The sequence below is a fragment of the Semicossyphus pulcher genome, unplaced genomic scaffold (genome assembly GCF_022749685.1).
Source record: "Semicossyphus pulcher isolate SPU_LCO1_2020_fin unplaced genomic scaffold, fSemPul1.0.p SCAF_2, whole genome shotgun sequence".
NCBI lineage: Eukaryota > Metazoa > Chordata > Actinopteri > Labriformes > Labridae > Semicossyphus > Semicossyphus pulcher.
In genome coordinates this window covers 25,037,199-25,180,683 of record NW_027211693.1, presented here as the reverse complement: position 1 = coordinate 25,180,683, position 143,485 = coordinate 25,037,199, and the positions used below count along the sequence as shown (strand labels likewise).

At 41.8% G+C, this 143,485-nt stretch overlaps 9 protein-coding genes across 11 annotated transcripts; 3 read left to right on the top strand and 6 right to left on the bottom strand.

Moving 5' to 3' along the window:
- Window positions 1-16,586: 16,586 nt before the first annotated feature.
- Window positions 16,587-17,756, bottom strand: drd1a (dopamine receptor D1a). Its single transcript, XM_069670022.1, has one exon. It carries the CDS (start codon window positions 17,697-17,699, stop codon window positions 16,587-16,589), a length of 1,113 nt encoding a protein of 370 aa, XP_069526123.1. The 5' UTR covers window positions 17,700-17,756.
- Window positions 17,757-29,380: 11,624 nt separating this feature from the next.
- On the bottom strand, window positions 29,381-32,369 carry nek12 (NIMA-related kinase 12). Its single transcript, XM_069669358.1, has 2 exons — window positions 31,253-32,369; window positions 29,381-29,571 (listed from the first exon to the last, which is right to left on the bottom strand). The coding sequence occupies exons 1-2, from the start codon at window positions 32,367-32,369 to the stop codon at window positions 29,381-29,383; spliced, it is 1,308 nt and encodes a 435-aa protein (XP_069525459.1).
- A 1,088-nt stretch (window positions 32,370-33,457) lies between these two features.
- pin4 (protein (peptidylprolyl cis/trans isomerase) NIMA-interacting, 4 (parvulin)) lies at window positions 33,458-36,695 on the top strand. Its single transcript, XM_069670125.1, has 4 exons — window positions 33,458-33,591; window positions 33,822-33,892; window positions 34,503-34,622; window positions 35,387-36,695. Exons 1-4 carry the CDS (start codon window positions 33,555-33,557, stop codon window positions 35,543-35,545), a joined length of 387 nt encoding a protein of 128 aa, XP_069526226.1. The 5' UTR covers window positions 33,458-33,554; the 3' UTR covers window positions 35,546-36,695.
- A 10,330-nt stretch (window positions 36,696-47,025) lies between these two features.
- faf2 (Fas associated factor family member 2) lies at window positions 47,026-53,432 on the top strand. Its single transcript, XM_069669803.1, has 11 exons — window positions 47,026-47,104; window positions 48,016-48,084; window positions 48,990-49,124; window positions 49,335-49,411; window positions 49,498-49,636; window positions 49,743-49,828; window positions 50,074-50,165; window positions 50,276-50,453; window positions 51,359-51,530; window positions 51,671-51,814; window positions 52,167-53,432. The coding sequence occupies exons 1-11, from the start codon at window positions 47,042-47,044 to the stop codon at window positions 52,347-52,349; spliced, it is 1,338 nt and encodes a 445-aa protein (XP_069525904.1). The 5' UTR covers window positions 47,026-47,041; the 3' UTR covers window positions 52,350-53,432.
- Window positions 53,433-53,611: 179 nt separating this feature from the next.
- rnf44 (ring finger protein 44) lies at window positions 53,612-66,027 on the bottom strand. 3 transcript variants are annotated; one of them, XM_069670079.1, is made up of 11 exons: window positions 65,769-66,027; window positions 62,292-62,484; window positions 61,428-61,650; window positions 61,177-61,344; window positions 60,536-60,709; window positions 60,255-60,416; window positions 58,610-58,725; window positions 58,354-58,441; window positions 57,809-57,930; window positions 57,626-57,725; window positions 53,612-57,536 (listed from the first exon to the last, which is right to left on the bottom strand). In XM_069670079.1, exons 2-11 carry the CDS (start codon window positions 62,396-62,398, stop codon window positions 57,474-57,476), a joined length of 1,323 nt encoding a protein of 440 aa, XP_069526180.1. In that variant the 5' UTR covers window positions 62,399-62,484; window positions 65,769-66,027; the 3' UTR covers window positions 53,612-57,473. The 3 variants fall into 3 exon arrangements, with proteins under 3 accessions (XP_069526180.1, XP_069526179.1, XP_069526181.1); XM_069670078.1 differs by lacking the exon at window positions 65,769-66,027 and adding an exon at window positions 64,144-64,512; XM_069670080.1 differs by lacking the exon at window positions 65,769-66,027 and adding an exon at window positions 64,144-64,512 and having other exon boundaries at window positions 61,225-61,344.
- Window positions 66,028-71,078: 5,051 nt separating this feature from the next.
- cdhr2 (cadherin related family member 2) lies at window positions 71,079-87,015 on the top strand. The gene is made up of 30 exons (XM_069670056.1): window positions 71,079-71,142; window positions 71,226-71,285; window positions 71,368-71,507; window positions 71,586-71,636; window positions 71,713-71,802; window positions 72,465-72,554; window positions 72,755-72,877; window positions 74,007-74,153; window positions 74,300-74,375; window positions 74,465-74,583; window positions 75,586-75,792; window positions 75,916-76,065; window positions 76,163-76,324; window positions 77,627-77,688; window positions 77,773-78,016; window positions 79,275-79,514; window positions 79,598-79,667; window positions 79,750-80,334; window positions 80,472-80,543; window positions 81,768-81,817; window positions 81,904-82,055; window positions 83,483-83,579; window positions 83,668-83,756; window positions 83,885-83,956; window positions 84,269-84,404; window positions 84,658-84,776; window positions 85,129-85,242; window positions 85,331-85,414; window positions 85,714-85,777; window positions 85,867-87,015. Exons 1-30 carry the CDS (start codon window positions 71,079-71,081, stop codon window positions 86,023-86,025), a joined length of 3,888 nt encoding a protein of 1,295 aa, XP_069526157.1. The 3' UTR covers window positions 86,026-87,015.
- LOC138598299 (G protein-regulated inducer of neurite outgrowth 1) lies at window positions 86,649-90,678 on the bottom strand. The gene is made up of 2 exons (XM_069670057.1): window positions 90,485-90,678; window positions 86,649-89,999 (listed from the first exon to the last, which is right to left on the bottom strand). The coding sequence occupies exon 2, from the start codon at window positions 89,968-89,970 to the stop codon at window positions 87,907-87,909; it is 2,064 nt and encodes a 687-aa protein (XP_069526158.1). The 5' UTR covers window positions 89,971-89,999; window positions 90,485-90,678; the 3' UTR covers window positions 86,649-87,906.
- A 1,619-nt stretch (window positions 90,679-92,297) lies between these two features.
- Window positions 92,298-93,223, bottom strand: adirf (adipogenesis regulatory factor). Its single transcript, XM_069669437.1, has 3 exons — window positions 93,145-93,223; window positions 92,868-92,930; window positions 92,298-92,401 (listed from the first exon to the last, which is right to left on the bottom strand). The coding sequence occupies exons 1-3, from the start codon at window positions 93,221-93,223 to the stop codon at window positions 92,298-92,300; spliced, it is 246 nt and encodes an 81-aa protein (XP_069525538.1).
- A 359-nt stretch (window positions 93,224-93,582) lies between these two features.
- Window positions 93,583-106,292, bottom strand: sncb (synuclein, beta). Its single transcript, XM_069670620.1, has 6 exons — window positions 106,144-106,292; window positions 105,015-105,148; window positions 101,068-101,097; window positions 100,706-100,791; window positions 95,879-95,965; window positions 93,583-94,386 (listed from the first exon to the last, which is right to left on the bottom strand). The coding sequence occupies exons 2-6, from the start codon at window positions 105,133-105,135 to the stop codon at window positions 94,357-94,359; spliced, it is 354 nt and encodes a 117-aa protein (XP_069526721.1). The 5' UTR covers window positions 105,136-105,148; window positions 106,144-106,292; the 3' UTR covers window positions 93,583-94,356.
- Window positions 106,293-143,485: the final 37,193 nt, after the last annotated feature.

Below are 143,485 nucleotides of genomic sequence, written 5' to 3'. Positions count from 1 at the left end.
GACACAAGTCCATATCTTTCAAAGGTACAGTCCTTGCATGAACAGGGTTTTCTTGCTTAATTAAAGTTGTAATCTTGAAGATTTCAGTTTCGTTCTCTTTGGCGGCACCTATGGCGATAAACAGTAATTGCGGGAACACACGGTTGGCTCCGGTTGTAACTCTTGATTTTCCTCGCTGACGGTCGATTTCCTTTCCTGACTGTTTGCCTTCATCTGAGCGTTGAGTTTGTTTCTTTTTCTTTGGATTTTCACTTATTTTTGAAGTTGTATCTGTAGTCATTGATCTTTTCTTTGTTTGTTCAGCCATAGTAGATTACTGTTTACTCGCAACGCAGAGACCAGACAAGCAGCCGCTTAGCTCCGCCTACCCTCTCTGGCAGACCAACCACTGCTGGCTGATGGTAAACGCGTCACTAACTGGACGCTGCTTGTGATTTTCTCGCCACAGACACCCAGTCTGTAATACTGCAAAGGCTTTCATCAGTGGGCCATAGGCTCAATAATCATTGTGTCACCTCATTCGGAGATACTGACTGAACAGATACTTATTTAAATGAAAATCTTTGAGATTATCATTTTAATGTCTGCCAGGCCTGTATAAATGGAGTGAAGGAACACTGATTACTCTTTGAGTTTAGGCCTACATGTGGTCATGCAAATATTCCTGTAAGACACACTTAACTATCCTTTACAAACCTGCTCTTTGCATTAATTTTCTGATATGTAACTTTATTTATTGATGCGTCACATCTAATTATAAATCTAACTTTTTCTATGCTTTAATCTAAAGAGATTCTGAGCAGAAACTAAACGTCCTGCAGTTCTGTCATAAATCCACTAGGTGTAGCAGCTCCCCATTTCTTGCTGTGCACTGATTTCCACAAGGCCATACAGACCTGACCGCTCTCATATTAATAGACTTATTCTTGACATTTACAAGATATTTCAAAACGTTTCAGCTAACGACACATCATCTCAGATAGAGATTAATATGTTATCCAGCTCACAATTTACAGCCTCTTAGATAATGTCTCTTTAATTCCTCATGAGTGGCCTTGTGAATAAAAGATGACACTCTCATGCGTTGTTCCATTGTGCCGGGGCCGGATTGCACGAGTTTGGGGATTGGGGATTTCTGGAGTTGGCTGTTGCAGGGATGGACGCATTCGGGTGCTTAGACATGCATCATTGCAAAGAAGTTTAACGTCACTTTAACTGAGACTGAGAATAAGATTGGAACTGATTGAGAACAAGTGCAGTGAAGTATCGTGTCCCCTCTCTTCTCCTCTCTTTATTGTGATAATTACAGATACTCTTAATAACAAGCAGCCGTCTAATTGCTTCTATCATACTGGCATATCATTAAACACGCCTGCACACAGTTTATGAATCCATTTAATCCGTCAAGATGTGTTTATGGTAAAACAAAGCAGTCAGAGCCATTGTGTTGCAAAGAAAAGAAAGAGCCAGTTTGGGATTTTCTCGCTGCTCCTCTCCGCTCCTGTCCCGGCCTGTTAGGCAAAACTGAGATTGGGAGGAACATTTCGTCGTCTAACCGCACGCAGGAGCGAAGCTGAGATACAGCACGCGCTTCACCGCACAGCAGAAAAACACACAGATTTGAGGATCACTTCTCAAAAGGGTGGCAGTAATGCGAGATATGACAGATAAAAGAGGGGTGGGGGCGGGGGGAGAGTGAGAGTATTTTTTCCTTTTTACTGCACACACCTCCGAGGCCAGAGGAGTAAAGCACTGACATTTGTGTTGTTCCAAGTGCTGTAATCAGAGGACACGCTTTCATCTCGGCTTCAAAGCTGTGGAGCAGGTGTGTTTCCTCAAACAATCGCTGCTCTATCCTCCATCTCTGTCGTCCTCTATATCTGGAAACCTTTTTTCTCTCTATCTCTGCCTCAATTTCACAGCTTTCTTTATATTTTTATGATCCGTGACAGAAAGATGGGGCTTTTAACAATCCTTATATAAAGCACCCAGTAAACCTTTATTCCATTGCTGTTATGATGAGTTGCGTGCTGATTACAACAGCAAAAAAGGCGTCCTGCACAAACTGTAGCGGCCCCGCTTAGATAACAAGTGGATGGACTCCTCGCTGGGAGAAACTGACACACACGCACGCTCGAGCACACAGAGAGGCAGACCTCGGAGGAATCCCACCTCTAGCAGTCTCAGTCTTTTGTGTAGTTTCTTTCAGCCGCTTTTCAAGAGACATGTCCCTCAGTCAGGATGGCCAAACAGGATGATGACCTATTTAAAGATAAAGACACACCTCAAAGCTAAAAGCTGGCTTTGAGGTTAAAAGACAGAAAGCTTTCTCTGGGGTCAGAGTTGTTGTTTTTAAAAGATCTGGGGCACCGAGGAAACCAACGCAGAAATCCGAACAACACACATCAGGATATAATTCTTTTTTTGGTTATTTGTTCTCATGTATACGGTTTAGTACTCACATCAAAATGTTTCAGTTTTTTCTTTATTCTCTTAACCCTGTGGCTTTTTGCTATGTTTTCAGGGGGTCATAGTAGGAGAACTGTTCCCCTTACAAAGCAGCCTTATATTGTGTGCACAGACGTGAGCAGTTGTTCATACGTAATCTGATCAGATGACAGTTTTCGGACTGGATCAAATCCTGTAAATGGGTTGTTCAAAAGAGAGAAAAAAGGTCCTGAAATCGGATTCGATCAGGTCATCCAGTTTTGGTTTTTATAGGCGTAAAACCTCCAGTATGTGTTGTTCAAAACGTATGAGGAGGGTTGGGAAAACTACAGCTTAGGGCCGGATTCAGGCCAGATTCCAGGAACAAGATGGTCAAACAATGCAACATTTTTATGATGTACTGGTATATCGTTACAGTGACATAGTAGATAAAGATTAGGGTTGTAAAAAAATGATAGATACAAAGTAAATGGACTGCACTTATAATGCGCTTTTCTAGTCTTCCGTCTGCTCAAAGCTGCTTTTACACTACATGTCACATTCACCCATTCACACACTCAGTCACACACTGATGGCAGAGGCCTAAGTGCCAATTTCCGATCAGGATCTGAGCATTCATACCCGATGGCTTTGCCAACCCGCCAACCTTCCGATTGAGAGACAGCCGACTCCACCACTGAGCCACAGCCGACCCGGTGTGTATCATGTAGTCCCATTTCGAGCACCGGAAATCTCAGAACCCATGATGCTGATGCATTCGAGAAAGCCGGGAAATCTAAATGCTGAACGACTTTCGTGACACAGCGTCAATTTGTCTCAAGTTGAATTTTTGATCTAGAACGGATTGTTAGCTGAACTTGCTGGATTGAGACAAACAGAAAGACAGACAGAGAGACATGCCGTCCTATTACACCAAAAAACAGCATCCTGCACACTCTGTACAGACGGACCTCGCTCTTTGGATGTATTCCAGCCGAATCCTACAAACTACAATACCTTTAAGATTAGATCTTTCTCTACGTTCTGAAGTGCCTCTTCCACATAAAACATACCAATGTCAACCAAATTAGCCTCTTGCAGTGACATCCATACATTGCCCTGTGGGAGGTTTATACCGAGAGCGGTGCCATCTGTAGCCTTCACCATTGTCCGGGTCCCCTCACTGATCTGTGCGCCCGCTCCGTCTCCTGAGATCCTGTGAGTCATCAATCTCCCCCACGGCCTCCATTGTACTGAAGGAGACCCAGCCCTCCAACACTTTTTGGTAACTTAATAACACACTCGCAGACATGAGATATGCACCCAGATGCACTGAAAGGCTGATTCACACGGACTCAGACGATGGGGATTAAATTTCACGGAAGTTCCAAATGCTGAAATCTGAGTTTTGGTATGTAAGAGGTTCAAGGCGACAGCTTGCTTTATCTGTGATCTTGTCCGGTTTAATGTTAATGCGCTTCAGAAACCAACAAGTTTGCAACAAGTGGTCCAAAATTTGACCCCAATAAAAGGGGGACTATGAGAGGCTTCATTAAGCATGCACACATTTACGAGAATGAGCACAGGTAAATACAGCGTCTGGTCTCGGCCCCCTGTCTGGTCACATATTGAGTTATTGATAAACAGAAGGTGGGCGAAGCAGGGGAGCACACTTCCAGATGGAACAATCAAAGAAGATTAACACAGTCCTCAGAAAAAGCAGTCATGTCCACTTCCTCTTCTGCTCTCCGTCTCCTTAATGTTCATGTAAAGCCTTTGAATACAAATCCTTCATTTTATTAGAGGGCTGCAGCTGAACATGTATTTGTTTCACCCCTCTTGTAAGTCACGCTAGTCGCTCTGTAATGCCTGCCGGTCTGTCAGTCGCTCAGTCTATTTCTGTCCAGGCTGAAATATCTCGACAACTATTGGATGGATTTCTATGAAATTCGCAGGGACAGTCGTTGTGCCAGGACGAGCCCTTCTGACTTTGATAATCCCCTCACATTTCCTTTAGTGCCACCAGCAGGTTCCCACTTTGAGTCCCAATATCTCAACAACTACTGGACGGATTGCGATGAATTTTGGTTTTGGCAGCCCTGATCCCACCAGGATGACATGTCACAACTTTGCTGATCGCTTCATTTTTATCCAGAGCCGTCGTGAGTGATTGGTGCAAAGTGGACTTTCCTGCATCCGAGTGGCAGAGTTGTGTGCGTCTCTAATGAAGCGTAAATAAAGCCGGTTATTTCTGAATGAACGGGACATTTATTTAGCCTTTCACAGCATACTGGTTGATTTTAATAATGCTGTTTTACTGATGCTGAGCTAATGTACTCAACATGATGTCAGTAATCTGTAATGCTAAAGGCTAGCTGAATGGATGAAAGTGAGTTTGCAATGCAACGTTAATGAGCAGCCAGAACAACTTGCATCTTGTGTGCATTAGAAACTGGTTTAACGTAGGCTTTTTTTAAATGTAAGGCTTTGTGCTAACTATAGCCCAATGGGACTGACACAGATTACAGAGGGTAAAAATGTACTATTACCAATAGGGTAGGCGATATACTGAATTTTCGAGCTGACATTAAAAAATAAACCTTCTATGTTGATTGTGCACCAATTATTAATTGATATGATCTGCAAATGTACTCTAAACACTGCTTTCTTAAATAACTTCATTAGAGAATATGAAAGAATATATATATATATATATTGGCACATATCAGCAAAACATATAAGCTGATACTGCTCACTATGATAGTCCATATGATAATACAAAAGGATACGTCAGCTCTGGAGCTAACCAGATTATGTGAGGATGTTTCTGTTGTTACTGTTAGAAAGCTGTTTAAGGTAAGTGTTTTTGATCACTTGAATTCTTTGTATTTTATTTGGTAATTTTTCTTTCTATAGACCACACATCCTTCAACTAGACACCTGTATGCCTCTGTGGTTGCAAAACTGAACAAAAATAAAAGCTGCTTTATGGACAATATTAAACATGAATGTTACCATTCGATGCATTATACCAGAGTTAGCTTAATGCTAATTTTCATCCACAGTACCTTGGCAGGTCACAATTAAAACATCAAGTAACTAGGCGAAGGTCCTCTGTTTTTTGGCCCATCCTTCACCCCTTTTAGCACCCCAAGTGGACTTTACTGTTATTTAATCTATGTCACTGAGAGCAGCTTCTTGTCTCATATTGCTGCAAACTGGTTTACACTGGTGTGAGTTGAAAGCCTTGTGCATCTCATGCTGATGCTTAAGGGTAAACGATGCGCAGAGGGGAGCCATGACAAGGTGTCTACATTTGATTCCTGGGAATGACAACGGGCTGGCATACATGCATAGGTAATGCTCTCCAAACAGCCTTAGCTGAACATTGTGTTTTGTGCTAATTAGCATATGTTAGCATGCAACCTGATAAAGTAAGATTGGATGTATCTGTATCAGCCAGACTGTTAGCATTGTCATTGTTAGCATGTTAGCATGCTGATAGATGGACCCTAGCTTGGCTGAAGACGTCACATTGTTTTGCTAAGTATAACTCTAAAATAACAGGCAGTGCAAAATCATCATGTGCTGCCGTCACAGAGGGGTAACGTGACGAGCACAGAGACCTGACTTCATGCCCCTAAACATCCACTCTATTGTAGCGTCCTTCAGCAGCCCACTGAACACCGGCCGCAGGGAGGCTGTTCTGGAACCGACCCCGACCTTTGACCTCCGCGTGGAGGAGCAGCATGGAAAGAATCTTTCCTATGGGAGTCGAATTACATTGTTACATGCACAGTAAGCCCTAAAGTGGCTTACAGCAGGTTACACGGGTTACAGCAGCATTTGGTCAGCTGGAGAACTGCAAGGGCTTTTTTTTTTTTTTTTTTTTAATTCACTGCTTTTTTATTTCCTTTCATGCAGCTGCTGGAGGACATAGTTTGCCTTCATAAGTGGTGGACTCTGTTTTTCTGTTAAATTAAAATAAAGAACAGTCTGACAGACCACAGAAAGCTGTCAGCCGTCCTCTTGTCTATGTTCAATAATATCACTGAAGGTGAGGGAAAGGCCTGATTTTTAACAAGGCTGTAGTGGATGCTCAGCTTAGCAGTTATGTAGCACAAACAGAGGAGGTAAATGTTTTTGTTCTCTGGCTGCAGCCAAAACCCTTGTTCCCTCAGTCTCCCAGCTGTGTCTCTGTGCGTGTGTGTGTGTGTGTGTGTGTTTGCCTGTGAGCACGTAAGCATCTGCTCGTGCTCGTGTGGTCCCGTCTGAACTTTCCAGAGGGTAAAAGAGGCTCCTGCTGTGCTCCTGTCTGACAAGTCCCTTCCTAAAATAGACCAGATTGTGTCTGCTGTCTGCCTCGCTCCTATAGAATTGTAAAAGCAGCACGCATGCACGGCCACAGGACCATCCGGCTGCATTAATGAATGTTGGAGGTGTTTCTATTCCTGGAGAGGCTACTTTGCCCTGACTCATCCCTTTTTTTATTGTTCCTTAATATAACTGCGTAATGACTCATCCATTGCGTTAAATATAAATTCTGCCTGTGCTGATTTGGTAAAAGAGAAAAACGCGTCACTTTAACTTCATCTATTTGAAAAAGCTTTGAATCAAATTACTCGATTTCTCAAACGATTGGAAGCACTTAAGGCACTTTTTGTGAAATGAAACTCTCGCCTCATCCCGCAGCACTCTGAGCTCGCTCCCCTCTAAAGAGAAGAAAGTTTTTCATTGAATACTTAATTATCCGCACCTATCTGTGCTCTTCTGAGAGAATGAGACTCTCTTGGTCAGCACTCTGAAAAGTAGTAAAACGCTGCATCTCACAATTTCACGCATGGCAGAAGAAAGCAATCTGGTGATTTGATGTTGATGCTTCGCTGGAAATGTAACTTAGGAAGAATGGGTCTCGCGTCAAAGAAACAGTCAACTCTGTGAAAGTGCTGTGTGCTGGGAGTACATGGACAATCTGGTCAACCAATATTTAAGGCTGCACGCGTGTTTTTTTTCTCACCTGTAAAAGAAGGAAAATGCACGTGTGTACATTCCTGTCAAATCAGTGTTAATCCTCCAACTGAACTGTCTAAGGATACGCTGCTATATTATCTGAACACCTGAGCCGTGAATTGAATAACATCAGTGTTATGCAGCCTTATGTATTGTTTTTGTTATTAAAATCTCTTCCTCTCTCCATCTCTCCTACTAACAGAAATAAAACACGCTTGTCTTCCTAAACAAGGCCCTTTAAAAAACCTAATGACATCATGTGACCCTCATTAACACAAATAGGCAACAACACAAGTTTCCGTGTCCTTCAAGGAGAGAGTAAACCAAACTGCTCTCGTACAGCTCGTCACAGTCTGCTCCCAGTTTCTTCCTAAACTCTCCTGCTCCTTCTTCCTGCTCTTTCTGTCTGTCTGCTCAGGATGTTTGTTTAGCCTGTCGTCCTGCCATCACTCGAGTGGGATGTCGGCTGCTGAGTGGTCTTCTGCGCTACCCTCCTGCTCCGTTAATCCCCTTTTGAGATGCACAGAGCAGAACCTAAAAAAATATGCCTGGCTTTTATATTCTCCTGGGAGACACTCCTGGCTTTGAGTTTGTGTTTACACAACTGAGCCGCCTGTTTCTCTATTCCTGTCAGGCATACTGCAATCATTTAATATATATTTTATAATCTTATTTAAATACAAAACATTTCATTTTTCCTTTTTTTGTATATATCCATCACACAACCTCATGAGCAGAAAAAAGGCTGTTTGACCCAGTTATACATTTACTGTAAACAGAGGAGGGCTGGGGCTTGAATTAGCTCCTCAAATCTTCCTTGGGCAAGGCATTGTAAGAGTGAAGTGCCTTTAGGCAGCACTCTAAAAGCAAGCAGATTTAGTATGCATAATGACATCTTTAAATTTACTTAATTTTTGAACTTCTCAGTTTTGTAGTACACATACTTTTTCATTGCATGCTCTTTCTGCTGTAGAGAAATGAAAAGTTGTTCATGTCCAAAAAACTTTTTCAGGGATTGAATATACACCGATCAGACATAACATTATGACCACCTATTATGTGCCACCAAAACAGCCCTGACCGGTCAAGACATGGACTCCACCAGACCTCTGAACGTGTGCTGAGGTATCTGGCACCAAGACGGTCCTGAACCATGTCTGCAGTGTGGCAGGGCGCGTTATCCTGCTGAAAGAGGCCACTGCCATTAGGGAATACCATTTGCATGAAGGGGTGTACTTGGTCTGCACCAATGTTTAGGTAGGTGGTACGTGTCAAAGTAACATCCACATGAATGGCAGAACTCGAGGTTTCCCAGCATATATTTGCCCGAAGCATCACACTGCCTCAGCTGGCTTGCCTTCTTCTTCTAGTGCATCCTGCTGCCATGTCTTCCCCAGGTAAGCGACGCACTCGGCCATCCACATGATGTAAAAGAAAACGTGATTCATCAGACCAGGCCGCCTTCTTCCATTGCGCCCATACGCAAAACAAACTGTGATGCACTGTGTTTTCTGACACCTTCCTATTAAAACAAGCATTCACTTTTTTCAACAATTTGAGCTACAGTAGCTCTTCTGTTTGACCGGACCACATGGGGCGGTTTCGCTCCCCATTCGCAGCAAAGAGCCTTGGCTGGGCATGACCCTGTCGCCAGTTCACCAGTTTCCTTCCTTGGACCACTCTTGGTAGGTACTGACCTCTGCAGACCGGGAACACCCCACAAGAGCTGCAGTTTTGGATATGCTCTGACCCAGTCGTCTCGCCATCACAATTTGGACCTTGACAAGTGCCATTGTAATGAGAGAATCAGTGTAATTCACTCGACCTGTCAGTGGACATAATGTTCTGGCTGATCTGTATATTTAACTTAAAAAGAAGCTTGATGTGACACATTTTTACAAGTTGCATGAAATACCACCCCACGTGGGCGTGACTGAAAAATGAAACTGTGCAGAGTAACACATTACCACAGTTTTCTCTCTGGTTATGCAAACTGCTTCCAGGCAGCCTCTGGCACTGAGGCATCGTATGTCACCTGCTTTGTTATGTTCATTCAATAGCATCCCTTTCAAAGAGGTTGTAACTCAGCCATAGAACTATAACATGTAACGATCCGGCATTTATAAACAGTCTCAGGGCTGTATTAGCATGGCCTGGCTAGCGTGGTATGACATCAGCTCTGGTCAGACAGCAGACATCACAGAACCAAAGCCCAGGTGGAAGGGACAACTATAACACAGTTTCCCAGTATAGTTGTCAGTAATCACTCCATCTCTGTCAGTTCCTGCTGCTGATGTTGTCCTCTTAAAGAGATAAGACACATCTGCGCTCCCCCACAAGCTAGCTGATTAGCATATGCATCGTCACAACTCACCCATGGGGCATCCTACCAGCGTGAGCAGGAACAGGGGCAGCAATAATAGCATGCTCTCCACTCAGAGCCGTCTCTGCCAGACAGCACCTCCCTCCTGCTAAGCTGCAGAGTGTTGCTGGAGTGGACATCACATCTCTTGATAACAGTATTCATCAGACAGCCTCTATTGCAGTATTATTTGACTTGGCTCAGTACTTGTACGTTTCCTGCTCAGCATCACTGACGGTCTGTATTAGTGCAGAGATGAGGTTTATCTGAGCAATGATGTGGCCAACATATCAAATCTGTCTTTACTTCTCAGGAGGATTTGTTCGGGCAAATTTAGCCAAGACCCAGGTCAGCTCGTCTCAATGGTCGGCCCGTCTCCAGCAGAGGTCCCTCCATGACACTGTGTGACACTGCAAACCGCATCAGGTCATGAGGGAATATACTTTGTAATATTTAGTTCAGATTATTTTGGCATCAATAAAGGTACACCGTGGTCAGCGAGCGGATTTAAAACCCACAAATAGAACAAAATAAATAATGTGCAGTGGCTTTTGAATGTTAAAGAGAGAGAGGGAAATTAGAGTAAACGTTTGTGTGTCGCAGAATAATTTCTGCTCTCACTCACTCTCACTTCCTGCCACTCATAGATGCACGACAAATTAAAGGAAAGCTGATTAAGTAGGTGAAGCAACATAATGAATGCAGATGCATCCATACAGAACACAAAGGGTCACTGGGTGGGTTGATTGATTATGACTAATGAAGCTACTAGAATCATATGGTCTGACCTTCAGTCATTAGAGCTTAACATGTACAGGCCTATGGGAGGTTTTGTAGCGACATTTTAGACAGTGCTGTCCAACGCATCATTTATTTTGAAGAACCAGAGTTTCAGAGACTTTCAGGGTCTTTGCTAAGAAACAGTGGAGCCCATCTCACCATATTTCAACGTTAGCTGTAGTCCACTGTTAGCTAACCGCTTATTAAATATGCCTTAAAGATGGCCTGACGTCCCTCTATATTTTTACTCTCCTTTTTTGGTTGCGGGTCAATCAGGAAGTAGTAAATAACCTTTTTTGTCAGATTACTTTTGTATGACTTGCAGCCTTTAGAGCCTGAGATATACTTGCTGCTTAACCTTGCGTTCACGTACACAACCGGCTGCGTAATTGTTCATATACTTGGCTATGCTCTACGCGTGTTGCTGGAGGATACCTCTAGAGGATGCACCAGAGAGCTCAGGCCATATGCAGCTATCAAATTTGTGGGATGTATGGAAAGACATAATCATCATGTTGATTCTGAGATCACTGCAGAAACAACGACAGCTTTTGTTTGTTCGTCTGCACCGCCCCCACTTCGTTACTCATTTTCCTCCGTGCACAGACGTAACGGTCCTGACTTGTTTCCATGTAGTTTTGCAGGTTTCCACGTCGACTTGTGATGTGCATACTGCATCTCACGCAGCCGACGCGCCATCATGCCATCATGCAAACGCCTAGTTAAAAGCGAGTATATCACAGCAGTAAAGCATTAAAGCAGCATCTGCTTTCCTTTAATCTTCCATGCTGAAAGTCGGGGATTCTCTTTCTGTCCTTTTGTGATCATTTTTTCCCTCCGCTCTCTGTGATTCTCCCTTTCCCCTCGTGCCCTTGCTCCTTTCCCAGTGGTGGGGTCAGAGGGCCTGTCCTCTCCACTGGAGCCTGCTGGAGTGACGAATTGCAACAAGGCGGTGCCAGCGGCCCGCAGCACAAACAGTAAACAGTGCGCGGGCGGAGGAAGAGAGAGCGGAGGGATGTGATAAGAAAGAGATGAAGAGCGGGAGTGAACCAGGAAGAGGAATGGAGGGTGCTTGGTGGAAAGGACGAACACTAAAGGTCACAAAATGTGCAGGGTGATGTATCTATTTTTGAAGCGCTGGATGAAATAGCCTCAAACTGAGATCAGATATGTGTTTACGCACTTTTAAATTTATTCTGAGCTTTACAATATGCTTCCCTTTACCCTGAAAAGAACAAATTTCTCCCAGATGAGTAAGTGTTGTTGCAGAAGTGGCCTTATGTGTGCTTGTCCCTTTGATCTCTCCGCCCTCTCTCAGTTGAAAATGAACACAAAGCATCTGTTTACCTCGCCGATGAGCGAGCGCTCACACTGACAAACAGAGCGGCAGCATTTTTCCACATGCACGCTGCGTTCATGTCTGTCAGCATGTTGCTGCGTTGACGCACTTTGGCTGAAGTCACCAACACGCTCACTCTCAATTATGCTTATCTTGGAGTCGTGTGAGGTATTAAAAATGCATTAGACTGTAGCGCAATTATGATAGCTCTGCCAGTTGTGAATAATACATATATAATGCAGAGTAATACAGATGATTTCTTTTGCATTTTAATTCCCCAAGATGCCGCCTGAAGAGAGAGGTTGACGAGGTAATCATTAACTGAATTAAACATACACTCTCACATGGCAAGGTGAGCCTTCCTGTGCGCTAACAACATGTGAGGAAACTACATTAGAGATGTGACAGCCGTCTGACTTTAGTGACACTTGTGCATTAGATGTTATTTACATCCTTTCAACCAATCAAGTTGCTATTGCTTACATAAGACTGTCTCTCGCCCATTTCTCCCTCTCTCCCTGTCTCAGTAAATCATTTCCCCAGGGCCAGTCAGTAGCATCATCTGAAGTTGCCACGTCCAACATCGCTTCTCCAATGTGCCAATCTAAGAAGACAGTATCGCTTTGAGAATCTCCCGAGCTCAACGGGAACAAAGCAGAAAGCGAAAGGAAACGAATCCAGCGTGTTTACATAGAGCCGTTGCCATTGCATGGTCTCTGGGTTGCAACGCTGGAGCAGGTGATAGTACTGCCTCAACACACAAACACACACACGCGTGCGCACACACCCTGTCTTGTCGCCACCTCAGCCATCGCTCTGAATGATGTCAGTCAAATTAATTGCTGTTCCCTTCCCGTGGCACGCTTGAGGAGGTTTCACAGAGGCAAGGACAGTCCAGGGCCCAGAGAGAGCGGCTTTAAAGGACAGCCGTGTGTGTGAGTCTGTTTGTTTGTGCGAGAGGCAGCGGGACTAATCATCACAGTATTTACACTTTTTTTTATTTTTCTAATGAGCATAAACTTAATTTGTCTAAAAAAATCCTCTAAATCTTTTGAAACGTGACGTTTAATGAGATTCCACATCACTCTTTAATCACTTTAAAGTGTTTACGTGACCACTGTTGTACACTGAAATTAATCTCATACAGATTTTATGGATGCGCACATCTAAAGAGATATTAATAAGCCTTAATTAACACTTCCAAATCAACTTAGCTTTTAATGAAATGTATCTTTTAAGAAATAGCAGGCAGATCTGGAAGGTAATCTTTAACTGGTTCCCGCAAAACAACATCCATCAGTCATCCTGTCACTGCTCAGCTCTCCCTCCACACCTCAGCTAACCTGACGCCCCCCTTGCTCCCATTCAAGCATCCGAACAGATCAGGGCGTGTCAGTACTCCTCATAGGTGCATCCTCAATATTAAAAGTTACTGAACCTCTCAAAATGTAAATTTACGGTCACCGCTGTCTTCTACTTCCAGCTGTGACCCCACATTCATGTTTAGTTTTATGTTTCAAGAGCTCAGTCAATCACTGTAGGGTGAAAATTAATAAAGGGGATAAAGAGGCGCCGCGGTCTTTGATTTACTTTGTCATTCCAGGCTATTGTGAAGTCCAGATTGGTCCTTTCACTTTGCTAATGATGGCAATACATCACTACACCGAACACAGGAACTCCAGTGTTATTATGAAAGAGTGAGGTTTAAAATGCGAGGCACAGCTGGTCCGGTTAATTTTGACCCTTAAGACTCTGGTGTGAAATGTGCTTCAGGAAGTTTCATCTGTGGAGGTCAAAGCTGTTCAGCCATTAACGCACATAAAACACACTGAAATTCAGCAAAATGGACAAATACACTTTTATTCAGCTGTGCATTCAGATATTTCCACCTGGCTGAAGCAGACATTGCACTATTTCTTCTGATGGCTTGTACTGTTATGAATGAAACACACATGTATTCATGATCAGACGTCTACAACATTATTGGTGTCGGGAATGCTCACTGTAGCTAACTGATGACGCAATTAGCACGTGAGAAAATAGATAAAGTTAACTTAATTTGAGGTAACTGTTGATGGTGATTCATATTTATAGGATACTTCCTGGGTCTTATTTTCACAGTTTTGGAAATAATTTATACCAGTAAATATTGTATTTACAGATGAGTAGTTGAACCTTTGGCAAATACGCTTATTTGCTTCGTTGATGCAAGTCAGAATATGAGATCAGTACCACTGTCAAAGCTGGTGTTCTCTGTAATCAATAGAAGCAATAGTATTTGAAACTGGCCCCATGGCTGTGGAGAAAGTTGTACAAACAGCTCATGGTTTCACCCATTCTACATTCCTACAACACCCAGCATGCATTGCGCCCCTTGCTCTTAAAGGAACGGCCCAGCGAGAGACGCTGGAGTGAAATACTACCATTTAGCTGCAGGCAATGACTCAGAATTCGAAATGCGATGAGAATATACCGGTGGATCACCTAAAAAATCTTCAGATGTCAGAGGCGGGCGTCCTAGATTGAGGAAGAGTAGTTTAGCGAGCTCCCTGTCCTCCGCCAGATGACGGGTTTCACGTAGTCTGGCGGAGGTTTTCCAGGGCCCATTGGAGAAGCGGATAGCGTCCTCCAAAAGCACAAAGCGAAATTGCATTTTTTTCTACCATAATGGCGTTAGCTCCTCATAATAGCATTATAGGACTGAGGTTGAAAATTGGCGAACTGGCCCTTTACATATAAAGAGAGAGAGAAAGTTATCGCGAAGACAGTAACAGCTCCCCTGGCTCTGCCCAAAGAGGGATTAAAAAGCTCCCATGCATTTCTAAAGCTCAGTAATTGACTCATTATGTCTTAGTTTTGGTTAATCTGAGGGTTGAAAAATAACTCTCACGCAGAGTTATGTGTGGGACTGTGACTTCTTGTAGTCTTCTCAAGGTCCCTAGACAGGCAAGAAAGCTAATAGCTGTATTTCCCATTTTGCCGAACTACGATGAAATCTGGGAACAAGGGGACACTGTTTATAAGATGTCTGATGTGGGAGGATGTTCAAAGAGTCAGATAATTAGACCACAGGGCTTAGCTTAACTCATACTGAAGTCAGATGATCACAGTTTAAAGACTGACCTACTCTTTCAACTTTGACCTGCTGTTCTTCGTTACTTGCTAAATAAATGCACAAAGCAAACTTTAATGTGAGTGTGGGATGCATTTTGGATTTGGAGAATCATGGATAAAGGTAAGGCTGGTTCCTGATTTAGTAACATTAGTTTGTCACTCAAGTCAGGCAGCAAAAAGGCACCGACCGGTATATTAATACTGAAACAAAATGCCGTAAAGGGTAATGTGAAAAACGGGATTGCTCTATTGCTTCTCACTTACATTTTTGAAAGACTGACAGCCAACACATTCTGTTACCAAGCATTATTAGTTTTATTTTACGCATGCTTACCTTTGGTTTTGCCTGTAACTCAAGTGACCTCAATAATGTGGCTAAAGTGCAGGGTTGGTTTACAACCGGTGTGCTCCTCTGACATTACCACGGTGAAACCCAACAGGGAAAGAAACACGATCAGACACTGTTCCCAGATTTCAGCAATTACTTAAGTGCGTACGACATTAACACAACCAAACCTATGAAAATAAGACCCAAGTTCATCCAAGATTATCTTCAAATTATTCTCTGTAGGAGCAAATAAAAACTGATTTACTCCAACATAATTCAATCACAACTCTGCATCAGTACAAGAGTCAAAGACACAACAAGCCAAGCTAAAGGTCTTTTCTTTAAAAGAGGTCGTCGTCTGTTTGATCACTGAATCAAATAAATGATTAGATGTCCGTTGAGCGAATGTGATTGATATAATAATTTGACATTTAGATGAGATATAAATAACAATCATGAGATATGACCTGCACGTTGACAAGCTCCATCATTCACCTTTGCTTCTAAAAGAAGTTAAAATCACATTTTCATTCACACGTTAAAGGATCAATCGGGATAGAAAATCAAATCTGTTTTCATTCTTCCTTTACTATTAAGTCACACGTGGATGCACGTAAAGTACACGTACATGTTTCTTATCCAAACATGATTTGGTTTGATGCTTTTCTGCTGGAGTCCTCGCAGAGCTCTGGATGTTAACCTAATGAGTAACAGCATGTCTGTGTGCCGTCATGTTATTTGTTGTAGTGTGCATGCTGGGTGCAGCATTTCGGGGAGCATGTTTTGACAGTGTTTGTGTTTGCGTTTGTGTGTGATGGTATTGAAGAGAGCAGTGTCTGACAGCATTAGGTCGTGTGCTGCCCAGTCATGGGATTATCTATCCCAGGGGCGTGTCAGCACCGCTGTGCTCCCTGCGCCCTGGCACAACAGCAGAGAGTCTTAATCTCAATCCCCAAAATCCCCTCTCCTTTTTCAGGAGCTTCTTTCATTAGAAAGACCGTGTAGCGACCATGATGAGCACGGCAAGCTCGCTCCGATCGCCTGCGCAGGGACGGGCCTCTCACCATATGCAAACACAGGTACATATAGGGTTACCGGATCCTTCAGTCCCACTTAGAGTCAGCACAGGAAGCAGCGTCCTTGTTTGAGTCGATCAGACCGGCCTACACAGGAACGCTCAGACTCTTAGCATTAAGGATGAGTCAGTGCTGCGAGAGAGTCATGAGTCATTTCTTGTTTAGACTGACTGTCTCTATGTTGTGGCCTCCTGGATATAGTCTGTGGCAGCCCAGCAGGATGGAGAAGGCCTTGCGGAAATCTGCATTGAAGGCATAGATGATGGGGTTGAGGGAGGAATTAGCCCAGCCGAACCACACGAACACGTCAAACGTGGTGGGGCTGATGCAGGGGAAAGCCTCCCCTCCGCTCGACTGCTCGCAGAACGGCACCATGCAGTTTAGGATGAAAAATGGGAGCCAGCAGCAAACAAACACCCCCATGATCACCGACAGCGTCTTCAGCACCTTGGTCTCTCTCTTGAATGTCATTTTGAACGAGCTCTCGGACTCTGCGATGCTGGAACCTCCGCCCATGCTGTCGTGTCTGTTCTTGGCGCTTTCAGCTGCTCGCTCCAGGGCGGAGATCCTCCTGATTTGTCTGTGGGCGATGCGGTAGATCTGTGTGTAGGTGGCCACCATGATGACCACAGGGATATAAAAGCTTATGAGGGAGGTGGAGATGGCGTAGGTCCTGTTCAGGCTTGAGTCACAGTTTTCTGGGCCGCGGTAGGATGTTCCGTTTAAACCTGAAGACGACCCAGTGAGAGGGGTGTAGGATTTAGTCTGGGCCTTGTGCCAGTTGAGCTGCACCGGGATGAAGGAAATGAGCACAGACAGCGTCCAGGTCACACTGATCATCACATAGGCCACCCTCGGTGTCATCTTCCTCTCATAGCGGAAGGGACTGGAGATGGCCCAGTAGCGGTCCAAGCTGATCACACAAAGATTCAAAATGGACGCCGTGGAGCACATGATGTCAAACGCCACCCAAGTGTCACAGAAGGAGCCGAACGGCCAGAACCCAGCGATCTCTGTCACCGCCTTCCACGGCATCACCAAGATGGCCACCAAGAGGTCCGACACGGCCAGTGAGATCACGAAAAAGTTGGTCACCTTGGAGCGCAGGTGTCGGAACTTGGTGACGGCGGCACAGACGAGCGTGTTTCCCAGCAAGGTGGTGAGGATGAGGAGTGAGAGGAAACAGCCGGTCAGGACGCGGCTGGATGGAGCTTCATCCAAAAAGCCAGTGTCGATGACAGTTGTGAAGTTCATGCGATCCATCCCTGAACATGTGTCGGTGGGGGCGTGTTCATTAAGTCATACTGAGGAGTCGTGCTACATTATATCCACAGGATTAGATTCTATGGAGCTCCTGTGCTCCAGGCCCACAAAGAATCTCCATCATTGTATCTTCTGATGAATGATGGAGGATGAGATGTTTGAGGCATACTCTCTCTTGGCGTGACATTTGCCCTCTGACTTTGTACGTTAGATTTGACATCATTTTAACTTCAGTTCTGAGGTGGTAGTAGTAACTTAATTCCTTGGTGTAATGAGGAGGCCCTGGGCTCTTCTTTCTGCTTAGCTGGAAGCCTTAAACTGCTGAAATTAAGGAATCCTTTGTCTGCTTAATAAAACCATCAGCAGCCCTGTGGATCAAAGAAATTAATTATACGACATTGGAAAGAATTGTTTTATTTTTATAATAGTTATTCTTTTAAAATGCAACATTGGTTAAAATGATTCATCTTTATTTCTTTTTTAGATGTCTTGTTTTGTTTATGTAAGCTCTGATAGCAGATTATATCGTGTTTTGCCATGCCAGTGATCCGATTTCAAAAAGCATTCAACATTTACTACAACTGTCAGAGCAGGATTTTCCCATGAGCGCATTGTACATTATTAAGACATGACCAACCAAGAGTCACACATTCCTACGCATGTGACCAAAATGCCTTATCTCAGTCATCAAACTCACCTCTTCTTCACTCACAGACGCTGTAGGTTGATGTTATATTTCAAAATAAATGTCCCATAGCTTCCCATAACAACTTCACAGCGTAAAGTCCATCCAAAGAGCATCCACTCTCCATGCCCGGCAAAAACACACCAAAGAACAGTCCGATCATATAATGGATGTGCTCCTCAAAGCTGATTCTTGTTCACGGATAACTAAAGCACACAGACAGTCCTCAGATGTCACTCAGCCATCACCGCGCTCGCTGCGTCCTTCAGCAGCCTCGGTGCGCGTCTGCAGCCAAATCCCGGAGAGCGCGCGCTTCGACGCGCTGACGTTGTCCCATTCAAGAGAAAGTGAAATAGGAATGAGAGCATGTGACTGTTGCCCTATGGCGACCAATCCCGCTTTACTGCTTAATGTACAGTACGATACAGCATGCAGCACCTGTCTCTTGATGAGTGACCTTTGATGCACAGTTTTAAACACACAATAGTGCCTCACAGAGCCTCCTGTTATCAGCAGCACTTTCTCTTAATTTGACCTAGATACTTCTGCACTGTGGTGTAGTTTGATAAAATTAGGATGCAGGTTATAAAACTGAATCAGGGGCCAAAGATGCAGGGACAGTGAGTCGCTGAGGCCCCCTTGTGGAGGAAGCGGACATAACCACTGTAAAGGGAAATAAAGCTGGAGGGATTTAAAGCCCATGTGAAGGATTTTACTCCAGTGCAGGATTTTAATAAATGAAATAGAGATTTTATGAAAGACAGTTTTATGCTGGGACACAAGATTAGATAAGAAACTCCCATTCTTCATCCAACCATGCCAGAGCTTTCATCCAGTCCAATGTCACCTTCAGCCACATTCATCATTTTTGCCGCTCTGATAAATCAAGGGCTGCTTGTAAAAGAAAAATCCTGGCAATTTGTGTCAGCAGAGCCTCGCTTGTTTTATTCAGTTCAAGCTGGTATGTTGCATGCAGAGCATAGTGGGATGCAGAAACAGTCGTGACATGCCAGCTGTCACCTTACAGTGATGTAAGTACATCTGACAGGAGGAAAAGAAACAGCTTTTTTTTTTTTTTTACCCTTTTCCATCACAAACATCCTCACAATGAGACCTTTATTAGATGGTTTATAGCCATGAGACTGATGGAGAACGATGCCAATACATGAATATAATGAGGTTATAAAATGAACATGCTGGCAGGTACACACAATCATTTTCCATTTCCCTTACAATCTCACTATGTTCTGTAATCTTCAATCCAGATTATACAACAATACGTTAATCTGAAGGTAAACACTGCACAATGCTCATTTGTTTTTGGGTTTCATTAACTTAGATGTAAATTAAGCTTTTCTTGACGGCTGTTGATCCCTGAAAAGTAGGTCAAAATGTGTCAATTAATCACTCAGTTAAATGAAATTATAATGCGCTATTTTAAGTTATCTGTTAATGTTTGCTTTTTACAGGATTTTATAAAGCAAAAATGATATAACCAAAACATCACCATGGCCTCCTAGAGACTATACTGTACAAACATTGTCATTACTATCTGACCTTTTATAAAAGCAAAGCAATTCATGAATTAACATTTTGGGAAGCATACTATATTTCTAAGAGTTAGACAAGCAGATATTTACACATTCAATATGAGCTAACAGCTAGGCCTGAATCAGCTTAACTTAGCATAGCATCTGTAAACAGCAGAAGCAGCTAGCTCTGGCTAAAGCCAACAAGTTGAAATGATTATAACCCGTTTGTTTAATGAATACAATAAGAAATGTGGCGTTAAAAAAAACAATGACAGGGTTTATGTGTCAGGCTCTTACCTTTCCTGCAAACGCATAACATAACTTCCTCTACAAAACCCAAATCTCTCCTGTTCCCAGGCTAAGCTAAGCTAACAACCTGTTGGCCTTAGCCTTGTATTGAAGAAACATGACGTGAGAGTGGTATAAATGTTCCTGTACAACTCTCTGTGAGGTAGTATCTCCCTGTTGAACTATTCCTTTAACTTCAAACTGATTTGTTCACTTTATTAAATCTAAAATTGGCCCCAGAACTTGTCTGTGTCTTCCTCTGCTTGTTTAAAAAAAGGATGGCATGATCTTCCTTTTCCTGTCTGTCTTTTTTTTTGTGAGTCAAAGTCTGAGAGCTGCCTTCCTTTAAGTAAATCAAAGACCCAGCAGCCAGGCAGTTCCAGAGTTCAAAGGTCAGAGGTGAGACCAGGGTATACAGGCAGGCAGAGGTGCATTGTGGGATTGCTTCAGAGTGTCTCTCTACACCTGCCCTCTTCTCTAAATCGTCTCGGTGTTCAAAGACGCAGCTGCTCCTCTAACTCGTGTCCCATGCAGTTCACAGGCTCCGCACAGAGACTGTGAGTTACGGTTTCCCAAACATGCTGAATGTCAATTCCTCTCAATCTAACCTTTTGCAACAATGTAATGAGTGGCTATGTGACTAAGAAGACGTGAGAAGAGATAAGGCAAACCACGTAACAAGCTGATTCAGGAGCCAAAAACCTCTGTCTCTCTGCTGCTGCTGCTGTGTGTGTGTGTGTGTGTGTGTCCGCAGGTGCATATGAGTTTATGTGTTTAAATGTAGTGGCATGAAAACTTGTCAACTCTTACTCTTGCTCTCTATATGGGTATAAGATAAAAGACACGGTGCCTCTCTTCAGCTCTCTCTCGCTCTGACTGTTTCTTTTTTGCTTTCCTCTTGCTTGTAAATCCACTTCTGTCATGCTTTAGCAGGTTAGAGCATAATACTTTACAATTTGTTGATTTCTTCATATTTGACACTCAAAACTAGTATTACAAAAACTAATATTACTAGTAAACAAAAAAGTACTCACACAGGTTGAATTAACCTCTTATTTGCTTTGTCTTTTGGCATCCAAACAATGTAACACATTCTAACAACCAAAAATCTGACATCGGCTTTTTAGAGAGAAAAAATTACAGACAGTGAGAGCAAATTATGAATGTAGTTGGTTTATTTACGACAGCAGCTGAACTGGAATAACATAATAATTATAAAACATAATACTAAATGTCTAGATATAAATAATTAAATAAATAAATAAATAAATAACTTTTGAAATAGAAAGACATTAAATAATGATAAATACTTAAATTATATTCCTGAAAAAAAATCATATTTCAAAGTTGCATAGAAAAATACACTCACAGGCCACTTCATTAGGTACACCTGTGCAATCTAATGCAGTTCAACACAACAGCACTGCCATGCATTCTGCTTTTATGAAGTTTAGTTTTTGTTGACTTTTGTTTAGTTGACAGTCGGAAGTGTGTAAATTCAATGATGGTTAATACTGAGGCCATAGTTAAAGGTAATGTCGTACTGAACTACATTATATTGAGATGTGTCTCTAATTTTTTGTCCTCCCTGTTTACATACATGAGGGGGCCAGAGTATTAGAAACACCTCTGAATAATGCAGCGCAGTACAGCCCCACCACCAATTATGACCTTCATGCTGAAATATCATTGAATTAACACCTCTATGACATGCATGAAGTGGCCGGTGGGTGTCAATCAAGTACATTCACTGGTCTGATATGTCATTTCATTTTTTTGTTCCCTGAAAATAACTCATTAACATCATTAACTGAAGCTGCCCTGCCTAAAACACAAAACAGGTTCACTCTTCATCTTTTCTTTGAGTTCAGCTTCCTGAGGAAGTGCGCGTACAGCTTGATAGGGTTCAGGCTTTTGCTGTTATCCATCTTGCATATGTTGTCATTCTGCAAGAAGGAAGAGGGGGGGGGGTCAGGATTATGTCTCATCGTCTTTCCAGCTCCTGATGCAACAAGTAAACTGTAAGAAGCCTGTCTACAAATCACACAGTTTTATTTCTGTTGGCATACCTTAGGGTGCAGATTTAGAGCCTCTACATTTGTCTTTAGTTCTTGGTAAGTGGGCTTGCTGTCCTCATCTATCGTCATATTGTCAAGAAGGGACTTCAGCTCCCTGGTAAAGACATTAAAACAGGTAGCCTGCAATAGAAAAATGAAAGGGCCCAGTCAGGATAATGGAATTTAAACTGAGATCAAGGTTACAAACAGAGCAACAGATCATAGTATAGACTTTTCAGTTTGCGGATGGTGAAAAGATAAAATACTTACTGCATTGTTGTACATGATTTTGGATGGCACATGCACAGTCTCCGGCTATAGGAACAGAAAGCATGTTTTAAGTAATGTATCAAAGGTGAAATACCAGCACGTGTTACATGATATAAGGTTTAATAATATTAATGTGGTGGATACTTACAGATGTGAAATTGACTTTGTGGTTTTTGTAGAGCTCGTCGAGTTTCACCAGTCTGCTTCTAATCTCCGTGATCAGGGTCTTATTCGTCTCCAAACTGGAGCAGAGATGCAACAGGACAACAAGGGCGACAACATACTTCATCATAGCAGCGTGGTGTGTCTCTCTTGCTTCACAGCTTCTCTTCGTTGTGTTAAGCTTGAGTACTGGAGTGATCTCTATCTGCCCATTTTTAAATACAGAAGTCAGCAAGGGAAGCTGATGTCATCTGATGTCATCGTTTGTACACCTACATGGAAAGGGGAAAAAAAAGGGTTCATTCTTCGCGTAGTGTGAGGTTGCAGGTTGCACTTTTTTTTTATTGGTTAACACATATGAAGTAGTTTTGAAAATACTTTCTTGGAAACATTAAGAAACGAGCTGAATAGCCAAACGTAGAACAAAAGCGATTGAATCTCCTCATCCATCAATCCTGTTTCACTGCATTCTCTAAGACAATCTTGATGAGATAAGAGGTCACTCTCTCCATTTGCTTGAGGATATGTTGATATTTAGAAACTCTGTACAAATGCTAACTACATAATTTATTTTTTATATCATATACACTTGCTACAAGTTTTGACGCGCGTATGTTCAGTCTAGAAGTGACGTTTGGCAGTATCGTGTTAAATATACTCTGAATATGAAACACAAGATAACACAGTTTCCTTTGTTGTGTTATGAGACATTTTTGTCAAAGCTGAAAAAAGTTATCTTCTGTAGTTTGTTGCACGTGGTCTGTTGCACAAATATTCAGCGATAGATTGCACTCCTTTTTTCATGAACTGGACTCAGTTTGCTGTAAATGTTTTAAAAATAGACTGAGGTGAGAAAGCATGCACTCTCTCAGTGACCTCATTCGTGACCATGTGCTTTTCAAAATCCTCAAAAGTTTGATATATACAAACTTCCTCTCTCGTTGATTATTGTCAGTGCCGGAGGTGAGCACATCAGGTCAGTGCCCTGAGGTGTGTATATTTAGCACATCTTATGGACAATTTGCACACAGTGACCAGAAAACTGATCGTGTCCTGTGACCCACTACAGAGCTCAGTTGAGGGCAAAGCAAAACAACTTCTTTAAGTATGAGGAAGTACTTTCTTGAAGAGCAAAAGACACAGAGACAGGCAACTCTTCTTTTTTTTATTCTCCCCCTCTGCCAAAACTTCCACCTCGGTTTCTGTGATATAAAAATAAGTTAATAATTATCTCTCAGACTACATTGTAATTATAACCTGTGGTCAGCGAGGACCTTCCGGTTTCTGTTTTAATTCTCCCATATCAAGGGGTTAAGCAACACCTATGACTCACCTCGGTTTACCAGTGTAACTTGTTTATTTTTAACCCGTCTGCTAACCAGTGGTTGGGGGAGTGACATGCTCTCGGAGATTCCCCACACAGATTGTGGCCAGTGGTGGCAAGCTAGTGATGATGTTGATACTGATGTATCAGTTTCACTGGGAAACTAAACGGAATCATTTTTAATGTCTGATCAGTGGTAACATAAATATATTTAATAAGCAGAATAAAACTTTCAAATGTGATTCATTCCTCTTCACTTCCTGCCTTTTGTAAAAATGGAATCGAGATTTTTACATCGTGTGCATAATCACAGATCAGGTCGATATTGAGACCAATACGAGATAATGCAACTTAAACTTGTACAATATGTGCACAAATTATGTTTACAGTTACTACGGGAGATGACTTGTGAAAATAACACAAACTCAAGAGAACATCCGTGCTTCTAACTAGTCGTAACGTATATCTACTATCACTGATTGCAGGCTCGGAGGAAGGATGCCGCCTTTATTGCTGCTAGCTGTGCTCTCACTGCTCAGTGAAAGCTGCTGTTTCAGATTAAGTAGGTTAACATTTGCTGTGCATACAAACAGAAACCAAACAGACTGGCTGTAGGTGCTGCAAAGACTGGGGTCTACTGGAGGCACCTATTGTGAGCAATGTGATTGCCGACCACGTGTTAAGGTGAAAGGGTTTGTAGCCAAACTTGAAGGACAGATAAAAAGCCTGCAGTTACTGAAAGAGACAAGTTGGGATAATCATACATACAAAGCAGGCCCTTTTGTACGTGTGTTCATACAAAACCTGGAACACACACCAGGTCAGTAAACATGGACATACATGGATACATGTCACTTTGACATTGGAGATGTTTGGTGGCACGTGGAGGTTTTAGCAACAAAAATATGGGTTATAGCATATATGTGCTTTTGTAGCATTACAGCTGGGAACACACACTCGTGAAGCCTGCTTATACCATTCAGAGTAAGGGTGGCAGGCAAGTCAACTTGAGCCTGAACTCAAAGCCCCCCTGGTACCACAAACACATTAATGTATTATTTGGTAAAATATAAACCAACACTGATGTAGTTTTACGGGACTCATGGTGGATCCAGAAAGTGTGGGACGGGCTTTATCACATTGCATATACTGCAAATGATCAACCTGCTGCTCTGACTTTAGTTATATATTGAATAAATGACAACAATGTGACCATTGCATACAAAATACAGTGCAATTTTTATTAACCAGACTAAACAACTAAAGAGACACAACACAAACATTGGCAGGCTGAAAGAGACCAAAAATCCCCTAATTTACTCAGAATAATGGAAAACTACTTAAGTCTGTATTTTTGTAATAAATGGAAGTGGACCAAATTAGATGAGGATGAGTGAAACTTAAAAAGGCTTGTCTAAGCTAAAGTCTATTAAAGAAGGCAAATATAAATAAAGTAAATTTCCTTGTGCAATTTTGGGAGTCACACTCAGTCATGCAGAAAGTTCAGCGTCATTTATTTAGTTTACAAAATTCCAAAGTGCTTTTGCCTCGACAAAATGTGGTCTTTCTTGCACGAAAGTAATAATGGGGTATTTTAAGATGCTGAGTTTAGCTGAATGACTGAATGCAGTTGACTTATTCTATGGCCCACCGGTGAAAGCCTTATATTTGACGTTTTAGGAACTGAGTGTTTGTAGCAACAATTTCAGAATAAAAATCTAAAGTAGCACAGCTCCATCAGCCAACAGTGTTTCATAAAGTTAACGCAACAGACCAACTCCTCAATCCGACTGTGTGTACAGAGGCACACTGTTTATTTCTGGTTCCTGATAGCGTTGCAACGGTAACTTTAGCCAAACAAAAAAAGTAAAGATGAAACTTTCAAAACAAGTGCCAATCCAAGGAAAAGGAAACAAATGCAATAGGATCTTTAAGATCGTTGCTTTAGCAAGACTCAGGATGGGAGGCTCAAGTGTAGCTCAGCTTAAGTTCAAGCAGGAAGACTCATTCAGTCATTAAGTCATCATTCTCTCGCCCCCTCTCTGTCCTTCCTGTGTGGTGATCAGCTGATTATGGGCATCTACTATTAAGTACTAAACCAACCAGATTTAGCCTCGACATCTGTTGTCCAATCATTCTGCTCCTGTCAAATTTGAAAGTAGTTCTCTCTCCCTCAGACTGATTGTCGTTTCAGCTCGATCACTGCCACCCTCCTCTGGTCCAGTCACCTCCAATCCATCTCATCAGTGTCCAAGTCCAGCTCCTCAGCTCATCCTGCATCCTTTCTTCACCACCACCACCAGTTTCCAGACTCCATTGCGGAGTATCCTATCCTGCTCTCAGCCTTACTACCCCTTTGAGTACATGGAGACATCACCATGGGGTCTAATCACCAAAGACCATCACCCTCAGTGACTCCTCAGTTTCCACTTTGGAGTCTTTCCGCTTCCTGGGGACCATCATCATCCAGGACTTCAAGTGGGAGCTGAACATCAGCTCCCTCATCAAAAAGGGACAGCAGAGGATGTACTTCCTGCGGCAACTGTAGAAATTCAATCTGCCAAAGACAATGATGGTGCACTTTTACACTGCCATCATCCTCACCTGCTCCATCACCGTCTGCTATGCTGCTGCCACTGAAAAAGGACAAGGGCAGGCTGCAGCGTATCATCCACTCTGCAGAGAGGGTGATTGCCTGCAATCTGCCATCTCTCAAGGACCTGTACACCTCCAGGACCGTGAGGCGAAGCAGGTGAGATTATGGCCGACAACCTCACCCTGAACACAGTCTCTTTGAGACCCTCCCCTCCGACAAGAGGCTGCGGCCCATCAGGACCAAAACCTCCCCACACAAGAACAGTTTCTTCCCCTCTGCTTACATTAATGTTGTCATATTTATGCTTTACATTAACGCACACTGGACTTATATTCTGTCTGCTTACATTGCACTGTTTTTAATTTTAGAGATATTCTACTTCTACTTCTGTGTTTATTGTTCTGCACCTAAACACCAAGTCAAATTGTATGTGAAAACCTACTTGGCAATAAACAATAAGCACTTCTTAGTTAACATTACAGTTAGATAGTGTTACACAATAGGATAGCTAGCAGCCAGCAGTAGGCCTACTGTTAGCTAGCCAACAGTTATAACAGGAGGTGGTTGCTAATTTGTGCTGTTGTGGCTTAGCTGTCGGTTGCTAATGAGTTATAAAATATGTGGATTTAAGTTTAAATATGATCCGATTTTTGTGTTTTCGGTTGATAATTAATTGAGAAGTAAAATTAAGTCAGTCAGATTCCATATTTTTAAATAATCTGCAACCTGGAATGCAGTATTACAACATTATGAAAGCATTTGAGCTTCCCACCCTGAGTGTGAGTAAAAAGGTCACTGTGTGAATATTGTGAATTAATTCTTACATTGGACACAAATTAGTTCAAATAGGAGTCCTGCTGTGGTGAACTGAGAATTAACATGACATATGACCCACATTTAAAAAAGGCCATTACCATATTTCCAAATACCTAGTAAATCCACTAATGAATGGATTTTTCCTAACTGTGTCTTTTAAGATCTTTGTGGAGCTTCATAACTCTGCTGAACAGTGGGAAAATCAGTTGCATTTTGCAGCTTACATCATGGAAGTCAGTGTGGTTATTTTGTCTTAACACCATCAGAGCATGAGATAGCTATCAGAAGAGTGTGCAGGTTTGTGGAGGACTGAGGGGAACATCAATACTCTTCTAGTCACAGCAGGGGAATCTTTGCGGGGAATTCGTCAGCCAGTCAGTAAAAAGGAAGAAAGTTATCTTTTCAAGTCTACAGTTAAAAAAGCTCCACAAATGAAGCTTAAATATGTTTATGCAAGGCTGTTTGCTCTGATAGTGATCAGTGTCTTCACTATCACTATCACTATCACTATCACTGATGGTGTACTCAGTTAAACTCATAAGGGAACTCAAAGGGAAGTCTCGAAATATTCAAAAAAACCTTAACATTGATGTGAGCCGTCTTAACTCATGGCACCATCAATGTGTGTTTGATCTCTGACCTCTTGCGTCCTGTATTGCTTCTAAATGTAACACACAAGTGGGTGAACCTGAGACTGCTGACTCTGATGCGGAAAAACTTTGGTCAACTCAGGCGAGATCGTGTGTTGATAAAATGTGAAACTTACATTTCCGTTTAGACACTATCCAACCCTGAAGTTGGCACATTTATACATTTACTGCCATCAGCACTGAATTTCAAAGATATGTTAATACCAGTACATGATTACTGTAAAGTCATGCTGACACTCTGGTAAACCCTGGAGTGTGTGATTATGCTAACATCACTACCTCCTAGATAAAAGGTTGCATACAAAACTGTCTCCCTTAAAGCTAATGTTTTTATTTTAGTTTATTTTAGTTTAAGTAATGGTCGACGTAGAATGAAGCGCAACTCAGACGAAGGTTTCTGTCTTACTTATTGGGTGACTCTACTTGATTAGCTTTTTTTCTTTTTAGCAGGCTGATCGACTGTTTCTATCCATTGAACACCTACATGAGCAGGTACACAGAAAAACTGTACATCAAAGTAAACTCCTTAACTAAAAAGTCCATCCATGAACCAAGCCGAGATTTTTAAATCTATGCTTAATCTTCCCTCAATGTTTCCCCTCCTCCAAAACTTAAACCAACCTTAGAAACTTTCACACTTTGCTGAATTGAGACTTTGTTTTATTTGCATTTATTTTTTTAATCTTTTTTTCAGTCACTGACTAAGTCATCATGAATATAACACGTTTCTTATTGGTTTTTTATCTTCATTTGAGGTGTGGTTCACTATAATCACATCTTTGTGGCAGGCTGCATATATCACAGACTTTATCTGAGGGCCTGGTTGGTGCCATGACTGTTGCCTTATCTCATTTTCTGGCAAAGATAAACCCTGATAGAAACTCTGTGTCATTTCAAATGGTGTGTAATAACAAGAGAGACAATCACTGAAAGCGAATGTGGAGAGAGACACAGAAGGATGCATTAGGCTGTGTAATAGATGAAGAACATCAGGACCTCTGCAGGTATATTTAATTATTTTTTAAAGTCATTATGTGACGTGTTATAACAATTAATTCACTTATTTCCTCGTCGCTGAAAGCAGACCGAGCAGGTGTTTCGAACATCATCAAGCAGTGGAACAGTAAATGTTCACACATGCTCAGCGTCCAATCCATAAGGCAGCAGATGTTTTATGACCAAAGCCTGATGTCCTTTGTAACAGAGATGGCATAAAACAAACGGGGTACTTGGTCAATATTTTTCTTTTGCAGCTGCTAAGATCGTTTAAATTCACATTGTGGCTGATTGTTAGACTTTGTTTAGCCTTTTTCCTTCAGTGCTTTCAGGGTGATGGTCAGTCCTCCAGCATCACAGAGCTGAAACTCCTCCAGTGTGTCATCGTGTTGACTCTCAGGAGCAGCAGTGTGAACTTCATCCTCATATTCTTCCTCAGCTTCCTCAAAGTCATCTGGATACTCAGCCTGTTCTGAGACATCAGGAACCTCAGCTACTGTGAGAAAGAAAGAAACATGTCATTTACCACAGATGTACTGCAGAAAAAATATTAAGACTAAAGCATTTTGTCTTTGATCGTTTTAGATACATCCATAAAAAGTGTATTTCAAGCTTATCTTGTAAATTCACCAATTACTGATCAAAAGGCAATCAACAGGTTTAAGATAGAAGATGACAAACTTAAGACAAAATAAAGTTGTTTTTGTTTGTTTGTTTGTTTTGTAGTAAAACCCAAACCGAGAGCTGTGGGTTTAGCCCTATCTGGTCATGGACATCATAAATATTGACAGAATGTCCCTTTGGTGATGACTTCAACTTTGATTTCTCATGATAGGATGGGACCAACCTCAACTGCTATAACACGACTACACGACTGCTATACTATCTAAAAACAAAACATTGTTGAAGACTGAACCACTGCTTCCCAAACGTTTTGTCTTGTGACCTTAAAGTCGAGCTGAAACGGCATTTCGAGAGTATCTAGCTTCCGTATCGTGACGTATTTCCGAGTGAAACAGGACGTGCAGGCGGGACATATCATTAGAGGGAATCGATTTGATCGTTGAGAAGTGGGCGTAGACAGACATTCTCCGCAGCTCAGTAGCTAGCTTACTGACCGAGCGTTCATGGTGCTCTGCGGCTAAATGTTGCAGATTGATTGACAGGTGGATGTCATGATATTATTGGTTGGTAATAGCTTACGTAAGCACATGTGATATTTTCTTTTACAGGAACAAACTGATCGGATTTTGATATAAGAATACGAAGAAATTGATTTTCTGTATTTTTTTCGGCCTATATTGTCAAATAGATGCACAATATTACCGGGGATGTGATCTGAAAGGATTAAAATGACATTTTTCATTCACCTCGACTTGAAACAAGAAGCAGAATTGGAGGAAGAATTCAGATACTTTGAAAAGTACCGATACTTGTTCTGCACTTTAAGCAGGGAAGTTAAATGATGTATTTATAATCTGGATGAGTTCTTAAGTATCAAAAGTAAAAGTGCTAAATGCAGAAAAATGACCCCTGTAACTGATGTACTACTGCATCATTAATTATTAATGTTACATTATTACATTACTTTAATTTTTACTTTGCTTGGCTTTTTACTCTTTTACATAGAACTGCAGCTAAAGGTGGAATTAAGAGATTCATTACATTGTTGGTTTGTTGAATTTGTCCAACCAAACCCCGAGACTATTGGAAAAAAGTAGAATTATTAGAAAGGAAAGTCATTTAATCCTCATTAAAAAATATCTTGCATATAAAAATAAATGTTCTTTCAATCAACTAATCAGTTAATCAACTTTTTGTTTCAGCTCTAAATTGTTTGATCAGTAGTTTAATGTATAACAAAAGTAAAAAAGCTAATTATAGTTATTCATTGAGTCAGTAGCAGTTATGTTATTATGATGTTATATATATTAAAAGCTTGATTGATTGATCTGTCAGGCTTTCGGTCTCCTGGAGCAGTGCTTTCACTTTTGATAACTAGGCTACTTTTAGCTTATAATTCTTAGCTACTTGAGTAAGATTTAAACAAAGGATTTATTGTCTTTTGATGTAATTATTAATTGCCTCTGTTGCACGAGTACTTTTACTTAATTAAAGGAACTAAAAGCTTCTTCCACGAGTGATCAAGATGTTTCACTTCACACTACCAGCATTACCAAGAGGCTCAGCAGAATCGCTCCTCTGCGGCGACCCTGAGTGTTCACTGAGCTCCTCCAGAGAGGACAAACTTTCATCCTCATCAAAGTCCTCAGGATAGCGGCAGTCGCAGTGGTTTTGTTCTTCAACACACAAAGCATCCAGATCTCTCTCTTCCACATCACTGGAACTGGCCTCCATATTGTGTGAGGAAGACTCACTGAGAACATCTAGGTGTTGTGTGTGGTCTATGTATGTGTGTTTTCCCTCTATTTTAATGTCATTACTCTCTTCTTTAGATGCAGTAATATTCACACAGTCAGTCTCTGTGTGTTTAATAGCCTTGAGGTGATCTTGCACATATGCACAGCTGAGTACACAGGCAGCAGTCGGCCTGTGTTTAGGGTTTAGACTGAGCATGTTCTGGATCAAACAGGACATGTCTTCAGAGTAGATGTTCATCACAGGATCGTACTCTCCTTTGGTGATCTTGTAGAACAGACTCAGCAGGTTTGTGGCTGCAAACGGAGGCCTGAGAGCACACATCTCATACAGCAGACAGCCCAGAGCCCAGATGTCAGACTTGGAGCTGTATGGGACATCCTGGCAGAGCTCAGGACTCAGGTAGCTGGGTGTGCCCACACATGTGGAGGCCATATCAGCTGTGTTTGTCATCACTCTGGATATCCCAAAGTCTCCTAGCTTCACCACGCCTTGCTTTGTCAGCAGCACATTAGAGGTTTTGATGTCCCTGTGAAGTATTTTAGCCATGTGTATGTATTTTACAGCCAAAGCAACCTGCACAAACCAGAACATCACTGTATCCTCCGTAAAAAACTCCTCTGTTTTCCTCCCTTTGACTTTGTCATCTAATGTCCCGCCGTCACAGTAGTTCATCACAATGCAAATGAATCCATCACTCACAAAGGCATCGCTGCATCTGACTATGTGAGGGTGTTCCAGCCCCCTAATGATTTCAGCCTCTTGGAGAATGGCCCTCTGTGTCTTTGCGGCCCGTGTGTCTTCTACTTTGATCCTCTTCACGGCATGCAGGCTTGTGCGCTCTACGTGCCTCATAAGGAACACGTCACCTGCCCCCCCCCTGCCCAGACACAACACCTGCTCGTACTTCTCCATATATAATCCTGAGTCCACCTAAAAAGGTATTTTTTAAATAAAAAAAAGACGAGTAAAAAGTGTCGAGGTAAGCAGCAACAAAAGGTAACTGTCAACAAACGCCACGGACCGTTTGTGTTAAGTCTTGTTGCCATAGTAACCATCTCGCTCATGACGGAGTGAAACTGCACAGGATGCAGGCTACAGTTTTTTATCGGTAGCGTCACCTGTTTTACGGGTAGATTAAGGATGTGTTAAAAAACGTGATATTGTTGCCGAGAAATCAATTTCAAATGGGTCAACACATTTAAAGATTAAAAAATCCGCAACCCCGCCGCAGTTTTTACACTGTTACTGTGGCCCTTTCTGAGTTAGGCCTATTACTTTAAACTGTGTTTTTTTCTGTATCCATATTACATGCTCCTCTCCTATTTAAATATTTTTTAAGTAGGCCCTGCATTGCATTTTCTTGAGAATATCCCCTTTCCCATGCCATGTAGCCTAACTTACTAACTTGTTTAACAAACTGCATATATCACAATAACATCCTATATGGTCGCCTACATATTATTCTTGCCGACATTAAAGGTCTATTTCTTATCATGGCCCTACGTTATTCTGCAATGTCCTATTCCCATAATAATTCTCAAATGGCTTTCTTTTTTAAGGTCACTATATCTGTTTAACTTCAGACGAAATATGTTATACTGTATATAGTAAACATAAATATTAATTAAATTCTTGTGCATGTTTATTAAGATGCATCTCGCTGATAAATAAATAAATAAATAAATAATGTGCCTGTTAAATAAATACATCTGAATGACATAGCCTAAAAAACTGTTGTGGAACTTTAAACTGCTGGTAGAATAAAATAAAATAAAGGGAAATATCCTTCATATAAGGAAAATAAATGATTCCCTTCCATCAATTTAACTTATAGAAAATAATGTACATATGGCTGTACGCTATGAACTTGAGTATGTTTGTATCATTTGAGACGACATCCACTGTTAAATACCACTAGGTGGCGGTATGGACATTAAGTTGCTGCAGTCTACCAGTAATTGGCTAAAGAAGAAGAAATACTGCCTGCCGGCGCAGAAGCTTATTGCGCATGTTACTCTCAACATAGCAGTGCACGCTAATGCTTAGAGTGTTTTTTATTTTCATTACTGCTTAAATTTCAGTGTACGTTAGTCTAAAATGCCACCAAAGGGAAAAGGTAGCAAGGGTGGTAAAGGTTAGTGCTCCATACGTTATCTACTGTTAATTACGTGTGAGAAACTGTTAGCCTAAAGGCAGGCACATTTACTTTCCTTTATCATAAAACTGTAACACACACTTTCATGTGATCATTCAGGTCATTGGATTTTATATGAAGACATTAATGTCTGTAATATTTCTGTATGTTGCAGTATTTCATTGGTCTGACGTGTTGTTGTGGTTATGAACCATTTTACTATTGTGTAGGAGCTGCTTCTTCAGGAAGTGCAGACGCTGACAAGAAAGAAAAAGCACCAAAGGGAGGCACGGCTGTGAAGGTAAAAAAAAAAAACAACTCGTGACATAAAAGGGTGATGATACCAGACGATGACAGCCATGGATTAGTTCCCTGGAAGGAAATGAAAGCAAAATGTGTTGTGATCAGATTTTCCACTATGGCATCACTGATGAGTAGTACAATAAGCAGTGAATACATTTGAACCATGTCCAACATGATGTCACATGTGAAATTTATCCATCTCTGTATATTTTCCATTTCTGCCAGATTTCATGTATCTCTGATGATTGTTGATGCCTCTTTCTCTTTGATGGTCTCACACTTACGACTTTGATTAGCATGGCATTTCATCTGGTAATAATTAGAGGAAATGTTATAGTTATTTTGTTAAATTAAGAGACACAAGTTGCAATCAGGACGTTCCATGAACTTGTTTCAGCTCTTTGCTATTAGTGAAACAAAAATGATGGCTGCATGAACTCCAGCTTTGGGTCTAGAGAGCCAGTGACTAAAATTAGCTTGTTAGTTGTATAATACATACATACTATATCTATAATCTATGGGGATATAAAGGAGCTATTCATTTAATCCCAACCATTATTTGTTCCTGAAAGTGTAATTGTGCTGTTATGATCTGTGTTTTTCTCCAGGTTCGACACATTCTCTGTGAAAAACATGGAAAATGCATGGAGGCAATGGAGAAACTGAAGGCTGGAGTCCGTTTCAGTGAAGTAGCGTCACAGTACAGTGAAGATAAAGCAAGACAAGGAGTAAGAACATGCACTTCTTATGATTAAATACGTTTATTTTAGTGTTTGATTTAAGTCATCCTGTAATATTTACCATAAACCCTAACATTCATGCTCCTCTGTATTTTACCTCTGGTTGTATAATGATGAAATGAGAAATTGGTTACATTTATGTTGCTGGGTACTTATCTTATTAAATGGCGTGTGGCCTTTATAGCACCCATATAGCTACACACACTTAAAGTAAGGAGGGGCCGTGTATGGCAGTACAGTGCATTGTTAGCACACTATTATTTACAGCATACTCTTTAGTAGTTTAAAGCTTTATCCGAAGACGAGCACTGCTGTCTTTGAAGTCTGCTTTTCAAGACTGATTACATCATCACCTGTCAGGATAAGCATGTGAGGTAATATGCATTATGTTTAAGCCTAAACCTCATAATGTGTCTTCATGGATGGTAAATTCCTGACTGATGTAAAGTAATTCTTCCCACACACAAGTAAGGCTGAGCACATATCCTATTTGTCACCAACTCTGTACATCCTCCCCTGATTATTAACACCTGCCCCCATCCAAAACACCTACATGTGTGATCTCGCACACTGATGATTCGGCTGTTACTCACATACACCAAGCACATAATTGTGTTATTGCAATCATTACTGCGCAACAAAGCTTTGACCTTGCATCATTAATTAAGCTAAGAAACTGAAGCAGGTAAAATAAGTGTTACGAGTCCTGGTTTTTGTTCCTGTGTAAGTACTATGTGCTGTCTTCGTGACAGGGGGATCTGGGGTGGATGACGCGAGGATCGATGGTTGGACCTTTCCAGGATGCAGCTTTCGCCCTACCCACCAGCTCCATGGATAAACCTGTGTACACAGACCCTCCTGTCAAGACAAAGTTTGGGTATCACATCATTATGGTAGAGGGGAAAAAGTGACGGAGGACGACTCAATGTTTGAAATTAGGAGGATGTACAAAGTGTGAAACGGATTATTTTCTGATCTTTTCACTCGAACATTTGATTTACATTTTACGAAATGTTGAAGAAAACCTGTCAGCTTTGCCTTTGTTTTAATACACACTACCTTAATGACAATTCTGTCTGAGGCTGTGCTCTTCCAAGCAACTTTGACATTCATGTAATTCACTGGATTTTTTTATTTTCAGCTTGAAAAAGTTTGTGGAATCAAAAAATAAATAACATTTTCTCTCCAGTAGCAGCTTAAAAATATGTAAGGCATTTTTGTGTGTGAATGAAGGAGTGGTGAAAGACTGCCTCACTCAAAAAACTAATGCTTTCAAGTCTTTCAAAAAGGGAGGCTTTGCCATAAAAATATTGTCTTCTTTTTTTTCTTAATATCCAGTAATGTAAATGTATCTTTCTGTAATATGGAGAAAGGTTACAGTAAGCTGTACTGTCAGTGCTGTTAGTGATCAATTAAGAAAAATTACACATTTTCAGGTATATTTGCTATATATGACATAAAACAGCAATAATATATAGAAAAGTGGGGCTCCACCTTGGGCTCATGTCATCTTCACTATCACTTAGAAAATCTGCAACGCCTCACAACTGAGAGGTTAGCACGAGGGTTTCTACAAGCAAAAGACTAAAAGGATTAAATTAAATTGCCAGATATCTCCAAAAATTACAGTACAAATAAGAGAAATACAAAACACTACTCAAATATCAGTGAAAATATAAAATACAAAGCGTATGGGTTAATGTAAAAGAGACAGTGCCTAAAAGAAAAACAATATTACAATAGTCATCTACAAAAGTAGGCAGGAACACAGTTAAATTAACAGTAGTATTGACAGTTATTATGTGGTAAAAACCTCTATAGCAGAAGATTATGAATTATTCAGAAAAAGATTATATTGCTCCTGATAGTGCACATGGAAATGGCCAGAAAAGAGTAATAATCAACATGTGTTACAACACTATTAATGACTGGATATTCAATATTAAGTAATTCGTTTTTACTTATTTATGTGTTTTCATAATGTACATTGTTCAGGTAGCCAGTAGATTCATCGCTGAAATAAAAGTGCAAATGGGCTCCTTCTCTTCTAGACTTCATAGAATCTGACTTTTTCTGACGATTTTTCAACCAGTGGAGTCGCCTCCTGCTGGTCATTAGAAAGAATGAAGGTCCAAGGACCTTTTGCGATGGCTCCACTTTTTAAACCACAGGCTACTAGACCAGGCCAAAGGCCAAGATAAAGTAACTGAGGGGGCGGGGGAAAATGGTGTGTGTGTGTGTGGGGGGGCTTTTTATATTGTATATCTTCCCACTTTGCCTATTTCTGCATCTTTTTTCCATCTTGTTGGTGACAATAAAGTGTTTTGGGGTTTTTTTGTGTAGAAAAGAGCAGTCCCCTACTTTAGATCTTCCATGCGTCATTAAAACTAACAGGTATATTGGCAGTAGAATAAACTGATCTGTTGGTAGCTTTAGTAAAAGTTACTGACTTGAAAGAATAATAATTTGACAAAGAGTAATGTGTTTTCAAATTTTGTAATTTGTATTTGTTTATCAGTATTTATGTAGATGTAGGGATTCTGGGGTTCATGGTTGAGCTGGCTGGGTATAGCCTGTGTTGCACTTAGTTGAAAACAACAATACAGTGTGAAAGTTTTAATAGTTTGTGGTGTGGTTATTTTTTTTACCTTGCTCAGTGTGTTGTTGTCAATGTTTACATTGATGTTTACATTGAAGAGGTAGCTGTGAGTGTTTCCTCATCTTCTGTCATCACCATGTAGGCCTACTTCTTCTGTATGTTTTCCCCCTCATTGGATAAAGAATAACTTAACTCTTAACTTAACAGCTACGGAGATGGTTGTGGATTTTAGGAGCCACACCTGCCCCCATCAACCTCTGAGACTCCTCAGTTTCCACAGTGGAGTCTTTCCACTTCCTAGGCACCATCATCACCCAGGACCTCAACATCAGCTCTCTCATCCAAAAGGGATAGCAGAGGAATTGCTTCATCAGAGCTCATAAGGAGGATTGTGATCAGTTGTGAGTCTGTCCACCAGCAGATGAACCCTGGGCTTTAGGCAACAATTGTTCTGCGTAAATGTGAGTTCCTATTTTTTGGGCCTTTCATGCCTTTATTTAAAGAGAGGACAGTGGATAGTGTTTGAAATGGGAGAAGAGAGAATGGGGGATGGCACATGGCAAGGGGCCGACGGTGGGAGTGGAACCCGGGGACGCCGCATCGAGGACTGTAGTCTCTGTACGCAGGACACTGATTTAACCACTGAGCGAAACCAGCAGCCATTACAAGATATTTTACTTAGCTTATAGCTTTCATCTTTATCTTAATTTACAATTATGGAAGTTTTAGTTGCTTGTTTATTACATTATATTTATTTTTTGTATGTTTTTGTTTAGACAAAACCATCAATTGGTAGTCTCCTCTGCAACCCTTGCATTGAGTAAATAAGAATGAAGTGCACTCCTGGTCTCTAAGCGTTTCAATGTGTCTGATCGCACATCCATAGTGTTAATCACAGCTCCTGGTAATCAACCTAATCCATATACAGTTTTCTAAGTCAATATTTTACACAGGCGTTTCATCCGCTCTGCAGAAAGGGTGATTGGCTGCAGTCTGCCACCTCTCCACGACCTGTACACCTCCAGGACCCTGAGGCGTGCAGGTGAGACTGTGGCCCAGCCCTCTCACCCAGGACACAGACTCTTTGAGACACAGACTCTCCTCCGGCAAGAGGCTGCGGCCCATCAGGACCAAAACCTCAAGACACAAGAACAGTTTCTCCTCCTCTGCTGCCACTAATATTGATGCAAAAACACATGGCATATCTAAAGTAGGGAACTGTTCTTACCTAATAAAAAATTCACTTTATTGTCGCCAACAGGATGGGAAATAATGCAGAAATAGGCAAAGCAGAATGATAACCTACTGTTGAAAATGACCTTGTAACCTTGAAAAGTTTTGCCCCCTCACCATTTTTCCCCGCCCCCTCAGTTACTTCATCCTAGCGTCTGGCCTGGTACATGTAGGCTCTGGTTTCAAAGGTGAAGCCGATGCAAAAGGTCCTTACACCTTCATTCTTTCTAATGGTCATCTGGAGGCGACTCCACTGGTTGCAAAGTAAGTCTGATTCTATTGAAGTCCATGAGAGAAGGAGCCCACTGTAAACCATAACCTCACAACACATTTTCTTAATGAGTTTATGATCTGAATCTGAAAAGTATTCTTTAGGACTGATGTTCATTAGGTAAACTAAGGCAAAATTTAGACAATACTAGACATTAAAGCAAGCTAAGATGTAGGGCGATCTATTCAGAATTATGGAAACTAAGATTAAAAAAAATCTATTCATAAATGTAAAGTAATAATATATAGGGAGACGACAGTCCAACTATAACCCCAAGCAAATTGCATAAAATATGTTTTCCTCGTTTTATTTGACGTTTATGTATTCATGTCACTGATTTTCAAAATGTAAAATGTTTTAAACTTTAAAATAAGACTTAAAAAAAAACATTATTTTATTATTAAATATTACAATTGGGAAGTATAAAAAAATTAAGGTCAGTGACACCTTCAAAGCTCTAACCATATGTGCACTTTATATTTTTTTACATTATGAAGACAGTGTTTGCCATGAGTAGCCTGCTGTACATGAACTTGTTATGTAGTTGCTCCTAATCACACTCCCAAGTAACCGTCACATAAAGACTGACACTAGACAGGTAGCATTTTAACATTGACATTTTAAAGTTTACCATAGCTCGGTACTAATTAACCTGAAACTTGAAAAAATTAGATGTACACTGCATGGTTCTGAAAAGAAATGTAATGAAGTGTGGAGATCTTTCCTGACATTTTTTGACAAACCTTCCACACAGGTGAACAAATAGATGCTGAAATGATGTTCTGACTCTTGACACATACTCTATACGGCCTGATCATGCTGCTTCTGGTCAATTATCTTTTATTTATTTACTTTATATATAACATCATTTGTACATCAGATTACCTTTTTTATCTAATTTCTTAACTGTGTGAGTGACAGCTAGGGGGAAGGGATTGCCGGGTGTGGGGTGAGTAAAGTGTTTTGTTCATGTTAATGTATGTGAAAATGCCAAAAGTCAATAAAAAGAACTTTGAAGAAGAAATTGCGAAGCTCTCACGGATATTTCCAAGCGATGATTTCTTCCAGAAAACAAAAAACAAAAAGCGACTTTTTTCAACAGGACTTCAACTAAAGACCGTCGGCGACAGACGACAGGACATCTTCATGGTAAATGTGACATTTATGCACTCCATGTCGTTGACAGAGCATTTTGCTATCGACTCTTTCTGAACCCTCAGACAAGTGCAGGCTAATTGCTGATATGAGCCATAGCCTTTTTTCGTTTGCTGTGTAAAATAATCCCTTTCGACGAATTAATAAAACCAAAGGCTGCTTTCTAGACTTGTTTAAAACGCACTGTATTTCAGAAATACCCTTTAAATGTTGTACAATCAAGCTTAATGAGAAATACGCCGTTAATTAAACCAGGCCTACATGTTCTGTATGCTTTAACCTGGTCATACAGGTCACAGGCTATTTGAGGCAAGCAGTGACAATAGAATTTAATCCATATCATTTGGGCTATAAAGTTATGCTCATTAACAATTTATATATTTGAAATATTTCACATGTGATTATATTGCAGAAAACGTGTTTGGAGAGTTCGTTTTTAGTTGTTTTACAGCTGAAAAAGTGATGGTGCCGTCTTGACAGACTGATCCTTCTTATGCCCAATTATTAATTACAATATATGATGTTCTGTTTGTTTTATAAGGCACATGTCAAGTCATTAATATTTTTACACTAAACTTATTGCAAAAATCTATTTTAAGTGTAATTTGAAATAACATTCACATCAACATGATTATTCTGTTTATTCTGAACACTTCATCTTTATCAGTCCTGACTCTGTGCTCATGAGCTTGTTTTTTTATTGATAAATACAGAATAACAGTGACCATGTGTGCTTTCACAAACATGTTAACAGAATAAGGTTTCCTGCAAACATGTAAATATGTAACAAATGTAAACAATTAGCATTTTTACTGCAAATACTTAATTCTAGCTTGTGTATAATTAATTGCATGCTGTTTGATACTGTTTTGAGTATTGCTGCATTGAAGTTCTGTATTGATACTTTTAATTCAATATGTGGAGCAGTGGGCTGAAGGTTGCCTTTGTTACCACCTGTAGATGGAGGAGCGCTTCAGGTGGACCTCCATCCTCGTCCCAGCAGCCTCCTTACCAAGCTGTCACCCTGGCTCTTCTAGGAGGTCACACGTTAGATCTCCCTCCTTCTCCACGGATGATGTTTTGCAAGAGTGCCGCCACAAGACTCTTGTGGCTCTCAGTGAGGTTGTAAAAGTCCGCCCACCTAAAAGACTAAGGGTGTCCACTGAGGCTCTTGAAGCGTGCCCTGAGCCACCTGGTTTATCTTTTAAACTGTGGCTCCGACAGTGTGCCGTCCTCGGGCACCTGTTGTACCCACTGTGGCTCCTTCAGCGTGCCCTCCTCGGGCACCTGTTGTACCCACTGTGGCTCCGACAGCATGCCCTACTCGGGGACCTGAGGGACCCACTGTGGCTCCGACAGCGTGCCCTCCTCCGGCACCTGTTGCACCCACTGTGGCTCCGACAGCGTGCCCTCCTCCGGCACCTGTTGCACCCACTGTGGGTCCGACAGCGTGCCCTCCTCGGGGACCTGAGGGACCCACTGTGGCTCCTTCAGCGTGGCCTCCTCGGGCACCTGTGGGACCCAGTGGGACATCCCTGAGCCAGAGTGGTCGAGACAGCTGAGGCTCGACTTGGAGGAGAGGGAGCGGTGGTTTGAGAGCTGGTGGAAGCAAAAGCATACCATCTGAAGGTAAGTCTGCAGGTAAGTGATTTTTTCCTTACAACTAATTAGATTTTAAGTTTATTCTCATTTAGTTCAACTGAACTGAGTTTTATTGTTTTTAATCTGATCTTAAATGTATTTAATGTGAATTGGTGGGGAAACGGAGACAAGAAGAAGAGAGAGGAGAGGAGGAAGGAGGAGCAAAGGAGCGGAGAAAGAAGGACAGGGAGGAAGGAGGAGAGGAGAGGAAGGAGGAGAAGGAGGAGTGGAGAGAAAGGAAGTAGGTGAGGAGAGGAAGGAGGGGAGAGGAGAGGAGGAAAGGAGAGGAGGAAGAAGGAGGGGAGAGGAGCGGAGGAAAGGAGAGGAGGAAGAAGGAGGGGAGAGAAGCGGAGGAAAGAGGAGAGGAAGAAGCGGTGGAGAAGGGAGAAAGGAGGAGAGGAGCAGAGGAAAGAGGAGAGGAGGAAGAAGGAGGGGAGAGGAGCGGAGGAAAGAGGACAGGAGGAAGAAGGAGGGGAGAGGAGCGGAGGAAAGAGGACAGGAGGAAGAAGGAGGGGAGAGGAGCGGAGGAAAGAGGAGGGGAGAGGAAGAAGTAGCGGAAGGGGGAGGACGGAGGAGAAGAGAGAAGAGGGGAGGAGAGGAGAGGAGAGGAGAGGAGAGGGGAGGAAGGAGGGGAGAGGGGCAGAGGAAGGAGGAGAGGAGAAGGAGGAGGAAAGGGGAGAGAATAGGAGAATAGTGGAGAAAGGAAGAGAGGAGAGGAGGAAGGAGGGGATAGGAGAGGAGGAAGGAGGAAGGAGGGTATAGGAGCGGAGGAAGGAAGAGAGGAGAGGAGGAAGGAGGGGATAGGAGCGGAGGAAGGAAGAGAGGAGGAGAGGAGGAAGGAGGAAAGGAAGGAGGAGAGGAGAGAGAGGAGGAGAGGAGAGGAGGGGAGGTGGTGGGCCAAATTAAGCTCCATCTCTCACACAAAAAGGTAAATAACTTCTCTAATGTCATCAGCAGATTTCATCACAGTTCAGTTTCAGATTTTTCTGTTCATGCTGAGCTCTCAGGAATTAGTTGGAGTGATCAGTCTCCCGATTTTAATAACAATGAAAATACATTATTAACAGACTGTTTTTACAGACGATACATTTTTTTGTCACACAAAAGGTGGAATTGTCGCCATGATCACTGTAAACTCAAGCGTGACAGCCCTTATAATACTGCATTGCATACAGTTACCACCAACTCTCTGCTGGTGGTAATAATTTCACTCTGAATGTGCGGTGCTGTTAGCGTGTTACGGCTGTTTGATCTGCAGGGCACTTTGGGGTGCATTTAACCCTTTGCATGTGCTTGGAGAATGAGGCGGAGTCTTTTTGCGTCATTTGCACAGGTTTATCGGGCGCAAAAGGCACGCAATCCTTTAGTGAATCAGGCCCTGAGTTTTTAGTCACAGACTATAAGATTTTGCAAAGACTGCCTACCATACTTTAGAGGACTTAACATACATACATACTAGGGGTGTAACGATACGTCAATCTGGATCGATATATTGATTCAATGACCAACGATACGTCATCGATGCAAAATATCAATCCATATCGCGATCCGCCATCTTAAGTGCACCTTTATTTTGAAATAGCGCTTCCCACTCAACAATAAATGACAACAATGCTAACAGATAATTGCAAGCAGTCAAGAAGAGGACATTGAAGATATTTGCTCCCCTCTGGGGAATAAATCAGCAGTGTGGACAACAGCTTTGGTTTATTTCATTTTATAAAATGTTATTTTATACATTTATTTTATTTGCATGTTTTTCAGACCAACTTTTTTTGTTGCTTTTTGTGAGTTGATAATATAAATGTAATGGATTATCTTAATGGACATATATTGTCTCATATCGATGGCAGACTTTATGACATCGGCAAATGTCGTATCGTTGTTTAAAGAATATATATATTATTGTATCGTGATGAAACTTGCAATTTACACCCCTAATACATGCATACATACACACACACACACACACACACACACACACGTTCATGTTTGAGAGATCAGATTCAGCTGAATCATACGGTGAGCTCGTAGATTAATAGATAACATTACAGTTGCTAACGTTAGCTTAGTAGCCCTGTTCAAAAGTGGTTAGCTAGTGTGACATATAATGAAGCCTCAACATCACGCTCCCCTCATAAACCACCATCATCCAATGTCACCAAGCTGTTTCCATCAGACTGGTCGTTTGTGGAAGGCTTGAAGTGAAAGTGTGGGGAAAGACTGAACGATGCATCATGTTCCCAGTATGTAAGAACAAGGACGGAGCACTGAAGGAGCCTACATGGAAACATGGTGCAAGGCGAGGACCTGTTTGCAAGAGAGGCCAATTTCCATCAGTCCTGTACGCAAATCATTCAACCTAAAGTATGCCAATCATCTGCAAGATACAGCCCAAGCTACAAACTGTGTTACTGATACAGAGCAGAATCGTAAGGCTGCTGCACCTCTGAAGGCATTCATTGCTGAGAGAAGAATGAAGGAGGTATCTTGGAAACAGTGTGGTCTTGTGGCCCTATCCTCTCCCCTTCCCTCATTGACTTGCTGGAGAAAACTGCTGAGGAGGTAGAGGAGAGTGAAGAGCAAGAGATTGACTATGAGGATCAGACCAGACCAGTCTGATTTCAGACCAGTAGCTCTCACTTCTCTGGTCATGAAAACTTTGGAGAAACTGGTTAAGCAGGAGACACTGAAGCAGGTAGAAGGCCAGTTAGACCCACTTCAGTTTGCCCACAGAGCAGGCAGCGGTGTTGAAGATGCAACAAACTTTGTTACATTGTTTTAGTGCAACATCTGGAGGCCTCTAAAACTCATGCTAGGCTTCTATTTATAGACTAATTTAATACTATTCAGCTTAACCTAGTTGCTGCGAAACTTCTTTCTCATTTTAAAAGTTGTTGGCTGGATAGTGGATTTCTTGTCAGACTGGTCACCCTCACCCTTTTATTTCATAAACTAATGACTGTAGGAATACCTGTGATAATAGGCATCTCATGAAACTTGCCGACGATGCAGTCATTGTGAGTCTCTTGAATAATGAGCATGGTCCTGTAGTTGATGACTTCAGTGCTTCGTGCAAAAAAACAAGGCGTGCCAGAGCTTCTTTTCTGCCCGTTGCCATTGACAAAACAATTTGCTGGCCTAACTTGCCGTTGTGTACCTGAATTTATAGTGTCTTAGATTGTAAACCTTGAACATTAGTACTCATTTACCTATTTATCTTACCATAGTTATTCTTATTATTCATTTGACCTATTTCCACTGCAAAGCACTTCTTCAACTTGACATTGTACTTTACTGTGCTGCTTTTGAATTTTCAGGCTCTGGTTCAGTGTGGTATGGAGTATCTTTGTTTGCACTTGAGTTGTGGAATGAATTTATATTTATTATGTTGTCCTTTATGTGTCTGTTGTGTTTTCCTGCTGCAGATCAAATTTTCTTCGGGATAAAAAAGTTGAAGTTGAAATTAAGCTGAGCTGAGCGAATGCAGCACTAAGATCGAGTAGTAAGACTGAAACTCTGCCACTGTCTGTGTTGAAGCGGATGTTATTAATCACCTTGACGAGAGCCGTCTCAGTGCTGTGGTGTGGTTGAAAGCCTGACTGGAAGACATCAAAGCAGTTGTTCACTGTCAAAAAGTGGTTCAACTGATGAAAACAGCCTTTACCATTGTCTTACTTAAAAATTGTAGATTTGATGTAGCCCTATAGTTCTTCATCTGTGACTTGTCTAGGTTGTTCTTTTTTAACAGTGGCTTGATGACCGAGAGAACCTGAGAAGAAACAAGTTTACAATCTGTATCAAAACTGATACCATGATGATTGAAACTTTTTGGAAAAAATCTGTCGGCATAATATCAAGGCAGCAGTGGGAGGATTTTAGGTGTTGTATAATGTCTTCCAGGTCTTTATTGTTGATCAGATAAAATTGTCTCATGGTGTTTAAATTGGTTTTAGTTGAGCACAGTACATATCCTAAACCTGATATTGAGTTACTGACTGCTTGTTTGATTTTCAGATTTTTTTCTGTAAAGAATCCTATGATGTAAAGAATCCTATTATCCATGGTTTAAGCACAGATTTGTGCGTACGCACTGTTTGTGAACGAGGCCCATTGTGAGTTTGTAACTTTATTTACTAACCTGTAAAAGGCATAGAAAGCAGACTGAAGCAGAGAGGCTATACCCAGCCAGCTCAGCCATGGAGGTGCTGCCCCCTTGTGGCAAATTTGAGAATCTAACCTTAGAATCACTACATCTACATAAATACTGATACCTTACAATTCATACAAAATAAACAAAAACAAATTTGACAACACATTAGTGTTTGTCAAATTATTATTATTTCAAGTTAGTAACTTTTATTAAAGCTACCAAGAGATCAGTTTATTCTACCCCCAATATACCTGTTGGTTATTATGACGCACAAAGGCATGGAAAATCCAAAGTAGGGAATTGCTCTTATCTAGTCAAAAAAAACCACTTTATTGTCACCAACAAGATGGCAAAAAGATGCAGAAATAGGCGAAGTGGGTGATGATGCTTTACAATATAAAAAGGTTTCCCCCCTCCCCATTTTTCACCGTCCCCTCAGTTCTTCATCCTGGCGTCTTGCCTGGTACATGTAGCCTCTGGTTTCAAAGGTGGAGCCAACGCAAAAGGTCCTTAGTGTTTTCTCTTTTGCCCTTGTGCTTTCTGATTTGCTGTTGTGTTTTCTGTTTTGCCGTTGTAATTTGCACTTCAGGGCCACCGTAGAAAATAGACAATAAAGCAGGGTAAGATTTAGGGTGGTCTATTTTGCTGTGGGGTCCACATTTCTGGCATCACAGACATAAAAAACACGTGTTCAACAGACTCTCTACATGCTCACATGTTTTTGCTGCTCATTCTTTTGCTGATAACAGTTACTCTACCACCTCAAAATGAACAATTTTTAGAGGCAAGTTTTCAGCTTTTACTCCTTTAAATCCACTGTCTCAGCCGTCTAAGCAGTTTAATGACTGCTTGTATCAGCTTCTTCTTTCTCACCTTCAGCTTCTTCTTCCTCACCTTCAGCTTCCTCTCTTTGACCTTCAGTTTCTTCTTCCTCACCTTCAGCTTCATCTTCCTCGCCTTTTTCACAGCTTTAAGCATTCAGCATTTCAGCAGTGTTTTGCACTTTTAGTTAGGCTTTCAGCATTCCCACGCATTTTCTGTCAGAAAATGCAATTTTTCTAGTTAACTTTATTTTTGACTAAATTGTACAAATATCATCTGATACAGTCTTCTATGTTGTCTTTACATCCCCGGTTTCTCTTTCTCACCAAGGAAAGTAAGAAATGCAAGTATACAATCCATTAGATAACACTTCAGTATTGTGGATCATAGTCATAGGACGGTGTCGTGATCTTACTGCCAACATCCACGGAGCTAGGCGGCAGTAGCTCGCTTAGGCTGTGTGTGCAGCGCGAGCACCAGGAAAAGACCGTTGACGTTGTTACGCCTTGCTGCTAGATGATTGGCGAGGTAAGATGGCGGCGCCAGAGGAGCCAGAATTATCTCAGGCGCAGACCGAAAAACTCCTCCAATTTCAGGTAGTCAGACTAAATTCAACTCTACAACTTGTCCGTTTGACGCCTCATACAATAATACGCTATTGTTGACAGTAAATTCCTGTAACTAGATGGAGCCACGTGTGTTAAAACGCTTTTACTACAGTCAAATTCGGTAGCTCTGCCCTAGCCCCCTAACGCTAACCGTCAACTAGAATCAGAGCTAACATTAGCAAAGCTAGCTAACATTAGCTAAGCTAGCTAACAAGTAAGCAGACTTTAAGGGCCATGGTTTGGACTTGTATTGCTTTACGTTTGTTGTACGTTACTGACAGACAAATATCCTATACAATGTTGTCAATCATTACTCGTTCTGCGTTAATATAGTATATTTTGACTTAACGTTGACATGGCTAACGTTAGGTTCCCACTGACGCTCCCTGCTGAACAGTTGCTGAGTTAACATTGGATCAGCAGTCATGGTCGAGCTGTCACCTAACTTTCTCAGCGACACTACTGTTTATAGTTGTACCAAATGAAATTGCTGGTTTTATTCATAACTGTTGATACAGTTTCCCTTCCCTTTAAATCTGGATACTTTGCTCGCTGTCTTAGTCTACATCAACGAACTACCGTGAAGACCTCTTCATATTCTGTAAAGCTAGCTAACGTTAGCTATTCTTTAACATCATCCTGCTTCAAGTAAAGTGTTTTTCCTCTCTGCATATTGGAGTCAATTTCGATTTTGGATACCTGCCTAATTATTGGCTTTTATAATTTCTTAATCCCAAAGGGTAAATAATTGAGCCATGTTAATTATACGTAAGCATGATTCATGCTAACCAGTAACCTGTAAGCTATATAGGGGAACCTTTACTATTTACATACATGTTTTTCTGCTTTTGTGAGTGATTTGAGGCCTCCATTCTTGACTTTCGTTTCGTGTCTAACAGGACCTAACTGGTTTGGAGTCCATGGACCAATGTCGTCGCACATTAGAACAGCACAACTGGAACATAGAGGTAAAATCAACTTTCATGCCTCTGTTGACGTTTATATTTATGTTCAGTTTATGTAAACTGTGCAGACTTTGAGTCATCTGTCATTTTTCATTTGGTTTATTCAATGACTTAAGTAGGGATGCACGATATTGGATTTTTCGCCTATATTTTCCAATCCTGTTATCCAATTGCCCATTTCAATACCGATATATTAGGCATATGCTTTTTTCCCCACCTTATTGCAGAGAACATCTAGTCTCCCCTGTAGTTTGATTAATGTTATGCCTACTCTTATTGTAGTGGACTGCTGGCAGATGCAGAAATAACATAATACAGTGCTTTTTAAATGATACACATTCACTGGGCAATATAAAAAAACTACTTAAACTTAGGTTATGTACAAAATGCCATTATTATTCTATGTAACATTTTCTTTCAAATAAAACTGTAACATTCATACAACTTAGACAGGCTTGGATGATGCTCTCCCTGAGACAATGCTGACAATAGCCACAACTAGGGCAACTTTTACCTGTTGCACAAAACAAATACATAAAATGAAATCAACCTTCCTGTCCGTTTCGGAAACTTTGGAAAAGCTGCAATACCGGAGATATCTTGCACCCTTCTTCACGATTGACAGAAGAGGTGTGGTGCAGGCAGTGAGCATGCACACTAGCGGCGAGTTAATGTCGTAGCATTACGTCAAGCTTTTTTAGGGAATCATGGAGCATTTAGGCATAAATTGAAGTGTTGTGTTATCGGCAGAAAGTATTGTCAGAAAAATTACACATTAGCATCGGCAGATACTTTAAATGTTTTTTATTTTCAAGCCATTATCTGCAGATACCGATAACATGCCGATAATATTGTGCATCCCTTTAGTCAATTACTTAAGTGTGATGGGTTTAATGTATGCGTTTCAGGCTGCAGTACAAGACAGACTTAATGAGCAGGAAGGAGTGCCCAGTGTGTTTAACCCTCCACCATCCAGACCATTACAGGTCAATACAGCAGACCATAGAGTATATAGTTACATCGTCTCAAGGCCACAACCCAGGGTAAGTCTGCAGCTTCTTTATATGTTTGTACATTAGAATGAACTCTGTATCCATGTTGAATGTTTTCACCACACAAAATAAGATTAAAATATCAATTTCTTCATTATAATTGCGTTTTTATAAAACACAACATAGAAAAAGCCCTGTTATCTTGAAATATAGTTTCCTACTTTTTGAATGCTAATACACTGAATGGTTTCTTCTTTGCAGGGATTACTAGGATGGAGTTACTACTTGATAATGCTACCATTCAGATTTACATATTACACACTTCTGGACATATTCAGGTAATATGAGCAAATTGATGAAAACTTGCAGTTGCTGGAAATTAAACTTGTAACCGATTATTTATCAGCACAATATTTTCTTTAAGGTTTGCCCTGCGGTTCATCAGGCCAGATCCTCGTGGTCGTGTCACAGACCCTGTTGGAGATGTTGTGTCTTTCATTCATAGTTTTGAGGAGAAGTATGGTCGGTCACACCCAGTATTTTACCAGGGAACATACAGCCAGGTGAGTTTGATATGATGCACCAAAGACGGATGAGAAATGCAATTTTTTTTGTCCTTAATCCAGTCAAGTCATTTTGCAATTTTTTTGTTCACCATTAAAAATGTAGGCACTGAATGATGCCAAGCGGGAGCTCCGCTTCCTATTAGTGTACCTTCATGGGGAGGATCATCAAGACACAGACGAGTTTTGCCGGTAACGTACTTAAGACCTTACTTACCTACGTCACCTGAATCTCAGCCATTTGAATGTGTTACATTGCATCTGTTATTGTTCTATGTCATAGTGTTGTTTTTTTCAACTCAACAGTATGGTTGGTCTATAATGAAGAAACATTAGCTGTAGTTTAATGATGCATAGTGTTTTATATCCATATGCAGAAGCAAAAGGTGTTCCACCTTAAATGGTTTGTTTTCCACTCCTGATCTGTCACTTTCTAGCTCAACGTTATGTTCAGAAGAGGTCGTGACCTTCCTCAACACGCGAATGCTCTTCTGGGCGTGCTCCACCAGCAAGCCTGAGGGCTACAGAGGTATGCAAGTGTAACGTTGTTTGGATGACATCTTCTGCACATCTTCTTAAATCAATAAAAATGTAAAGTGGTTAAAACAGTGAGATTTGATTTTATAACGTTTGTTTCAGTGTCCCAAGCATTGCGGGAAAACACCTACCCATTCCTGGCCATGATAATGCTGAAGGACCGCAAGATGACAGTGGTGGGTCGGCTCGAAGGTCTCATTCAGCCAGAGGACCTCATCAATCAGCTCACCTTCATTATGGATGCCAACCAAACGCATCTGATGTCAGAGCGCCTTGAAAGGTAAAGGGATCAGTAAAATCACAATAGATTGCTTGACAGGAGAACAGCTCGTGTCCTTATTAGTCATCGCCAATGTTGTTGATGACTGGATCAGGATTGAAGCTGGAAATGTGAATGCTTGGAGTTTGAGTCTTACCGTGATTGTACCAAACAGAAAAACAAACACGTAAGATGTGGATTTTTATACGTTTTTAACAACCTTGTCAATCATCAAAGTCAAACATCAGTAATACATCTTACATGTTTTTTACATTGATATTTAGTTAAAAAAAATTAATACTGCAATTAAATAACTTTCACAAGTCTTCTTGCTTTAAGCTAAAGTATTGTGCTGAGGCTAGTATCCCAGTTAGGACTGCCAGAGTGAGGACATTTTACAACTAGATAATAAACCTGTGACAACATAAGTGTCATCAATGTCACCAGACATTTTACAGATGACGCTCAATATTTATAGAGCACACATTGATCTTTATTGTTCGATCCTCTGCCATTGTCATGTAAATGAACTGCCTGTTTACCTGGTTCTGGGTCAAATATCCTTACATTCGTCATATGAGGAGTGAAATGTGGCTCCACTGCTGTTGTACAGAGAATACGCTTTCACTTAATTATTGCCATTGTCTGTTTAAGTACACACTGTAAAAATAATCAGAAGAACTGTGGAAGCCGATGGCCAATAAAATAATTGGTGTGACATTGGTGTGACATTGGTGTGACATTGGTGTAACCCTAACAGCTTGTAACACTGACTACAGTGGCAAGCCTAATCAGAATTAAGAGATTAAGACCAGGCTATTTTGTATGTAAATATAATTTGTCAACATTGTTTTTTTAATATCAAATTCTGCTAATATACCAGAAAGGTTTCATAGTTTCTAAGTACTGGCAAATGTTGGTTTCAGGGAGGAGAGGAACCAGACCCAAGTGCTAAGGCAGCAACAAGACGAGGCCTACCTGGCCTCCCTCCGTGCCGACCAGGAGAAGGACCGAAAGAAGAGGGAGGAGCAGGAGCAGCTGAGGCAAGAGGAGGAGAAGGTCCGACAGAGTGCTCTTGCTGAGGAGCGGAGACGACAAGTGAGTATTACTTTCCCTTAAATTAATGTTGCCAAATGACACATGGAGACTTTAGCCAGAGAGTTATTTTAATGAGACAGTCGTCTCTGTAAATACAAGAATTTTTTTAATTCATGTTGATTTTTGTTGTGTGACTCCAGACACTCGAGGAGGAGAAGGAGAGGAAGTCAGAATGTCTTCCCCCAGAGCCGCCTGCAGATGATCCGGAAAGTGTCAAAATAGTGTTTAAGCTGCCTAATGATTCACGAGTAGAGAGACGATTCCTCTTTGGGCAGTCTCTGACGGTGAGTGCTGCTTTACTCTAACCCTGTGTACATCAACAGTTCACCCTGATTGATTTGTCTTTTTTTTTTATTAATGATGACAATAAAGTCTGTTTTTGTCACTTAAGTGTCAAAAAATGCTTTATACAACCAGGTATGTGAACTTCACTGACTCTGCCTCTTATAAGTTTGACTTGGCCCACATGTGAAGCAAATCATTTCTTGTAGATACTGTAATGAACAAGTTCACTGTGTGGTCTTATTACTTTAAAACGCATTTAAAATAGCACAATATCATTTCCCCTCTTCATCGACAGAACACTACTAATTGTGATTATTTGCAGACTCAATTGACTTTTTCTTTCTCCCACAGGTAATATACGACTTCCTCTTCTCTTTGAAAGAATCCCCAGAGAAGTTTCAGATAATTACAAACTTCCCTCGCCGAGTCCTGCCCTGCCTTCCGACTGAAGAGCAGCCCAACCCCCCCACACTGAAAGAGGCGGGGCTCAGCCGCTCCGAGGTCCTTTTTGTTCAGGACCTTACGGACGATTAATAGATGACATACCTCCTCTACAAGGAAACACATTTTCCTCCAATGCCCACCCACTCCTCTTTCTTTTTCCTCTTCTGTTGAATGGCCATTATGCACAAAGGATCATTTGAGATCAAATCCTAACCTGGAAAAATTTAACCACCCTGCATCCAGTCCTTGTTTGGTTGTGTTTACAGGGTTCCCAATAACCTGGAAAGTCTTGAATTTTATCAAATAAATATTTCTTGAAGTCCTCCCTTGAACTCATCTTTGTTATCCACGTGGACAAAGAAGTCTGTTCTCCATTGTCTGTACTAGCAACCAGTTAATTCTTGACCTTCCTCACCATTAAGTGTTGCAGCAAAGGATTAATCATCTACTGAAATGTACCTAAACAGTAGCATAGCTTTGTGCAAAACCAGAACCACGTCCCACATAAGTTCATGTCTGTTTGTCTGAGGAAGGCGGGTTGTATTAATGCTTCAATACACACAGGATGCGGCATGGAGAAGTATGGATTTCTTTGATGGTGTCAATGCCTTGGCTGTTTATTGTCAGAGACTTGATGTTTGATACATGTGTCTTAATTCAACATCCCTTTTGTCGAGAACGTAAACATGCTTCCCCCACAGTGACTGACACTCGCACAACGGGTCGAAGTCGGGCTTGGTACCGCTGTGATTGTTACTCTAGTGGTCTGGAGAGCAAATGTACTCCTCAAGGGAGCAGAACGGTGGATTTGGACATGCAAGGAATTATGGGAACCCTGTTTTAAATGAGCCATGACCTGTACATAAGTTAGATATTTAAAAGCCCTTAATCCACCATACTTTTTTTTTTTTGTTTGTTTTTTTGACTCATCTGTGTCATAAAATGACCAAATGCAGGTTGGTTACTATGTAAAGCAGACTGCCTCATGAAGTTTAAAATACAATATTTAACAGAGGCCACAGCTTTTACATGTGGCTTTATCTAGTATAGTACGAGTCTGCCCATAGTGTGCCTGTGGTTACTCATAGATGCCTGTTTTGCCTGTAACATCCAAATGGGCTCATGTAAAGATGTAATTTTCCAACTATAAATTAAAAACATTTTAAAAACATGGGTTTATTGAGAATGTATGAGATTTGCTTGTGGAACCGTTGCATCACATAAGCTGCTGGTTTTCTTGTAGTTTTGATGAATGAATGAACATTAAAGTAAAGTTAGGGATGAGTTACTGGATAAACTGCATTGTAGCCTTTTAATAGCTGAACTCAAGTAAAACAACTGTGATATTGGTATACATCATACATTTATTAGTGAACAACCCTTTCAAATCAGCCACAACAATTAAAAAAAAAATATGATTGCACTACTTGGTAAAGCATAACTAGCAACTTTCATTTAAAAAAAGTACAAATCTTAAAAATTTCAAACAGTATACAGATGTATATATAATACACTAACTAGTTATGTTAAATGCTACAAACAATATGATTCCAATGGAATGAAAAATTATAACATTAATAAGAACCGTTTCCTATATATAATATATATTAGTTGTTTTCTCCCCCCGCCCTCCAATACAAACATGGAAAAAATGAGGTAACTGTAAATGTGCAAGTACCAAAGCAAAATATCTGCCTAACACAGAACACATGCCCCTGGCTCTGTTGGCGGGTGGGTAGTCTGGTGTTCAGGCAAGGACCTCTAGAGGCCAGGGAGAGTAAGAACAGTAAACCACTATCCCACCACAGCAAAAGTCATTGGTAAACATAAATGGCGTCTACGGAGCAATCAATCACAAATCCTAAATAAATTTTAGCTGCTTATTGGAACACATTTTTGCACCACACAAGCTGTGAGATTATTCAATAACTCTTAACAGAAAGACTACAAGACTCTATTCTCAGTTGTCATTCAGAGTTGCCTCATTACCTAGGCCTTAATGGGAGGTTCTCTTTTTATTTCATAGGGTAGCTGGATATTGTCAGTTATTATTTATTTAAAAAATAACAGTGTTAACATTAACATGAATTAAGGTATCTATATGTGAACAATACATTTTAAGATATTGATACACTGAGAGCAAGAGCCTGATAGGCAGGTACAGTACTACACTGAAATAAGTATGACAACACTTTATTTTTTTAATCCCTTAAACTATATTGATTTTCACTGACATTGTTCAGGGGTATTAGTATAACATGCTTTAAGAATACATGGGATCCATGACAAACTATTGCATTCACGCAAGTGAGTTTTCATACCTAAAAGCAGAACATCTAGCACCTTTTCACTATGGCTTTTGATAAACTACAGTAGTTTCAGAGCATGTAATTTTCAGTCGTTAGGGCAATAACAGTAACACAATGTATGTAAGAATTTCTGGATTCAAGACCAGTTTTTTTTTTCTTCCTATAAAATGAAGTTAGCGCAATAAAATCTTGTAGTCATTCAGTTCTATTACAAATGTGTGCAGTACAATGCATGGCAGTTATCAGCTGAGCGTTAAGATCCAAACCCCCAGAACCCAAAGCCAACTAGAGCTAAAAATCAGTTGGGATCTGGTTGACAAGCATGCATATTGTGCACCATTAAATAGGTCCCCACCAGATTTTGAGAAATCCTCCACTATAACACACTCGTTTACTTTTTTTTAAATCATGCAAACACCTCTGAAGTAGATTTGGGAGTGAATTAGGTAGGATAGTGTGCACCGTGGCACAGTTAAAATGGGATCACAACCGCTATGTTGAACATATGGTTTGAGTTAGAGAAAGAAAGTCAAACAGGTTCGAGTAATACACTTGTAATGAGTTGCAGTGTACATTGCCTCTTTTCAGTGAATACTAATAACATATTTACTGATCTTTTTTTCTTGCATGCCTGTCTTTAAATGATGTAATATCTACTATTTTTGACATAACAGAATATTATAATTGATTACATTAAATTATTTATGGTCTGAGGAAAACGGCCAAACAAATTCAGATATACCCTTTTCATGGCATCCTTTCCATTTGAAATGGACTGTTCTCCTTTATTTTTATATACCGAGAGGCCCTGAGTGATTTTTTTTAACTTACAATATATGCCAGCTAATAGATATGTACACATAGGTTAATTCTCAAAGCTGTGGGTTTAACTCATTAAATGGCTTCTTTTTTTTCTCTTGAAGGTGGCACACACATCAAAGACTCACATTCACTTAAGAAACAAAAGTAAAGAAAAAGGCAAGATCCCTTTACACATAAAAGCAAAGGTTACAACTGCCTGTTAGTGCTTACGGGGGCAGTTAAGAGACAAGAGTGACTCCAAAAGCAAAAGTCCATTTGATGCTCTTTTCCCTCCCACCCAAAATGTTTCCTGTTTTTTTAGTGTGAACAAAAGCAGGGAACTAGAAGTCTAACAGTGTTTCTACACTACTGAACACTCCCGCTCTGTCATTTGAACCCCGTCCTGATCACTGTGGGACCCCGACAGCTGGCGTATCGTGGAGCGTCACCAGTGACTTCTACAAAGGTTTTCAACATTCTTCTGTCTTCAAACGTTTATCTAAAAGCATTCACACTGAAGCTATACATACAGTTGCTCTTTTACAACACCATTACCATGGCCTAAGACAATGACCCGACCGAGTTACCAGAATATAACACATACCATACACAAACATAGTTAGTGCTCCAACGGTTTCCTTCAATGTATTTTCTATAGAAGATAAAACCAATAAATAAACCTTTTTTAAAAACGGCATACTTTTAAAACAAGTGGAAATGACAAAGTATTTTCAGGATTAGTAATAGGTTTGTGCTTGTCAAGGTCATAAGAAGGCAGATCTGAAATCTTGAACAGTATAGGCTATATCTGTATATTGGATTTGGCTCACAAACAAAGAAATAAAAAGCCCCGTCTTCCTAAAAGGGGAAGAAAGTTCATTTGAAACTCGCCACTCACTGCACATATTGCTTTCTGCACAGGCCTCCAGAGCTCAATAGCTTCAGCATAGCCTTCGGACGAGGACTCCCGTCCTCAAACGAAGTCGGGGTGGAACCACATGCTAGTCTTCCCTCATGGCGCTTTCTGAATAAGCAAGCAGTTCTTTTAGTACGCTTCTTTGTCTCTTCTTTTTTTCTTTAAATTTGATAAATTTGGTGGCAATGCTTGATTAAAATATTGCTAGTCTGAATCAACAGTTCATGCAAATCCTAGCATGCTGCCCTGTATCCAGTGGTTACACAATGCATTGGCTCTGTGAACAGGACAAACATACACACACAATATGCACACACGCGTTCACACTTGCCAGAGGAACAATGCTGACATGGAGGGTGGGTGTAGCACTTGTGCAGTTATGCCAGATGACCTCGAAAAAAGATGCAGTCCAATAATCCATGACCGCTTTTGTACAGATCTGTGTTCCAGAGTGGAAAATCTGGGGCTCAACGTACCCACAGTTTACTGTCCCATCACTTGCAGTCCATAACTCAGGCTTAACAGAATCTGCATTTAACCACAGCAAGTCACACTTTCACAATAGCACTGGCAAATCTAAAACAAAGAAAGGGTAAAACTGTTGAAATGATCAATACATTATTGCAGAACATACATTATTAACAAGTCACTTTGCCCAACACCTACACAAACATGCATCTATGATGGTCAGGCGTCGCCTCCAAACACAGATACCCATGTTGAAGTATTCCTATTATTTTCTGCTAATTGCACACGGTGTCCAGCCCATCATCCTCCAGGCTCCTGACTCACCTCTTCCAATGCAGGACTCCTGCTAATCGTGAACACCACAACCAAATCCACCAAATAAAAATGAAACCCTGTAAACAAAAGCAGCAAAAAATGCATTGTAGGGTAAATCTTTGGAATCTGCAACGAGGGGGCAGAGAAAGAACTGGCTGGCGATCCCAGACCTCTGGCTTTAGGCTGCAATAGGCAGTGGGTTTCATGAGACTCGGACAATGAAGCACAGCAGAGGTACAACAGGCTCCAGAAACAATCCTGGATTGCTTATCATTAGGAAGGGGCAGGAGGAGTGGGGTGGTAAGCGATAATTACTGGAGGACGCAGGTTAGGTGGCAGGTGTCCCCAGTTTCGGGACAGACTCTGGAGTGTGCAGCTTTCAAGTTCAGCACTCAGAGACAGTTCTCACTCCACCTCCCGGTGAACGTCCGAGGCGTCGGCTCGGCAGATAGGACAAGTGCGATTGGTCTGGAAGTCGAGCAGAAGAAAACAGACATTAAACGTGGTTTCACACTAAACAATAAAAGATCTATGTTTTTAAACTGGCAGCAACTTACCTTTAACCATTTATCCACACACTTTGCGTGGAATTCGTGGTTACAAGGTAATACCCGAAGTAGCTGCCTACACTCAAAGTCACTAAAGCACACAACACACCTGAGGGAAGCGAAGAAAAGAGTTACCAGGATATCTTATACTGAGTATGAGTGTTTCTTTGGAAATGTGAGGAAATGGCTTACAGCGTTTGTTCAGATAGATGATTCTCTGAGTTGAATCTGTAGGACGGAAGTTGCTCTATATCCGCTTTAGTGAGTCCACGTGGTTTCGCTTCTCCCAGCCTCTCTGCCAGATTCAGTAATGCCTACACAGGAAGAGAGAGAGGATCTGTCAGGACATGTATTCCCCTGAAAGTGAAATACCATAAAAGTTGCATGTTGTCCCTACCTCGAAGATATATTATATTCACAAAAGTGATTTTTTTTAAGATTATTTTTTTGGCCTTTGGCTTTATTTATAGGACAGCTGAAGATAGACAGGACATGTTGGGAGTAGAGAGTGGGGGATGACATGCACCAAATGATCGGCAGACTGGGAGTTGAACCTGTGATCAGTGCCACGAGGACTGTAGCCTCTGTACATGGGGCGCCTGCTCTACCAACTGAGCTAAACAGCGCCCCCTATCACACATTTTTAAATGTGTTTCAAATAAAGGTCAACCATGAGCACTGTTTATTCAACGTGTAAAAAAAGTTTTTGTTTGTTTTTCCACAAACATAACACTAACCTCATAGTTCTCCATCTCCACATCGTCTACATCCAGGTCAAGACTGATGGCAGGGCCCACTGCTGTTGGGGGCACAGGAAGCATCGACCTGAGCAGAGAGAGAAGCAGAACTTGTTGAGCACTGAGTGGTTAATTTAGTTAAATATAACTTCTGTCCAGCTTTTATACCCCATAACTTTTTTAAAGGCAGAGAAAGCCAAAGTGAATCCTAATATTAACTCTAACCCAACAGGGTACTTGTACTGCAGGTACTCACAGGAAGTAAGGGAGGAAGCCTGGGTAGTAAGATGGAGGGGGAGGAGGAGGGGGGAGGGGTTGCTGCAACCGATATCTCTGTCCACTCACTCGCCGGGGCAGCATGTGGGGATATGGCTGCGGAGAAAGAGAGAGAGATTAAGGGAATCATGAGAACAAGTGATTAACTTAAACTTTCTTCTTTCATGTTCTTCACACTGATAGAAAATTTTGTACAACGGTCAGAAAAAAGGACAAGCTGAAGTCAATTGCTAAGGAAATAAAGTTACTGAAGAACAGGTTCGACGTGGAAGCAGTTGGTGTGGGTGACAAATTTAAATCTGCCTTTACATTACAGTTATTTCTACAACTGTGCAATGCAGAGGATGCAACCTGTGGTGGCTGAAGAGCTGATGGAAGGGTCGGTGTTAGGGCCTCAGGCTCAGTGGCCAGCAGTATAAGAACGCAGTTTGACTCAGGGTTTCTGCAGGTTCATGAAGATTCATTCAAGACGTTTACTGACCAATTTCATACCACATAGAATGCAATTTAATACGTTTTACGTTGCTTTTTAAGATGTTTAAAATGCTCTACTTGAAATAATACATTGTATCTGATATGGTTTTTTTTTTCAAAATACATTTACTTTGTATAAATTCTTCCAAGGCATCTCCTCCTTCTCCCTCATTAAAAATGTCTAAATCTGCATAGTCCTCGCCCACTATGTACTACGTTTCTCCTTTGTAAAATTACAGCCGGAAACAAAACACGTCTCTGCCTCCGTTTAGCGGCAACTTGTTGAAACTTGGCTAGTTTGAAATGTAGTAATTAGCAGTAGTAACCTTAACGTTAGTGAGTTTGTAAAAATTACGATGACGGTTACAGTTGGCTCGTGCATCACCGAAGTGGTTGCCATAGGTTACACATAATGATATGCATAGCGTCAACCCGTCCATTAACTTGGCTCCTTAGGTTTGTGACATCTCAAACCTGCCAATCTGAAAACGTGTTGTTCAGCCTGTCCTTGGTACACTGCAGTTTAAAAGCAGACAGGCCCAGCCATGGAGATGACTTACGGCTGATGTTGTCCCTGATATGTCTTGTAGCACATGAAGAACACCACATGGAGATGTTTACAAGGTTAAACACTTGATTTTCACTGGAGGGGTCTTTAAGCAATAATTCATAATGATATAATCAATTAAATTGATTGGAATTGGAACTGGATGAGTGGCCTCCAATGTATGGATTCATTTAAGTTCATTTAAGGCTTTTTTTCATTGACTTTGCTTGCTTGTGTAGCTTGCAGCAGTAACAGTGTTTGCTTAAGGTCTCATTGTGCCGACTGAGACTCCAAAAGAAAGATTGAACAGTCTCTTGCGAGCAACTGTCTCAAACATCCCACTTTAGATTATCGGTGTCTAACATCTCCAAACAGCTTGCATTTGGTCACAAATACGGTTAAAAACTAACATTACAGCCTACGACAAGCAAGGACATTATTTAAGACTTTAATATTCTTTACAGCATTTTAAAGGGAACGTTTTAATGCTTCTCAAGACAGTGAACTGGTGTGAAACAGGTCATGACAAAAAATGATAGTCATGATATGACTTTAATTTCCCTGGGATATAAAAGGTATGAATGTGTGTCACAGGCTGCCTCACCACTCCAAAGGGAAGCTCCTGATGCAGAGGCTCTTGAGGAAGATACTGTAAGGGCAGAGAAGGAGGCAGCGCTGGTGGGTGATGAGTGGGAGGGTAGGAGAAGGTCCCTAATGGGTGCTGGTCCCCTCTTAGGTCAACTTCATTCTCTACCCTCTGTAGAGGCTGAGAGGAGAGATGTAGAGAAAAGGTTGCTGTCAGATTACACATGTGCATGCAAATTAAATTAGCGATCACTTCATTCATTTTCATTGATTGACATGTGTACGCTGTGGACTACTCACCATGCGTGGGTGCTGAGGCTGTAAAGGGACAAACTGGCTCAGAGGAGTAAGGTGCGGCGGCTGGTGGGGGGGTACAGATGGGGTTGGGTGCAATACAAAATGTTCGCTGGAGATCAGGGGTGGAAAGGCTTGATAAGACACTGGCATATGCTGCATGGTACATGCCTGTATGAGCTGAGGGGAGAGGACAAAAAGGCAGGAAAGAAATCAATTTATACAGGTTAATTATATTTTTTTCACCCAAGCAATGCCGATTAAACTCTACAATCTGAGCATCCTCCGCCTAACCGAAGCAACTTTGCTCCTGACAAATGCAGTTACAATGAAAGCATGTTGTAAGCATGTAGTGAACAGAAGCAATGCATTACATAACACCACAGCACTGACAGAACTGCCACAACACCACACGTATTATAACTCTGAAGTATGCTTGTTTCCAAAAATAAATAAAAGGAAGATCAGATTCATATTTATGTTTCCTAACTGTTTCTAATATTTGTGCTAACATAAAGACTACAGCTCAAATCCTGCACAGTAACAGCAGCTATCAGCTAGTCATGAACAGTGACAGATTGCATGGCTGGTATGGTGTGCTACATGGATGCCACTATGACATTTGGGCTCTTCCTTTTCAAACTCACAGGAGGAGGAAGGCAGCAGAGCAGAGAGAGCTGTCCGCTGAACATTACCGAGCATGCTGGGAGCTGCTGAGTGTTGCACCCTGGAAGGGGCTGCCCGGTGTGGATGGGAAATCCGTGGGTCGTCACCGTCGTAACAGTGTATGATATTGGAACTGATCCCTGGTGCATCTTTTAAGAGAAAGAGTGATGATTAAATCATGTTTGTTAAATGTTATAACTTCTGTTCATATCAGGCTGCTCTTGTCTGTTACCTGGTCGTGTAGATCCACCATGATGGGGCTCTGCTGGGGCAGGTGAGCAGCGGGGTGAAGCATGCGTGGTGCTGTGCTGGTGTGGTTGTATTGTCTCGACTCATCTAAAGGAACCTGTTGGTGATGTTGGGAGAAAAGCAGATGATGGAAATTCTCATCCTGGACCAGGGAACTGTGCAGAACAGGTCTGTCTCTTCTCCCCCACTGGCGTCTCACTGGTGGGCTGTAAGATCAGAAAAGACAAAAAGAAATTGCCACACATGGTTCAGTACATTATCCAGACCCTTAATATGTAGCTGTATTGCATGTGACTAGTCCATTCAGCCACATAACACTGCAAACTAATCAGTCTAAATACTCGTTCAGTGCTATTTTGTTCTAATCAAACAGTGACTAAAATGTTTCCATAAAAATGTACATTAAATATTTTACATTTAAAAAGATATTCATCTTACAGGTAGTTTATGTTGTCACATTTATTTTCCTTTAGAAATCCAAAAAAAATTGTAAAAAATATGCCGTTTATAGACGTTCTAATGATGATCATTAAGAAGATACAAGTGGGACCCTGTAGTAGTGGTGTGCTAAGACAATGCTTTAAACTCTACGACTGTACTATCAATTGTACCATCTGCTCTTAATTATAACAATTTTGTTTTTTTTATTAGACATTCAGGAAAGAGGAAAGGAGCATTTGATTTTTTGGCCAGCAGGTATGACAACATGAATCACACACAGAGCTGCCATTTGGTTGATGTTAAAAGCTTCCAAATCTTCTCTAATCTTAATGCATATAAGGATACAAAGAACTAAACATTAAATTCAATTTATCTTTGGAAAAAAAAGATGCAGCATAGTTTTTACCTTCTCCTGAGATGCACTGGGGCGTTGCAGGGCTCTCCAAGGAACCTCCTGGGGTTTAAGGGGGCTGTTGGTGGCAGCCTATTTACTGCTATTTCCCATGGTCGCATTGGTGACGTCGTGCAGACGAGTCACACTCTGGGAAAGGAAACGGTTCAGTGGAGGCACTTGTATGTAGCCTCTGATTGTCTTAACCCTGCAAAAACACACCAAATGAAAAATTCATAACCCTGCTTCATAGGCTACAAAGCCTTTTATATCCTTTGTGTATGAGCACACAGTGTAATCATTATGGAAAGTAACATGGTGAGCAATAATAACCGCAGGTAGATTTACTCACTATTTTCAACAAGGAAAACAGCAGATAAAGTGAAATATTTACACCTTTTATAAAGAAAAACACTCCTTTCTAGATGACAATTACAAATCAATCAAATTTTATTTGTATAGCGCCAAATCTTAACCACAGTTATCTCAAGAAACTTTACAAAAAGAGCAGGTCTAGACCATACTCTTTTTTTATATTATTTAGAGAGAGACCCAACATGAATCCACCATGAGTAACACAGTGCCAAACAATACTTTCGAGTCTTCTAATTATTTATCTGTGTAACATTTAATTCTTTATCGCCTTTTTCTGTGTTAAGGGATATTTTAATAAACTTTAATATTTGTACTGAAATTCATATTTACTTGCTCTAAGATGTGAGCAGGACTTTCTATAACTGCTCTACTCATGGTAAGCACAAGTTTAAAAGTGCACACATATTTAAAACACAAGACATTGTTATTACCAGCAATAGGACAAATAACACTACGATTGGCCTGAAATAAAGACCTTTCTTTTGAATCTGGCTTTTAATGTGGAGTAATTTTAATGATCCTTATCCTTATTATTGTTTAATACAAAGTTGTATCTCTGGTACATAATTTGTCTTGGTTACTGTAGTGATTTCTCTTTTTAAAATGATTTCTATTACTTTCTACTTCCTTGTTTTAGTCTTTTAAATTTGTTGTCAATTTCTGTTCTATTTCACTCTCTGTTTGTTCCTTTGTTTAGCACTTTGGGTTGCATGCTTGTATGTTTGAAAGGTGCTATATAAATAAATGAAGTTGAGTTGAGTTGATCAAGATCTGGGCCATTATTAATGACATGAATGTCTATATGAAAAGTCACAAACGCATCTCATTGTAGCTGCAACAATTTCTTTGTTATATTTTCAATTTTAAGGGTACTATTTTTTATTTCTATTTTTTTACATATATTGGTTTTAACTAAAACGCTCAGATAAAAAGTAAATGTGTAAGTGTTTAGGTGGAAGTGTAATTAATGCGGTACACGCGGGGACAGGATAAATAGGGGTCGCTGCAGCCTGCCTGAACAAAAACATGGAGAGCCATGTGCTCAAAAGACAAAGCAACAACAAAAGATGTGGTAGGCAAGCGGGACCGCTCGCTATCTTACGATTTAACGGGCCACGGTGACGTTATACCGTATCTTACAAGTAATATTTAATGCCCTGCACAAACCACTGCAAAAATGACAAACATTAGCGATGTGGTTTTCGTTTGTTTCTTATTTTCAAGGCGGACTCGACGTCCCTGTTGAAGGAGAGCAGCTCAGTTTAGCCGAGCTATGCTAACGCTTTGTCCAGGCATAGCAGGGCTCACCACCTGCAGATAACTGCTAATAGGAAGCTATTTAACCAGCATGCTAATACATGGTTAAGACATCTGCTCACTTATCACTGCATACATATTCTACCCATATAACATTTTAACTAAACCATAGACAGAGACCAGCATTGTACAGACAGGCTGAGCGAGTTGGCCAACAGCACAGCCCACATCTTACTTTTTTAGCTAGTTGGCTTGCTCGGTAGGAAGGAGAGACGGCAGGTGTTTCAGCATCCGAAATGTCGTGTCCCATCAAGTTATCCTCGTATGTAACCTCCTCTAACCGATCACCATCAGCGGATAGAAGCCAACGGATCCTGACTATCAACTGACTGGCGTTTCCTCCGACAGTTTGTGACAATGTCGGACGGAGCTGCTATTCGCTTGCTAAAGCTAGCCAGCTAACACACGTTTGCAACTGCTGCATAGGGTATCCGTCTATTCCAAAAACCGCAGTACGGCCGGTCCGTTGACGGCAGCGTTCACCTGAGCAGGAAATACCGTTAGATGTGTGAATAGATAACGTTAGCAACCTAACGACAGCAAACATTCCTTGGCGCGTGTATGTTCCTTGAAATGCATTGTTATGACGAAACCACGCCTCCTTTTCCGAGCGACCAATCAGCGAGCAGCAAACACAGACAGCAGACAACCAGACAGTCTTTGCTACAATGTATCAAAACAAGCAGTTCCTGTTGTTATTTGCAGCTTATAAACAAAAAGCTCGAAGTGAGGTTGAAGGGTTACAGAAAATGTCTGAAAAACACAATTGAACCAAATAATATATAGAACACATGGAAGAATCAATGAGATCTGTAACTTCGTTCAAGTGTACTTAATTTTGACACCCTTAATACACAAGGCTCTTCTTTTTGCTAAATAAAAGTCACAAGTTGTGCGCAAAATAGAAAAATACTGAAGTTTTGTATTCAAATATGACATTGAGGGACTGTTAATTCACTTGAATACACCAACTTTATGCCCCTTTATACTTAAAGCACGCTACATTAGCTGCTAATGTCTATTATATCTATTTTCCAAGAGAATATCAGTTTATAACATTAAACGACCTAAAAGTTTAATAATCGTCATTAAAGCATCTCTAGTTTGGAAAGTTGTCTCTCTTCAAAAAACAAACACATTATACCAAAAGTAAAAATGCATTGTGTTTTCTAATTAGATAAAGTGTTTATTTTGTAGAAGACCCAGCCTCTAGGTTTGTAACTCTACGGTGGCCCACAGTCTTTTCTGACTCTCACTGGAGGCCACAACGTCCTACTCTACTGTAGACTACCCAGCCGGTTATGTAATGTTGCACTTGCATGATAAAGTGAGGAGCAGCCTTTATCAGCTAAAACACGGAATTTCTCACCTATAGTTTTATAGTTAAGCGAGTACAGCAGCAAAGGGTTTTATGTGGTTCTGCACATGGGGACTATCAAGCTTTATCTGGCCTCATAAGCTACCTATCAGGCCCAATTTGTCCAGTTAGAGTTAATAAATTATGTCTGTGTCTGTTTTGAATGCCTATCTGCAAAGCATTCGAGCACATCTAGTCTTTTGCATGCATCCTAAATTATGCACCTATTGAAAAGCTGAGCAAGGAGAGCAGCAGTGGTTTGCAACATAGACTAAATGTAAACATTACAACATCGCTCTCGGTAGCAGCAAAACAAGGAGGGGCTGGAGGTTGAGCAGGATGACAGCCCTAATAACCCGTCTAACCATCTCCCGTAAACACGCACTGTAAATCTCCATAATCCGACCGAGACAAAGCAATAACAAGAGGAGGAGTGTAGTTACCTGATTGTTAATATGCAAACATCTGATCACTGATATTTTCCTTGTAATGTTCACATCTCGTTAGGCTAAGTGCGGCATCCTATGGTCAGCTGTTCCCGTGTGGAACATTCCGTGGATTTCACCACTGCTGTAAAAAAAGGTGCTAAACATTACACACTCTTATTATCACCACGTTCTGGCCGTATATTGCGCGGATTACTGGTTTTGCAACTCCCGAGATTTTTTATGTAATCGCTACTTTTTGGTTCTATGAAGTGTAATCCAGTCCCACTGTTGTTTTGGGTTTCTGCAGCTCCCTGTTACACCCCCATTTCTGCGTATTTGCAGAGCGGTGAGCACACGCCGTGCGGCCATTTTTACCGTAATTGACAGAAAAGAGTGTCAGTGACTCGAAAGTTCAGAGTCGCCTATGAAAAGCGCTTATTTTTATTCAGGGAATTTAATAAAAGAGATAGAAAAAGTCCTCATTAGCAGTGAGACAAGTAGCTCTGAACTTTTGTTAAGCAAAACTAGTAATAGCTTAGTTTAAAATATGTTACAAGAAAAGGTCCTGTGATTAAATTCTTACATATTAAAAAAAACATAATCTTTATCAAGTATCAATAGTACACTACGCAGCACGTCTCCTTTCAAAGTTCTATATTCACTATATCATTATGTCATATTATAGACAGTATCATCATGTTGTAAAGGTTTATTTTTTTTAACCTTTTATTGGAAGAATTAGGGGGTTTTTTTGTTGATCATTTCCTGTGTGTGAAATATTGATCTAATCTATGAGCAGCATGATAAATGTAACTAAATAATAAGAAAACTGCTTAATAACAGTACTCTTGGAGTTGTATTGGAAAAAAGTATAAAGTATTAGAAAATTAAAGTAAAATTGTGCATCAGAACAGGCTTGAGTGTGCACCATTCACTGTGTAGTCCAAGTGTTATTTACAACATGTTGTTACGTATTCTGGTGACTTCATTCAATGATAAATGTCTTTACAATAAATAAGGTTGGTAAACCTGTATCACTTATACATGAATGTATATTCATATAACTTAGACACAGTGATTACATTATCCATATTTTTTATTACATTTAAATTATCATCATTTTATTGTATCTCAATTCATGAGCCAGTTTGCCCCAGTACTTATCAGGACTTATTACATCATGTATGTGGAAAGAAATCGCCCTGGAATTATTTAGTCATTTTATTTTTATCTTATGTTTCTGTTTACTGGAACTGCTTTGGCAGCAATGTTTTATAACTTTTTATTGCTTGGTAAGGAATGGCAGTGTTGTTTTCAGTTCTGTTAGTCATAAACCAAAGTCTAGTTGGATAAGATTTTAGGGACAGATTTATGGGATATCAGTCATATCTTACTGATTATGCTTATTAACATGAATCATATACAACAGTTCGTTCTAACTAAGTAATCTGATTGGACAAGAGGTATTCCATGAGTGGCGATATATAGTACAACATCGCTGAACTTTTCACTGTGAATATCACTCCGCCTCAGCCCGGTGTTCTGAATATTGTTAATTAACGTTACAGCAGACCTTGTGTGTGTACATTGTTTAAGCTGGTACCTCTGAATCACACAGCAGACTCATATTTCACTGGTTGATGATAAATTAAAACAAACAGATACATGTACATGATAATAAACAGCTGATCTGTGGTAACCTGGAGACACAGAGTGCAGGAGAATGTTTGGGTTGCTTGGCAACAAAAGTTCAGTTTCAGTTAAGCTGTGGGACTAGTTCAGTTGGTGGAGCAAAAAATCTGTTGTTGATTGTTACTGTTTACTACGATTTGCTGCTTGTATAACTGTTGTATAAAAGCAACATCACACTCGAGGATGTGATGTTCGTGAATCACAGCCGTGATGATATTCAGTACAACATCACTCCCTCTCATGTGATACTGCTAAATCAATATTCCCGGGATGTGTGAGAATGCATCTTTGTTCCTTATAAGCGTCTCATGTTCTGTTGAACTAAGTGAATTATTTTCATCATATAATCGCTGATCTTCCTCTCCTGTGATAATTGAGAAGGCCTATTATTCACCAATCTCACGCACTTTGATAATTGTTCAGACATGGCTCCTGGGATCACAATGCCAGTCCCTCAGTTGGTCAGTGTGGTTGTACAAACATTCCCGGTGCCAATGACTTAAATTTGCATTATTCCCTAAACTTTTTCTCTCTAGAAATGTGGGACATGATTAACTTCATGTTGAGGATCAATTGTAATAACTTGGTTGGCGCTGTCGCCTCACAGCCAGAAGGTTCTTGGTTCTAATCCCGAATCCGTCGGAAGGGGACTTTCTGTGTGGAGTCTGCGTGTTCTCCCCATGCATGCATGCATAGGTTCTCCAACTTCCTGTGTCCAAGTCATGCTCATGAGGTTAATTGATTAATCTAAAATTGCTTGAGGAGTGAATGTTAGCGTTGTCTGTCTCTATGTGTTAGCCTGTGATTGACTAGCGGGCAGTCCAGGGTGTTCCCCGCCTCTCGCCCAATGACAGCTGGGATAGGCTCCAGATCCCCCGCGACAATGAACAGGATGAGCAGTATAGATGATGGACCGATGTAAGAACTTGACATCTCATTTATATAACCTTTAGCACCACCATCAAGTCAAAACTGTATTTTGTTCAATATAATAGTTCATAACAAAATACCTGTGAAACTAATGACAATCTCCTCAGCCTTAGCTGTATTTTGTGCTAAGTGCTAATTGCTATCATGCTAACACACTGAACTGAGATAGTGAACATCATACCATACATGAACATGTCAGCACTGTCATTGTAAAAAAGTTAGCAAAGTCAGCATGTTGATGTTAGCATTTAGCTCAAAGCACTGCTGTCCTGCAGAACAGCCTCTTGTAGCTGCTAGCATGGCTGTTGTCGCTTACAAGCTAATACAAGTGTATCCCTATTTAAATGAGTGGCACGTGCCTTTATGCTATATTAAAGTTAGCTTTACAACAGAAGTAGTAACTTTGGTGGAATGAAAAAGGTTTTTCTAAAAATCCAAAGATCCCTGTTACAGTGATTAACATTTACAGTATAGGCTACATGTTAAGGTTTCCAAGTGTGTTTTTTTGTGTACCTCTGTTCATTACCCAATTTTAAACATCCCAAAAGGAGCAAATTTACTATTAAATGTTTTCTGAAGATTTGTGGGACTGTGCTTTTGTTTTGAGGCAAATGTCTGATGATGAATGAATCCATTGGACAGAGGAGAAGATAATCCTTTGTGTGACAGCCTGTAATTAGGAGGGCAGACCAAGAGGGACGGCTAATTGGGAAGAGCTCATTAGGAAGGTACATGGATGTGTGGGTTCTGAAAAAAAAAAAGCCTCGGCCATCTGATTGGTTCTGAGGAGACATTTTTTAGAAAGGCCGGTCACATCCGGTTTTCTCAATGGAGGCGGAAAGACTGCTGTTGTTGTCATGACAACAGAAGCACCCATTGAAACAAAAGAGTGGTTCAGACGCTCCTGGGCTCTGGTCTGGACTTTCATGAGCCAGTGTGGCACAATGCCATGTTTCACTGGTGACAGGGCTGACCGGCCAATGATGGGACGAGGCGTTTTCCTACTCTTGTCCCTCATTACTAACCAGCCATGTTTTCATGTGTGAGAGCAAACAACAGGTGGACATTTTAAGTTCTAAAGAGTTTCTGTCCTGGGACTGGATCTGTTTAATTTCTGGAAGATGCTTTGACGTGTTTCTTTCACCAACAAAGAGGAAGTGCTGTTTTATTATCTGTGCGTTACCTGCGCACGTTAATCATTTATCTTTACAGCTTCAGGACGATAATCACAAGGAGGAACAAGAGTCAAAGGTCTCATCCAGACATCAGTAGAGGAGAAGCTCCCTGTGAATGTCAGCTGGTGAGTAAGACTGATACATTTTAAGTTAGATTTACCTTTTCAAATGGATAGATTTGCTGTTTTAAGTCACCATATAGCATGGTGACTATCACTTATTCTTCTTCTTAATATGTGTGCTGATGTGGGACATTGATTCGATGGGAAATGTGTGTTTTTCTCTTCAACCTGACACGGTCAAATATCTTGTGCTGTATCGTATTACTACATTTTATAGCCTATACTCAGCTTTTGATTGATACAAACTTAAAACTTAAAAATTCTCAGATACCAAAGTGATTTATCCTCCCAATTAAAAACAGTGTATTCTTATATCTATGAGTTAATCGTTTCTCCTTACATCCAAAATCTGCCAAAGTCCATCATGTTGAAACTGTTCAACTGTTATCAACTGTTTGCCTCATTTATTAACACAAGGACTGGCCATAAACTCTTGTGTTCCTTAAATCCTTAAAGGGGAAAATACTTAAATAAGGTTCAATCAAAGTGAACAAACTCAATCATGAATGTAAATCAGATTGTTACATTTCTTACTTGATTCTGGTCTGTTGATGACAAACGTCACCCTGATGAATGGAAGGAAAACCGAACGAAGGCCTCTGATGTTTTTTCATGTTTCACGAGTTGGACCAGTTTTTGCTTGTATTTGGAAAGTTAATTGATTCATATTTTCCTTATTTTAATCGTAAAAACATAATGCTGGTCTCAGTTTAATAAGTTCTGCTGCACCTTTTACTTTATCAATATCAGAGAAATCACACAGGGCAGAAAGCGAGCGCTGTACTCATATGATGTTGCTCATCTGGGCGTGTCCATGTGCAACATGCTGTTAAATTTTAACCCACTGAATTAGATCATGCGCAGTTTCCTTCCCTTCATTTTACTTTATTGTTTTGTTGTTTTGTTTTGTCCAGCTGCATAACTGAAAACATGTAGCTCTGATCACATCATACACGTAGATTGAATTACTGATGATTTTGTTAAATATTGAATCCTTGAATTTGTTTTTGGCTAACAGTTAATAACAGTTAATAAATAGTTAGCTACTACCTCAGCAGGACTGTATTCATGCTAATTTGCAAATGTTATCATGCTAGTATGCTAATCTAAGACAATGAATATTATACTGTTCATGCTAGTTGTTACTATCAATCAGTATGATAGTATGATAAACTATTTCACAGCCTATGTGCTATACACATATTAGCATACTGGCGATAGCTCAAAGCGCCTTGTATCCTCAGTTAAACCTAACAGTTAGCATGGCAGTAGACTCCTTTAGCCTTGTTGCATTATGGTTATCAATTACTAATCATTTAAAAGTTGAAAACAAATTTTCTGCCGACTGCCAAAACAAGTAATATGTATCAATAATATAATATTTATTTTTGTTTATATTTGCAGACATGGAGGCGGCTAAAGGGAGTGTGTTATTGTTGTGCCTGCTATGTATTATCAGCCTCACTAAAGGTGAGTATATGCTTTAGTTTACCGTGATTTCCCATCCATGTATTCATATCACTACTTAACATTTTGTGTTTTTGTTTTTACAGCAAATACCAGTCCTGAAATCACTGTGCTTGTTTATAATGTGTGTGAAGACACCCCCATAGGTATGTTAGATATTGAAAGCTATGTTGTTACACCTGAATACTGCACACATTTATGTTTATCCCTCTGATTTTGCTTTTATAGGTGAGGTTGCATTCACTATAAATGCAACAGATGCAGAAAATGACCCACTGACCTATGCTATCTCTGGGGTCAATGCCGGATTCTTCACAGTTGAGGGAAACACCGGGATAGTAAGAGTCCAGAGACAACTAGATAAAGAGGTACGACCTGAGGGAAGGGGCGACTTCTGTTTTGAGTTTAATCCTTTAATGTAATTGTTTCTATTGTTTTTCTCTTAGAGTGGTGATGTGATGCAGCTTGGAGTTGAAGTCTCTGATGGTCCCAATGTTGTGAGTAACATTTCATTTAGTGTTAATCTTCCATTTCTTATCAGTTTGTTCATTATATTCATGCAATGTCTTTCAGAGAAGAAGAGATATCACTGTGGTATTATTAGAGGCCAACGACAACAGACCCATATTTTTAGAGGCTTCATATGATTTTTCCTTCCCAGAGGTAAGTCCAACATAAATGAGATTATAATTCTCTTAAGCTATTATCAGTTTGTCTTCTCGAGCGTATTATGTTATTAGCATTTATATAATGGCTGTCTTAAATACTTGATTCCGATTGGTTAATCACGGCATTCCGAGGTTTGCTATTACTCGATAAGAGACCGTTGTTCTGAAGAATAGACCGTTGCTAGGGATCCGACTGTAATCACACAATCCAGAGGACGCTGTTTTCGTCTCTCCTCCTTTTCCCCTCTGTAAACGGCAGAGAGAAAGTATTGAAGTTTAAAAGACGCCTTATTTACTGGACTTCTTTCAGCTGATTCATATAATTACAGTTAGTCCTCCTGTGTGATTAGAGCTGAATCCATAGCAACGGTCTGTTCTTTAGAGCAACGGTCTGTTATGGAGAAATAGCAGAACTTGGAATGCTGTAAATAACCAATCAGAATCAAGTATTTAACACAGCCATGGAATAATTTGTGATAACAACCTGCTCACTATACATTATCCCTTACGTATGATAGAACTCCAACCCTCTGTAAGAATAATTCAATTGATTTGCCAATCTATCATCATGTCGAAAATTGTTTATATTGTTGTTATCGCTGAGATTAATCTAAGATTGTTTTTGTTTTTTGTTTTTCTACCTGTCAAATTCACTAGAACACTCTTGTAGGTTCATCTCTGTTTAGGGTGCAGGCCACTGATGCAGACACTTCACTGGCTGGTGTGGTTACATACAGCATCGATGAAGTAAGCTTCCTATGTAAATCAAATCGCTTTCTATTAAAAAAAAAGAAAGAAAATTTGTTTTGTAGTGCACTTTAAAGGAGGAGCTTTCTTAAATCTTGTTGTACATTGTATAATGACAGTAAAGGCTTTCTATTTTATTCTATTCTATGTGATTTATCGTAATATCAGGTTAATAATAATACCATATATATATTTTCTAGGTCACTCCAAGTTCTGGATTTGATCTGTTTAGCATCGCAGAAGGAACTGGAGAAGTCAGATTAGCAGGAAGTCTGAATTACACTGAGCTCAGCACTTTCTACCGGCTGAAGATTAACGCAACTGTAAGTTGTTTTTTTTGTTTTACATCCCTTTACCCTTAATTTTAGGTGAGTGCTCATTCGCTTTTTTTTTCCTGAGACTTAAATAAGGTTGATATCACTATAACGTCTACATGCTAAGTATGAAACTACAGTCAGCAATCTGTTAGCTTAAATCTGACGGGAAATGGAAGGAGACAGTGAGCCAGTGTTATTGTGAAGGTGGTGACTAGCAGAGGACGTAACTGATCCTGGCCAAGAAATAGTCAGGTCCATAAAACCACAATGTGTAGTTTATACCATAGACTGTATATAAAGATCGACGACATGACAGCTCCCTAAAAGTGCCAAACAAGCCAAAACATTTTGAGCACCCCTTCTGACTGGCTGCAGTATAGGTCATTAAGCCCACCTCCTCCATGTTAACAGATGGGACATGAGTCAAACTATAAAATCAAAAACATTTTTTCTCAAACATGGTTTCTGTCATTACAGTTAGTTCTTATCTAACTCTGACTAATTTAGTTAGTTACAATGAGTTATTTGATGCTTTTGATGCTGTTGATGCTGCGGATGATTGGCAGCTCTGTTGACAAATATGGCTCCTGCATTTTGCAATAAGTCCGTACAATGACAGTAGATGGAGATGATTAGTCCATCTATCATGGCATCAGTCATTGGTTTATACACTTTGAGCTAACTGTCTCCTGGTCTAGATACCTACAAAACAGACAATGTAAACTCTGGCTAAGAAATTGAATATGTATATTTTCCAAACCGTTACAGTAGTCATTTATGGCCTACTTGATTATTCACTCGGAAAAACCTTAAGGCTTGATGAGGAAATAATAATTTAATATAAGAGCAGAGAATACAGCAACATTTACAGCTTGATGTAGGTGTGTTGAGCATTGTATATTTAACTTGCCCTGAACAGGATAATTTTAAGGGTCTGTAAGGTATAGAATAAAGGAGTTGTGTCTGTAAATAACAAATTAATCACTTAAGTGATGCATTTGATATTTATTAGACATTGATACAGTAAAAAAGGATTTTTGCATGTGAACACAGATTGCCCTGATCAATTTTAAATGTCAATTTACCAGTTAGTGAAAAATTAAATGATTTTTTCAATGTCTTTGTCCTGTAACAGGATGGTGGAGGTCGCTGTTTTTTTGATGAGACCGTTTACTTCTCAAGTATTGCTTTTTCCTTCATCACGGTTCTGGACGTCGCAGACCTCGACCCAATATTCCTTGGTGTTCCCTACGTCGGGAGTGTTAAAGAGAATTCTCTTGTGGTGAGTGCTTATGGCCTTTATTGTCCTGCAACAGTAAAGGGGTTTAATTTTTTGATGTTTAAAGAGGGAACAAAAAGAGTTATTTGTCATTATGTCCTCCAGTGTATTCCAACTTCCAACTGAACTTCTTTTTTTTTCCTTCTCAGGGCCAGTCTGTGTTTAAAGTGACGGCCATAGACCAGGACACAGAAGTCAATGATAGAATCCTCTTTACCATTGAAGGTTAGCCTTAAAACTAAAATGTGAAACAAAAAAATCTTTGTTTGCATTAATTGAGTAAAGATTATTAATATTTTCCACATTGTTTGCAGATGCCACAGAAGAAGGCCTGTTTAAAATCGGTGAAGATGGCGTCATATCTGTGTTGGGAGAGATTGACAGAGAGGCACTTGGTGACACTGACACTGACACTGTAACCTTGACTGTAAAGGTACTGTCAGAAATGTTATCTTACAGCAGTGTAAACGCCTGTCTGTATAGTGTACTGAATATTTCCTATCTTAGAGTGTACCATAATGACTATAATACAGTTCCGAGTCTATTTTCATAACACTATCCCTTTTATGGTAGTTTGTACACTGTTACAACCCGGCTCCTGAGGGAAAAGGGAAGCAACATAAAATGAGTTGTTTATGGTTAAAGCAAAGGTATTTAATTACAAAGAAAGTGTGAAAGACACATTTTTCTAAGAAGGGAAAAGTAAATAGAATAAAACCTAACTAAAGTGTAAGTCAGGCTGTAACATACACATTAACACATGATTTAAAGGAATGGTTATAGAGCACCGTAAGATAAGAAGACCTATGTCATGTCTGTATGCTGAATTTAAAGCTAGAAACACCAGGTGATTAGCAGAGCTTAGCTAAGCCTAAATTAGCCTAGCATAAAGACTGGAAGCATTAGAAAACACCAAGAAATCTCTACACCCAACCAAAAAATTAGGCAGATATCTCCCTGTAAAATGTATGGTTTTACATTTATTCACCTTTGAGAGTATATTCAAGAGACAGGAAGCTTCTCTAATGAAAAAGGGGTCGAGTGCAAGGCGAACAGGTCAAGTGGAGTTGTCTTAATGAGAAACGAGGGAGTGAGACTCCGTGTGGGGGGCCTTCACAAGTCTTCATAGCTTCATCGCCCTCCTGTGGCTCCTGAAATGAGACAGACAGAGCAAGAAAACAGAAAAGGGGTTTGTGAGGGAGGGTTCTGAGGGTGACCAAGACACATCTGTTCAGTGAGGGTACACAGGAAACAGCCTATCTAAACAGAAGAAAGATGCCAACATGAGAAACATGGCGTAAATTTTACATAGTGAAAATAGGAAATATCTTTTACAAATATTGGTCATAGGAGTTGTTGTTGTTGTTTATACTCCATACATTTGCTTCGAGAACACTTGTTTTGATGCATGTTTATATATTTTTTTCTATTTTAGGCCACTGAGTCCAATAAAAACATCCATGGAGTGTTTGCCAGCACCACAACAACCGTACTCATCAACATCATCGACGTGAACGACAACAAGCCTGACTTTTACAAGTGTGGAGGCTCCTGTGTGTTGGCGAGCGACTTCACAGGAGAGGTCCTTGAGAACTCGCTGGGGTCTATTCCCATCAACATGACGGTCAGCGATCCCGATAAGGTAAGAGAAATCACAAAGAAGAGCTTATTTGTTGTTTTGCAAAGAGTGTATAACACAGTTACTGCAGCTAAGAGAAACATTACGAATCAAGCATTATTTAACATCTCTTGTGGCTTTTCACAGATTTCCAACACTAGACTGACCCTGAAAGGACCCGACAGTGATGTGTTTTCTGTGCAGCCTCAGTTTACCATTTCAGACAGCATCGTTCAGCTTCTGGTCAGGCAGCCACAAAAACTGGACTATGAAAAAACACAGCAAATGGTTGTACAAGTAAGTATGAAGTTAAACAGAGGCCAAGAGTCTGTAATAAAACTATAAATTCATTTTATCTGAGCTTTTTAAAGCACTGTGCATGTCTGTTTTACAGGTGATCGCCACAGATCAAGATGATCTAAGCTTCCACTCCACTGCTACAGTTACCATCCACATCAAGGACACCAATGACAACAGCCCCACGTTTCCACAGCCAACATACAGGTTGGAGGTGCCTGAGCACTCTGATGTTGGGACAGTGGTGGCCGACATCACTGTAAGTCCTTTACTATCTGAATAATAGAATTTAGAACGCTGTCGACCTGCTGAACTGCCTTCATGACATCCACAACTACATGTGACAAATATTCCTGCAGCTAAATACCGATAAGACACAAGGGATATTAATCAAAGTGCAACATAGTGCTAATTCTATAATTCAAATATTCTCTGTTCGCTCTCCTATTCAAAAGGTCAAGGTCTAGGTCAAATCATAAATAAGGTCAAACACATGAGAAACTCTTTGAATAAGCCTATAGTTAAAACATGTTAAAGACCAGCTCCAGTCATGTTTTAAGACATAGATGAAAAAAAAAAAAAAATTGAAATATTAAAGTGTGTCTGACATGTTTCTTTCTGCAAAATACGTTTAATTGTCTTGTAAAAATCCTCCCAAGGATTCTCCTCCTTCTCCTTGATAAAAAAATCCTGAATGTGCCTGGGCCCCGCCCACTATGCAAAGTTGCGTCTGTAATCGTTTAGTGGCAACTTGTTGAAACTTAGCTAGCTTGAAATGTAGTAATTAATAGTAGTAACATTAACGTTAGTAGTCAGTAGTGAGTTTGCAAAAATAACGATGACGGTTACAGCTGGCTCGCACATCGCCGAAATGGTTGGTACACTGCAGTTTAAAAGCAGAAAGGCCGAGCCATGGAGATGTCTTGTAGCACATGAAGAACACCACTCTTGATTTTCTCTGGAGGGGGTCCAAGGCTGGCTAATAACATTGTCTCTGAGCCAAACCTGAGACACAGGGTCCCATGTTTTAAGGAGGTCAGGCTGAAGCACTCTCTTGTACACCAGTTAATCCCAAAATTGAATATGGAGTTGAAGGGCCTTCAGTACTTTATATCTATTACGTTAATGTTTATGTCTAATGATTGTAGCTACTCTAGTGTTGTATCCTGACTCCAGGTCCTTCATAACTTTGCTGCCAGGATTTTTACTCAGACTAGGAAGTGTAGTCGCATTACATTAATCCTTGCTTCTTTACACTGGCTACCTGTCCCTTTAAGAATTGATTTGAAGCCCTAAAAGGCTTAGGGCCAAGTTATTTATCAGGTCCCCTTTTGCCCTACGTCCACTCCCACTCCCTAAGATCCTCAGATGAATCCCTTCATGTTGTTCCAGGGTCTAAACTGTTACACAGAGCATAAAGAGCCTTTGGAGTCAGAGCTCGTAGACTCTGGGTCCCACCTTTAAAAAACTTCAGATGTTTCTATTTGTATTTCTGATGTTTCTGTTTGTTTTTAATTCTTGAACACACTCAGAAGAGCTCTCATTATTTGTTTCCCCTCAGGCAGAGGATCCCGACACGATGGATCAAGGCAACATCACCTACAGGCTTCTTCCTGAAAGCATGTATGCTGCCCTAACTCTGCTTATTTGAATGCAGCCACGGCATATCTTTCACTTCCACGCTAAATGTCTGTCTATGTGTTTCAGACGACTGTATTTTGACGTGGAGGAATATGCGGGCAAAGTTTATGTGACAAACAAAACTCTGTTGGACCGTGAGGTCAGATCTCTGTATTCTGCAACTCTGGAGGCAAGAGACACAGACGGTAAGCCGGGCACCACGGTGCTGGAGATCACTGTGACGGACATCAATGACCAGCCTCCAGTCATAAACAGAGACTCCTACCTGGAGTTTGTCAAAGAGGGTGGACAGCTTGAACTCAAGATAGAGGTAAAAGAACAATAAGAGTAAAGCTATTTTCATCTCCTACATGTGGGAGGTGCTATATGTAGCTGATTTATTTGATTTATTTGTATCAATATATATACTAAAACATAAATCCCCCGGGTTCTGTATTGATGAAAAATGTTAGATATCCACACATTTCTGTTTTTGTTTTGTCTGGGGTGTTATTTGTGGGTTGGACTGAAGGACTCTATTTCTAATTGAGAGATCTGCTAAAGATATGCAGCATGATCAACAGTATCATCTTTTTTATTCTGGAAACTTTTCATTTGTGTTGACACCTGGTTCATACTTTACCTGTAACACTACCCGACCCCATTAGTTTATATTTGAGCAGCCCAAACCTACTTTTTTTTTTATTAGGGCCCAAGCACCAACGGGTGCGAGGACCCTATTGTAATTGAAGGAATTATTTTTGAAGTTGTATCTGTAGTCATCGATCTTTTCTTAGTTTGTTCAGCCATAGTAGATTACTGTTTACTCGCAACACTTGCAGAGAGCGGAAAAGCGGCCGCTTAGCTCCGCCTACCCTCTCTGGCAGACCAACCACTGCTGGGTGATGGAGAACGCGTCACTAACTGGGCGCCGTTTGTGATTTTTTCCACTAAAGTCGCCACAGGCAGCCAGTCTGAAATACTGCAAATGCAAAGGCTTTCATCAGTGGGCCACAGGCTCAACCACCATTGTGTTACATCATATGGCGATAGATAGTGACTTAACGAACATTATTTAAACGAAAATCCTCGATACCTTAAACCTTTAAGTCAAATTACTAGATTTAGTGAAGTTGCCGGTGGAGTCACAGAAGGCCGTAGACAACTTTCTTTTTAAGTTTAACACCACAAGATCTGTTCATGGAATCCAAGTTAAATTAGTAAAATCCCCCTTAAAGCTACAGCACAAAATTATATTATAGAAAACGGTTTTCTTCAAACATAACTAGACCTTGCCTCGACAAGAAAACAGAAAAGTTCTCCCAGTATTCTGCAGAAGAGCTTGATTTGCCTGAAAAGAACTTAACCATCTCACACTTTTGAGACTGCCCAACATCAGAGATCAACCCCACTAATGCTGCTGGAGCTGAATGGAAGTGAATCCCTGCAGTCTGGGACCAAACAGGCCACGACAGAGCAGCATATTAATGACCAGAGAGTGGAGTGGGAGGTTCATGTTCTGTGTACTTTTTTTACCATAAAACACGTAGCTTCTTAACCATTTGTTCTCCTGTTTCTCACTTCGACAGGCTACTGATGCAGACGACCCAGAAACTGACAACAGTAAAATAGTGTATAAAATTGAAGAGAGCAGGTACAGTGATAGCTTCACCATCGACCCAAACACTGGTGTGCTGAGGAACAGCGGTGAGCTCGATCGTGAGGCCCTGGACCCGGCGCTGGACGGAAAGGTCGAGCTGAATGTAACTGCCACTGACAAGGGTACTCCTCCGCTGTTCACCACGGTCACCGTTATCATCAATGTAGAGGTGAGGCTGCAGCAGTTTCCAGCACAAAGTGACGCCGATGCTCGTAGTGAGGATGATAACTGTTTGCTTTTGATGCTTCCCAGGATGTCAATGACAACACACCACAGTTTGACGCCTCCTCCTACCAGTTCTTCGTTAAAGAAGGAGAAAGGGGTTTGTAATTATTCCTGCAAAGCCCTCTAAGTGTTCACACTGCGTGGCTGGATATTAATAGTTTTTTCCCCTGTCCAACCAGGTGCATTTGTGGGTTCTGTAACAGCTGAGGATTTGGACCAAACGAGAGAATTTAACCGCATTTCTTTCGGCATCGTTGATGGAAGCTTTGGCAGCTTCATCATTCGCACTTTTGCAGAGGAGCGGGGTTACATGGGAAACATCACAGTCGACCCAGATATCGAGTTGGATTACGAGAGCGATCGAAAGCAATTCAAACTGCGTGTAGAGGCACTAGACCTGGAGCAGAAAAGAGCTGAAGTGACGGTGGACGTGAATGTGTTGGACGTGAACGACGAGAGGCCCGAGTTCAATCCAACAAAGCCTGTGACGGTGAAGGAGAACACCACCATCAGCGAGGCCGTGGGGAGATTTATGGCGCAGGACAAAGACGGGAACCACTCTCTGGTCTACGAGCTGGAGTCCATCACATGCAGGTGTAACGGCTCTATGACGCCCTGCAGTTACTTTATCCTGGATCCAACAGGGGAAGTCAGGGTCAACCCGGAGACCACGTTGGATTATGAACAATGTGACCAGGTGCTGATAGAGGCTCAGGTGGTGGATTTGTTCACAGAGAAAGGAGAGAACAACAGTCTCACAACAGGTCAGCACTCAGCGTTTACACACAATAACATGAAGGTGTGATAAAAGCAGCAAAAGCAAATTAAAGCTTGACATGATCAGACACTGACCTACAAATACACATATCACACAACTTCATTTTTCTTTGACTGGTTTCAGGACAAATGGTGATCAACATTGAAGACATTAACGACAACGCCCCAGAATTCGTCATCTCAGATGCTGTATTTGGTGAGTGTCAGTGACTCAGATTATTTGAGATTATGTGACTGTTAGTACATTTAATTTATTAGCGGCATTTTGTTGTACTCACTGCTTACGACCCCTGAACGCAACCCATCCTCACTGCTCGGTGTGTTCGCTTATGTACAACCAGTCCAACCACCTTGGGGTCCAACCTCCCCCAGAAATGTTTTTTCAGAAAATATTTTAAAGTTTGAATCTCGAAGTTCTCAGTTTCGTTCTATATGACGGCACCTTATGGCGATAAAAGGCAATTGTGAGCTCATGCGTTCCAGATAACCATCTACGATTGGCTCCCTCTGTTACAGTTGTAACTCTTGATTTTCCTCGCTGACGCTCGCTGTCCTTTTTAGACTGTTTGCTTCATCTGAGCGTCAAATTTGTTTCTTTTTCTTTGGATTTTCACTTATTGTTGAAGTTGTATCTGTAGTCATCGATCTCTTCTTTGTTTGTTCAGCCATAGTAGATTACTGTTTACTCGAACACTTGCAGAGACCGGAAAAGCGGCCGCTTAGCTCCGCCTACCCTCTCTGGCAGACCAACCACTGCTGGCTGATGGAAAACGCGTCACTAACTGGGCGCCGCTTGTGATTTTTTCCGCAAATATCGCCACAGACACCCAGTCCATAAAAATACTATATACTGCAAATGCAAAGGCTTTCATCAGTAGGCCATTGGCTCAATCTACATGGTGATACCTCTTTCGGCGATAGATAGAGACTTAACAGACATTTATTTAAATGAAAATCAAAAAAAAAAGTTATATACAAGAAAACACAAAATTGAGGATTTTTTACAAAACTAAAGATCTTTTTTTTCCAGAGCTACAACTTAACCAGTGAATGCAGTTTGCTCTGTTGATATGTGAGCTCAGTAACTGCTATTAATTCCTCCATTGCACTTTAATTTTATGTATGTAGATTTTATATCATTATTATTAGAAGTAGTAGTATTAGCATTTATAGTTAGCAAGCACAGACTACAGGAGCACTTAGAGGACCCTTCACATTCATCAGTTGACCTCTTGAAAGTCCTGAACCCCAGATTGGAAACCACTGATTTAAAGGGACATTATAGCATATAATAAACAAGTATATAATAGTACTTTTATAGTATGTAAAAATAATATTTTGGGCTGGATTTTGTCATTTGTTTATTCAAACAAATTCAAACTAAAGAGTTCAATACTGATTTTCCTTTTCTTGATTTCAGTCGCGGTGTCAGAAACTGCGAGTAAGGGCACGTCTGTCGCAGGAGTCACTGTGAGTATGAATGAAAAACAATCATGATTGAACTGTTTGTTAATGAGATATGTGACGTTCCTGCTTGTATCTCTTGCTGCTCTCAGGCTATAGACCGGGACTCTGGGATAAATCGTCAGATTGAGTTTAAAGTCGAAAAGGTCAAATTTGCAGGTGTCAACAATCAGACATCACCCATGAGGATTCTGTTCGAGGCCGTCACCACACAGCAAAAAGACGTTTATGTTGGAATCATTCAGTGAGTACAAATGAAGTCATCAGCAGTGTGTTGTTAATATTTCTGGTTGAAAAGTCAAACAAATAACTAAGACACTCACAACAACCACAAACAGACTGATTTTGAAGGGGCACAAAACAACTTTAAAGAGGTGCAAAATGACCACAGAGAGATCCATAATTACTAGAGGTGTGACGGATCACTAAACTCAATGTTCAGATCGAAATGTCAAAAATCCTTCTGTAGTCTAGAGCCTTGCAAGTGTTACAAAAAAACAAGGTTTTTACATAGCAGCAGTGGCTACATTTAACATGCTCAGCGTTCACAGCCGACATGTGTGTATTTTTTTGCTGGCTACACCTGCATTACAATTACTGTTCAAGTCACAGGAAATAAAAAAAATACAGTGAGCTTCAGGTTTAGGATTAAGGCTTAAGATTGTCGACCCAGCACAGCCTTATGAAACTGTGTGTAACAAGGGAAAGTTAATATCCGCACATTACAGCAGGCTGTGGGACGTTGAGCTTCCGATTGTTATCACAAGCAACAGCCAGCTGGTTCTTTCAAAATAAGTGCTGACTCAGTGAAAGTGAAAAGAGAAGCGTGGAGGCCCTGTTAGATACAGAGAAGCTAATATAAAGTGGAATATCACCACTGTATGATCTATTCCTGTGTTAAAGACACATCTCTCGTTAAAAATGTCACACTTACGCACCACGTAATCGTCGTTCTTGACTTACGTTTAGCATAGCAGTTTAAGGTTGGATATTTAGGAGCGCTGGTTTGGCTCGGTTGGTAGAGTAGGCGCCCCATGTATAGAGGCTTCAGTCCTCGTCGCACTGATTGCAGGTTCGACTCCTGGTCTGCCGATCCATTTGGTGCATGTCCTCCCCCACTCTCTTCGGCTGTCCTATGAAGAAAGGCAAAAAGCCCAAAAAATAATCTTTAAAAAAAAAGGTTGGATATTTAACTGACTTTGGTGAACGTCTGAATAACTTTAAACTTACTTCCTATCACTGTCTTGCTAACCCAGCCACAACAACGTCCACAAAAAGACACAAAATTACTAAAAAGAGACACAAAGCGACAACAAAGAGACTCAAAGTTACTAAGAAGAGACACGAAGTGACAACAAAGAGACTCAAAGTTACTAAGAAGAGACACGAAGTGACAACAAAGAGACTCAAAGTTACTAAGAAGAGACACGAAGTGACAACAAAGAGACTCAAAGTTACTAAGAAGAGACACAAAGCGACCACAGAATGATAACAGAGAAACAAAAGCACAACAAAGACGACTACTAAGAGAAATCCTAACAAAAAGTGTCTTGTTCAGTCTCATCTCGGCACTTAGTAGAAGAGGTGGAGATAAGGTGGTCTTTAATCCAGGGCCCTGTTATGTTCTAATCTGCGTATGGCGTCGCTCATGATTTCTCCTACTTTCCACAGGACTACAGAGGGGCTCGATGTGACCCTGAAGGGGAAGTATTTGGTAACAGTAACAGCAACCGACACCGGCGGCCTCTCCACCAGCACCGTACTGGAGGTGAGAGACTCAAACATAGCCGCTGGATCTTCAGTCATGACATATTTAGACAGCTTGTGCCAATACTTCTGTTCTCGTTATTTTGCAGATTTTCTCAATTGATGAAACGTTTAGAGTTGAACTTGAATTTACAACTTCTGTAGATGAAGTTACAGCGGATCTCAATGATATCGTCAGGTAAACCTCTGCACGCTTTCGTAACATCTGAATCTGATGACAGATATTTTATTGTCATTATTTAACACTTAAATCCACTCTGTTTCTCATCGGGGGGTTGTGTTTTTTTCATGTCTCTCTGTTTCCAGGGCGCTAACTGCTGCCACCAAGGCTGCTGTTGCAATTTCATCAATCAGGGAGGACAAAGCTGAAGCATCCAGGCAAGTTCCTTTTCTCTGCACCTTCAAATTAAGATCCTCACACTCAGAAATAATCACAGTCTTTCATTAGAAAGATTCAGATCATTAATTGTTGGCCGGTGCTGACAGGAATATCCTTCAGCTTTTTACCTGCACACAGACTCTTGTCCACTAGGTGGTGCCAGTGTCCCTGTAAACATACTGTAGTGCTGATCATTAATTGTAGATCCTTGAAGGGGATAATTATCAGCACACACAAACACAACAATATAAGAGGATTGAACAAGTTCTTTTAGTCTCAACAGTGCAAGTAAAATTGTATTCTTCTCTCAGGGCTGCAACTGGCACTATCCTCGTGGCGTATTTTGTCTTCTCCAACGGGACGGCTCTCACCTCTGACAATGTGGAAATGGTGATCTCAGATCCTGCTCATTTTATTATCCTGGAAGGGCTGGGACTGAAAAACATTGTGAGTACGACATGTTTCTCTTTTAAGTCAGGTTATACTTTATTCAGGTTACATTATCTACATCATTGAACATGCCCCGTTGCTCGTGAATTACAATTCCCTACACTACATTTTTGCTTACATTTTAGTGTAGATTCAAAGAGATACTTGTCTCAAAACTATATCATAGCATCTGACAAAGGTAGAATTAAATGAGACCTTATAGTTCCACACACACCATATACTAAAGACAGATTTGTTACTTCTGTTTCAGGTCACGGCTCCTATCGTTGAGAAATCAAACCCTTTGTTGTACGCCCTGATGGGCATGCTGGGAGGACTCATCATCGTGCTGGCTGTCCTCACCACTTCCTTAATGTGCACTCGCAGAAAGTAAGACAGGAGGATTTGGAACAAAAAATAATTACTTCCTTTAAAAAAATGAAGACAAACATGTAATTTAAATGTTTTTATAATCATAATGGTATGGCCAAACTAACAATGTGCATGTTTGTATTTGTTCAGTTGGGGATATCATTTACAATCCATCAGACTCCACAAAATCTCACTTTCTATGGTACACCATGGCTAACCATTGTTATAGATGGATTTTTAAGTAGTATATTTACCACACATTGTAACTCAGGAAAGCTGTACTTTCCAATTTCCAAATTACTTTTCATCTAATCATTTCTATGATCCATCTACTTTGTCTATTTACTAATGAACTCACTTCACACTACAGCTACAGGAGGAAGCTGAAGGCAGCTAAAGCCATGAACTTGGCTACCATGGTGAACTCTGACAACCAGAAAAATGGCGCCGCAGTTCCTGGAACCAACAAATACACCATGGAGGGGTGAGGAGCACAACATCATCAATGAGGGATTGAATGATGTCATACAAAACGTAACTCTGACTGTGTTTGTCCTCCTATTCGCTGACAGGGCGAACCCGGTTCTCAACCTCAACATCGACACAACCCTAACGCTGGACCTGGATGAGGACAGCTCAGATGTGGACAAAGTCAGGTAAAGAGAAGCTCTCTGTGACTCTCCATCTGCTGATAGCAGTTGTTCGCTTGGTCACCGCCGTTTGAGGAGGTGGTGACTCACAGTGACACACGACCTCGCTCTCCTCTCTGTAACAGTGCTGGTTAATAAACTGGGATTGCTTCCAGGTGAACATTTTGTCACAGCGTGCTCACTACAGCAGGTCATGATGGGGCACGAGCTCTCTGCTACCACCCGTATTAAAATCAGAAGAACCTCTCCTCCTGAAATTATTGCACATAAAGATTCATCCCTTTGTTTGTCTTTTTACTCTAAAGCCTCTACTCCCTGGACTACGATTCAGACATGATCCTTCCTGAAAAGGATACAAAACCCAGCATGGTGAGTTTGCATTTCAAAGTCCATCTTCATTTGTACTTAAATATAAGAAGAGCATGTTCTTACTCAAAAATGTGTCTGCTCCTCATTAGAACATGATCCAGGAGGAGGAGGAGGACGACGAGGACAGTGGACCTCCAGAGTACGTGGAGCCTCTGGGTGCAGTGCTGGCCCGGAGAGGACCGAAGAAAGGCACAGATAATCCCCTCATGGGTTATAATAACCCTGCTTTCAGCACCACAGACTTGTGATGGAAATATGGGAGGAAGAGACCTTAACCACAGGCCTCAGATGGACACATGTTGCTTCTCTGTAATCAGGCCAAATAACAAGCTCAGACAATGAAGTCCTCTCAAGTAGCCCTCTGTTCTGACAGATAGTAATATATTATGATATGTATGCACCGAAAGTGATGACTTTGCGTATCTAAGCATCAAATTCAAGGAAAAGCATTAAAGAAAATCAAAACAGGATGTAAAATAAGATGTAGATGTAATAATAGCACACAGTTTTCCATAATCGACTCAAGAACTGTTTTGTTTGTTCAAAAGTGAGAGGCATAGTTTGACTATTTGGGAAATATGGGAGTAAAAAGGGAAAATTGATGCAACTCTAATATAAAGCTACAGCCAGGAGACCGTTAGCTTAACTTAGCTTAGCATTGAGATTGTTTAATTGGTACAAAAACATCTAAAACTTGTGCCAGGCTTCCAATCTCTATACTAAAGAAAGCTAACTGCTTTACAGCCATGGCTTGATATTTAAGGCAAAGACATGAGAGGAATATTCTGTGAACCGTCTCATGTAACTCTGAGCTGTCAAACTTCCTTAAACACGATCTTAAAAATGAATAATTGGACAAAAGAATAAAAAGCTTGTTGCACATGTGAATCACTTTATTTTTTTAATATATTAAGCGATGGTTTAAAAAACGGCTTTGTTTGCTTTGAAATAAACTTTATTATAAGTTATGTCAACACACAATGTTAATTTTTGTTGCAGCTACAAGAAAGAAAATCCAAAAAGAGGAAGTAAAAACGTTGCAGATTGTAAATGTATGAATGAAAATCTTATGTGTGACTGCATGTCGGCCAAAACGTAGAGTCTAAAGCAGGTTTGCAGTTTGTCGCTGTTTGCTTTGGCTTTGAGAAACGTGTCGGTGAAATGAAATCATGCAATGTGACTTTGTGCCTTCCTGCAAGCAGCTGATTCTGATTCTCGGACTGTTTACTGACATCTAAATGAATGTATCACAAGTGCAATCTGTGAATAAAATCAATTTCTTCAAATGTGTTTTATGTGAAGTTCATGAGTGAACACCAACATCACTAACACAACGATAACCTCTGAGTTAAAACACATTTAAAATAAGGTTTATCACACAAATAAATCACTTATCATGGCACTAAAATACATTAAAGAGTAATGAATAAAAAATACCCTCATATCAGGAGTTATTACTTTGATTGTTCTTCTTCAGTAAATTATTTTTACTTTTCACAACACAGACAAGTTAAAACATTGTGCTAAATCTCAAAGCAGAATATAAGACGTACAAAAGCCTGCACTAATGATACTAAAGGGACTCCTGTCACACGGATCAAGGCGACATTTAGGTCACTTTTTACTTCCATACATTCAAACACCTCCAGATTACAGCGAATGACCGCACGGTCATGAATCACAATCAGAAACTGTCCCTGCGCTGTTGCTTCTCTCTGTTTTATTCAACGTGTTAGCAACAGGAGAAAGATTACCATGGCTTCATTTTGTGTTAAGTGCATCAAAAAGCTGGAATGACTCACTGGACATTTAAAAGATGTGGGTGAAAATATCAAAGGAGGAAAGCTAACAATGACACTGAAAGATCACCCTCGTTTGTCCGAACATGAAAAACGTGAAACACCAAGAAAAGAGCAACAAAAACCCATCTTATATGGCTGATTCTTCAATTCTCCGTGATAGAAGTTTGTTATTGTGCTTCTGTGTCTCGTGTGAGGAGCTGATTTGCCTCGCACACTTTCATGACTGTGAAGTGAAGCAGTGAACGCACCGTATCACAGCCTCAGTCGCCATGTGATTCTCCAGCACAGATTTTCTTCCCTTCCTCCCAGCTGTTGTTGCCTCTCGCGTCACTCCGCGCTGTGAGCTCTGGAGCAGCAGTGTGGCTGCTGCATGTTCTCCATCAGCTGTCTGAAGGGGTTTCTCCTGCGTCGGCCCACCTCCCCGTCCTGCTCTCCCCTCTTCCCCTTACCAGAGCCCCCGTTGGTGCCCTCCGAGGCGAGGGGCATGGCCGACGGGGCGAGCGGAGGAGGCGGAGGCATGGAGGGCTGTCGCTTCTGCTTCTTCACCTGCTTCTCCAGATGTTTCTGGATGGCTGAGCCCAGCACGGTCACCTCCACCACCGCCCCGTACACCTCCCACGTCATGCCTTTCTCATCCCAGCTCACCTCCTGCACCGGCTCCTCACATTTCTCCTTACAGTTTCTGTCCTCTTCTTCCAGCTTCTTCTCCTCCTCTTTAACGTCTTCCTCTTTGTCCTGCTCCTTCTTCTCCTCCTCTTCCTCCACCACCTCATCCTTCTTCTCCTCCTCCTCTTCCTCATCCTTTTTCTCCTCCTCCTCCACTATCTTCTCCTCTAAGCTCGTTTCCTTCCTTACCTCGGGGAAAGCTGTGATGGTGGGCGTCCTCGGGGTCATAGGTGCTGTAGCCACGGAGCGATACTCCACCAGCTGACCCACCTGCAGCTCGGCGTCTTTAGTCTCTGCACCCACGGCTCCACATCTCACGCCGGAGCTGGGGAAGCAGAAGGCCTGGTCGCCCTCGGGTGGGGTCATGGGGCTGGTGGCCACAGACTGACACTGCACCACCTCCAGGCTCACCTGCGTGCGGATGTTGTGGCAGCCGAAGGGAGCTGGAGATTCAGGGACGGGCGGCTTTGACATGGGAACATCTTCACATGCGGCTTCTGAACTTTCACATTTCACGTCTGTTTTTGCTTCGTCACAAGCAGAAGTGGAGGATTCTTTAGCGTCTGTGGGGATATTTTCCTTCTTTACATCGTTTCCTCTGATTTCCTCACATTCATCTATCTTGACCATCTCTGTCTCTGACTCAGCCTTCTCCTCCTCCTCATTGTTGCCATAGTGGGTCACCAGGATTGTAATGTCTTGATCCATACTTCCCATCCTCTGCTGCTTACTCTGCTCTTTACTGTCCTCCACAGTTAGTCGAGAATCTGTTGACCCCACAGCAGGGCAGCGGGTGGAGCCCTCTGGAGCTTCATTTGAGCTGAAGCCTTCACTCGGCTCCTTTGATGTGCTGAATTTCAAAGCTGTTATCTCTGACTCAGCCTCCGCTTTACTATTTGTCGCAGGGAAACTCCCTTCCACCTCCTGCCCCTCGCTCCGTCTCACCCTCTCCTCCCTCCCGATGAGCTCGGAGAAAGCTGTGGTGTAGGGCGTTTTTGGTGTCATGGGGGACGTGGCAACGGAGCAGAGCTCCACCTGCTGACCCACCTGTAGCTCGGCGTCTTTCGTGTCGGTACCCACTCCTTCGGATCTCCCAAAGGAGCTTGGGAAGAAGAAGGAATGGCTGCCCTCGGGAGGCGTCATGGGGCTGGTGGCTGCGGAGCGACACTGGACGACCTCCAGGCTGACCTGTGTGCGCATGTGGTGCTGGCCGAAGGGCGCTGGGGTGCAGGGCTCACAGGGGCCTGGAGTTGGTGGCACCTGCATGGAGATGTTCTCAATTTCTGCCCCTTTTTTTCTGTCATGACACGTGTTTTTATCCTCAGATGTTCCCCCCTGAATTCCAACATCTCCATCGCCATCACTCAGGATCTTATCAGAGATTGTTGTGTGGTTTTGTGGAGCTGTTTCTTCATGTGGCTGTTGTGTCAGACCGATTACATCAGAGTCTTTAACACCTGTAGAGTCTGACTGGTCAGCGGTGTCACAAACCCCTCCTGAAACCTCCTCATCCCTGGATGTTGGATTCTCCTTCGTCTCCTTCTCGTGGCTGTGCAGTTTTGGCTGATAGCTCTCTTGTGTTGATGACTCTTGACTCGTGTTTATCGGAGGTCCCTCAGGCTCCGCGCTGCCATCTGAGCCACCTGGACGCTCTCCATCATCTGCCCTCTCACAAGGCTTGTGGTCCTCGCTGACACCTCTCATCTCGTCCTTCAGAGTTCCCATTCTGTGTTTGCATGAAAGTGGTGGAAATCCTGCAGGACATAAGACAGCACTGAAACACTGTTTGTACAATTTGTATCAGTAACTGTCTCAGTAACGAGAACAGCGAGCCAAAGATTGTGTGGAGCATAAAACAAAGGTTTATTTTAGTCATAAAAACTGTCGTACAGTGTCGATGTGAAGCATCCAGACAGAGGCTTGTTACAGTGTTACATCATTGCTACTATTAGATGGAAATTAGTCACATGCTTCCCTCGTGTAAAGGGACTCTGTATCTATGATAGTCACTGTTATTTAACGCTATTAAACTGCACTTTAACGGCTGAAGCAATCTCACTAAAAAAGCTTAGATCTGTTGTTTGATTTCATCTCAGATTTTAACCCTTAAATACATTCACATGTTTATACCCAAGTTCTGTTTTAATCCACAATCACACATCAGACTCATGCACAGAAACCCTGTACTTGTCAAATTCTAGGAAAACAAACATTATGAAATCCCGAGCAGCGCACATACCTCAGCAGTCCAAGTCACACTGAAGCCTCTCCATAACTCTTTGTCAGATTCGGGTCAAACATCACAAATCTCCACGCTGATCGAGACCCACATCTGTCCGCGCTTCTCCCCCTGTTGATTGATAGCGATTGCAGTGGCTACAGGTTTGTCTCTAGAAGAATCTATCTTAGGCAATCCTCGCTCTTTAAGCTGTGCCTGTGTCTATTGAAAAAGCTTCACATTTCCAGTTTCCCTGGAAACCACGGTCGGGCTCTGGCGGTGTGTGGTAATGTAACGACACAATCTCTGCTCGGCTCTCTAATCATCAGGAAATCATAGTAATTAACTCCAGGTTCTCATCGCAACACAACTGCGGGTGCACAAAAGATACAGTTTAAAAAATCTGTGAACTGGATTTGATTGAGAATTTTTTCAGGAGGAGGAATGAAGTGGAGATGAAAGCTGACAGATGATCAGAGTGAGGGCTCGGGAAGGGAGGGAGAAGTGTGCAGAAGAGGGATTTCTCTTATTAATAATGCATGATTACTTTTAAGTAAGACAGAAGTGTGTTTCCTTTGAAGGCCACGTTTACTTGACCCCTGAGAGTAGAGAAATGTGTGATCGTAGTAAAAGCAGCCTGACAGGATCTAAAGGACACTTTCTCTCTACCTTCTACACTCTCATCTGTCTGCAAGTGTGTTTTTGTACTAGTACTTTTCAATATATATATATATAGGCCTGTACATAGCAGCTTTAGTCTGTGAGTGTTGTGTTGTTGAACCTGTTGTTTTAAGCAGAGTGTGTCTATTTGTATCTGTACATTGAGGGTTATGTAAAACCAGAGTCCTCGTCCGTGCACAAACATGGCCAGTAAAACTGACTCTGATTTTGAACTGAATGAAGTTTTCTGGAGGCTGATGATCACAGGCTCATTACAGGAGCAGAGAATAAAAGCACACACAGGTGTAGCAGTAGAAAATGTGTGCAGGAGCGAGCGTTCTGCTGCAACATTACATGAAAGAGACAAGGGGGGGATCAGCTGAAGGAGCCTGGAGGAAGCAGAGCTGAGCCTCCCACACAAACCAACACTCTGTAACCACCTCGTCTTTCATACTCCGTCCTCCCTCCAACCTCTCCGCTCTGCAACACACACACACTTCTCGAAAGCATCTGCTCCCCTCCTCTGATTGCGAGGATTTATTTGTCACATTTCTCTTGTTGTTTCTTTGTTTTTTACAGTATTTGTGAGCGGCAGCTTTGCCCAGAACACCGTGTACTGACAGAAGCATCATCACCGTTAATTCAAAAGGCCCTCCACCAATCCCCGGCCGCCGCAGAGATCTGTTGCCTAGCAACCGCGTAGTGTGGCGGAGGGGAGGCGTGCTGCTGAGGGCCAAGGTAGACGGCTCCTATCAGAGGCCATCATCAGCTCACCAAAGGCCGTCTTTTTCTGCAATGTGTTGGTAATAACGGCCGAGGTGATTCAAAGATGAGAGCTCTCCACAAACAGCGAAGGAGCACGGGCGGCTGCAGCTACAGACAGTGTTATCTCTACTGAGCGCGGCAGGATATCACAGTGTAAAAAAACCTGAGAGACAAGTTGGTGTCTGTTTTTATTCCTCAAAATAGTCACATAATAAAATCTAGCATAAAGACAAATGGAAAAAACACAATTTATAAAGATTTCCTTTGGAATGTCAGCTGAGTGGAGACATTTATCTCCAGGTTTCTCTGACGCCAGCACACTTCCATCCCAACATTATTACTCTAAAACTATGGATGATAAGAAAAGTTGGCTCCGGTGTTTCAGCTAGAACTGTTCATTTTTCAGGAATCATTTGGTCTCCAGTTTCTGTCCAAACTCCTTGATGGTGTCCGTGGCTTTGTCAGCAGCTTTACCGATGGCTGTCTGAGTCTGTCTGCTGGCTTCCTGAGCAGCTTCAGAGTCAGAGGTAAGAAGAGGAGAAAGATTAACATAAATAACATATATATAAACATGTACGGACTCAGAAATAAAGACTCATTTTATCAAGTCAAATGCATATTTATAAGTGTAAGCATTAATGTGCATGTAAGGCTCTAATTATTCTTGTAACATTTGAAAATTCAGTGACTAACACCACTTTTAACCAAGCTATATATATGTACTTAAAGAGTCTTGTATCACACATTATAAGTAATTCCACTATCACCTGTTGTCTCATTGTATTACCTGATGGTGTCAAACTGAGATAAGTGGAATTTTAAGACTTTATCATACAAAAAACGATTAAACATTTGATTTGGGAGAAACATTTTTTTATCCTCTGACAGCTTGAGTCTGCAGCGTAGCTCATATCGGCTAAATAAAATGTAATCACAATTACATCATGAAGATTAAAAGGCAGAGGAGCGTGCACTTTACCCATGGTTGCTGTTTCTTTGGAGGAGTCTGCCACCTGCTGCACGGCGTCTTGAGCTGCCTGCACTGAAAACACATGACAGGGAGCACTTTCTTTTTAAAGCTTCAAATGAAAAACTCTTCTGAATGTTTTAAACTACATATGTAAAAACAGAAAGGAAAGGATTTGTCAAAGAAAGAAAGAAAGAAATAAGACAAAGCCCCACCAAAAGAAAAGCCATTGCTCTGTCTAACAGACCTTACATTGGCCCTGAGTCATCTTACAGCTATAGTTCTGTACCTGCAGAGTCAGTGACTCCCTTCGCGGCTGAGTGGCTCGTGCCTTTCAGGCTCTCAAAGGACTTCTTGAAAGAGGCCATGGCTCCTGTCTTTGTCCCTGCAGCGTCCACACATCCGTCTGAGCCCACAGCAGCGGGAGCGGCTGTTTAATACCCTCTGTGCGAGCCTGACACCCCCGAGCCTGCACGTTCCAGACGGATTAACCCAAACAAAACCCACCCAAACAGGCCCGATCAGACCGGCATCCCAACTATGTCAGCGTCCTGCCAAAGGCCAGAGCCTGCTCAGCAGATTTTTACATATCCTGTAATCAAACCCCCAGACGAGAGTGAGCGAAAAAGTAAAACATGTGAGGACGAAGAAAAATAGATCCTGATTTAGAGCAGCAGGCAGGAAAAGGAGTTTATAAACCTCCAAACATGAAAAACACTAAGAAAAGTTTCTTTTTTACTTTTTATTTACAGAGGAATGTATGTCTGGCTTAACACATAAACCTTTATATTGACAAGTCCTGCAATTTAAAGCACATATTGATATGACAACCATTATGATTTCAAGACATAATATATTGACTTTAACTTGTTAAAATCTTCAGTACACACAAACACACGCACACACACAAACATGTATACTCTGTCCATTTCTAACAGATAGTTTACTGGAATGATCACAAGCAACTATAAAGATACCATGTAAAAAACTCTTACTTCAAAAATGTCCAAAGAAACTCCCAAAGAAATGCAAAAAAAAGAAAGAACCCACAAACAGGCATTGTCGACACTTAGGGGGATATTATTGTTTCCATATCTGCTTGCAACCGGACATATTTATTTTTTCCACTCCCAATGTCTCATTGGAAGATGATGAACATCTATTGCACGTTTCTAAATACAGATACACACGAGTACAAAGTCACGAGCCCCGGCTCTGGTCTCATTTCATTGGGAGGGAATCAAGGAAATGAGACAGAGAGGACGAATCCTACATCTCAATAAATACCTACACCCAACACATTACATTAAGAACATGACATTTACAATATATAATAATAAAAGATTTGTCTCGAAGGAAGAACATTTTTCTGTGGGAATGCTTGTCTTTTTTGTTGTTTTTTTGCAACAGGGGTATAATTGTAATAGTTTCAGCATTTGTCCTTTTTATTATTAGAAATATTATTGTGCTGCTGGTTGGATGGTGGCTCGGACTGGTGCTTTTACGCCTCTGGCTCGTAGTCCTGGCTCTCCTGTGGAAAGAAGAACCGATTGTGAGCGACACAGAGAACACCAGTGAGACTTTCATTAAAACTTAATCGCATGAAATTCAACTTAAAACTGTTTAAGAGGAATATATATGACAGAGGGCGTATGATGACACATGATCGCTCTGCTAAAGGCGATGATGTCACTCCATCACATCTCTAAGCTCCTCTCCTGGTTCAGCGTCTCTCTCCGGCCTGCAGAGGGCAGCACGAGCCTACAGCTGCTTCAAGGACGTGTCGTGAGCACACTCCCAGCATCCTTGTAACCCTGCACACGCCTCCTCCACACACACAATGATAAAAAAAACCCAACAGCCTGCAGGAATGTGCAACAGTCTCAGGTCATCTGATGTGTTCACGAAACAAACAGAGATACTGCATGAGATGGCTTTATATCTCCAAAACCTCGCTTCACTCTGCAGCGCTCAGACTCCATATTTACAGCAATGCAGGGAGACCCTGACATTACCCACAATGCACAGAGGAAGAGAGCGTCATCACCACACCCATTCAGGCAGAGCTCGCACGTCGCTGGTGTAGCAATGGATGGGGGAGGGGAAGAGATGCGGAGGAGTGGGAGAGAGAGATGGAGGAGGACATGGACGGTACAAGCTGCTGCCTGAGAAATTCACTCCTCATTTGCATCTCAGGGAAAATCTCACTTTTATTCCTTTAACTGATTAAAGCAATAATCCTCCCATAGAGCGGGAGTGAAAGAAAATCCGACCAAATGCACTGAGTAAATGGGTCATTATTAGAGATCATGCTAAGTCTCAGACTAAACCGTCCAACTGAAGCCTGTCCTGTAATATGCTGATGTTTTAGGAAGATACAAAAGATTTCCACCTAAAAGCACAACACAAGTGTTGCTTTAAATAATTATTAATATATGTAAAACTAACATTACTGAGTGTTATGTACACATGTGATGTTTTTGTTTACTCACAGCTATTTAAAATCTGTTACCAAAGCAATATCCTCTGCACACCGTGTCTCGCCCCTCACAGCCAAATTCCAAAAATAACCATCTGTGTCAGACTCGCATCTTTCCTCCACACACAAACAGACACACACCCAGCGCTCAGTGTAGGTAGGTGGTGCTATATTCACTGTACTCTCCCTCTCTGTGTGGCAATTGGCTTGTTGAGCCTTCTGTTATCATTTGCAGAGGGAAGAAGAATTACCTCAGTGTGAGCTGGAGTGTTTGTGTGGGACAGAAAGTGGAGGGCAAGTGTGGAGCGCCATTGAAATACAATCCAGCTAAAATGTGTGACCGTGCAGAGCTGCAGAATACTAATGAGCCTCCTGCTACTGTACGTGAATGGGCTCATCCTGCACACTTTTTACCGGCTCATCATAAAATACACAAAAAGCCATTTACAATAAAATCATGTACCGCAATTTAAACACAGAGACGAGGAGTATTTTACTGTCGAGCAGAGGCTCGTACGTGCTTTGAGTGCTGTGAGCTGATTACCTGCTGGTTCTCATCATATGTCTCTCCTTCTGGCTCCAACATCCCTTCTCCCTGGCCCTCCATGGCCTCCTGCCCGTACTCCTCAGGCTGCAGAGACAGACAGAGAAGGAGACGGAGGGATCAGGAAAGAAAATATCCACAGTAACAGTTATTATATCCACATTTGTGCTTACTTGAACCTAAAAGATAAAGCTGGTAGGACTCTATATTCCCCTTATTGAAGACGCCCCTGTTTGAGGCTCTCTTGCAATGTCATTACATTTGAGTCACGGAGCTAAGCATCATCCAATTTCCAGGAAAACAAATACCCCAAGTGGTTCAACAAACACTCTCCTCCATTCTGAAGGGTTTTTAAAATCCCTAAAGACTCTTTCAGGCATTTGCATGAAAATATTCTGACTGCTGTACAAATAAAACGCAATGGTAGCTCGTAATCCAGCGAGCCAGAAACGTCACATGTCCCTGCTCTTTATGTTTCACACAAAAACTATCACTGCTTTAGTTTTTAATATAAAATAATACAAAGTCACATCAATATGCACGTATATAAGTGATAGAACTCTGAGGGAGGAGATCTGTCATTTCTGGCAGCCATCTTTGTTTGATTATAAAACAGAGTCTAAAGCATAAAAACCTGTTATTGTGCAGGGTGCAGAACACTGTTTCATCCAGATATTAGATATTATATAAAGGACATATTTGAGCTATTTTAATGTCATTATTTTTCCGAACCTCTCCTTCCTCCTGGAAAGAACGAGCCGTTTTGCAATTCTAGGGTTAGACCTTAGCCACGATTGCCCGCGTATATAGCCCCTCCCCCACATGTGCGATCCCACGTGGAGGAGCGGCACCAACACTGTCACTCCAAAGTTGTAGAAAACATGGCTGCTCTAGGATCGGTTATTCATCCTTATATGTTCGAGCCAGGAGGTATCAGAATGCAAAGTTGAAATCTTGTCAACGACTTGACTTCAAGCTTGTGTAAGAAAGCAGCCAATGACGGTGAATGACGATGAATGACGATTGGTCGATTTCAGCGAAAGCAAGGTTCTATGTAGAAACCTGCAGCTGTTCTGAACGGCCCATTTCAGAGGCTACCTTTTTAAAAATGTGATTCTGGAAAAACACGGAATTCTGCAGTTTTCACTTTTTCACTGGGAATATTCATTCAAAAGATACGGCCCCTTTAAGAACAGTGGGTTAGGAGGGCATGGTCAGTCTGTGTGTCTGTCCACCCATCAGTTTGGTTCACACTGAAATATCTGAACAAATACTGGAATTGAAGAAGAAGAATGAAATCTGGAGCAAAGTCCCCCAGGATATCCTTTGAATCGTTCATTTAGCACCATCAGCAGGTGAGAGTACCCAGAACTTTGGGTCATAATCAAACACTACTGACAACAACCGGCCTCCGACTGTCCTTTGTGTTGAGTGCTAATTAGCATGCCAAGACGCTGAACAAAGAATTACACTGCCAAACATCAGTTAGCATTGGCACAGTGACCAGGGCTGCAAACTGATTGTCTTGTTCGGATGGTAATTATTGTTTGGATTATTGGATGATAAACTCTGTGGTGTTACATCAGAGGCAAAACTAAGAGGCTAAAAAAGGCCCGACCAATAACGTAGTAGTTCGTGCCTCAGTGCTTCTCTTACCTAATCAGCCCAAAGCACTTTGGTTTTATCTGAAGACTAGTCTAAAAAAATTCGAACAAATATATAGTTTGATTTTCAAAGCAGGATGGATGATTTCCTGAAACAGCTGGGCACAGTAGTTTTTTTGCAAACGTCGCTCAAACAGTAGAAAATTGTGCATTAGTTGGGGACTATTTTAAGCGGCTGATTTATACACATTTGGTGTATTTACTTGACTACTGATAGCAGCATTGTGTTGATTTAAAGTCAACTATAGCGGCCTGTGTAAATTGTAGTAAAGGAACATTACATCAGATATAATCGTACGGCTAAATTACATGTTTTTAATTAACAACAGTGGAGGCACAGAGGAATAAGACACGCAGGCTTTACTTGTTAGTAGCCTCAATTCACAGCTGGTTTGGGTCTCTTGTGGGTTTCATTAACGATAAGAAAAAATAAATATTTCACAAGCCTTTGTAAGCCTTAAACAGACTGTATCTCCTCCTAACAGCCCTCCATCATTACTGCACCTGCTACTACAAGCCCTGAAAATTAAGCTAGTGGGTCAGCACGCATTTATTTTTATACCCAGCACTAATCAAGTCAATTAGGTCAGTGTAGTACAGACCATAATCCTACGTACTATAACAAGCTGTTGTTATAGCTATAAGCCTGACAACATGATTAGCATGGCCTTAAACGCAGCACAAAGGAAAAACACCACAGAGACGCACCTAATCAGATGGTTCATCGCGGGGGAAAAAGGCGGTTTATGTGATTATAGGAGAGGAGAAAAGGGACGTTATGTGTCTGATTGGTCACACATTTGAATTCAGCCAAGACCTGAGCGCAACAGAAGCTTCATTTAGGTTTATAAAGCATCCGAAGTGAACTATTTTTTGTGAGAATGGATAAGTAACTAGAATTTTAAGAGCAAAATATGGGCTAATTTTTCCTTCAGCATTCCTACAGGAGTCAGTTAAACAGAGTGAATGATTGTACGGGCCAGCTAGAACCGAACAATAGGTGGAGCTGCAGATGTCATAACAGTGTCAACAGTTTAACAGGCTGTTGTCAGGGCGATGAAATGAGCAGTTTTTGCACTCAGATGGTGTCATAGAGAAGCCTATTAGAGCAGTCTGTCAGATTTACAAGATAAGCCAGCCGGTGGAGACAGTCCAACTCTGAGGGAGGAAGGCTGAGGACAGGGCGAGGACCTCCCTGTCTCACTTACACAAACAGACTTAAGAGAGAATATTACCACTCAAATACACAAGCTTGGCTATGTGTTGGTTTTCCCATGTTCTATGTTTGTGGATAATCAAATATTTTCCACCTCTTCACTTGTACTTCCAAGATAACAGTGCAGTCAAACAGACAGAGATGACATCAGCAGAGGTCTTCAGTGGGTCGTAGAACAATAATGGGAAAGTTGTGTGTTGAAGTGAGCTCATAAAAAGCACCTGAACAGACGGTGAACTGTGTGCAGAGCAGACTGTGTGGAACAACAATTCATCCTCTCCCATAAAACAAAGCTTTGATGTCTTTTATTTCCTATTTCAACAATATTAAACCTGTCAATCAGGAGTTTACCCTTTACCATGTGCACAGCAGAATCATCTGGCTCTGCTACAAAAACAATCCTGTTCAAACTTTAATAAACACACCATAAAGCAGGTTTCTAACTGTAAGTGAACCTTGGCTCCTGAACTGAGGTTTCTATCTCTCCTTCACTTGTGGCACATGAGCACCAACACAAACAGGCTCAGTCATGAATAAGCTGTTGCATTGTTACCCTGCATGCACACAGCAGACTGAAGGGGCTCTTCATTGTTTTTATACATATTTAATTTACATGTCACAATGAGTAGCACTCAGTCTCAGCATACAGTTATATAATGAAGAAAGTCTTAAATAATAACCCTGTCGATGTCATCAGGGTTGTCTTTGGCCTTCAATAGCTGTTGTTAAACTTGGGGGGTGGCAGTTGGAATGCTAAATGTTTACAAGGCATAGAGGGTATGAAGTAAGACACTGTTGTGTTGCATTATGGGAAATGTAGGATCCAGTAATAGCTGAGAGTCATATTAGAGACTACAAGTTGTATCAGCTGCTGCTGCTTCAATTATGCCCTTTTTCTTATCTGTATATTTCCAGTCCCCCAAGTTAAACACTGAAGTGCTGGAGAGGCTCAATCAGGAATCGTGTTAAATTACAGGCAACAATAATGTCATTTTGAATTTTACTGAGTGTATTTTTAGCACGATGGCATTTTTTTTTTTTTGGCCTTTTATGCCTTTATTTAGAGAGAGGACAGTGGAAAGTGTCGGAAACAGGGGGAAAGAGAGAAAGGATGACAGGCGGCAAGGGGCCGAGGGTGGGGCTGCGGCATCCTGAACTGAGCCTCTGTACATGGGTCACCTGATTTAAAGGGCCAGTTTGCCGATTTTCAACATCAGTCCTATCATGCTATTATGGGGAGCTAATGCCATTATGGTAGAAAGAAAAGCAATTTCGCTCTGTGCTTTTGGAGGAGGCTATCCGCTTCTCCAATGGGCCCTGGAAAACCTACGTAAACGTGTCATCCGGTAGAGCCCAGGGAGCTTGCAAAACTACACATCCTTAATCTAGGACGCCCGCCTCTGAAATCATGTCTCTTTCATAATCGTCAGGTTTGAAATGTAGACTGCAGACCTGAAGACTTCATCGTATTCGGATTCTCTACGACTCTGAGCCATCGCCTGCAGCGATCAATCCCTGACTGGAAAATGGCAGTATTTCACTCCAGCGTCTCTCGCTGGGCCGTTCCTTTCAGAGGGAGGTGCGCAATGCATGCTGGGTGTCATTTTTGGCTCTGAAAACTTACAGTATAATTTTTTATAGACATAACGATCACGGTAAAATGATTATTAAATAAATACAAATATTAAAATACAGGTGGGTGGAGCCCTGGTTGTACTAAAAATAACACCCTCTCACTTTAAATATATGAATGTAACATGTGATATAACACGTCAATCACCTTGAATATAATCTCACAATAAAGGCCCAACTACTTTCCTGCAGGTGTGTGTGAGCACAGTGCAACACCATTTCCAATAACAGGAACACAGAGACCGAGCCTGTTGGTTACACTTCTCTCTGTGTGTGTGAGCAGAGAGCTGATGGTGTTTGTAAGTCTGTACGTACGTTCATGTCAGAGGGGAATTCGTCCTTCTTCACCAGGCCAGTGGCAGCAGCGATGTTCCCCATGGCTCCAGTGGTCTTCTCAGCCACTGCAAACACACACACCATGCATGCTCAAACACAGCTGTAACATGATCTCAGCAAATTCAGCAGACAGATTAAAAGCCTGCACATCATGTTCGCCCTCTTTTATTTCCCAATTGATTATTGTACATAATGAGCACTTACAGACAACCACCTCCTCCATTATATCACCATTAAGCATTTCCCATTCTCAGTAGGATTAAGTGCTTTGTCACTGTAATAAACTGGGCTTCTGACTGCAGTTAGGATGCTAAAGTTTGACCAAAAGAGACAAAACTCACCTGAACCCACGCTGTCTTTGGCCTTGCTACCTGAATGTACAAAGAAAGAGAAAACTGTGAGAAAGGGTGGACATACGAATGTAAATCAAGCATTTCAGGATGACACACACATCACATGTGATGATACGGGAAGTTTATTTTTGCTGAAGCTCTACTAGCTTGCGCTTTAGTCCCATTTATAGGTCACATCTCGTCTACCTGACAGCACGACTCACAAAGCTATGATGCTACAGTAATAATTCAAAGATACAGCACTGCAGCCTCCTATTATAACTGCTTACATGTTAAACAGTGACATGTAACTTACATAATTAAGTTAGAGCTGCAAGAACCAACCATTCACTTTAATAGTGTAAGTAATGCTCTGTTGGCCACATTATGTCTCTGTGGTTGCAGCACTCAGCTTCTCTGTACTTGTATTGTGAGGAGTTATTAAACTTTATACCAAACCACCGCATTGTTCAATTCTCCGACCTTTGACAGATCTCATCCGCCTGCCGCGCTGCATCGAGCTATTTGGTCAATGTACTGTGTGCCCACTGGACCTGATCACTGAAGCCTTGTCACCCTCTCTACTGTGCTGTAGTCATAAGCCTTATTGCTCCCTCTGGGCCTTTTAAAAGGCAGCCGAGAAAGATGAGAGATGATGTTAGTACAAAAGGCGAGCCTCAAAGCAAAACACACATCTGAGAGATGCATCCGATTAAGCATCAGCTTTGGTGAAGTGAAGCTGCTAAGATTTGTCAGTGAAAAACGATCATACCTGTGGGTAGACGTTAATAAATATTAATAATGACATCAGCTACTTTAAAGCCTGTTGCACTCTAGATCACAATCAAAGGTGTAAAATGACGAAATGTAAGATTTGACCATATTTATGGAGAAATGTGTCTAAAGATCATCATGTGTTCAAATGAAATGAAGAAATCTAATAACTGAAAAAGGAAAAAAATACATTAGTTAACATACGAGTTCTAAAATACCTGTTAAGTGTAAATCGAGCTCTTACAAGTGAATGTCTTTGCAAATTGTACAATGAAGTTTGCTGTGCATCTCCTAAAATAAACATACTAGGGGTGCGACAAAATATCGATATCGCAATATATCTGTAATATAGCTGTATCAGGATATTATCGTTATCGTGGGCCATGTTTCGCGTATCGTATCGTGAGTTACCCTGCGATTCCCACCCCTATTCACAACAGGCCCAAGTGCATTCACACACACACACACACACACACACACACACACACACACATACACACACACACACACACACACACATACAGTATAACAGTAATTCAAGATATACATACATAGTAGTAAATAAACATTATACAGATATGAATGCACATTAAATACTTCTGCACATTTAGCCAACTATTGTATGCTAATACTGTTTAATTGTAAGTCCTGTTGTGTCTTAGGTGTGGCTCTTTTCCCACCTGTAAGCACCTGCTGTTTGCATTTCTATTAATATTTTTCATTTAAAACAAGGACAAAAAGATGCACAAACACTCAAGACCAAGTTAATTTGACATGTAAATGATATTATCCCTTAAACATAGTGTTAAAATTGTTGTCATCTAAATATTGATTATATCTTTAAGGATAGCTTGCGTTACTTCTTAATGCAGTTTCAGAATTGTCTAAGTGTAGACTGATTGATTTTGATTGTTTTTTATCATTATTGTGTCATGCATAAACAATCTGCCCAGCCCAAAGAGGGCTCACGAGACACAAAAAAGACCAGAAACCAACAGTAGACACACAGATAACAGAAATATTAAAAACCATCCTGACGTGTCTTCCAGGCTCTAGACACAACAGTTGCTAACTTATAAGCATTCAAATTAAACAAACACCTGCCATAAACGGCTGTTGTGTTATGACTTGCTTTAAATGTAGCACTGTAAGAATGCTCCATCATGCCATTACAGAGCACAAAGATGCTCAATGAATGAGACTCGCTGTGACATTAAAAGGCATCCAGTGCGATGGGATTTCTCATTTCCGCCTCCCTTTCTCGCCTTTCTCAGGCTGACTGCTCAGCTCAGCTGGGTGGGCGGTCTGCAGCAGCAGCAGCTGTCAAAAGGTGGGCCACAGACCTATCAGCTCACTCTTACCCCTCCTCCATGAGGGGCCTTCAAGCAAATCATACCCAGCTTTCTAGGGCAACACCATGCTCAACAAGGCGCACGCAGAAGCACAGAGATGTCACAGTAATGTTACTTCTCCTCTCTGTGTACCACGGACGAGAAACAATGATGAGACGTAGCGCGGAGAAGGCGTAAATGAGCTGCACGTGTTTTGACTGCAGCTTGACATGTTTGGCTCGGCTGGTGAGTGACAGGGACACAGTGCTAGATATGTAGGGTAATTGGATTCAGTCTAAATGTAGACACATCTGACAACTTCTCCTGGAATACCCCACGTCTCTTTAATGCAACAGAAAGAAATCGTCACCGCATCAATGCTACAAATGGTGAGTCCAGAACTACCAGCAGGGGTGTGACTGGAAATGAGGGCCCTCTGACAACAGTTCAACAACTGACAAAATAAATATCTGTAATTGCCGGCTGGTTCCATGGCCTGTGTCCAGCTCTGAGTCCCCTGAGTCATGCAACCCTCCCCCCACTCACAATGCACGGACCAACTGTGGGCTAATAAGCAGAGCTCGCCAATGCAAAGAAATTATCTAGAACAGATAACAGGGTGTCGTCTGTATGGGTGTACAGCTGGTCCAATTCAGTGAGCGAGACAGTATAGTAATACAGGTTATGTTTCAAGCACTTCTTTATCTTTGGGTTCTTGACAAGACCCATACAATGACCAATAAATACGGTCAATAATGCATGGTGCTTTCTCTACAAGTGAGGCATAAACTTCAATATGATGACTGTTTGTTTGAATCTCTTTAATCACCTTGTGTTTAACTTCAATCTGTCAGATACTATTGGATGTTTGCCCAGGCTGCTTGCTCACCTTTTTCACACGTCCATCCATCTCTATGTCGCATGTGTTTATTTAAATAACGATCCAAAGCAGGTGAAAGACACCGGGTCAATAATCTGAGCACACGGTCGCTCTTTAAAACCCTCAGACAGAGGCTCTAATCTGCACAGATATCTGTAACAGTGTCCATTACAAAGTAAGCTGCTCTGTAAGGGACAAAAAAAAGAGGCCTTTAGCCTTTTTGTCTCAGGGTGGTGACCACCGTGGGCTGAGACTGTTTTACAATCTGCTGCCATCCAATGCACGGACATGTGGCAGGAGCTGCTCCCACCATCCTGCTGCCCCACCCCCACCCTGCTCCATCTCCTGCCTGTAGCCCAGTCAAGTGAGGCGAGAGGGCAGAAGGACATTCAGAGCCTGTTATCACATCATCTACATCAAAATAACTCGTTATCTCAGTGAATCATTCTTTACAACTACTTATACCTACTGGAGTAAATACTGCTCAGCTAATTTAAACACTGCATTGGTCTGCATGACTGAAACAAAGATATTGATCAACCGTCAGCTGAATGATTCATCAAATTACTGCTGCTGTAAAAACTAGAGCCTTCACTTGTACTTATGCTCTACACTGTAAAATATCAGTGATTTTAACCAACACAGTCTATTAAGACACCTGTAGTTCTGCAGAGGACGCATAAAGGTCTTATATTGTAACTGAACAAAGAGGTTAAAAACCAATCAATACACACAGCCTGTGGTTTCTTTCATGTGCAATGGAAGCAGGACTGTGCTATATCATTTTTCCAATAAGGAAAGCTTTTGTATAATTTAACCATTTGTTCCAGGACACATGTAAAAGCTGCATGGGCTGAATCATAAATATCCTCGCTGCTTCTGCATAAAGCAGGAACATTAGCAGCCTCAGTGTGCCTGTGTAAGATTTGCATGTTTAATAAACTGCAAACCGACATCTGTGATCATCTTACCTACAAACATGACTCCTTCTTTAGTCTTTTCAGCCGCAACTGCAACTCCTTCCTTGGTCTTCTCTGCGGCCACAGCCATCCCCTCTTTCGCTTTAGACAAACCCTTCATAAACACATCCATCTTGGCCGAGCTACTGTGGAGAGATGGAGCAAAGCTGCTGTCAATCACTGTGTGAAGATTGGTGTCATGTATATGCATGAATAACAGGTAAATTCTAATAATATCAATAAGCAGCTGTGATTGTAATATGTTCATGCATCTCTACAAACATGTATGTATATTAAAATATTATAAGGCATTCGTAGTGGTTAAAGAAGGCAGCACCGCCTCCTGTGGTAGATCCTGACAGCTGCAGGCAAGCCATCAGGCTGTAGTAAACCCCCCCCTCTGTTCACTCATGCATTCAGCCCCCTCTTCACATCCTCGTCAATGCATGAAATATTCAAAGGCGAAAAGATTTCAATGAAATGGTTAATTGTGGAGGTGCTCATTAATTATTGCTCGCCTGTAATGCTACTCTCACTTGCTGCGAGATGGCAGGGCTGCGCATGGGGGATAAAAAGCGCAGGCCTTTTTAACGGACTGTACAGCATCTTACACTACAAGGTGGCATGTATTGCAATAACCACGTAACGGTGCTGGGGGAAGGGAGGCACGATCTACACTATCATCTGCACGCATCACGGTCTGAGCGTAGAATCATGTGGATGTAATGTGACTCTGTCTGATCAAACGCAGGGACACGTTTGGATAAAACAGATACGGTTTCAGGCTAACAGCTCGAATTTTATTCCTACATAAGACACCGATCCTCCAGAGAGCCACCCTAGATGTTGCAGGTCAACCCCAAAATTACTACATGTACCAATTCACGATGTCCACCATTTCTTACGTCCGTGCCTGAATTTCTTTGCTATTGCAATATATTCGTCACTCAAATTTACCATTACCTCAAACGTAACAGGAATATAAATATCTAAAACAAAGCTATTAAACATATATGTTAGTCACGGTGTAAGCCAGGGGCTTCCAATGACGACGCTGACGGCCCTGTAATGGTTGTGACCTCTATATACATAAAAAAAATTACAATATTGAAAGAATAAAATAAATAAAATGAGTCCTTACCTATTTACAGATAGCCTTCAACGTGTCCCCGTATGATTCCGTCGCACAGTCGAGTCAAACTATCGTCTAAATGGGAGATATATTTTCAAGTGATCACTAGGTGGGCCTTCCTCGGGCTGATCTCCACCAACAGGGACGGCCCCCTTCACGGTGCGGCTGAGACTATCACGTCCCCCCTCCGCCTCCCGCCTCCTCCCGCCCCCTCGCTCCCTTTCTCTCTCCTCCATCACTGGCTGCCTCCAATATTGATCAGCCCAGATGTCAACTGGTACAGAACAGACTATGATCCTACAAAACACAGTCATCCTGTCCCTTTTCTATTGCAGAGGTTAAACCCAGTGTCAGGTTATATGTGGCTGTGCTTTGACTATAGCAATATTACACCATATTTACATTATAGAAATACCAGTGAGTACAACAACATGGATATTGGCAGTCTATGTGCAATTATTCATAAACATTTAATATATGACGTTATGTGATAACTATTTTTTTCTCTTCGCCTACTTGACCTACTTTACTGATGGGTTCTTGGGGACTCCATTTTGATTTAACTTTCCTCCTGCCACCCCTTGTTGCACTGAATAGGTGCCACTAATATTCGGTTGCATTACTAATATTTTAGAGCAGTGCCGTACAGTCTAATTTTAGCTGCCCTAATTAGCCAATTAGCTTATTAAAAGTAACCTAGTCCTATAGAGTCAACACATGACGCGGAAGATGTTTAAGACCATTTATCTCCTGCCTACACTGTGCCAATACTGATATGCTTAAAGCGGCATGGACTAATGGGAGCTTGATGTGAGGGTGATACCATTTTGTATAAAAGATAGGGGTGCGTTGATTCAGCATTAAGGCTGTGCTTTCTATTGATTTTTTTGGACCTGCTAAGACAGCTCATTGATGGCTGGAAAATAAACACAGATGCATTCAGTTGATATAATCGTTTCAATTATCTTAAATAATTCAGCATCACCACAAACACGTTATTTCCCACGTCAGCCTTTAAAGCGTCACGAGGTGATTTCTGCTTTGCATTTTTAACTGAAATCCAAGCCTATGTGGTCACGAGCTAGTGAGTTTATCGTGTCTTATTTTACGACTGCGACGGACGAGCCTCAGCCAATCAGAGCAAAGGATGACCTCAGATCGAATCCCGATTTCCCTCGGGTTGAATATCGAACACTCCATCCGGTCATGAGGCCTTCTGGGGTACCAAACCACGGAGGACTAACACACAATAAATTGAGCTAATATTACTGTCGCTGGGTACTACACGTTTCACTGAGCTGATTTACAGCCTCGGTGAAGGGTTAAGTACCACCCCCTTCTTTCTCTTTTACCCCCCTCACCCTCCCAACCTCCAGTCTGACGTACTAGCAGTGACGCAATCCTCGTTGTAGTGGGCGAGTGATTGCGAAATCCTCCTCCTTCTTCCCCCAACTCCCCCTTCCCTTCCAGTTTGAGGAAATCCCAGATTGCTACCTCTGCTGAAATTGTCCCGTCACTCTCATCTGGCTTCGGTGAGCATGAGTAGGCAGGCTGAGGCTTTGGCATGAATGTGGCCATATGGCCATAGTTTGTGCCTTGTCCTACTTAGAGGTAAGCTAATAAAGTATGACCATACTGTCCTTCAAAGAAAAACAATGCAACTTTTCTGTGCTATACTAGCCCATTCTAGTATTCAACTCCCATGTTTTACTTCAGGCGAGGAACCTCTGACTTTGTGGATCTGTAGGGAAACATGGAGTATAAACAATCAGTATTTAACATACCATATAGTGTGATTTGTGAGTTATCACTAATTTAAACGATTCCTGTGGGTAAAACAGTGGGTGAAAAGCTTTATCACGCATTGAGTCTCACTCAGGAGTTGTCCAGGGTTCTGAACTGAAATGTATCTCTGTCCATGGTGCTGATCTGCTTCAGCCACCATCACTCTGCCCTGCAGAAAGGGATGTAATATAAAAGGGAATACCCATCAACCTTCAACCATCTTTAATCAACACATTGTATTTACATACAGTTAATTCAGTCGACTGTAAGAGATGCTTTCAGCTCAGAAGTGTAGTGGTTGAGTTCAGTATCTTGGTTTACGCTGTGACTGTTTGTACTTGTAAGCCGCTTCTGCCCTCTTGTGGTATTTTGTGGTAATGACATGCTAATAATTTTGCATTTATATTCTCCTTCACTGAAACTGCATGTGGATATTAAATGCAAGAGGTTTTTATGAGACCACACCATGAGTTCTTATAATTAAATAAAATAGTCCAGCTGGGGCTATTAAACATGTAGTACCTCCATCTATAATGTAACAACCTCTATCTTTAGCCTTCACAAAATGAGTCAAAATGGTGAGATCAGCATATGGATTTTTACAATTGCATTGTAACCTAAAGCAGAGGGAGTTTGAGGAGCTGTCTCAATAACCAATAACACGACTACTGTCTGTCGATTTCTATTACATCCCTGATGTATGCTATCATGTCATTAGCCCCAGGTTTTTTCCAATGCACTTTTTTTAACAATATACACTGACATGTTCAAAAAGGGCAGGGTAAGTGTTTATTTTTGGATATAATGTCATTAACATTGCAATTATTTTTATTTTATTTTTTATTTTAAAAGGGACCGTGTACAATATTAAACATGAATATTACCATTTGATGCATCGTACCAGAGTTAGCTTGAAGCTAATTTTTATCTGCAGTCCCTTGGCAGGTCACAACTAAAACATCACAGTTATAAAACATGACCAAGCTACAAGACTACAACACACAATACAGAATGACACAGCAGTAAATTAAAACACATGCACGCACACACACACACACACACACACACACACACACACACACACACACACACACACACACACACACACACACACACACACACACACACACACACAAGCAAAGAAAATATGTTGCTCAAGCCAAAAGAAGGGATATAAAATCAGTGGTTACATAGTTAAGTAGATTTTAACATACATGTACTTTCACCCACTGAATTGTCATGGTACTTTGGTAAAGTGAAAGTTACAGTAAATTGACATTTGTGATAATGTGTTGATTAAATGTATTATAAAAGAAAGAATATAATTTATTTTTTAGCTAAAAACAAAACTGGGCTAGCCTAATTTAGCCACAGTAATCAGGGGGTCTGCAGATCTGATGAGCTACTGTCCTAAAAGGGAATTACTTATTACATGAACAAAAGCTAATAGATTCGTCTCCAGGCTCTAAATGGGTCTGAAAAACTGCCATTTTTAGTGTCACGCTTGATAAAATGGTAAAGTAGGGAGGCCCTGCTGGATAGTGCATAATCCTTTTAACAATGTGTCTCAGTTAATAAATATCCACTCTGCTACACTTTAAACATGACTCACACAGACACTTACACAGCTTTCACAGATTCAATACACCTAATAAGTACTACATTAGGCCAGCATCTGTTCGGTCATAATGAGATGTCTGATTGATTTCCATTAAAGACAACTGTCTGAAGAAGAATTTACAGATTTGACATTTCACACAAACCCTAATAAGCAGATCTCCTTCTGTGATATGAACAACCATTATTATTAAGCACTACTGGTAACATATTCACATCAGCATACAATGTGACTCATGACTGTGGGAATGGAAGTGTTGAATAACTAGTGACTAAGCTACAATAAACAAAAAGATACAACGAGCCTCTGTCATGTAACTTGGTTTTAATATGAAGTGAGTAAGGTGTCTGCAGGGTTTACCTGAATACAATGCATGCTGGGAATATCGGACCAAAGCTTACCATACCATAGCATGAGTTTAATGTCAATTTAAGCATGACAATAAGCCAACAAATGCCTCTAAAGTTATCATGAGATATAGTCTTGTGATCTGAATGACCATAAAGGGTATCACTTTATATGAAGGTACGCATATTCATTATAAATAAGATGCTTCTTGGCATGCATATTAGTAACATATTGACTCTTAATTAGTCATTATAAAGCACTTATTAACACTTTATTCTGCATGACCATGTTCTACAACTACTATTCCATTAACTAAGGTTTTCCCTCAATAACCTCATTATTATTGCTTATTAATAGCAAGTAAGGAAGTTGCTGTGCCTTAATTAAGATCTTGACATGCTTTGCTCAGTTTAGGCCTTATAAGGTGGTAGTACCACATGAATAGTCACTCTCCCTTAAGGCTGTGAGGAACTATCCGTTTGTGTTGATTTTGACGCCCCCTGTGGACAAAGCCGTACCTCTTATCTCTTTGCTGATTTTGTCCTGTACATGCTTAAGTGGTGATTTGTAACAAAAGATCTCACCCTGCTTTCTTTAACAGTCATATGTATCACTCACTTTAAACTTTGTAAACCAAGGCAGCGTGCAGTTAATCTCTTCATCTGACACCTGACTCTGACTCCTCACAGGAGCTTTAATAACACTTGATAAATATGGTCTATTCTTGCGTAACAAAACACACAATTACAAGTGTTAAAAGAGTCTTTCTATATTAGAATATGTTACCTATTCTAAAGTGAGGTCTTGCTCATAACTAATTCACTAGTAGTTTGACACTAATTAACCCACACAGGTTCCCTATCCTAAAGTTGCCTCCTCTTCATATTTAGTTAATTCATTATAGCACACAACTTCTGCAACCAATGGACATGATGAGTTTCACCTTGAAAAAATAGGTCTATTGAGATACACAGGTTCTATTCCCATATCTCCTACATAAATACATTGATTTAACCCTCTATGGTACGATGTTGCCTCTAGGCAACATACCCATTTTTGGCCTTTTACACTCACACAATACATCCCCAGTTACGATGCAATACTTTGAAAAAGAGCTAGGACCATAAGGAACCAATAGCACTGTTTGAATTTGTCACATGACTCTCTGGAGGCCAGCCTGAATCCCTTTTTTGCAGACTTTCTCACAAGGATCAGCTCAGCCATTTCTCTCCACAAAAATGGTGTGAAAATGTATTTTCCAGGCTTTTTTCAGTCTGGAAAAAAATTGATTCAGAATAATAGATGAGTAAATCTCAATTTCTAATAGTTTAATGTACTATATTTGCTAATTAAGTAATGGAAACTTGTTAAAATGCAAATGTTGCCTTGAGGCAACACCGTACTATTATGGTAAATTGCAAATGTTGCCTCGAGGCAACACCGTACCATTATGGATTCACCATGATCTTTTAGTATTGTGTATTTAGGTGTATATACTGTTCAAAAGCATACCAGTCATCATACTTTTCTTTTTATCTCTACAATTTAACCTAGATAAATTTGATGTAGTAAAGTAAAGTTCAGGCTATTACTGTACACTGTAGGCTATAGTCTACTATTACAGATAACTTTATTGAGTCTTTTTTGCAGAGCACATGCTCATATTTTTTATATTTCTTTATACACAGGAGACTGACAGACACTGATGAAATTGAAAACAAGCATTCAAATGGCATGCATTGTAACCTGTTGAGGCTTCTGAGTATTTTCCATGTGTTTTTAAATACATTTTGTTCAAATTTGAAACAATAACTCTTTTTATAGATTTTTAGATTATGTTTATTTGGTCTATTTTATGACAAAAAAACACTCCAAATTTTTTTTTCCCCAACTGGCATCATAATGCGTACTAGAGGGATGGTTAAAAATCTGTTTGGTCATTTACACACCAAAAATCTGTCAGCTGTAAATTACAGTTTGTTCTTAGCTTCGAACAAACTTGAACAAATCTTTGAACAGATAGGCCTATGTTGAAAATGTCGGAAGTGGTCCATCAATAAAGGAAGTATTTCTACTTGTGCTGACTTTGTTCTTCTTCTTTATAATGACTAATTAAGAGCAAATATGCTTCTAATATGCGCACTAATAAGCAACCTATTAATAGTGAATATGTTAATATAAAGACTTACCCTATAAAGGTCTGAATGATGCTGAATAAAGGTCCAAATCATGTAATCAACAGTTTCTTTACATTAAGCTGAGATACTTGGATAAGCTTGTTTCATTTTCAAGTCACTTTTATTTATGAATTTGCAGTTCTTTCACTCTCTGACAACTTCTAAGATTGTCCATCGTATCCCATCTGCCGGTTGTCTGACACTCTTCCTGCTTGGTGGGTAATGCTGCTGCTGCTGCTGCTGCTGCTGATAGAAAAGCTGTCCAGTGTGAGTCATTATATTTAGGGGAATCTTAAAGACAATTTTATAGATAATTCACGAGTCATAACCATAACTAATTAAACTTCATCTCAATTTTATTGGATATGTTCCTGCAGCTTTAAAATGTTCAGATTTATGGGAGTAATTCCAGTGAACGGACCACGGTTGGACTTTGTGCTGATCGGCTCCTTTAAAGTCCTGACAGTTAACAACACTTAATGAACACTGTGTAAAGCCTCCTCTCAGCATGTTTACTTTATATGAAACCGAGGAGCTCGCTGTTTGTTTAACAGTCTGGTCTTCAGCTTCTGAGGACTTACTTTTCCAATCCATTTAACAACAACCCTTTTACCACACTTGATTAGCTAATACAACACTTTTAAAGTAAATTACTAGTCATGAGCTGAATCTAAAATCCCGAAAATTGAATAATATCTGCTTCTTTAACTCCACTTTTAGTAGAAATATGCTCAATGATCCGCAGCAGAAACAGTGTGGTGCCAAGTTGTTAAAGTGCAACCAAGTAACAGGATATTTTTGAAGTAGACTTGTTCAGGCTCCAGAGACGCAGCAGGCCAAAAATAAAGGTGAATCACCATGTGTTATATTCTGGGAAGTATGAAATAAAATGTTCCGTGTGTGCAGCTCCAAAATCGCTGGCACAGTCAGATTTCTCAGCCTCGGTGTGCAGCGCTCCTTCAGCCCTCAGCGGACTCGCCTTTATCTATCATGGCTTCTTTACGAGCTCCTGCACCATGCTTTTCCTTTTACACGTCCATTCAGTGGACTCAGTCAGTCATGGCAAGCATTATGTAATTCCAATCAATCTGAGATATAAAATCTTGACATCGGCCGAGGCTGCGCTACAGGCTACAGCTGAAATTTACAGCTGTTTAGATTGCAAGTCATTTCCCTGTGGCCTGTGCATACACACACACACACACACAGCATCTGCCTGCTGCAGCTGAGTGAAAATAAAACCCGGCCTGTGAGGGAATCAAATCGGAGTTTTAATCCCTCTCTGAAGAAATCACGAATGATTGGGTACATTTACCGCATCAGACTGCATTTATGTTCTTAGGTCTGCTGTAAAGTGTAAGATAAATAAAGAGGGGGAGTGCTCACTGCAGATCTTTGAGGACAAAACGCTCCTCTTAAGAACGACGAATAAAGCAGCAGTTAGCCTCATCACCTCTAGGTGGCAGCAGAGACTGTTTATCCTCTGAAGGGGAGTGATTACTATTCACAGCACTAACCAGGGTACATATCAGCCCAAGACATACATAAATCGATTCAGTTTAATGTAAACCCACGGTTGCACTGAATGAAATATTTTCTTGTGTACGACACTCCTCCTCCACCTCCGCAGCAGCAGCAGAGTGTGGCTGTTACCAGGACGGAGCAGGATGCTGCTGTCATCACCTTGAACTGCGTTACCTCTGTGCATGTGTGCACCAGCAAGTTTAGCATCCACATTCAAAAGAACTCACACATGAGACAGTGATTGAAAGGTTTGTGTGTGCTTTCATCACACATAGTGTAGTGTAATCTCACTATGGATGTCATTATGTGCCCTGTTTACAGCTGCAGAGGAGTTGTGCCTCATTTGTGTTTATTACACTGTATTTGTCATAAAGACTATCGCTCTGACCTCTCCATATCTCTTAAGAATACACCCACGCTCTCATAATGCGTGTTAATTTACTCAACATTTGTTGTTAACATATTTGTTTAAGTGCTCCGTTATCCACTGTATACATAATACACACTGTGGGCACGTCTATAGTCTGCTGATGGAACTATCCTTTGGGTATCATAACGGATGTGCTTGAATTAAAGGCATTATGCTAATTGTACACACAGAGTGCTCAGAGCTATTCTCCATCTTCTTTATGCATGCAGACTTAATTCAATGAATCTGTGGGAGAGCACTTTCACCAATGGGTGAACTCGATATACAGCACCTGAACGTACGCCAAGCTATACAGATTATCAACGTGACATACTGGAAGCAATATTACAATTATGTCATAGCAATTTGTTAAACTGTCTCAGGGCTGACTGCATGAGCGGAGGGATAACTTATGGCTTTTGCGTGGCTGCATGTGTGTGTGCTTGTCTGTGAGGCTGCTCCTTACAGGAAGAGGTTGCCCGTATTTCTTTTATTTGGCAGTTTCTGGCAGTTATAAAAACACATCCCAGCTGGCTGCCTGCACAATTGCCTGCTATTAATGTGGATGCATAATTGCATTACATAATGTGCTGTGCTGTCTTTTAGAGGAGTCAAACAGCTGTGCCTATTGGCTGTCCATGCTGCTCAGACTCAAGCACCCTCCTCTCCCTCAGTGCCAGACACCAGCCTAATCAGAAATGGGAGCTGTCACAGGTCACTGTCAATTTTAAGCCATATCACTGTGGCTGCTGTAACTGCTACAGAGCTTCAATATATTCTGTCAATGAATTGTAAGATTTTAAGTCCGGGGAGATTTGATTCATTTATATTCTTTTATCAGACGGCTGCTAATTCAAACACAGCAGTCGTACAATGTCATCAGTGACAGACAGAGAAATCAATCTCTGTTATAGAGAGAGAGGGAGGACGAAGGAGGGACGAGCTTTAGCAGCGACCGGCTCTGCCTGTCGGCTCCCCAGCAGATGGTGGTGCAACCTCGCAGAGGAGCTTCCCTCAGAACAGGAGGAAAATGGTGCAGGAGACGAGCTGTCTGAACACGAACGCTGCAGAATTTGAGGTACGAAGCTTAATGGGATAATAGGGTAATATCTTACCTACACCATCATTGTGCAAGGCTGCACATTCTTAAAAAAATGACAGAAGCACGAATGACAGCCGTATATCTTTCAACATCTCCCATATGGTGTACCCAGGGGGACGATTAAAAGTGGAGCACATTGATAGCCTGTGTGCAGTGAACGTACGTGCGTGTGGCTGCAGCTTTGAATCCAGTCACTTACGAAAATGAATCCAGGATTGAGTGCAATCATAATATTCAAACTGCAGATTAAATACTTGATCAGCAGGGGCGAATACATGCGGCGGGGTTTACAGAAAGCAAAAAGGAGCAGAGCAAATATCAAATGTGCTTACATGTGATAAGTCAAATGTGTTTACACGGGCTTCATTTGCATCACAAAGAGCACATTTGCCGGTGGGATTTGTGATTTTTGTGTCATCAGACGTCGCTTTGTTGAGCGGCGCTGGCAGGTCATATCACAGGTATTGTGGTGTCAAATATAAAGCTCTCCCTACCTGTTACGAGGCTGAAACACTTTGCTATTTCAGATTTGGCCTTTTCATATTTTCCTCACAGTGAGAGCATTTTGAAGCGAGATCAAACTGGCTGATTTATCCGAGTTTCAAATTGCTGCAGCCCCTAAACACAGAGTCAAGTATTGTTTCTGTGCCATATTGGATGCCATTTGGGAAATATCTGAGCTGTCTTTTAGCTCTATATTGGATGGGCGCAGATAGATTCACACTCTGAGAAGTGCTCGAAGAAAGTGTGGTGAAGGAAGTTTGTCACACTGAAGAAAAAAGGCTCAGAACAGCAAGTGGCCATCTATCACAAAGCTGGATCCTCCGTCCTGAGAAATATGGAAGTGGAAGGCAGGATGTAATGCTTTGGCGGATGAGGTTATGGGCCAAATTATTAACAAGAAAAGAGGTGGTTTTAAGGTGAGACATATCTCGCCATGCATGTTCTGACAGAAAATATCAGCGCTGCAGACGTCAGGCACAAGTTCTGAGGCAGAAGCGTGTCCTTTGAAGTCGTGCAAAATGGCTCTCATCAGATGAGAGCTGTGCAGACGGAGACATCCAGCACATAAGAAATGCTGTGATTGGAAACCTGGTAAGCTAATGAGTTTGCACTTCTATCTTCTCAATTTGTACAGGCTTTTGTGCCAAGGCCTTTGAGGCTTTTCTGTGCCAAGTCTTGTAATAGTGTTCTCATTGTTCGCCTGAGAATCTGACACTTTTTTTTTTTTTTCACAAAACTTAGGGGGAATCCATCTCCAAACTTTTTCACATGGGAAAGACAAGGAGGCCCGAGCAAATCGCTGTGAATTATGGATATTGCTGCAGTGAAATTAAGATGACAAAGAAATAGCAGGAAAAAGGAATCGCGTCTTAAAAGGCTCCAAAGGGTGGATATTTCACAACCGCATCTGAGCTGCAATGCGGCGTAACAAGTCATAAGCAGTCCTGGTTAAAGACTTATTCACCATATTGCTCATCCCTCCTTCCTGCTTTCCTTGCTCCAGCTTGTAACACTGAATTTCTGCAGTCCTAAAGGCAATAACCGTCTGTAACTATTAGCTGTTGGCTCCTCAAATAATGCGTGTATTAGACTCTCGTTTCTCCTGTCAGAGTTGTTGCTGCTGAAATTATTTAACTCTGCTTCTGTGGTAGTCATCTCCCTCTCTCTCTCTCTCTCTCTCTCTCTCTCTCTCTCTCTCTCTCTCTCTCTCTCTCTCTCTCTCTCTCCGTTTTGTTTTGCCTCTGCCTTCGCAGACCGCATAACTATCAGATAAATGAGCTACAAATGAGAGAGGGGTTGCTACACTTGGGAGTTGTTCAGATGATTGGGAGGGCAGTGACCACAGTGCTTATTTGAGCTTAAGATGCAGGCTGTTGAGATTTGCTGGGAGCGAATCTCGAGGCTGGTTGAGTCTTCAGGCATGTCCAATCCTATCCATTCAACCATTAATGCCTGAGAGTAGACCAGAGGAAACATTACAGCCCTCAGATCAACTCGGAGCGCTGCGACCAGGGTCCCTAAACTCGCTGCTTCCTCTCCATGGTGAAGACGTAGTCACTCTTACACATGACGAGACAGAACAGAACATCCTTCATATCCTCCTCCGCCTCACGGTTTTACACTACTCAGCAGTTTTTAATTATACTTGTAACAATCAGCTGAACAATCCGTTAACAGTAAAACATAATGCACTTTGTTGTATGTAAATAGCTGATTCTCACTCACAGATACTCTTTAGGTCAAACTACTGAAGGGAGACTCAGTCAGGCATTTAATGAGATGCTGCAGAGTAGAATTAAAACTAATGCGTCCTGTGTAATAAACGAATCCCTGCATACAGTTCAGGAGTACAGTACAAACACAGCGCACACATCCGTCTGCGATTCACAGACACGCACGCACATAAACGCACACAGTGATTCTATGAGGCTCAAGGTTGTCGTGCTTATTGAATATATCAACTTAACCACTTATGTCATTGATCAAAAAGCCAATTCCACTTCTATTATTGTGTTAGAGGGTAAAACAATTGCCAAATGACTTTGCGAGGTGCACTCACTTGGTAAACAGATCTGAGATCCATTAAAGCCTTGGAGATTATCAAGCCTCAGTCCAACAATTTGTGGAGATTGCTCTGAACACCTTGCTGGTGACCTTCCTCGTCCAGCTGAAAGTCAATGGGAAACGTGGCAAGGAGCCCGCCAGCGCCACAAGCGGCCCCTGTACTTTAATTACACCGCTCCTCCGCGGCTGCCTCCCTTATACACCCACGTGTCCCTATCGATACCTCGGACCCACCTAAACAGTCCACGTGTGCCACAGGCTGAACTGCCGGCCACACTTAATCAGAGTATCTTTGCTCCATGATAGATACGGCATAGCATGAACTCACCTCTCATCAATATTAATCAGGGGACTTTACTCCCTGCTGCGCTGTGCGGTTCACTGTAGCTGCCTCTCTCTGACCTCTGAGTGAGGAACGGGGATGTTTTCCCTGTGCTTAATCATAATGCACAGTGCCTCCTGCATTGATAGGTTAATGTACCCGAGAGGATCAATGCGGTCTCGAGGACGTCTAGTACAACAGACGTTTAAAGGTTCGGGGAAGGCTGTAACAATGAGTGCGGTCTGTCTGCGTTAGGATCTCCGTGCAGCTTAATTAAATGGGGTTGTGTAAGGTCTGGTGACTGGTGTGATGACTTACTGTAGATAATTGGCCGAACCAAACTCTTCCGAAGCATGCGAATGCAACCGAGAGCTCATTAAAAGCACGTAAACAATATCTTTTAATGAAAAGGTCCTCTTAAAGATCAGCGTCAGTTCAATACTTTGTGAAAAACAGGCGCGATGAGAACTGTTTTGCCACCTAAAGGTCCTAAAGCAGATTAAAGTCAAAGCTGTCTTGATGTGGTTACATAATGTCGTACTGATATTCAGGATATTTGAAGATATCTGAGCCCGATCCCTGAATAACACTGACTGGCATGGGATCAACAGTCAAAGCATTTTTGTTCTGTAATCTCCATAAAACTTTATGCAAATCTGCCTGAAAAAAACTCAGCAGTAATTGAAAAACAAGTCGCAAACTATTTTTATCCCTCTGTGGCGAGATAGTGTTTTCACTGTGGTGTTTGTCGGGGTGGGGGCGAGGGTGGTGTGCAAACATGAAAAAGTTGAGCTCTTTTTTTTAAAGCACCTGGGTTACTGTATCTTTGTCCTCTGAAGGGGAAAAGCCTCCACATGGATACAGAGAAAAACATTTGCTTCCAATGAATAAATTATGAAAGGAAATGAGGTGGTTGCACTAATTTGCAAAGCAGAAAATTTCACAGAGTTTTAAGGTTTTTGGGGGATCGTTTACCTCACGGCGGGGTGTTACAATACGCAGCCAAATATAGAAACGCTTTGGAGAGGAAACTTTAAAATGCAGAGTACTTGACTGTAAATTCAATGGAACACATTATAAAACCTTTTTATTCTGAAGGGCTGGTGCTGAATCTGAATGTAAAGGAAGAGTAACGGCGACGTATGTCTTTAACAGTCTTTATATCATTCATACATCATGTAGACATATGTGCTTTTTATTTCTCATCTGTGCATTTAAAGTGATAATCTCAAAGATCTCAGTTTAGTTCTCTTTGGCGGCACCTGTGGCGATAAACGGTAATTGCGGGAGCACACTTCCCAGATATCCAGACAGTGTCACATGTGTGACATCCTCGGTTGGCTCCGGTTGTAACTCTTGATTTTCCTTGCTGACGGTCGCTTTCCTTTTTAGACTGTTTGCCTTCATCTGAGTGTCGACTTTGTTTCTTTTTCTTTGTATTTTCACTTATTTTTGAAGTTGTATCTGTAGTCATCCATCTTTTCTTTGTTTGTTCAGCCATAGTAGATTACTGTTTACTCGCGACACTTGCAGAGACCGGAAAAGCAGCCGCTTAGCTCCGCCTACCCTCTCTGGCAGACCAACCACTGCTGGGTGATGGAAAACGCGTCACTAACTGGGCGCCGCTTGAGATTTTTACCGTTAATGTCGCCACAGCCACCCAGTCTGTAATACTGCAAATGCAAAGGCTTTCATCAGTGGGCCATAGGCTCAATTTAATCCTCTCTGATACTTTGTTTACATTTTCACCGTAAAACCATCGCGCGTACACATGCTAGCTTTACTTACATTCACTAGCATAGTGACCGTGTTGTCCCTCCACTGCTGCAGAGCGGATGAAGACACTACTTCCTCAGTTTCGAGAGGACCACTGAGCATCTGCAGGCCCATTGTCTCTGTTATTTCCAGGTGTCTGGCAGCCATCGCTGAGTTTTACGGCCCAGAAAAGCTGCTGTCTCCTCTCGGTGGAGGCCTGAAAGCAAACACAGCCGAGTGCCACTGACTGGTCTGTGAGTCATTTATCTTTAGGGGACAATCCATACTGTAAAATAAAGATGTTGAACAAGATCTCTGCAGAATTATAATTAGGATGTAGCCCTGGGATTGTGGCCTCTATCTGTGGTATCAGAGCAGCGATGCCCCCAGCAGCAGCAGCAGATCATTCACCTGCAGTGTTACATGATCTCACTCTGAATAAGCAGCTTTGTTCCGGCTCTTCAGTGCAGAGAAATACTTTTCTTAGCGCTATCTGCGGAAGAAATCCTGATAATGTAGAGGTAAACATCTGAACACTCTCTTCTTGGCAGGGTTTTGAGTGAGCAGAATAAATAATAAGAGCAACAATCCGTCCCACATGGAAAATTATTTGCGACTATGAAGTATTACATCACTTAACGGTAAGACTAAGGGGAAAAAAAACTTAATTAGCGCCTCCAGAGAGCAGAAACACATCCAAGATTTCAAGGGTAACACTCAGCCAAAATCTCAGCCAATATATTATCTCTCACATTAGTCGGGACCCTGCTGCAGGAAAGCAGTCTTTTCATTTGGAGATATACAATATGGCAGCTGCTGAATAAATGCAAGTCCTGGTCGTACGCCCAAATATTTCCATCTTTAATTCGCCAAGCTGCCATCCAGCTTCTCATACTGTATTTTTACCCGAGCTGGGCTTGTATCATGCCACCATTGTGTGTGTACGGCTGCATTTCTCATCAGAAACCAGAAGAAGAAGAAGAAGAAGAAGAGGGCATCTTTCTATTTCTATTAGAAGAAATGCTACGGCGCGTGAGGACCTTTTCAAAGAGGGCTTCTTCTACGGCTTCCATGTGTTTCAAACTTGTGAAATACGATTGAGCCGCACCGCTCCGGGGTGCAGCCGAAGGTCTTAATTGGCATGTGATTGCCTGTCATGAGTCATCACAGGAACGCTGGATGTTTTTCAAAGCCGCTCGCTGTGTGCAAACACACAGATCCAACAGATGGCAACATTGTTCCTCCGTCGCCAGAACAGGTTACTTGGCGATCTGCCAGCGAGGTACGGGTGCATCGACAAACCCTCCAAAATAAAAACAGCCATCAAATACAAGAGTGGGCGATGACGATGTGACTAATTGTTGCCATGGTGATCTGGTCTTTGAGATAACGTCTAGCGGTGAGGGAAAAGGAGTGAGCCGAACACAGAGCAGAGGAGAGAATGAGAAAGGAAGAGGAAAGGGGGGGAGGAGGAGGAGATAAAGAGGATGAAAGAAAAGGAGCACTAATGTTCCATGTGGGAGAGGAGAAAGAGGAGAAATGACCCTGTAATGTAAGGTCAACGCAATGTCTCGCAGTCAATTCAGGGATGTGTATACCTTTGCATTTATTCATTCAGGAAGTGGCCTTCATCCTCTGAGAGCAGCTATTCTCATTTCACAATAACTAGTGTTCAAAATGCGTTTAAACCAAACCCAGGTCACCATAACCAAGGTTATTGCTGGTAAGGATCGGTCTCTGAGTGTCTGCCAGGAGCTCTTTGTCACAAATTGCTCAGATGAAAGAGCCACCTTTAATTATGTTTATGCCCGTAAGAGGAGGGAAATGTCGGCCTATCCAACGTGATTACAGTTTGGGACAGAGTCTCCCTAAAGTCAGACATGACATGCTCGTGCTGAGAATAAAGGATTATACCTGCCACGAGCTGCAGTTCTAGGATCTACTTTTCCCTTCAATCACCTGCACGAGCCTTTCATCAGGCTCTCTCTATGTGTTGCTCGAGCGGCGTTAACCTACAGCGAGTGCCGAGTCAGTGTCTGCTGTGTTAATGTTGTGCCGTGCAGACTGTTGCATCAGCCCTTCCTTTTGTCTAACAGGACAATGAAGACTGGATGCTTTAGAGCTCAAGACAGAGAGAGCGAGGGGGAAAAATAGAGAGCATGAAAAGGAAGACGGCTCTTCGTTTCAACAGCATAACATCATCCCTCTTTGTTCAGAAATCTGAATAATCCAGTTTTCCCCACGGTCAAGGTCAGCTCTTTAATAAGGCAGATATAAATCACCACAGGGTTCACATTTCCCCTCGGTGCTATCTGAGACCCTGCAGGACTGTTGTGTTGTGTTTTATCACATGGGAGCTGCCAAACTATGCTGAGCTGGGGCTTGTCACAGCGCTGTGTGTCATATGACAACCTGCTACCTGCAATAGTTTCCACTGGGGCTGAGCGATAAGAGGGGTGCTGCAGATAAGATGTCTCCTATTCTGGATGTGCCAGGAGCCCGAGCCATTTACACGGGAGGAGCTGATAATTTTTAAAGAAGTGTTACGACTGCCAGGACTCTGTTTCCCTCAGACACACAGAGGAAAAAAAAAAAAAAAAAGCTGGATTTGTTTTTCACAGCATGAAACCGCCTCACTGGAGCGTTTGATGTCACCAAAAAAAAATGTCATTAACAGGAGTTTGGACCATCTTTTCTAGCGGTGACTGGTGAAAAGCAGCCACCACTGTATGTGACTAATCATTGCTCACGCCTCCTACCGCCGCGTGCCTGAGAACGACGAGGGACGTGGATTTGTCTTCACTCCCACACAGGCAGCTGCTAAATGACAGTGAAGTGACGAGTCCCGACGATTGTGACATGATACACGTCGTCTTTTGGCGAGCAACATTCGTCAGTAACACCCGTCACCGTGCGCAGCGCTCCTGCTAATCATCACCTCGCCTGTTACTGTGATGTTACAAGACCCCTTTTAGTGTTGCCCTACATTTTTCAAACTTGGTCTTTTATAACCTAAAAGCCTCTATTTTTTCTAATTGCGAATGTTTTTCCAGACCGTGCTTTTTGCCCCGTAATGCACCCCTGGGTGTCCTCTCTGTGCTCTCCCTGTGTTTACAGGACAGTTTGTCTCTGCAACAACCTCTCAGCAGGAGTGTGTTAAATTAATGGCGCGTGTGTGTATCTGCATGTGTGCATCAGCCTGTTTTCCTGTGTGTTTGTGCATGCATGCTTTCTTGTGTTGCTTCCATGAGCTTTAACCAAGCAGTTGCGAGAAACTCCACGTAATAGCAATCAGCTAAGGCTTCATTAAAATGTAAATTCTGCCCGAGCCTCTTGTGAGTCTTTACAGTGCTTCCAAAATAACCGAGCGGAGGCCTTCTGGGGACTAAACGTATGATCTAATCTGTATGTCTTATTTGAAACCTCCCTCTCTCTCTCTCTGTGCGCGCAGAACTGGAGCACCCCGTCTGATTTGGGGGGAACAGAACACTTAGGAGCGATGCCTGGACGCCTTTCAGACCGTCCCGCTCTCAGTTTGTTTGCTTTTCAAGAGCAGCACAAAGCTAATTAGACAGCTGGTGTTGAGCCAATTTGTGTCCCTCAGTCTGTTGTTTACCCACTTTTTGCATAATGCAGACGTGATTGTTGACATTGTATGATGCTGCTACACGGTCACAAGTGGCCATGTGCTTTATTTTGCCTGGTGGAGCCTTAGTGGCAGGAAGCAGGGCTTTCTTAGTTTGGGGGCGCACATGTGTGCCAATTGTGCGTCTTTGTGACTGCACTTATCCTTTTTCAATTCGGGCCGATACACAATTAACCGCCTTCAAAAAAGATCGCTCTGCCATTCGAGATCAAGTAGTCAGAGAAAACTCACTGACCGAGATGTGGTCGCATAAAGCTCCAAATTAAATGAGCCAGTTTTCTGCTCTCAAACTGCAGCTCGCTCTGAATCCTGGAACCAAACCTCCGTGTTTGTCAGAGTGACTGTTATTGTGGAACAAAATTACTCCTTCAATTGCAGCTACATTTATTGAAGTTATTTTACTATCAATAATATGTTTTTGCTTGTTTCCTTTAGATTTTTTCAGAAACGACAACTACACTACGAGGAAACTGTCCACATAAAAACTATGTGACACGCTTTGGCATACAAAGACCAAATATAATAAGCAACAGAAATATTGCCCTTATGCTAATTTCAAGCTTCATATTTCTCTCTGTGATACCCGTGGAGTAGCTTAGCATAATTTACAGTAAAAAAATATCTTAATTTTCCTCACACTGGTGCTCTGTGCAGGCCCTCATACAGCCTCTGCCTCAAACGACTCAGTCAGCGCTGTCCCTTTGAGAAACCCCGCCCCTACAAGCTCGCTTTCTTCTGATTGGCCAGCAGCCTCCAGACTGAGAGAAGCCTGTAAACATACTTTTACCAACAGATTAAATTCAGATTTAACTTCAATTAAATGCCTTTTAACATTTCATTTAATCATTAACCATGGAAGTGAGGTCTATTTAAAGAGCGGTTGGAACAGCTGGATGACAGCTCGGGGAACGGGCATACCTTCATTCTGTTTTTCAGTAACATATTCACACACTCTTTGGTCAGTCTCTTGGAAGCTTTAAGGACCACGGTACAATTTTCTCCGTTAGCATCTGCTAGCTAAGACTGTTAGCATTTTAAGACGATCTTTTTGGGCTCGCCATCTTTGAACATTACACTCTGTGTCACCCTGTGTCCAGTCTGCTTGACAGTTGTTTAATGACTCTTTTGCAGTGATAACAATTCTCTTTAAATTGGCATCTTTACTCCGCCTCAGTCGTTGGCTAACTTGGCCTACTTTTGAGCCACTTTGTTCCGGACGATCACGTCTTTTGTCATCTTTCATCCCCCTGGCGCTGTCGTTGTGAGTGACGGCTGGCCTCAGTCATGAGGGGCACACTCGCTTTACAGATAAGTGGGGCCGTCTATTTTTGTGAACGAACGCCTTTCAGAGTCTAGACCCCGAATACGAGTCTATCCAACTTTTACAGATGTATTGCAAGGATAGAAAAGCCTGTCTTATATTCCAACCAATACGCTGGTACATTTATAAAGAAAATACTGTACTATCTCCTTTACTACATTTTATGGTTGTGAAGTTTTAAAATTAAAAAAAAAGCATATTCATGAATAAAACCATTTTGTACCAAATACTCATGTACTAAACCGTTTTAACAGCACACAAGGTCATTTAAGCAACAGAACCCCAGTGCTGCTCAGAGACTCATTCTTGCTCACAGGTCAGTGCATCAGTTTACCCTCTAAAAGAAGCCAGTCAGCTAATAAGTGTTTTTAGCCTTGATACTTATTTTAAGGTCAAACTTTTTACTTCTACTTAACATTTTGACATCACCACACTGACCTGCCATGGATTATCTGTCAATCACTACACTAACTTGTGAACACATCTTCTCTCAGTGTATTCTGCAGTAAACTTGAGCACAGTCTGTTAGTGAACTCACTCTGTGTGACTCGATGTTTAAAGGGCTCTGGATTGAATATTATAAACACGGTTAAAAGGCGATCAATAAGCGCTGGAAGGAAGAAAAATTCAGTCGACTTTTCAGTTCTTGCAGATTAGACTTAAAAATGTTTGAGAGCTGTTAGCATTTAGTATTTTTTCTACTACTAACTAATTCATACCTCATCATTTCAGGTCATGTTTGTGTCTCTAGCTGAAGTTGTCTGGCTCCCTTACAAATGACACCTTGCTCTTGTCTGACATGTCTGACTGATGCGACTCTTAAGCTCCCACTTCTCCGGCCTGTCACTGATAGGAATCAAATCAATGCACATTGACATATAACATCCATCAATCCATCTTCTGTATCTGCTCATCCTCCTCAGAGTGTCTGGGAGACGAAGCCAATAGGTGTTGTTAACTCTGCACGGGACTATCACAGGGCTAACACGTATAGACAAACACATTCACACTCGCGTTAACACCCACTACAGGAAATTAAGTCTCTGATTCACAAGAGCTGCGTGTCTGTGGACTGGGAGAGGGGAAAGAAGCAACAGGGGGGAAATAAAATGTGCAAAACTACAGGCTATTAAAAGCTACAAAATACCCACCGTAATGCAGCTCCGCCTACCAACATAGCACAACAGCTCTTTTTCTGTCTTTTTCCAGGTCTTGTACCATAAATTATACTTTGGACATGTAATTGCTCAGGATATGTTGCAGTTTGTATCTGAAGAGCCATGAGGGAATTTAGAGATCATGTCACATCACTTAAACTGTTTGTAATATATCATAATTATCATCTGAAAAGGGTAAATGGTCACATTCCTGCTGTAACCACCTCCTCAGTGACACACTGGGCAGCGGCCTGAGAGTGTTCGATTAGAGGAGGACACCACTTGGGAGTGATTAAAGTTTGATGAAGCATGCGTCTGCTCGCTGATAGAAATGTTTCCGTGCAGCTGTAGTTGGAAAAAGTGACATCAAACTATATTAGGGTTGGAAAATACTTTTAAAACAACTATGTAGGACTTGTATTTGATGCAAATGACTCTTCACTGCAGGCTGCATGGTGGTGCAGGGGTTAGCACTGTCCTGGTTCCTGGTTTGAATCCCGGTTCAAATGTAGTGGGCCTTTCTGTGTGGAGTTTGTATGTTCTCCATGTGCATCTGTGGGTTTCCTCTGGTTACTCCGGCTTCCTCCAACAGTCCAAAGAGATTCTCGCTAGGTTCATTGGTGATGCTAAATTGCCCGGAGGTCTTAATGTGAGCGTGAAAGGTTGTCTGCCTCGATGTGTCAGCCCTGTGATTGACTGGCGACCTGTTCAGCATGTACCCCACCTCTCGCCCAGTGACAGCTGGGATTGGCTCCAGCCCCCCTGTGACCCTGAACAGTATCAGCGGCATAGATAATGGATGGACTTTTCGATGCACCAACCAGGATGCAAATAATAGCATAGTGTGTTTTATTACTGATGTGCGTTTTAAATACACGCAGCAGAAATTCTAATAACGCATTCAATGACCTCCAGAGAAAAGAAGCAGGAGGTATTTGAATAAGAAGCTGATTTCATTCTTTAAACCTGATAATTAACGTAACTGCTTGCACGTATATGTTGAATTTCAGGAGCAGAAAGTATGTTAGAGAGTGAAAGAGAGATAAAAGAACCCGGCACGATGAGTCACATCACAAAGATGACCTATGAATGTAGGTTTCATTCAGTCCATCGCTACGACATGAATTCACAGCTTCAGTTTGAATGTTTTGTGTGATATTTGAATGTGAAGGCAGTTTTAGCAAATAGTTAATTAAAAAGGCAAATATATATTTTTTGTGGAATATGCTCATTCTTCTCTTATATCTTATCTCAAGGTTGGACGGCATGAATGTGTCAGGTAGTTAGCCTTAACGTTTATACCCTGGTAGCTTTCCCGTTCACACCTGTGTACGTGCTGCACGCTGTTTTATGGTCATATCGGGTTTTCTTTATTGTTTTCGCATGATTTTGATGAACTGCTCGGTTTTTCCTTGTATTCACTTTGTTGAACAGACAAATATTCGTCTCGGCTATAGTTTCATTAACAATTTCTGAATAGATTTTCCAATGTCAATGCCAATATCTCGACACATATCTCGGAACCAATCAGCTATAGTCTGACAATGATATAGCCTGTGGGGACAGCGGTGAACATGTTGGGCGTGTCCAGTTTAGAAAGTGGTTAGTGATAAACGACTTCCAGCCAAGACTTCCTCTTCTGTGCGCTCAATCCAGTTGGCAACCCCCCGGGGGAGCGCCCTTTCATTTGTTTCTGATGAGTCTCAGTTTCACTGTAAATAGTACGTTACACAGAGGCTTCACTCTGGATAACTACTGTGGTATGAACCTGAAATAGAAACAGATTTTCTTGTGATTTACTTTAAGCGGGGTACACACTGCAAGATAATCGGGCTGATTTTGGGCCCGATTCCCCTCTTCCGACAATCGTAAGCAAAGTCCCGATTTTATGACGGTTCTATAGATTATCTCTCCAGAGATCCTGTGGGATGTTCAGTGCGATTTTACTTCCCCCGATCTGGTCGGAAGGCCGTCATGGCCGCACCGATTTCAAATCGTAAATATTAAGCTTGTTCAATATTTACGATCCGTTATCCTGTTGTGCGTGAGGAACCCAGAGGACAGCTGAGCACGCAGTCTGTGGATCGTCACGTGGCATGAAACAATAGCCAATGAAGGAGGAAGCACAACAACCGCAGCCATGGTGACAAAAGCAAACGGGGAGCATAAAGGATGATGTACAGCCCATGTTCACGACGTCTCCACGACTCCACAGTTTGTTCTTTGTTCTTCCTGAATTTTCAGTAAAAAGGGCAAACACTATCATCGCCAATTCTTCCTGCCCGTCGTCCGCCATGTTTGTTTACTTTTACTAGTTTTGTTTGACCGTGAGAGACTTTGCGAGATTTACAGTTGTGAGAGTCGGGACTGGTTGTCGGTGAATTCTATGTGTGTGGTGTGCTGTTTTGGGGTAATCATTGCTGTCCACACACTATAGGAACGAAACTGTTCAGTCTATCATTATATATCGTCATCGTTGTTTCAACATCGGTTAAAATTTGAAAAATCGTGTGGGCCAGGAAATTACAACAATAGATGCAGATTAGCAAAAAGTAAAAACAAAGCTCATTTGTTGAACGGAGGACCGATCGATCTACACGGCTTTCGTGACACAGTGTCAAGTGAATTTATCTCAAGTTACAAGTTGAGTTTTGCTCTCAATACTGACGGTTTTTCCTGCATACGCCGCAGCCTGCTGTTACGTGATTGGTCAATATTACTTGGACTACAAGTGTACTACAAACGGAAATGAGAAACCTTGCCGTACAAAAATTCCACACCTGCCTACACCTCTACACTTCTGTGTAGAATCTGTAAATAGAGATTATCATGACACCAAATTACACAAAATGACAGGATGTAATTTGTATCTCCCTCCCCTTAAACTTAATTTAGTCAAGCTGCCTTTAAAAGGGGCCGATAACCCCTATTTAAACTCTTTCAAGCACCTGTTCACAGAAATATTAAAGCTCTGATGATGGAATAATAATCATTCACGCACCCACAGAGACTTTCCTGTCTGACGCTGCTGGCTGGTATAAAACAGTGAAATTTGTGACAACCAAAGCGTTACAAGTGTACAGTTTTTCCCCAGCGAGACGCTCGAGCCGGATCAAGCAGAATGTTTCTCTCTCAGGGTTTTCCTGCTGCAGACCACAAGCAGCTTTGAAGGAGGCAAAAGTTTCTGCGTGTATAGAAATGTCTTCCTGATATGCAGCTCTTTATTTGGTGCAGAAAACTTCTACTGTTCTCCCTTCCAACGAGGACACAGGTCTTCTTTTTGTAAGTCTGATTTTGGTGTAAGTGTGATTAATGAGGCGCGGCTGTGCTGCGTTATGTAACAGCACAGACACACATAGCGTGAGAACACGGACTGTATTTACTGGAGTCAGGATGATCCTGTAGGTAATCTGCTGTTTGTACATGATTACTGCCCCGCTGGACCAAATGAACCAGCTCTGTTACGATGTTGGTTGTTTGTCTTTGCTTCACTGCCTCAAACACAAACTCACATTATGTCCACATTTCTGCTCTTGACAAAACCTTCTCAGTGATTTATAATTGCCTATTATTTTCATACATTCAATTGTGCTTGAGAGGATTTTATTTGTCAGCAGAAAAGTTAGTGACAGTTTTTTTGTTTTAATATGAGCCAGGAAAAAAAGAAGATTAAAGGAGAGGACTGCATAGATAATAGTGAATAACTACTGCTCCGGACCAAAGCGTGCCTGGATAAAAGTTGGCATATCGAGCTGCAGAGAAGCTTCAGACAAGGGAGTAATTGGTTTCTTTGGGACACGGGCAGAGTGTCAGCTGAAAGGTTACAAGAGGCCACGCGGCTCCCCCCACACAAATGACTGCTTTTAAAGAGCGCGTCGTCATCTCCCGCTCACGTCGTGTTTATCGTTCCATCGATAAACGTGACGGTAGCTGGGGATGAAATGATTAGCTCGTGGATGCAGAGCCGTCCGCGTTCACGTCTGGGTATAATTGCATGTAGCATTAAAAAATAGATCAAAAGGAAACAGAATAAAAGTACAGTGCAGAGAGGGTCAGACAGCAGCAAAGAAAAGAAAAAGCAATAACCTAAAAGTAATAAAGGATGCACGGCTGTAAAATGTGGGCGTTTGCTGATTTGCTTGCCTGTGCTTTTTGTGCATGCGTGTGTGTGTGTGTGTTTCCCTTTTATGCGTCAGGCTGAGCGAGATGAAAGCTATGTTTGGAAGGCGAGCTCTTTGTTTAAATGTGACTCTGTATATTTCCTTTGTCAGGGGGAGGCTGTGGGGAGGGAGTCAGATCGCGACCCCGTGCATCTGTCAGTCATCCCTTCAGCCCAGAGGGGAGCCGTCTGTCTCCATCACGCCCTGCTGTCCTTTTGTTTCAGACTCTATTCATAGATCACCAAAAAAAAAACGAGACGTCTTTCACAGTCCTCTCTCCCCCTTTTTAATCCTATTTTTGTCCTTGTGCGCCTTGATTAAGTTGTCATGTGCGGGGCCGTATCCTCTCACAGGCTATTCATCCTTGCAGAGTAATAATTATCAGAATGGATGCATCTCATACACACACAAACACGCCCACATGCACACACACCGCCCTGGAGCGGGCGGAGGCTACAGGTGGAGCGCTCATGTCTCTTATCATCAACGATCAAAATCAATCAGTGAGCGTCCTCTTATCAAACTGAGCTTTTAAAAATATCTCTGTGCGTCCTCACACACGTGCACCTGCGTGTGTGGTTGCACTATACGCCTGTGTGAGCCATGTACAGTATCTGCTCCCACAGTACTTAGCCAGAGGAGCTGTCTGCTGTTTGAATAAGGGCAGTCAGTCACCGGCACTAAAGAGAACATTCATCAAGCACTTTCGCAGCTTACACCTGTTTCCGCCGCTGAAGACAGACAAGCGGAGACGGCTGCGTTGCCACATCACTCTCGCCGCGCTGCCTCAAGTGTTCCTGAGGGGGCCACGTGCGCATACTGTTCCTGATGCTTCTCACATTAGCTCCCCGCAATGACCATCACCGTTTTGTGTGTAAATAAAGCTAACCTGCCTCAGCGTGCAAACGAGGACGCTGTTGTTATTAACATCCCCCAAAACACAAATTCACCTGCGTCCCAGCGTGCATTTCAAACAGCATTAAAGCGTCGTCATTGCTTACAGGTATGTAACGCTTGACTCCACAGCGGGGGGGGGGGGTTTGACCTCACACACACTGCCGGTGGTTTGATGCAGTCGCTGCCACGAGCAGCAGGCATGGCGCCCTCCTGCTCGGCCCTGTTGAACTGTAGGACTGCAGCGCTGCTTAATTCTCCTCCTAATATGACAGCAGTGTTGTAATCATGATAAAGGGCTGCCTGTGATGCACCAGGACCTGGCGGCCTCACCTTACCGCTCAAAGCTCCCTTTCAGTACTCTGCTGCATCACACATAATTGCCTAACTCCATCCTGACACGGCCACTCAGTGGAATTGGGCCTTTCTAGCTTCACATCTCACACTCGTCTCTTTGATGAGGGGTGTGTGTGTGTCGCGCTTTCCTGGCGCTCTCTTCAGTGTGGACTTCCTTATATGGACAGGATATGGGCATTATTAGCGAGATCCTTTAGAGGATATGCGTCACTCCTTCATATTTTCTTCCTCCCGCCTCATGTTTTGTTATTACACTCTTATCTTGTCGGCGCCGCTGTTGTCCGCCGTAGTGCAGCGGAGAAAAAAAAGCTCCTCGCGCATGCAGTACACATTCACGGCTTTATCGATTTCCTTTAAAATTGTATTTGCAGAAAACAGGAAGAATGTGGGCTTTAATATTTCCTACACTGCAACACCTGGTCTGGGGTTGCTAGGTAACACGTTGCACGGCGGCGTTTGATGTGTGTGTGCTCTTTGCAAATGGCTTTGATCCTTAGCACACTGACAGACTCTCCACTGAGTTGCCTTCCCCTGGTAGTTCTGGCACCTCATCACACCACGGAGGCTAAAACGCATCTGAAAGCTCCCGAGTGAAATGGAATACCTGCCTTGTTAGGGAAGCTGTCCAGAAAAGTTTAAGCTTTAAAGTCGTTTCATTAAGACTGTACAGGACACGGCAGGCGGTGCCTCCAGGTTATGAAGTCATGAGGAGGAGAAAAAGGAGAGAGGAGGATACACGGGGAATGAAGCGACACAGGAGGCTTTAAAACTTTACAGTGAGTCTTTATGTTCAATGTAATTACACAAACACTCGCTTAAACACTACCTGCAACATTTTAATTCTCCACTGTGAGCTTTTATTACTAATTCTCATCCGAGCGCAGGAAAATCTGTTTCTAATTCTAATTTATTGCTCGAAAAAAAAGGGAACGTGAAAGCGCCTGTTTTACGCTGATGGGTAAAGTCTGACTGCTAAAGCGTTCGGAGGATAATCAAATGTTCTAATGCATAATTTAATAAAGTTGGTTTCTGCACAGGCAACCCAATCAGCATATAAAAGAGTTTCTATCTCCTGCTGCTGCTGTAGTAAATAAACGTCAGTCCTGAAGAGCCGAGTTAATGTTACATTTTATGTTAAATAATGTATTCATTGCCCACCAAAGCGAGCGAGCTAAAGGGTAACTTTTGGCCTGTGACGAAGCAGACAGTCGAGATAAAGAAGGCGAGGAAATGATTCTAAAAGCATCTAATCATTAAAGTCTGATGTTTATTTTATGAGTTTGCTTGATTTGAAGGAAAGGAAAGGCACACTTTTTTACAATGCTGAGCCATGTGAGCCAAGTTAAAAAATGTAGCCTCAGGTGGGGATATTTTAATGTTGAATAGTTCACAATGAATCATACTGGCTTTGCCATTTGCACACAGACCTGTGAAACAGGTTTTAAGCAGCAGGAGGAGAAGAAGAGAGACGGAGAGACAGAGCGGGCTGTGCAGACGCCGGCCCTGCACACGGGTGCACTGGAGGTGGTGTGAGGTTATTACAGGTTTGATTATTGAGTTCCACGGGGCAATTGGCTCAAATGAAGGCTGACAGCTTTGGACGGCAGCAAACAGCTGGAGAGATCGTCTCTGCCAGCAGCCGTATTAAGACCGTTTCACTCCCAGGTGCATCCGCTGCTATGATCTGTGATTAAGGCATAACTAATGAAGAGCTGATGAAAGTAATCAGGTGCCACTGCATCTGCAGACGCTTGCAAGACGCTGGAACCGAATCCTGCGAGTTTTACAGAAAAATAAACAGGAAGAGTGTTAATAATCACACTGGATGGAGAGCTTAAGGTGGAAATTCAGCTTACAAGCTGCTCATACTGTCAGTGTCCATTAACAGACTGCACACTGAGCTCGTCTGTCACAGCCGTTTGAATAAGAGCCAATATACGTCAATACAGAGTCAGGTGGCTGTCACTTCCCCTGATTTACAGGTTCGTATCTGTAAACTAGCAAACAGCTGGCAGCTAGGCAACACAAGCTAACCAGCCTCCTGGCTTTGTACTGGTGTGTGAAAACACGGTGTACGGCGCTCCCACTCATGTAATATTGCTTAATTGCAAACTTGAACTCAAAGGAAACCCTAAACTGCAGAGCCAGAGTGAAATTATCTTTTGAATCCCTTTTTGTCAGGCTGGGTTAGATTTGGCTGACATCCAGGTGCATCAATTTTTGAGTGCTACACTTATTGCGAAACGATGTCAAAGCCTGGTGGAAATGAATTGACATAATCTCTCCTTAGTGCAATATGTATGAGCAACCACTCACCGTGGCTGGAGAGAATTTGGCCCAATGTAATGCACGACGTGGGTGTTCGGACCCCTGAGCAACTTGTAATTGCATTTTATAATGGTTATTTCTTCCTCCTGCCCCTTTTCTCTTGCAATGGGGGAGATAATGGAGGAGTGCATTGAAAGGGAATGAAAGGGTGTCTAACAGCTTCAAAGATGTGTGTGATTTCTCCTGAAACCTGTATTTTGACTTTGATGTAAGCGAATACTCAGACATCCTGCCATTTGGGTAGGCAGGGAGTCCAGGACACACACTGATCGGAGCAGTAGGTTTCATTCATCATTTAATTCTGCCGAGATGTCTCATCAGCCCGTCACCTGTTGTGCTGGCAGTAAACAAGAATGAATGATGAATTACAGAATTCAATTAGGTGACAGCAGCTGTCACGCGAGCTAGTTAAACTATTTGCGGTACTAATCCTATGAAAGTCTGCAGAGAGGCTCCGGCGTTTTCTCCCACAGCGCTGCTTGTGGTCCCGGCTCCTGTTGACAAACGCTACATCACCGCCGAGGACAGGAAGCTGAATTGCATCTCAAGGCTTTTTCCATGTAATATTCATTTTCATCTGAGAGCACAGCAGCCTCCGGTTTCAGATCAAAAGCATTTCTGTTCAGCAACAAGGGGAAGCAGCTGATTGTGGAGGAGGAATTCACAAAACGCCCTGGTCTGTCTGTGATATTTTTGTTTTCTACCGGACCTTTGGCAGAGCAGAGCGCGGTGAACAGACTGTCCTGCTTATATCAAAGAGGGCTGCATCTTTGGGGAGTTACAGCATCTGGTGGTGAAGATGTATCATTCATTGATCAGGCTCAGTGTCACTGAAAGCGAGGATTTCTTCCTCATGTTCTGCACTGAGCTCCGGCTGCAACTAACGTTTACATTTTGTTATTGATTATTTATACAATTAATTCACAATATGATTATTACTTTGTCTGTGAAATGTCAGAAAGTTGTTCAAATGTCACAATTTCCCGGATCCTAAACTTCATCTTGTTACCCGGCGACAGGGTCAGAGACAGCAAAGGCTCATTGATGCTCGTGGGAAGCGTGGGCTGGTCCGTGTGGTACGATCCGACAGAAGAGCTCCAAATTGCTGAAAAAGTTAATAATAGAAAGGTGTCAGAACACACAGTGCAGTTTGTTGTGTATGGGGATGTGTCGCTGCAGACCGGTCAGGGTGCCCATGTTGACCCCTGTCCACCGCTGAAAGCGCCTACAATGGGCACGTGAGCATCAGAACTGGACCAGGGAGCACTGGGAGAAGGTGTCCTGGTCTGATGGATCACGTTTTCTTTTACGTCATGTGGAGGGCCGAGTACCTGTGGAGGACATGTCAACAGGATGTACTATGGGAAGAAGGCAAGCCTGTGGAGGTGGTGTGATGCTTTGGACAATGTTCTGCTGGGAAACCTTGGGTCCTGCCATTCATGTGGATGTTACTTTGACACGTACCATCTACCCAAACATTGTTGCAGACCGAGAACATCCTTTCATGGAAACAGTATTCCCTAACGGCAGTTTCCTCTTTCAGTAGGATAATGCGCCCTGCCACACTGCAAGTATCGTTCAGGAACAGTTTGAAGAACACGACAAAAAGTTGAAGATGTTGACTTGGCCTCCAAATTCCCCAGATCTCAATCCAATCGAGCATCTGTGGGATGTGCTGACAAACAAGTCCGATCCATGGAGGCCTCACCTCGCTACTTCCAGGACTTAAAGGATCTGCTGCTAACGTCTTGGTGCCAGATACCTCAGCACACCTTCAGAGGTCTAGTGGAGTCCATGCCTCGACGGGTCAGGACTGTTTTGACACATTAGGCAGGTGGTCATAATGTTATGGCTGATCTGTGTATATTATGTGAACATAAAGCAGAATAATTCATCCTCTTTCCCAGCATGCATTGCTTATTGATGCCGTTCCTTAACACAGACTTGCCTTCAACATCTCCATACAGCTACAGTGATGCATCTCAACTGTGATATAAGACAGTAATCAATGTTTAAGAGCATTACGCAAGAAAGTACCTCGAGGCAGCGACGTGCCACATCACTGAGAGTCAAACCGGAGCACAAACAAGTGACATGAAGATTTATGCTGATGAATCACAGTTTCTTTATTTCATTTTGCATCATCACAATCTGTGACACTGGTGTTTTGTGCACCATGTCAGCCACCCATTCGCTGTCAGCTGTCACTGTTGTTCCCGCTCCTCAGAGTTCTCCCGCTGACATTTTCAAGACAATCTCGACTCTTTAGCCCCGAGCGACGACGAGAGATATCTAAATTTAGGCTTCACTATGTGAACAAACGTGATTTCAAAACGGCTTGTGTCTTAAATAGACATCATTTAAAGCGCACACACAACCGTAGTGTAGCCATCCACAACAAACGGACAATCTCCTCTTTGTATCTCCGCGTGCACGCAGACGCTTCACATTAATTTCACCCTCCACAGTAATGCTTGATAAAAATGTGAGATGTGCTTCGCGTTTGCATAAAATTCCCTCGTAGGAGTTGACACTACAGGCTCGACGGTCTAATTTAAGACTGGTGGTGAGATACAGCACATCCATTCCTTGACCAACAGGATGTGGCTTCTACATTCATCCCTTCCTCCCACATACGTGCACATGTTGGAGTGATCTATTGAAGTCCAAGCAGTTCATTAAATATCCATTCGTAATTTCCTGAGCGTGTGCAGATAGCCGGCCTATTACATATTTAGTCGACTGAGCTGCTGCACGGCACAGAAATCAATCTGAGGGGGGATACAAAGCGCACTAGCCGATGCGAGGACCCCCCCTCGCCGCATTTATACACGTTTTATTACTTTTCTCTCACAATTGATCAGCAGCTCTTCTGATTAACCCTTAGAAGACATCTTTTATGATAGTCAAAAAGGCATCAGACACCGCTGGCACAGAAGATGAATGCGCTCTGGAGTGTTATCGTACAAAGACGCACGGCTCAAAGCTCGGCCTGAAGATCAAAAGTCCCAATAATGTGATAAACTAAGCAGGGATCCTTCAATGTGGACGGTGAAGCCGTTTTAAGACAACTAAACACACTTCTGCATTTGTTTACGCCACCTCCCATCGTTATTTATTCATTATTCACACTTGCAATCATGATGCAAATGCCCGTCTTTGAGGAAATGGTCAGAAAAATGCTGAAAGGAGTCCTGAGATGCTCTTTCAGATAACATTTCCCTGCAGGAAACCGGCTGGCATCATCAGTGATGACGGCGTCGTCACTAACCCGTGTTTAAGCTCAGGACAGACACAACATGCTCCTCGGCGGGCGCAGAGTGGCAGAAAGCACAGCGGTACACGTTTTTTTTATAAAGCTTTTGTGCACGCAGAGATTTGCATTTCAAAGGAAATATTTATTTTGAGATCCGACAGTAAACAGATTCCAGAGCAGTAAACACGAGTGTTTAGCTTCTGTGAACAGCAGAGCAGAAAACACAAGTCGTAAACTGAGACATTAAGCGATGCATGGCATTGGTGTAAAATGACCCAGTGATTGGATTGGGAAAACATGTGACAAAGCAGCCGATTACACGCTTAGAAATACATTAGCTGATGGCGAGCACATAAAACAAGACGCATCAATATGATGGAGCTGGAAAAGACAGTGTGTTCCTTTGAGCTGCAGAGCACAGCAAGGTCTGAGGTACTCATGATGCTCTAAAGTGTTAGATTGATAGGATACTTGGTCCCTGAGTGAAACACACCATTTATAACAGGCGGAGTACAGCACGTCCCTGACAGAAACTCACCTAATAATCCTTGAAACCTTGGACAACCTGACTGCTGTGCTGCAACTCCGAACAGATGCTACAGAATGGGACAGAAACCACCTCAGGTTTTATCTTCATTTTACAGGAATACTTTCACATTATTTCTTCTACAATATGCATATCTTAACTAAATACCATACTATATGTACTAACTCAGGCTCCGGACAGGTTCAAGTTCATGTCAGATTTTTGCATCACTGCATTTTGAATCTCAGAGTGAGCGGGGGCACATCCTCAGGACAGATAAGTATGCGCGTGTCGTGGGCACTTCCTGTCTTTTTTGCGGTGCATAATTATTTCATGTAACATGCTTACTTCCCGGAGTTTAATTCTGCACTTCACCAAGTCCTGCGGGACGGCGGAAGGCTAACTCTTGTTGCATCGCACTCCTTTCTCTCCGGGAAGTGGTGCTGTGTAGATAAGCCGCCGCTCCACTTTGGTCGCTTCATCCGGTGCGACGGCGCCTGTGTGAAGGATAAAGCCCCGACAAGCCCCGGCACTTGAGTTAAGAGAAGAAAGGAGGTTAATGGGAAGCCTTCACATTCACAAGGAGGGATCTAATTAATGTGTTGGGGTGAAACTCGGTTATCATCAATGGCATCTCTCAATGAAAGTCATTTAAATTATTCTAAGATGCAGTTTTCCTCCTGCAAGGGTGGATGTGAGGGGTGCCAGACAATCAGCTGCAGAGACGGCTCCAGTAAGAAAATCCTCGACCCGAAGGGACAAAGACGCTGGATTGCAGGAATCAAGAGTCTAGTGTGTTTCTTACTTACTGTACGTGTCATGTATGCACGAGGGGGAAAAATAGCACCTTAATGCAAAAGAAAAAGCTCCTAACAGACAAGTTAAGCGCCTGACCAGTACACACAAACTCTGGGTATAACATAACATTTACCCAGACTGTGCACTGGTACAGAAGGTATGAGCCGACAGTGCATGAAAGTCAAATATTATCTTTGCAAAGCAGAGAGCCAAGAACAGGGCCGTTTGGAGGAGCCACTTTCAGACCTGCTGAATGCAGCGGTTCACAGGAGGCTCGTGTTGTGCATCTACCAACAGAGACGGATCCCAGGACGGCGTGATAACACTGAACTGGTGTCCATCAGTGTTTGCTTTTCATACAGGGTGCGCCATGGATCACAACCCGTCAATAGCAATGAGGTGAACGCAGATATCTGCTGCACACACAGTGAAGGCTGCCGATATGTAAATATGCGGGCAAATTATAGAGCTGTTATTTGATTTAAATCATCGAGTAGTCAGGCGCTGCCTTTTATGGAATAACAATTAAAAAGTGTTGATAAGCTGAGAAAAAAAATGGTAATAATGGATCATCTTACCATGCCTATAAATAGCTCCTCTGAATGACTCCCTGTTTTAAATGATTTCATTATTGTGTAGCCAATATAAAATGTTCATTTACAACAGTTTATATTTAATGTAATTTATTATTAGATAACTATTTAATGACACGTTTGTGGAAAGTTACTGCGTACATTAACTCAAGGACTTTACCTGGGTATTGTGTTATGCTACATCCTGCTTCCACTATATTTTTAAGAGAGCGATGGTTTCTTGTTACTCTCAGATTAACATCTGACTTAAACAATGTGTGACAGGCTAAAAATACGCTGCGTTGTTCAATATTAGATCAGTGGCTTGTGACCTTTTAGGAAAAAAGCAGCTTTCAGGCTCATTGTTATCTTTCAGCTCCCTCTTATCTTTTCTGTTTGAGACCAAAAGAGGCAAAAATGACTCTAAAAATATCTCTCCGACCATTATTAAACGTCCTACAACCCCTCCCATGTATTTGGCTTGGAGAGGACTCGGTTCAACAGAGCTATGAAGTTAAAACTAGCTCAACCTCGACCAGCTGACAGAAATTGCTGCTTATACATGGATACACCATGAATAATATCACTTATATTTCAGTCACAGGGCCACAACCTCTCACTGGAGTTACTTTTGATACTTTACACACATTTTTCAGGTACTTCTGTGCTTATGCAATTCAGGACTTTTACTTGTAAAGAAGCATTTTAAAGTTGTTATCGGGAAGATCCCTGTCTCGTTCTCTTTGGTGGTAATTGCGGGAGCACACTTCCCAGATATCCAGACAGTGCTGCATGTGTGACGTCCACGGTTGACTCCGGTTGTAACTCTTGATTTTCCTCGCTGACGGTCGCTTTCCTTTTTAGACTGTTTGCTTCATCTGAGCGTCAAATTTGTTTCTTTTTCTTTGGATTTTCACTTATTTTTGAAGTTGTATCTGTAGTCATCGATCTTTTCTTTGTTTGTTCAGCCATAGTAGATTACTGTTTGCTCGCAACACTTGCAGAGACCGGAAAAGCAGCCGCTTAGCTCCGCCTACCCTCTCTGGCAGACCAACCACTGCTGGCTGATGGAAAACGCATCACTAACTGGGCGCCACTTGTGATTTTTCCGTCGCACTAGACAGCCAGTCTGTAATACTGCAAATGCAAGGGCTTTCATCAGTGGGCCATAGGCTCAATCACCATTGAATTACCTCATTCAGCGATAGATAGAGACTTAACAGACATTTATCTAATTGAAAATCTTATAGATTATTACTTTAAGTAGCTTCTTTGGTACTTACACCAAGCACAGGATGTGATGAGTTTATATGGTAGAGTGTTACAGTTGGCCCGGTTTGTGCCTGCCACTCCTAAATACATGGTTATGCAGATACCCGACTGAGGGAATGACAACATGAGCACGGCAGGTCTTCAGCCCCGTCTCAAATCTCGACAGCTGTGAAATGAATCCTTATTAAAGGCATCTCGGTGAGTCAAAAGGGCAAGAAAGCACAACAGGAACTCGGAGCATCAGCCTCTTCAGCTTATCAGTGAAGGATGAATTTTTGCAGAGTTGAACAAAGAGTGATGCTGGCGGGGATGGAGGGAAGCACAATCAGTGATGGCTGCTGCACTGGACGGGGCAGCGGGCCAACATACCTTCAGGGAATTCACACCTCTGCAGCACAAGGAGGAAGACGGAGGCCGAGCTGCCATCTGCAACTTATCTCCGAGGGAGTCGGACGTTTCTTCGAGCGAGGTAGGTTAAGGCTCCCTCGTCAAAGGGATCACAACCTGCGAACAGGCCTGTCAGCTGAATTGGGATGGGACTTAGCTGTCAAAGTGAAAGCAGGCTGAGAACTGCACAGAGGCTGCCGTGGTCAAAAGGGGTGAGTCTCGCTTGTCCAACATTTCACTACAAGGGGAGCTGGCTCTTTGTGCATCACCACACTCGTACCTCTCATCCAGAGAAAGCCAGCTGCGTTGAACAGTGCTTTAGAAAAACTATCAAAGCACTGCTGTAGGTATTTCTTCCCTTGTGGATGCAGTGGCAGCGAGAGGAGGGGTTACTTACCCACGGCTTGTTGGACATTTGCCAAGCTGACACAGACCAGGCAGAAGGAGAGTGTGCCCAATGAGGAGAGGTTCAAGTAACAACCTGAACACAAGCTGCCTTAACTTACTAGTGCTGCCCGCCTGGCCAGTCAAACAAAATGACATCGCTGGCTCGCAGGATATATCTAAGCAGAGCAGAGCACCGGCAGCAACAAAAGGTCAGCTACAGAAACTAAATCGACTGTGTAGTAAGACTCCTACAGCGGAGCAACTGCACCACAGTAATAACTGTGGAGATGTTACAACTTTGAACCAGGGCGGCAACTAACAATGTGTTTTTATTTGCAATTTAATAAACCGGTTATTTACATGATTACTTGTTTGTTGATTAAAAATTGGAAAATTGTTTAAAAAGCACATCAGAGCCGAAGATGATTTGACAAATGTTTTTTTTGTGTGTGCAACCAACAGTCAGAAAACCAGAGACATTAATTTCTGTGAGAAATGATCAGAATAGTTGCTGATTGGGTTTCTGTGATTCGGTGGTTCCCAGAGGTAAAAGAAATTCATCGTAGGAAAAAGATAAATCAATCAGGAACATAATCTAATAAAAAAATATGAAACAGCATAACAAGTGCGCTTTAACGCCTTAATACTACATACAGTATATGTCAGACCGCAAGATCGAAAGGTGGCCAGTGGCATGCCTCTGTGTGTGCTGATAGTTCAGCAGCATGTGCAGCGGCCGATGGCGTGCCACTAGGGGGCCGGCGGCATGTGCCGATCGTTACACTGGTCTACAAAACCCCCCCAGTGATATGCCACTCGTCCTCCAACGGCAGGTGGTGCTTGAAAGTGGAAGGCCTCTATCAGACTGCCTCACCGGTGTCCCCATGTTCCACTCCCATGATGCATGTGAACATGTATAACAGTGGTCTTGCTTTACGACATTTACTGCCCTATACATTTACATTTTTTGTCTTTGTTTACAATGCAGGGGCAACATAGTGATGTAAATAAAGGAATGTATTCATGTCCATCTTTCATGTGTATTGAAAGTATGGTTGTTTACCTTCGTGATGACAGAAAAGTAATTTCACAGCATCGGCATAATTATGACTGGCAGAGACGTTGGGCTGCATACTGACTACACCTGATAAGATCTGAGGCATGCCGCCGTTCTCCACTCACACGCCGCTCCTGATCCAGATCTTACAGTAAAACATTATCAGGTGTGATCAATACATGCCGTCAATACATGCCAATACATGCTGTCATAATTATGCCGGTAAAAAAAAAGGTTAATGCTACACTGAAAGCAACAGGTTAGCCAGGTATATGATGTAACGTAGGATTGCGTTCTTTCTGCTATTGATTACTCTGACTGGCTACGGTGGCTAGGCTAACAACCTTGTTAGCTGAGATGAGCTTTGCTACAAGTTTACATCGCCGAGGATATGGCTATGAAATGACTTTTCTGTCATCACGGAGGGAGTAATCAACCATACTTTAAATACACATGAAAGACGGAAGAGAGAAACATATACATCCTTTATTTACCTCGTTATGTTGCACTTGCGTTGTTTACCATTTGTATACATTTCACATGTATCATGGGGGATGAACATGTGGGGAACTGGTGTGACCTCAAAGCACCAACTGCCTTTGGAAGACGAGCGGCATATCACTGATGGGATCGGCATACCAGTCTAACGTTTGGCACATGCCGCCGCTGAACTACCGGCACACGCAGTGACACATGAAGTCAGTAGCAAGTGAGCAACAAAGGATGGATAGACATTTAAATATTATAAACAGCTAATCCAATTTGCTAAAAGTAGCAGATAAAAGGTTGAATTGACTAAACGCAATGGAAGCCTGTTAAAAGGTTTGCTAAATGAATGGATGAAGAGTCGAAAGAGTTCAAAGTAATGAATAAAATGCTGCCAAATGTAAATTGAAAGTACAAGATATACTGTTGAGTTAATTGGCAGCATTGCTTTTACATAGTTAATAGTGAAAACTATCCAGTTCATAATCTATTCATCAGAACACGTTTGGTGACTGGAGGCGTTGATGAAGGGGAACTTTAGTTGAGCTGACGGGCTGAGGGGGTATTTGAGGAAAACATCTAAAACCAAAGGTTTGGGACAGCTCGACTGAGCCACTTCACAGACTTCACAGACAGTCACAGGTTTCTGCATTTCAACTCCCTCATATTCTTTTTTATCTCCTCCTGTGTATTTTTATGGCTCTGGGAAAAGAATCCAACAATGTAAAAGTGGTATTTGTATCTTTCAAAGTATCACTTGCGGTTCGGCTTAACCAGTAACTTGCCTGAGAGGAGATGCTTTTCTATCTGCGCTAATGTGTGCGCGCAGCGGGCACATGCATGCATGTATGACTTTCCTGTGGGTTAGAAAGCTCTCGATATATGACCTGGATTATGAGGATGTTCTGTTTTGCCTGGGAACAGGTTCTGCTTCAACTGAGCGATTTAGCCCTTGGTAGTTGTCAACTGCGCTTCTAAAAAGCTTAATATACATTTACGACAGCCTTCTCGTTTTATGAAGTCCGCCGGCTGTGTACTGGAGTGAGAGTATGATTTTTGACAGATGGAGGAGGAAAAGAAAAATGTGAAGAGCGTCCCTTGGGGACATCTTAAGGGGATTCATTTCATTCTTTGACTGC

Excerpts from the sequence above, each read along its gene's own strand:
- drd1a (XM_069670022.1), bottom strand. The coding sequence starts at position 17,699 with ATGGATCGCATGAACTTCACAACTGTCATCGACACTGGCTTTTTGGAT.
- nek12 (XM_069669358.1), bottom strand. The coding sequence starts at position 32,369 with ATGGAGAAGTACGAGCAGGTGTTGTGTCTGGGCAGGGGGGGGGCAGGT. Across the intron at positions 29,572-31,252 it reads CGATTCTGCTGAGCCTCTTG|TAGCTGAGGTTCCTGATGTC; the intron begins GTAATGCTGGTA and ends TCTTTCTCACAG.
- pin4 (XM_069670125.1), top strand. The coding sequence starts at position 33,555 with ATGCCACCAAAGGGAAAAGGTAGCAAGGGTGGTAAAG. Across the intron at positions 33,592-33,821 it reads AGGTAGCAAGGGTGGTAAAG|GAGCTGCTTCTTCAGGAAGT; the intron begins GTTAGTGCTCCA and ends ACTATTGTGTAG. Across the intron at positions 34,623-35,386 it reads AAGATAAAGCAAGACAAGGA|GGGGATCTGGGGTGGATGAC; the intron begins GTAAGAACATGC and ends TCTTCGTGACAG.
- faf2 (XM_069669803.1), top strand. The coding sequence starts at position 47,042 with ATGGCGGCGCCAGAGGAGCCAGAATTATCTCAGGCGCAGACCGAAAAA. Across the intron at positions 49,829-50,073 it reads GACACAGACGAGTTTTGCCG|CTCAACGTTATGTTCAGAAG; the intron begins GTAACGTACTTA and ends GTCACTTTCTAG. Across the intron at positions 50,166-50,275 it reads CAAGCCTGAGGGCTACAGAG|TGTCCCAAGCATTGCGGGAA; the intron begins GTATGCAAGTGT and ends CGTTTGTTTCAG.
- rnf44 (XM_069670079.1), bottom strand. The coding sequence starts at position 62,398 with ATGCGACCATGGGAAATAGCAGTAAATAGGCTGCCACCAACAGCCCCC. Across the intron at positions 58,726-60,254 it reads AGGAGCTTCCCTTTGGAGTG|CCATATCCCCACATGCTGCC; the intron begins GTGAGGCAGCCT and ends CTTTCTCCGCAG. Across the intron at positions 57,537-57,625 it reads GTGTGGATAAATGGTTAAAG|ACCAATCGCACTTGTCCTAT; the intron begins GTAAGTTGCTGC and ends CTCGACTTCCAG.
- cdhr2 (XM_069670056.1), top strand. The coding sequence starts at position 71,079 with ATGGAGGCGGCTAAAGGGAGTGTGTTATTGTTGTGCCTGCTATGTATT. Across the intron at positions 71,143-71,225 it reads TATTATCAGCCTCACTAAAG|CAAATACCAGTCCTGAAATC; the intron begins GTGAGTATATGC and ends TTGTTTTTACAG. Across the intron at positions 76,325-77,626 it reads CAGTGGTGGCCGACATCACT|GCAGAGGATCCCGACACGAT; the intron begins GTAAGTCCTTTA and ends GTTTCCCCTCAG.
- LOC138598299 (XM_069670057.1), bottom strand. The coding sequence starts at position 89,970 with ATGGGAACTCTGAAGGACGAGATGAGAGGTGTCAGCGAGGACCACAAG.
- adirf (XM_069669437.1), bottom strand. The coding sequence starts at position 93,223 with ATGGCCTCTTTCAAGAAGTCCTTTGAGAGCCTGAAAGGCACGAGCCAC. Across the intron at positions 92,931-93,144 it reads GGGAGTCACTGACTCTGCAG|TGCAGGCAGCTCAAGACGCC; the intron begins GTACAGAACTAT and ends ATGTGTTTTCAG. Across the intron at positions 92,402-92,867 it reads CAAAGAAACAGCAACCATGG|CTGCTCAGGAAGCCAGCAGA; the intron begins GTAAAGTGCACG and ends CTGACTCTGAAG.
- sncb (XM_069670620.1), bottom strand. The coding sequence starts at position 105,135 with ATGGATGTGTTTATGAAGGGTTTGTCTAAAGCGAAAGAGGGGATGGCT. Across the intron at positions 100,792-101,067 it reads CAAAGACAGCGTGGGTTCAG|TGGCTGAGAAGACCACTGGA; the intron begins GTGAGTTTTGTC and ends GTGTGTTTGCAG. Across the intron at positions 95,966-100,705 it reads AATTCCCCTCTGACATGAAC|CCTGAGGAGTACGGGCAGGA; the intron begins GTACGTACAGAC and ends CTGTCTCTGCAG.